Consider the following 144,179-nt stretch of genomic DNA (forward strand, 5'->3'; position numbering starts at 1 on the left):
TCTAATGTTCATGCATGCCATAGATTGGAATAGATTTAAACTATGATGAGATCACTGCTAAATCATTTCCAGTTGTCTAATCAACTTATGGAAAGAAGATTGACTTGAGGTTACTTGGGCAAAAATATCTATTCATTTTGTAGATGAATTGGAACACTTAGGCTAATAATATAATGGCAAAAACCAATTTGACACAAACTATTAGAGAACAGCTTTGGTTCCATATCTTTTATTTTTTTTTTTGTTTTAAATTTTTTGTTTATTGCGTAACATTGGTTCATAACATTGTATACATTTCAGGTGTACATCATTATACTTCTATTTCTGCATAGATTACATCACGTTCACCACCCAAATACTAATTACAATCCATCACCACACACATGTGCCAAATTATCCCTTTCGCCCTCCTCCCTCCCCCCTTCCCCTCTGGTAACCACCAATCCAATCTCTGTCTCTATGTGTTTTTTTATTGTTGTTATTATCTACTACTTAATGAAGGAAATCATACGGTATTTGACCTTCTCCCTCTGACTTATTTCACTTTGCGTAATACCCTCAATACTTTTAGAAGTAATAAACGAATATGGTAAAGTTGCAGGATACAAAATCAACATACAAAAATCAGTTGCATTTCTATACACTAACAATGATGTAGCAGAAAGAGAAATTAAGCATACCATCCCATTTACAATTGCAACAAAAAGAATAAAATACCTAGGAATAAACTTAACCAAAGAGGGGAAAGAGCTGTAGACGGAAAACTATAAAACATTGCTGAAAGAAATTGAAGAAGACACAAAGAAGTGGAAAGATATTCCGTGCTCTTGGATTGGAAGAATTAAGATGTCCATACTTCCTAAAGCAATCTATAGATTCAATGCAATCCCTATCAAAGTTCCAACAACATTTTTCACAGAAATAGAACAAAGAATCCATATCTTTTAAATGTCCCTGTTTTATATGTATGGGATACTTGACTTTTCTCTAATATACTGTTTTTATTTTTAAGTATATTTTGATTAATAATATGTGTTCCTCAATTTGATGGATGCTATGGTCTTCCTACTTTTAAACATTCCTCTAAAACAGGAGGGTTTTCAAAAATTTTCCTTCAAAATAAAACTGAATTTAGATGCTAGTTTCTAAAAACAAGGGGGGAGTTTGCAATCCAACTTTGTGATGATAAACCCTGCCTGTTACAAGATTCTGCCAACCATTTTTCTCCACTGCTAGAGCCCGCTCTTTCCTGGGCTTTGTGAACAACCCCCTGTACTCAGTACCAGCCCATCCCCACACTGCTGGTCTAACTCTGACTTGTCCCCATTTCAAATTATTAGATATTTCCTTCATCCCCAAGATTCCTTTCTTTCTTCTTCCTCCTTCCCTCCCTCCCTCCCTTTCCTCCTCTCTTCCTCCCCCCTTCCCTCCCTCCCTTCCTTCCTTCCTTCCTTCCTTCCTTCCTTCCTTCCTTCCCTCAGGTAATAAGATAAGTGTCTTCAATCCACATTTGGCTAATTTACTATTCACCTAGCTGCCTTTACTCTGCAGACACAAAGCAACATCTTCAGCGCATGAATACTTCCCAACTTCATCTTCACCTCCACTGTCCACTTCATGATGAGCAGCCTACTTACTAAGACTTTTCAGTTCACGAAGGGAGCAATCTGAATAGCATTAGCTATTCTCAGATTGACATGGGTACAATTGTTTAAGTTTCTCTAGCAGGAATACGATTAAGGAGCAACTAAAAAATGGATCTATCTATTCTATATCTAGTTGAAAATGGATTAAAAATATTCTTAATACCATTCTGGAGTTACTAGCCAGACGGGCTTCTGATTTCCTAGAGAAATGATCTGAAAAGGGACACCAAAACAGCAAAGGATGGAGAATGACTTAGTTTGGTAAAGGTTGAATTGTCAGGTGTCTTAGTCCATTTGGGCTGCTATAACAAAGTGCCATAGGTTGGGTGGATCATAAACAACAAACTTATTTCTCACAGTTCTGGAGGCTGGGAAGTCCAAGATCAAGGTGCTGACAGATTCAGTGTCTGGTGAGAGTCTGCTTCTTGGTCATAGATGCCTACTTCTTGCTGTGTCCTCAAATGTTGGAAGGAGCAATAGACCTCTCTGGAGTATATTTTATAAAGACACTAATCCCATCCATGAGGGCTTCACCCTTGTGACTTAATCAGCTTCCAAAGATCCCACCTCCAAATACCATCACATTGGGGATTAGGTTTCAATTCATGATTTTGGGGGGAACCCAAACATTCAGACTATATCATTAGGTTACTTGTATAACTCACTTATTTCTCTTATTTATACTTATATAAACTCACTTATTTATCTTTCTCTCTTCTCTCTCTCTTTTTTCTTTCTCTCTTTCTCTGCGCTCCCCATTTCCCACTCATTATTTCATTCATTGGATTATTTTCTATTTGAGATTGCCAAAATCTGCAACAATTCTTACTACATGGTTATCAGTATCTCCTAACATGCTTTTTCTGACGAATTTGTTCATTTAGCCAATACTTATTGAATATATTTAATTTATAATAACTCGTTATTAATTGGGTAATAATTGGGTGCTAAGTATTATGAGAAATAAATAATTATTTCCTTTATTTACAGAAACTTTTCTTCAGCGATAGTGTATTCTAGTCATGGGTTTGTTATGTAGTATGTGAAGAATACAAGCAAGATTCTAATGAATAAGACATGGAACCTGCACTCAAGGAGGGACCTGATGATCTAATAGTAAAGCTAATGTGTTTATACAAACAACTATCTTCACCTCTTTTATGACACTTTTGATTTAAAAAATATTATAAAGTTTTTGTCAATAAAATATATTTGCAGAATTTAATAAACAAATAGTACTACAAGGCTAATTACAAAATAACAACACACCTCTGACCCACCCCTCCTTACTTGTGATATTCTTCTACAAACTATTTCTTTCCCAGTTCTCCTCATCTGTTTCCCCATTGTGGTTATATGACAATGTTGATTTAATTGATATTCAGGTTTTATCTTATTGTAACTGGTTGATGTATTACATCTTGATTACATTTCCTTTCCATATTTCCCAATGGAATCATAACCCCTCTATTATGGGCTGAGTTTTGTTCCCCTAAAATTTACATGTTGAAATTCCACCCTCCAGCACCTCAGAATGTAACTGTATTTGGAGATAAGGTCTTTAAAGAAGTGACTGAGTTAAAATGAGGCTGTTATGGGGAAGGGGCCATGAGAAGGGAGAAAGTGGTAAAAGGCACGTGTGTATGGTGATGGATGGTAATTAGATTTTGGATGGTGAACATGATGTAGTCTTCACAGAAATTGAAATATACTGATATACACCTGAAATTCGTATAATGCTATAAACCAATGTTACCTCAATAAAAAATAAATTTAAAAAAATGAAGCTGTTAGGATGGGCACTAATCCAATATGACTGTTGTCCTTATAAGAAGACAGAGTGACACCAGGAGCACATGTGCACCAAGGGACGACCAGGTGAAGAGGCAGCCAGAGGGCGGCCATCTTCAAGCCAAAGACAGAGGCCTCAGGAGAAACCAACCCTGCCTGCCAACACCTTGATCTTGGACTTCCACCCTCCATAATTTCAAGAAAATAAATTTCTGTTATTGAAGCCACTCTGTCTGTGGTACTTTGTTATACCAGCCCTAGCAAACTAATATACCCTTTCTGAACACTAAAACACTTCAGATATTGTGATAGTTCCCTTGTTTTCCAGGAAACCTCTCAGAAAACTCTCTCCACTGCTTCCTGTTGGACTCATGCTAAAATCTGACACACAGCCCTTATCCTGGGACTTCGCTTTGTTGGAGCCCCTGTTTACTGAATTCAGTGTCTTCCTTTCTCTTCATTTACTCTCTTATTTTGGCAGCACACACCCACCAGTAGCTTCTTGAAAAAAGTAGGAAGAGAGATTTGTTTTTCAAACTTGCATGTATGAAAATGCTTATTCTGCTTTCGCGTTTAATTGACAATTTGGCAACATTTACAATTAAAGTTTGAAAACCATTTACCCTCAGGATTTTGAAGGAATTGCTCTATCATCTAGATTTGAGTGCTGCTGAGAAGTCCAATGCCTTATGTTTCTTGATGCTTTTTATTATCTATTTCCTGTCTTGAAACTCTTTGGATCTTTTCTTTTTCGTTGCTTTCTGAACTTGCATGTTGATGTGCTTTGGGTAATTTATCATTCATTATACTGGGACCTTAGCAAGCTGTTTGATCTGGAAAGTAATACTGTTATCTTTTAGAAAATTTTCTTGAGTCACTGAACCCCAGATTTAGTTCCTTGGGAATGGAACTATGAGATGGAGATTAACATGCAGGAGGCATGGATATCTTGGATTGATTCCCTAATTTTCTGTATATGTGGGTAGGTCTTGAGGACCAGTGGGCCTCAAGTAGTAATACTGGGTGGGGACCCAGCTGTTTCCTTAAGGGACCACCAAAGGTCGGTATTTATAAGTATTTTTGGGTGCTGTTGAGCTTTTCCAGGAAAGACTACTCCAAACTCCTGCCTAGGAATATTGGCCAAACAAAGGAAATTCTTGCAGTGGAGTGGAATTAAGAAGGTCTGGGTATGTCATCAAACAGTAACTTTCAAGAACGTTGCCTTTTCCTCTCCTTTCCTCTGTGCCAGATGTGCTAAAATCTGGGCAGTCTCTGATTCATTTTTTTCCACAAAAAGAACCACTAGTTTCTGGGAAAGACCAAGTATTTAAACATTTCCCATGAAGAATTTCAGGTAGACTTTGAGTTTTCAGACCCACACCTCACCTTAGCCTTCCTTGATATCCAGAATCTCGATATAGAGCCTTTCCAAGCTCCTGCTGCCCAATTCATTTGCAGACGTCTCTTTATGCCCCTCCCTCCCTTTCCCGTTGTGTTGTGCGTTTATCTTTATTCTCATTTGAATGGGATTTCTGGAAGGAGCAGAGAAAAATTTCTTATGTAGTCAATCCTCCATGTTTAACCAGAAGTTCTCACTTTCTATTTGAAATGTAAAATTCTTAAGTGGTCAAACGAGGAAGAGATTATTTTTGGCTGAGGGACATGAGTAGGTCAAGAGGCTGAAGGCAATAATAAAGATACTTCTTATCAGAGTATATAAAAGATTGGGCATATAGCTTTTTATTATCAATACAGTCTGTCTAACCTGTAACAGGACTAAGAATGTTGTTGAATTTCTTCTGGCAAGATTGATTATTGATTTTTTTTGTACTCTCTGGAAAAGGCTATTTTTTGGCTGCTGATTCTTTCTCATTGAACTGAAAAAAAATAAGAAAGAGAAAAAGAAAATATGTAGTGACCAGGGTTAAATTAGGGTTTTTTTTCTTTCATCTCCATTTTCTCTATCCCAAACAGAATTAAAGTATTGAGGGGGAAAGGTGCTTAACAAATAGTACTTGTTCTTACCATTGATGCTATCATTAATCTAATAGGGCTGCTTAAAGTTCTGTGGCTGTTCCATTCAGTAATGTCAAAATAACCTTGTTAAAGAAAAATGCTTAACTTGACCTTCAAAACCTTTGTCCTTTTCTTTCTTATTTATTATTAAATTTGTCTTTTAAAATAAAGTAAATAAAAATTATCTTTAAAAAACTCTAGTGTGTTTATTTACTCATTCTATTTTTTTGTAGAAACTCTTCAAGGAAGCAACTCTATCAGCATGAGATATCAGATATCTTTTATTATCTTATATCTTTATAATTGTCTTATATCTTTAATTATACATTATTATATAATTTAGAAGTTTTATTTTGGTGATACTATTCTATTTTGGGGGAGGTGACACTTTAACTCTCTGTCTTTTTGATCCATCTGTTTGTCGTATTTTTAAAAAATTGCAACTTGGCAATTTAATGATTATGAATATGGCCTTGTCATTTAGTTTCTGCATTTATAGAAAGCACTAACATCATGACTTTTTGCCTATTGACAGACTTTTCTTGAAAACTTAAAAAAGTGAAGGATGCACCTTAGCTTCCATCCCCAGTCTTCTAGTGAATTTGCTCTGCCAAAGATCAGTGACGATCTCCTAACCGACAAACCTAAAGGCAGTTTCTTGGCTTTTATTCTCCATGGAATCTATATTGCTAAATGATCGAGAGATCTCTTCTTGAAAATTGGTACTTTCATTGTATCAGTTTATCCTGGATCCCCTTTAACCAACTACCCACTTCTGTGTGTGTGTGCTTGTGGTGTGTGTGCGTGTGTATGTAGCTGGTACGTTTTTCTTCCTATCCCCACTAGGAGAAGTGCAGGAACTATGTTTTATTCATCTTTGCCTAGTGTCTCGTGGCTGTTCAACCAACATCTGTTAAATTCAACTGAGCTCAATCATTTTTTAAAATCATGATAATGGATAACATATCTATAAGGATGAAAGAAATGAAGAGAGGTGAATAATCACTTTGATTAAACAAAACTATATACTTTGGCTCTACTGCTCACTTTAGCTCTGTGTTTCTGCTATTTTTTAGAGACAATTCTCTTTGACCATCACGATGTTTCCATCACAGTGTATGTCGCAAAACTTACGTTTTAGATGTGCATACATCTGAAATGGGTCTCCTTATCTTTTCTCCTTCAAACCAAGTGCCCCTTGGAGTTTTCCTGTTATTGTGTACTTGTTGTTCAGGCTTGACAGTTCATTCATCTTTGACTTGTCTCTCTTTGGTGCCTTTCACATTAACATAGTACTGTGGATTTCTCCCTCATATTTTCTCACCTCCAAATTTTTACATCGTTATTATCACTGCTATTAACTATCCTCCCTTCCTTCTTTTCTTCCCTAAAAATTTATTCAGCATTTAGTTTTCAGGCTTTGTGCAATAAATGAACTAGTCAACTAACTAACCCACTGATCACTTAGTCAATGAATATTTACCAAGTGCACCACCCTTTAAACCCCCTGAAGGTAGTCATTGAGATGGGGACCAGTTTAACCATAGTCAAATAATTTATTTCTCCATCTCATAAGCCATCAATAACTCCAGTTTTATACAGAGAAAGCTACGTGACATTTTAAGAAGATTCTGAGGTTAAATGCCCTCTGCAGTCTGGTTTCAGCTTATCTCTTCACCTTGTTTCCTACTCTTCTGCATACACCATCCATCATGGACGGATATATACATTAAACCCATTTATCATACGTTGTCCTTGAGTTTCCAACCTCTGAGACTTTGCCTTTGTTGCAACTCCTTTGCCTGGAGTGACATTTCTTATTCTCTCAGCTAATCTAACATCACGCTGAAGCCCACTTCCTCCGTGAAGCCTCATCTGATCATGTCAACAGGGCTCAATGGTTTCCCTTCCTTTTGCATTATCTACCTTACATATGGATCACACGGCTGGCTTCTGTGTGTGATTTGGGTTTCAGTCCAAATAATTCCTCCTCAGGGAGGCCTCCCCTGGCTGACCTAAGTTCTCTCCCAATCTATTTGCTATACTATTATTCTACGTTTATCACAGCACTCACCACTCTGACACTTCTTTGTTCATATATATTTATCGAGTCTGTCTTCCTCTTTTAGAATGTAAGTTACATGAGGGAAGGGAACTTGTTTTAGTCACTTCTGCATATCCAGCGCAAACTGGTACTCAGCACATATTTGCTCAAATGAATAATAACATTTGATGGGTGTATCTCTGTACATACCCTTCTCATCACTTTATGTATATTTACTAATTTAATACTCACAAAAACCCTATGAGGCATATTGTATTACTAACACCATTCATAGATATAGTAACTAAAGCGCAAGGCCACGGTCCCCCAGATACTAAATAACAGAGTATGAGTCTGGCTCCAGAGCACATAAGCTACATTTAACTTCAGTTATCGTTTTATGCCAAAGCCGCCCAAGTAAGTGGTAAAATAATGATATATACTTTGCCTTCAACTCTAAAGTAATTTGCTTGAAGATAGTCAATTGAGTCTCATAATTCTTTTCATCACCTGTAGCATCTAGAATTATCTTGGTTGAAGTGGACGAGATTTAACAAGTGTGATGTCACAAAGTAAACCTAGCAACACTCTTTATAGAGGTCCAAATGGGATATAACTGCTCTAAGAAAGGGAAAAAAATCCCCTTTTAAATCAGAGAAAGAATAGCCAGGAAAGAAATGGAATCAGACACTGCCTTTTCTTCTAATGGGGCTCTTCCCCTCTCTCCAAACATATAGACATCACCAGGAATTAGAACAAAAGAAACATTAATGTTTTACATCTTTTTGTAAAACTAGAACCTATTTATATATCACTAACCTTGAAGTACTTAGGTCCTGGGAAGTGGAGCGTAAATGATGGTTTCTGCTCGTGTTATGACATCTTTTCTAGGGATATCATAAGATCCGCTTTCTTAAACTATTTAGATGTTTCCGTTTACATCCCCAACCAGGAAGAGCTGTAACGCTGATGAACGACTTTCTTTACCAGACCAGACATCTCATTTCCTGACTTGAAAAATTTGGATTAGCGTCCAAATTGTCCTTAAAGGCAAAAAAAATATAGTAATGCACCAAATCAAGGCTGTTCTGAACTGTGATTGTAACATGTTAGAAAAATATCCTGCATTGATTTATGCAGTTTGACCTGAAAGTGCTATATAAAGTTTCCCATTTTAAAACAATCAAATCAATATCTCAAGATCTTTGAACTTGAGGCTTAAAACAAATTAAGCAATTCAACTGAAAATCGATCTGTGTACTCAAAAATAACTAATCAATGATTTTTGACAGCAATTTTGAAATTGATTTTTTTTAGTTAATATTATTATGAACTATTATATGCAGCATCAATTTAAGTGTGTTTGTATCCAGGAATTCCACCTGTGCAATCAGATAAATTTCATCTCGCTTTAATCTGTTATTATCATACCATCTCTGGCAAGTCACCCTAGCGTTAAACATCTATTGATGCTTCAAATGGGAAAATAAGAAGTCTAAGCTGTGGTTGGTGTGTGATAGATATTCTATTGCTAAAAATGGAGTTGAGATGCAACATTCCGAGGTATGATGCTGCCCCATGACCTTTCTTCTCTGCAGCAGCATCTCCATTTTCCCCGTTTGCACTACTTAATTGGTAACCCAGTTTTTTCCATCAAAGCCCCTAACTTACGTAGCAAACAATTTCTGCCAGAGTATCCATTCTTTTTTTTTCCTATCCGTGGTCAGGAAGCCCATATCAATAAGATATTGTTATATAGCTGTCATTTCTGTCCTACAACACATCTCACTGCAGCAGAGTGTCCCCTGGCTGCAGATGCTATTAATGTTTTCTCTGTTCTGTCAATTGATTTCAAAGCTGCCTCCCTATCAAGCCGTGCGCTCCTTCAAAAGGTACATAAGCCAGACTGCAGGAAAGGATCATAAAAGTGTCTGACAATCTCACATCATCTTCATACTACCTGCCATTGCTGGATAAATCCTTCCTACGTGGGTCATTCTGTAACAGTTTCCCCAACTCTCCAGTTAGCTTTCCTCTTTCCCATGATGTGAAGGCTTTTGACTGACCTGGGGAAACCATCTGGATATTTCGCAGCCACTAGAGGTGTTCATGTTCATTTTCAAAATAAAAATATAAAATGGCAAATTTGGTGTTAACTCTCTTTTAACTTGATAAGTCATCACCACTATAGGAACAGATCCCCTAGAAACTTTTAAATTTTAATTTAAAGAAAGTTGCCCAAGGCTTCCATCACTGATTGGAAATTTTCCAGATGCTTGAGTCTTTACCCTTGACCCATCATTCAAGCGCTGACTTTGCTTTCGTCTCCTGTACGGAACACTGCCCACTGCTCCAGTTCACAGAGAGTGGCTGTGTAATAGAGATTACCCACAAGCAGTGAGAATGGATGATGTCACCCAAGAAAGTGAGCTGAGTGAGAATAACAAAAGGAGAATATCAACATATCAGGGTGAGAGCAAGGTGCCCATGATCCCGTTCCAGACTGTTCTGATTCTCCAAAATGAGATCATTTGTTCTTTCGATATCTGGTACTTTCTCATCTTCTGTGACTCCTCTCATTCCCCTCCCAAACAATTTTCTGACACTGAAGCTTCCTCATCAGCTCAGTCCTGCGGGTTTGTGTGACATTCAAGGAGGTGGAGAATGACTCTGTCTGTGTTATTCCAACTGGAATGCAACTGTATCCTTTAAAAGTTCAAACAAAACATGTTTATGGCTTGATATCTCCCAAGACACATACAACTCCTTCACCTCCAAAGATCTTCTTGTGTCCTTTGGATAATGTAAAAAGTATGCAGCATGGACCCTGAGGAACTTTCAGACCTGGCCTTCACATATCTTGTGACACTTGCCATCTGCTCCTCAGTGCCCATCTATTCATGCAGTGTTTGATTTGGCCCCTTTTTTCCTAGACACATCATGTCCTTTCCCACCTCTGAGTCTTAATTCACACCATTCCCCTGCCTGGAGTAGCATCCATACTCATTATCATGAGCCAGTCATCCTTTCATTTTTCACCCCAAATCTCCCAGTGCGTTTAGAATACACCTAAAGATCATACACTGCATTGAGTTTCACATATTTCTCCTCTGCTAGCCTGTGGGACCCTCTAAGTCAACAATAATCTTTATATCCACAATGCAAGTACATCATGCTAGGCAGTGTATGCGTCAGGTAAAAAGTCTAACTGAAACAGAAAACGTGAGGGAGAAAAGACAACACTTCTCATTTGAAGTGTTTCGTAGGAGGCTTCTGCTGGCCCTGTTTATACCTCCTCATGTTCATCGTTCTTAGCATGCTCACAAAAGGTAGATTTTGGAATTCCCTTAGTTATATAAAAATAGCTGTCCTGTAATGAGAAAACAACAGAATATGAAGGAAACAACCAGTGGAGGCCACAATCTAGGAATAGAGCTCATGTGTGAAATCAAGAAAGGAACCTTGACCCTTAAAACCAAAGCAAGTTCATCATGAAGGTTTGGTTCTAGCATATGTACCAGATAGCTAAAGCTCCTCTTTCTCTAGGGTCAAATGCACCACATCTCCTGTTTCAATAAACATTTTTGGTTTTGTCTTGAACTTTTCTTAAAAATGAGAAAGGATCTCTCTTTGGCAAGCACCAACAGCACAATGTTTTGGAGGTAAATGAAATTTTGCAAGTGATGCTGGGTGGCTCTCGGTGTCACTAACCAAGGCTGTCATTACTGTCTGCTTTATTCTTTCAGTGTTGGCTCAACCTTCCCCCTGATGTCTCTGAACACGCCAGGGCACATGTAGATGCTTGAAGCGGGGGTGGTGGGGAAGGTGGGGGGAGTGGACTCAGGAGATGTCTCCTGCACAGAGTCTACAAGTAGAAGGGGACTGAAGATAAAAGCAAACTTGGAGGGGCAGTGATCGGGTGGAAGCCTCTCCATTGCATTGCTCTTTTCATGGTGATCCTGCTGTCACCAAGGCAGCTCCACAGGAGGGGCAGATGGAGCTACCAAGTGAGAAAGACAACATATCCCGATGGAATATGGTCTGTCTCCTGTGCAAGATGAATGAAATGGGGCATCTATGCTATCTTATGGATTGGGGTTGTTATGAACCTCAAAATGAGAGTGTTATTGTCTTATTAGCAGTCATCTAAAATATCCAAGCTCAGGGGGCCCACCGGAGCTAAATGAATAAGCTCTCATGAAGGGCATGGAAAGATATGGGGATTAGAATAAGCCAATAGATGTGCCAACAGGTGGAAAATACAACTCTCTTATCTTTTTCTCTCTCTTTTTATGTGCTTGTGAGATAATAGCACGCATATTCATTCAAACTGAACTATTGACTATGACTTAGTGCAGCCATTCTGCCTTTTTTTCTTTTACTAATTCTAGTGGGATTCGTAATGTTATCTCCTTGCTGCTCGACCCTTCTGAACCTGTCAAATAAGTGCTCTCACAATGCATATTAATCTGAGACATGTGGTTGAAAGAAAGAGCTGATAAGTCCATCTTTAAGATGTGATAAGTATAAAGCATTTCTAATGAACAGGTATTGTGTTAAACATCTGCAGTATCACTAGGACCTGGGGATATTTAATTAAAAACACACACACAAGAGATAATGAGAGGGGAAGGGAGACTCCGCCTGTATGCGGGTTTCTAGTTTCTAAAAGTCAGCCATCTTTTGCTGTATTGCTGATAATTAAATATTGCATAAAAAGTCATGCACTGATCTTGAAAGGAAAGGTGTAGTTGAACATATTCTTTAATTTACATATGACATCTTTGTGTGTGTGTGTGTGTGAGAGAGAGAGAGAGAAACAAATTATGTGTGCGTGTGTGATAAAAAAATAGTTTAAGTATTAAAGCAGTCATAAATACAATATTGGAGGTAGTTTAGTTCCTTGGAAAGTGATGTTATATTGGGGAAAAAATTTTGTTTTGGGATAAGAAGAAAGAACATGGAAAATAAAAATCTTTCCTGAAAACTGTGCTGTGAGGCTAAACTGGGAAGCTTAAATAATCGTTCCTGCACAAAGTGAGCTGCATTGCCAGAAGCCTGCCAGGAGTCAAGCACTCATTTAAAGGGAATTCTTAAAGGCTACTTCTGCCAAGGAAACTTAGGTTGAAAGATAAGTTTTCCTTCCTCTTTTATAAGCTATAATTTACCCTTTGAGAACTATTTCCTTCTTCTCCCTGCTGCAGATTTACTAGCTCTGGTTGTTTCAGAAGCACAGTGATTTGGCAAACTGAGAGAGAAGGGCTGCACCTTGAGAAGTTTTAGTATCCTTGGGTTCCGTGGAGACTGTCAAGCTTCTCATTTCCTCCCTGTCACCTCCAGCTAAAAACCCCTTTTGCCCTTTTCAAAGGTCAGGGTCAGTAGATATTTTTCTAAGGGCACATTTGGACTAAAGAGATGAGCAAGTGTGCTGACAGCAAGAAGCTTCTGAAAAAGAGAAAAAAAAGTGAAAGTTCACTGGCCTGGATTCCTTCCTCAGGGTGGAGGTTCAGGGCGGAGGGAAATGGACCAAGAAGGAGAACGCCACAGCAAAATAGGTGGACTTGCCATTGGGTCTCTTCACTTATCTGAGCACTGACGGGAAAGGCTATTTGCTGAGGGAGAAGAGATATGATGAAAAGAAATGCAGAAGCCAGGGCAAATGATCTTTTCTCCCTCTCTTTCCAGTGGTAGCTCATTTTTCATTCGTTTGTTCTTAGGGCCTCAGAATGTTCCATACAAGGATGATATTAAATGTGTGCATTGAAAAAAAAGTGATAATGCCCCAAGTTCATTCAAGAAATATTGAAAACAGGGCAGAAAAAGTCCTGATGCAGTCTGGAAGATCAACCTCTACAAAGATACCCTTTCAATTTCAAACCTATTAAAGCGTGGACTTTATTTTTCCCCTAGCTACTTTATGTGAAATAAAGATACAAAGCTACCAGGTAAACAATGTCTTGGTTTTCATCATCAGAACATTCACGCCTTCCATATATAGTGTTAAGTAAATCAAAAGAGGACATACACTTTTCCTCTTCCTTTTGTTTTTAAATTAAAAGAAGAAAGTCACATGGGTATTTCAAATTCTGAAGAATGTGTAAAACAAGTAGATTAAAAAAGACAACATTTTTGAAAATAGCATAAAAATATATTGACCGTATCCACCGTCTTCTTGTTAGATGTAATTTAGAACAAGGTTTAAAGAAATATTGTTATCTCAGAATATAGGTATCTCGGTATTGAAATGTTTAGAATCACTGTTTCACTGTTTCCTTCTTGACTTAAGTTGGAATGACTATCATCTCTAATTTGCTTTGAGCCTTGTCTATGCATTTCAAGACTTCCCACTTCCTTTGCCTAATATTCAAATTTGTTGTTTTTCTTCCACGATAAGCTTTTCCTTTACTTAATCTTAACCCTAACAAGACAGGCTTGACATATTTTGAAGTAGAAAGAAACCCACTGAATTTTCATATTCTGCTTCTTTAGCATCTTTTTACTCCGTTGAAGCAATGGGGGGAAATAAAGTAACTGTCGGGAAAACTGTGATTATAAGAAAGACTGTTAGGAGATTTTGACTTCGTTGTTTTACTCTTTTTTTTTCCCCCCAAAGTACTTTTAAACTTCTCTTTTCCCCGAAGATGCTTGTTTTGCATTTGTATATAATTTATCTTCACACTAAAAGCTGCATTTACCTCCAAGAATTTATAGCCTGAAACCAATTTCCTAGCCTACAACAGATTTCCTTCTTTCTGAACTTACATTAATTCTAGGTCTCTTAAAAAGTAAGTTTTCTGTGTTTTGTTTGCATATGTCAGTTTACCAAAACAGGAATATATGGCAGTTTCTTCAATTGCCTAACACTAAGTGCGAGAGGTGATAAATAGAACATAGTAAAATTAAAGTGATAACCGAGAAATCCGGGTATCTTAACAATTGTTGATTAAACCAAGAGTTTGGATGAAGGGCAGCTACTGATTGATAATAATTTGATGCAGATTTATATGAACTTGTTAATTTTAAGAATCAGTTTGCTCTTTTGTAGGAAGACTGGAAAAGAAGTAGTTAGATTTCGTAAGTAAAGTCTTTCTACATTTCTTTAAATTAATGTTTTTCTTTCATATAGAAGAGATTAATTTAGTTACTGCTGCTTCTCTGTTTCATGGTTATAGTGATTTCATATTTGTGTCAAGTAAACAAATGGTTCACAAAAGACTTTTGTCTCTTTGTCTCTCTCCCTTTTATTGACATTTCACTTGATGGGGTTTTATTTTTATAAATTACTTTCTCTTTCCCAGGAAATAAAATCGTGTCTAAAGCTTGCTTAAAAAAAAAAAAGCAATGCACACAAGCAAACAACAACTGCAAAAAAGCACTGAACAAAACCAAAAATATGTTCTTTACTTCCTGTTTTCCTAAGCTCTTCAACCTTAGTTTATGGAAGATATAAGGGATCCATTAATGAAAACTAGCATCTTAGAAGAAAGTTAATTTTTATAGCATTCTTAATCCAATCCCTAGGTACATTTTCTTCTATCTTCTTCTCCTTTTTCACAAGAAACTTTGTTAATCAGATATTTATCCACAGTTGAATACTGGGAGGCAGCTTGTGGTTGACACAGAGAAAGTCTATAGTCAAAAGTTTGCAATATCTGGGTTTGCATTTTAAGTGGTTCCCATGAACATTTACTTATATTTGCTATAAATCCTTCCTTATCAACCACATCATGTTAGCCATACAAGGATAATCAATTTCTATCACTCTAAGCCCTGAATCTGGATCCCTGAACTACATTTTACTCCTTCATCACTGATGAAGTTTACTTTAGTCATTTAGGCATCAATATGATAAAGTCTATGTATAAGCATTGAACCCAAGAATGAATGATATTATGTAAATGCAGAGAATCATTATTTTATCCCAAACTAAGGAGCATTCCAAATCAATGCTATGATACATTGTTAAATTTATTGTTCTAGTCGTAATGACACACACATTATATTGTCAATTTCAAGTTACTGGGCAACTTGTTCCAAAACGCTTCCATTCATCATATTGACGGTGATGTTAATCAAATTGACTATCCTTAACAAAAAACCCTGCTTCATTTGAGTTATATTGCTTTTCTGCCTACAGGGAACATTTACACAATTAACAAAAGCAGATCGAATGCTAATAAAGAAAACAAATGAAGATTTATTCATAATCCTCAAAAGAATTATAATAATTTAATTAAGGTATATGGTACTTTTGGAAGGAAAGTGATAAAATGGAAAAAGATCCTTTGTAAAAAGGCGAAGGGAGAGGCAATGGAGCTTGTTAAAGAATTCTTTAACTTTTGTAATATTCATTGATTTAATCTCAAATAACAATAGACAGAATCCATTGAAGATAGAAGTTAGCACTTGAGGAGGAGGAAAAAAAAGAGGGATGAATCAAAATCTAAAACTTGCCAAATATTTGAAAGGTATAGAGACAGCCAAGAGGGAGAACAATGGTCTGGGGTGGTCCAAGGGAATAAAAGAAGTAGTTAATGGGATGAAACTAAGGAGCAAAAGAAAATTCAAACTGATAATCAAGTAATGTTTTCTGGCAGCCACAGATTATTCATTCTTAAGCAATGCTAGACTTCCCGTGGAGATTTTCCTTTAAAGTTTTATTCTCAGCCATTAAGAGAGAAACCAAGCTTCCTAAACTGTGATGTGAGAAAGAAACATCAATGTTTGTGAAGACTGTTGGCTCAGCTAAATGTAGCAAGGTCTTTTGGGGGCAAGAACACTAATGAAGTAATAACATTCAAACTTGGAATAGACTTTGAGGCTCATCCACCTGATTAATAAACCAAGTACAAAGAGTTTTTCAGAGTAATTTGGGAAGTTGCAGCCTCTCTTTAGAGTCATCGAAGACTAATTCAGTCCTTCAAATTCATAAATAATTGAGAAGGAGTTTCCCTAGAATGGCACCAGAAGAAGCTATGTATCATGGACTCATCACCTTCCAGGTGGATGTTAAATACAGTCTAGCTGGGAGCCACAACACTGATATGTACACTATGAGAGCATCATTTAGGGTTAACATATGTAGGATTGAGTATAAGGGGAAATGAATGAAGGCTGGATTCTTCAGGGAAGTCTTTATGGGCTTGGGCTAGGAACAACTGATAAATTTGAATTTGTGAAAGAGGTAGTAAAGTATATGGGAAGGGAGATCTATGGGAAGTCACCAAGGCAACAATGAACATTCTGTCATTTCCCAATACTGTGAAATTTATGAAGTCTATGTATTTAGCTTCCTAAAAAATATAGCTTGCTTGTAGGAAGAAATATTTATACAAAAAGACCATAGAACATTATGTTTCTTCTTAAAAATAACAACAAACAAACAAATCTATGGCATATTCGTGGAGATACCTATATACCAAAGGAGCAGTATGTGCAATAGAATAAGTACTGCAGTGAAACTCTCAAGACATGAATACTAAACACAGTTCTGCTATTAACTATCATCAAATTTTGGTAAGGAACTTCACCTCCGTGGACCTCAGGTGGGGCATCTGTAATGAATGAATGAATTGAATAAAATAAGTAAGTTGAATTTCCCAACCACTTCAATGCTCCTTTCCTGTTCTACATTTCTAAAATTCTCTTTGAAGTGACTAGAATAGAAATGTAGAGCTATATATGTCGTAATAATTTTGAATGTATGAAAGTTCATTGCAGGTTCAGGTTAATTTAGAAACACACAAAAGGTGTCCAGTTCAAAGGAATAGTGAAAGGAGAAACTAGAAAGTTGATGTCCTTCTTTTGTTACTTCTTCCCCTTATCGTCTTCCCTCCAATGGCATGGTGGGTTGGGTCCTAACCTCAAATTCCATGAAGAGATATCAAGCTAACATCAGACAACTGCAGGAACATTTACTATCCTTTATTTTGTAACAAGGAAGAAAATGATGGAGGAGTTTTGACGTCGGGTTTGAAAGGAATTGGTTTGATCCCTGAGGTAGGCAGCATTTCCTTCCACTTGAAACATCATGATTTCAGTAGGACCTATGAAATTACCTCAGAGATTATTAGTGAGTTTCCTTTCACACACACTCGGATGCATTCCCACAAGGATAAGTTGGAACTAAAGAATCTTATTTGAAGAGAGATTTTAAAAATGCATGGAGTGAGGGGACAGAGTAAGTCAAATGCAAAAGTTTCGTGCTTTCCAACATATGTACTTTCAACAGTGTTTATCATTATTAATCTAAATTCTGCTTTGATGAAAGGAAAAAAAAAACATGCTTACACTTGCCTATGTCCTTTTATTACTTTTTGTTTGGAAATATGAAAGACTATTGTCTTGCTCCTTGCCTATGTTTATGAGTGTTAGGAAGAAAGGTAGGGCTAGAGACGGCATGAAATGAAATTCCTTATATTTTAAGCAATTTGTTACTTCACTTTGAAAACATAAATTAAACATAAGTTGTTAGAAAGGACAGGACTTTCCACAAACTCATGTCAAGGAAGACTTAAGATATAAAGCCCCAGGTATTAGTATGCTTGGCTTGTTTACATAATGCTTCTGAATATCAAAATTCATTGCTCTTGACTGAGGCACTGATTAATGATTATACAGATGGAGATATCTTGTAACAATTACTTAAATAATGAAATGAAGTCTGGACAGATTTCATGTCAAAACAGGAAATCTGACTAGTAAACATAAGTGACTAGTTGGATGAAGCCCCATCCGTGTGAATATCGCTTACAAACCACAGAGATGACAGATTTAGTCTAGAACTGATGTTCCAAATATTTCACTGGTTTGTCTTGATAAAGGAGTTAATAACAGGTAGTGAAAAGGCACTGGAATAGGTATAAGGAGTGCTCAGCCTTCCGAACTTGATTGTACCATTTAGGAGCTATGTGGTCTTGTGCAAGACACCTTGACATGTCATGCACAAATACTCTCTTACAAAAAAATGGAGATGATAATGCCTACTCTTCCTTCCACACATAGAGGGGTGAGAATTGATTTAAATGTTATTTATGACATAATAATAATAATTAATAATAACTCAGTAGTTGAATCCCAAGTTCTTAGCCTTATCCTAAGCACTATAATTGAATCATCTTTAATTTTTACAAATGACATAAGAGATCAGTAATACTTTTTCTGTTTTAAAGATGAGGAAACTGCTACCCAGAATGGTAAGGGGGCTTATCTAAGCTCACATGATGAGTAAAATGCAGAACAAAGTTTTAAATCAGTTCTTCCTATTCCTAAAGCCTGCACCTTTTCCATTGTACCATACTAACCTTGGAAAACAGTAGAGTGCCTAACAAGTGGCTCTAGGTATAAAGCATTTCTTAGTTATGAAGTTTTGTTGCTAAAGGCAGAATCACATTGTGAAGAGTCCCTGTTGCCACTTTGATAATTTCTGTTTTGGTTTTGCAAGCAAGGATAGAAAGCCTACCGTAGTCTACTCATTTCTCAAGACCCATTTCAAATGCCGCTTAGTTCATGAAACCTTCAATCAAACTCCCATTCAGTACTACTTACTTCTTGCTTGCATCAATGTGATTTTTGTTGTTTTTAATACAGTCTTTGTATTTTCCTATGCTTATCTTTTCCTGTAGATAAAGCAGCTCACTACAGTAGCTACTAGTGTCATGTGGCTATTTTAATTAAAATTAAATAAAATTTTAAATGTAGTTCCTTAGTCAACTAGTCACATTGCACAAGTTCAACAGCCACATGTGGCTATTGTCTGCTGTATTAGACAATGCAGGTCTAGAACATTTCATCATCACAGAAAGTTCTATCGGATAATGATGCTCTAGATCAGTGGTTGAAAACTACAACATATGGGTGAACCTGAACTGCTGCCTGCTTTTGTATGTTAAGTTTTATTGGAAGACAGTCATACTCACTCATTCCATGCTGTCTTTGGTTGCTTTTGTGCTACAATGGCAGAGTTGAGTAGTTCTGACTGAAACCAAATGGCCCACTAAGTCTAAAATATTTACTATCTGATCCTTTATAGAAAAAAATTGCCAACTCTTTATCTAGACTGCAAGTTGCTTGAGGCTTAAAGCTCCAAGTATGTTTTTTTTTATTTTGAGTCTTATTATATTAGGTTATCTAGTAAGAACCAACGTGCTTGTTGCATTGCATTGACATTCAATTAAATTAAACTGTGGTTCTGCATCTAGTAAATGACGGAGTCAAAATTCAAGACAGTTTATCTGACACAAAACTATGGGCTCATTTCATGCCATCATGCTGTCTCTTGAACTTCTGGGGTCATTAGTGCACCAGTCAAAACTGATAATGTCCAAGAGCCAGGACCACCAGCAAGATGCCCTGTAGGTAAGCTTTGTTCTCAAACATGCCTTCTACCTATGGGGTCCTCACATAAAACCAATCACAATGGATAATAAAAAAGAAACTCAGGCTCATATTCCTTCTCTCATCTTATCTCTGTCTACTGTGCATTTTGCTCTCTCTGCCCCAGCGGCAGTGATCTCCCATTCTCATGAAACTGTAAGGCATGGTTCCACCTCAGCATTTTGCAGTCGCTGCTCTCTGCCTGGCAGAAGTGCTGTGTAGGGTTGTTCAGGTCTTGCTCCACAATGTGCACAACTGACCATGGCAGCCATGCTGCCTACAGTTCTCTCCCTCCAAGTAGCCAATGGCTCCCTCTTTGGATTTTTCGAGACTCTTCACTGTCATTTTCTCATGAGGCAGCCCTTGCTACTCCCAATCCCCTTTACTTGATTCTATTTTCCTTAACATTTAGATTCTAATATAGTATTATATTTAACTTACCTTTTGTTTATTGTTTATTTTCTGTCTTCCCTCACTAGAAAATAAACTCCAGGAAGGAAGATCTTTTTGTTGTTCTTTGGCATTCTCCAGTGCTGAATAAAGGGCTTGGATCAAAGTCCTCCAGTCTCCTCTTCTGAATTTCTGTGTTGGCTGCCAGTCTGAACTAATGGCAGTCATATCTGAAGGGGTCAAGAGGGAAGTATACAATTAAATTAACAATGATAAACACATCTGCTTGTGCTGCTTGGTGAGTTCTCCTTTCTTCTCTAATCAATTATAATGGGGCTTAACTATATATGTATATACATATATATTCATGTATATGTATATATCTGAGTCTTTCAGGGAATGAAGGTTGTGGCCAAATATGAAGAATAAGGAATTGCATATGTGAGTGAGTGTGTATGTGAGTGTGTATGTAAGAGAGAGAAAGGGAGAGAGATTGAGAGTGGTGATATTCATTGGAAAGGGTGTGAGAGGTTAAATTTGGTCAAATGCTAATAAAATGTGTAATGAATTTATTAGGCACAGCTAAATAAGTGGTGGTAAACATGACATGAGAAACTGATAATCCAATGCAGTTACCAAGTGGTGTTCTTACTGTTGGTGAGGTATTACTTTGAGGAGTTTCTTGGAAGCTGAAAGAGATTCTGTTTGTTCCTTCCTATGAAAGTTTTTTTTTTTTCATCAGAAAAACTTAGAGATTTTCCATAAATCAAATAGAAAGGCAGTAAGAAGTAGAATGAAGGATTCCGTTATCCCTCTGGATTCTCCATACGTTTTTACTCTCTAAGTGTACTGAAAGATCAGTTCTATTCCTTTGAACCATTCTTCTTAACTGACTGAAACCATGTCTCACTGCTATATCAAAGAATTGATTAATTTTGCATAATCTGGACAGATAAGAAAGTCAGGTTCAGTGCTGAGGAGCATAAAAAGAGTGTAGTGCAAAGTGTCCTTGCTGAACAATTTAGTGTTGATGCCAATCTTTCAATGGCCTTTGAAGTGGGCCTGAAGAGCTTTGTAATAAAGATAATAAAGCTATGAAATTTAGACTGTCTCTTGGCTGAAATTGAATAATCAGTTCAGAGTTTCTTAAGTTACATGTTTGAGGGTAGAAGAGAATAGGGACCTGATTCCCAACAACAGAAGCTCATAATTTAATCTATACAAATTTATGCAAATAATTCAAAACTGTACAAATTGATGAGTATTAGTTAGATGCCCAGAAAATACTATCCACTATTGTGCAGAGATTGACTGGGTCTGGATTAGCAGAGAAAGAGAAGTTATAAAGCAAAGAAAATTCTCCAACATAAATCAATCTACCTTTAGAGGACAGAAGAACAATAAAAAGTCAGAAAAAAAGCATATAATATCTTATACTCATTTACTGTTGTTAACTATTTAAATGTATTCATCCATCTTTTCCCCATATTTTATTCTTTCAATAATCCCATGTTTATGCTTAAAGGAGATTTGACAGATTAAAAACAAAGACAAAACAACAACAAAAATCTGTACCCAGGTATGTTAGATCTTCCTCTTTGGTCTTTTGCTTTGTTCTTGGTGTTCCTGTACAGTTTTCCTAATAACTTACTGTAATAACATTGACCATTTCAAGTTCAAATCATTGGTGAAAAATTGTGAAGGTCTTTGTCTGTTACCTTGACCCCCTGATCCCTGCAGTCTCACCATCACCTTTATCTCTCGTTTATTCACCTCAGCTTTATAGTCTCTCTTTAGGTACATTATAGATGTAGACATTCTGCTGGAGAGAAGTGCTTTTTTTGCATTGCTAGTCTTAAAGAATGCAGAAAGTATCCTGGACCCAAAACAAACCACCCCTAGATCTATTTTTTTTTAATTAAAAAAATTTTTTTCCACATCTATTTTTAAATATAGAAAAACAAAGTACAGTTGAGTTGTATTTTCCACATAATAAACTTAATAAGATAGCTTTGTCTTTAAAGCTCCAGACGAAATGTATGGGGTCTCTCCTCTCCTCATCTAAATGGCACAGGCATTGTGATGAGATTTGAGGTAAGAGATCTTTTATTTGGCCTGCAGCATTGTATAAGGAGCCAGATGTGTGAAACAAGTCTTGATATCTCTGAGGTAAAACAGGGAATCACGTTTGATGGAAAAGACACGCAAACTGTGGATTCTCAGCTGGAGAGGTAAAAGTATATGACTTTTTGAGAAAAGACAACATCATTATAGTAGGTGTATACAAAACATCCCCAAATTATTTAAATTCCTTTTTAATAAAATTGCCCAAATAAAAGCATATCTAAAGACAACTGTATTATCATTTTTTTTTTTTTTGAAATCCTCTTTTGGAATTACTCTCAGAGCACCAAGCACATTTTTCTTTTAATTATTTTGACCTCATCATGGCCCACCTTCACCTTCTGAGCAAAGGAGTTGATTTTCAGAAATAGCCAAAACTTATTTCATCAAGTGTAAATAATAGGATAGGTGGTCGGGCTAGCTAATATTATTTTTTAATAAAAAATAATTGGTGAATACTTAGTATTGACCTGGATTTTTTTTAGTAGTACAAATACTTCCTACAAAGACAATTCCAAACTTTATTTGAACTACCACTGGATTAAAAAATATTTCTTACATGCATAATAGATCAACTTTACTCTCTTCTCTTTGAAAGTCTTTTGTTGATAAGAGGGCAGATTCCAGAATGAAGAGAGGACAGTGTTGCTGGGTTCACCTTTCTTGTTATACTGCTCCAGCGAGTCACTTTCAGGAGCTTACATGACACTAAGGCAGTTCCGCAACATAAGGTTTATAGAATGGCTGTGAAAATTCATATATCATTTTTCCTCTGAGCTTTTATCATGTTTGAAATGAGGTTTTTCCCAATAAGAGGGAGTACTTAATTTTAAACCTTTAAGTCAGATACAAATAAAAACAATAAATAATTAAGAAATTAAATTTTACTTTTTGTCAATAGGAAGTCCTCTTCTTTGCAGAAAAGCAAATTATTTCTCTGAGTTAATTTTTCTCCTATGGGTGAGAAAAGGAAGGAATTGCCTTCATAGATAATAACTACTGATTTTAGTTTAATTTACAGGACTCAATCAAGTTGTTTTTTCTTTAAAATGATGCCATCTTATGTAGATTTGGTTGGATGCTAATACAAAATCATTAGTCATAAATTTGGTTCCGAATAGTCTTTTGAGTGGGAGGGAGGATTTTTATTTGGCAGATTAATCCAGTTGTGTGTGTGTTTGTGTGCGTGTGTGTGTGTGTATGTAAGGAGAGAAAGGAAGAGAGAGAGAGAGAGAAATATCAGAAAAAATTTAACCTCTCATTTTGGAGGTTACACAAAATCCAATTGACCTTTTTAAAAACATCTGATTGTCATGCACCCAGGTACTTTCCGGGCTTGAACTGGCAGTCAAATATCACAAGAAAGGTTATTCTTGTTATTTCAAAACCTGCTTAAAACAAGAAGTATTGAACGTCCTTGGGGAGATTCCAATTAAGCTCATCATGGTCTTCTCTTTAATTAATTAATTACTTAATGTTTGTCAAGTGTTTTGAAGATGCTAAGTGAAATGTATGTGCTAATTAGTATTATTTATGAAAAGCAAATAAGACATTAATGGTTTCTATTTTCTCACAGGTATATCACTTTAGAAGGTTAACTTTTATGAATCCAAAGAATAGTTGCCTTTTTATAGTTTTAGAAAATGCACAATACAAGGAAAATGTTGTTTAAATTTAGAGACATATCTGTAAGGACTAGATAATATTTTTTTCTCTGTCTATCTAGCCTATGTTCTTTAATTTTACCAGTGATTCTCTAAAGAATAAAATAGAAGTGGTGTGTAAATGTCTAGTGGTGTTTTAAAATATTCCTTGCATTATTTAAGTAAACTTTAGAATTGTATGAGAACTTGAATTTCTGCACTAATAGGAGGATTTAGGGAAGGTAGGAACAGAGAATTGTTTTCCCATAATACTCTTCACTGAAAATTCTTAATAGAATAGCTGTTTCACTATATCTTCCATTTTACACTACTAGTGACAAAAAGAAAGTTTATGTCTATTTGAGCTCAATTAAATTCTGATCTCACTGTTACAGCACTCATGAACATATAACTACAGGGAAATACTGGTTGGGATTTGAAACACAGACACATATAACAGTGTAGAAAATGAAGGGTGACCGTGACAGCTAACAACTTGGGTTCTCCCCAATCCATGTCCCCCATTCATCACTAGGTGTTTCAGAGCCAAGAGACACAGGAATCCAACACCAGGTGAACAGCTCAGGAGCAATTTTTAAGACTTTGAAACGCGTAATCTTTGTCATTGAACCTAGTGTAGCTACAAATCATGTTTTTAAATATAAAATTGCAGAAGGTTTTGCAACCTTTAAATCTTTTCTTGTCATTTTATGTTTCTAGTGTTAAATTTTGCTGTGTTAATGTCATCTTCACTTGGTAATATTTACAGCACCTAAATCAATGTTGAGGACACACAGAATATTGAAGGATCAACTTTACTTATTCCAAATATACTTTAATGTTTTGACTGCCAGAGCAGAGTTCGAGAAATAACTGCAGTAGAATGATAATGAGAAGTTTAGCAGTTTTATGATGGTTGAAGCTGACTTTATGAAAGTTGATAAATTTCATCTTGTAGGTTTCAATTTCTCATTCCCTACCGAGAGATGGGGAGAATACATTGATACTGCATTTCAAATTGGCTAGATCAGAAGGAACAGCAGCTAAAATCCATTACAACCCAATTACATCCATCAGCTGAAGCTGTGTGCATTCACTCGTGAACCTCAGCGTTTAATCCATAAAGAGGAACTAATGAGAAATTTGAAAATGGAATCCACGCATCAGTAAGTTTGGAGAGATTTTTCTGGGATTAATGATCTGCCAGAGCATCTTCAACATGCTGGAAAGCTATTCTCTCTGGGTTTGTTTACTGACCAAAAGAAAAAAGGGGGTTTCGTTCTGTCTACTCATCAAATATTTGAAAGACTTGACTCATCATAGTCCTTGAAAATGGGATGTCCTGTGTTCTGGAAGTAAGGTATGTGTTGGTGGACACTGCTGTCTTTAAACGGGAAAAATTAAATTGTAAGTTGGGCAATTTCCACCTAGATATTAGTAGCAAGTACACTAAACAAATTCTTCCACTCTATAGATACTCAGAATGTAGTGTCCTTTTTACTTAAGTCCTGGGAATGTGTTTAGAGTTGCGCATAATAGCAACAATTCTATGCTGTAGAAATTTAAAAATAGCATTCTTTTTTTGTTTTATTTTTGGTGATTGCATAGATAGAAATAAATATTCTACTTGTTGAATTGCAATTACTTAAAGAGGAGCAAGCCAGCTTATAGATGGTGTGGCATAAATTTGTTCATAATTGCATAGCTTTTTATGTATAATTTCTGACTGTGATAAACATATAATTGGTGAAAACTAAACACTGGATGAAGCTTGAGAGTTTTGGGGGGATATCTTCTCGTCTTATGAAGATGGTTTCCGTCAGCATACAATTCAATGATGCTACTATATCTGAGGTCTGTGTAGTGTAGTTATTCAGATGAAAGAAATGTGTATATACAGTATGGAGGACCTGACCCCTAATGATGTTTGGAGGAAGATTGAGTTAATATTTCCAAATCATGTAGGACAGTATGGTTTGTTCCTCTGTTTTCTGGGGTTTCTGGAGTGTGTTTATCCAAGTGGCTGTGAATATAGCACCTCATGTCAGCATCTTCAAGAAGGTTAAAATGGCATGAAATTACAGAATCCTTATTTTTTTCTACTTATGTGAAATTTCAGGGAGAAGTTTAACTTCTTTCCATTTTTAGGAAAATAAATCGCAAAAGGCATACAAAAGAGTTTGGACTTTGTATTTTTGGCAAAGAGAAGTCTTAGAGGATTTTAAGTGGAGGAAGGATGTTCACATTTCGGAAGGATTACTCTGGCTGCAGTGAAGACTGGATTGGGGTGAGGTAGTGAATGGAGGATGTGAAGATCACAAGGAGGCTGTATTTTAGGTAAGAGAGTATTGACAGTGGAAACAGTATTAGGAGGAGAACATATTGAGGGATATACTAGAAGTAGAACCAACAGAACTCGGTGATTGACAGACCAGGATTTTGTCTTGGGCAACTAGGTTGGCGCTAGTGCCATCGTTGGGATGGGGCACAAGAGAGGAGATGGTTATTTGCCATTCATGTCATTCCTTTTGATATTTTTGAGAACCTTTTTAGAATAATCCACTGAGAAGTGGTGCCTGGAGTAAGCACTTGTGTTGTCAAACTTCTAAGGGACTGGTTGCATCCCTGGATCAGCTGACCAGACCTTATACCCTGGTCCCATCTTTCTTACAAATGAAAATAGAAATCAAATGAGAGAATTTTAAATAAGAAATTAAATAGTGAGTTTCTCTGTGAATATCAAAACACATCCTCAGGCGCTTTTAATAAAATCTGAGATTTTTTTTTTTTTTTTTGTGAGGAAGATCAGCCCTGAGCTAACATCCATGCTAATCCTTCTCTTTTTGCTGAGGAAGACCGGCTCTGAGCTAATATCTATTGCCAATCCTCCTCCTTTTTTTTTCCCCCAAAGCCCCAGTAGATAGTTGTACGTCATAGTTGCACATACTTCTAGTTGCTGTATGTGGGACGCGGCCTCAGCATGGCCGGAGAAGCGGTGCGTCGGTGCGCGCCCAGGATCCGAACCCGGGCCGCCAGTAGAGGAGCGCATGCACTTAACCACTAAGCCACAGGGCTGGCCCTGAGATTTTCTTAAAAGTATTTCTGTTCATATGTATTCAAGGGACCAACTCCACCTAACAAAGAGGTCAAAGAATTAAAGCCATTTCAAAGGTGGATGGAGTCACCCTGAGATTGGGAGAAATTCCTGATTGGTAATTTCCTCTCCTCTGGGAATTTCTGTGGTTTCACAAATAATGTATAGAAATACTTATTTTTTTTAACTTTTTAATTACATTTAGTTCTGACCCCATTGACTCAAGAAGGACTAAGAAGCTGAGGCCATATTTGTGTGATGAGGAAGGGGCAGAGAATGAGGAAAATAATCAAAAATTTAACTAAAGTAGATAAAGATGAAGAAAACAGACACAAATCTGGACTGTACAGATAAATCAATTAGCAGTGTTTTTTAATGTGGTTATAGTTTTCAATGAAATGAAAGTCTATAAATCTAAAGTGTCAGGATTTACAATATTTAAAAGGAGTAACACAATTTTTAGACACCATTTCAGACTCTACTTCAGTGCAATACATTCTTGAAGATTCGCGAAATTTGCAACCAAATAAAACTAAAGTAATAGTGAAATATATGAATGGTTTACTAATCTTTGCTTTGTCCTTCTAGTGTTGTCGCTATTTATATTTTCTGCTGTCTTTCTTCATTCCCAAGTTTTCTCTTCCTCTTTTTCTCCATTTTATTTATTTAGCAAAGCATAAAGAAAATAGGCAATAGACATTTCATTTAGGCACAAATATTGATGTATCCTCATTAGCAGTTAAACAAGGGAAATTTTTCTGAAGTCACTTCTCCCTCCTCCTCCCACATCCCTGCAGCACCTCAATTTAAACTTCCTGACATGGCAATGATAAAAGATATGGCTACCTAGTTGTCGTAAGACTGGTTAAGGTCTATTCTGTTAAACACAGTAGGCTAGATTTTCTTTTCATTTCTTTAACTTTATAATTTTGAAATAATTATAGATTTACAGGAAATTGAAAAGATAGTACAGAGGGTCTTAATTACCTTTCACCAATTTTTCCCTAATGGTTACATCTTATGTAACTATAGTACAACATCAAAACCAGGAACGTGTGTGTATAGTTTTATGCTATTTTTTCACATGTGTAGATTCTTATGACCACTATCACAATCAGGATGTAGAACTATTCCATCACCATAAATATCTATTGGTGCCAACATTTTCCCAGTGTGAGTGAAGTATAGAAGCCTTACCAATCTTTAAGTTCCTTTACCCTCTTCTCTATATAATATAATTGTCTTAAATGTTTCCTCTATGAATAATGAGATCCACATCAGATAATGTTATGTTCTTTACTTTGACTATAGACATAATTTAGAAAACTCAAGAAGAGAGGAGAAGTCTATTGGATTTACCCTTATTTTTGCCCTTTTCGTTGTTCTTCCTTCTTGATGTTCTAAGAATCCTTCTTTTATCATTTCCTTTCCATTTCAAGAACTTCCTTTTGCCATTCTTTTAGGGAAGGTCTACTGAAAACAGATTCTCTTACTGTTCCTTCATTTGAGAATGTCTTGATTTCCCCTTCATTTCTGCAGCATATTTTTGTTGGGTACAGGATTCTGGATTGACAGTTCTTTTCTTTCAGCACTTGAAAATTATTGTGCCATTTCCTCTGTCCTTTATGGTTTCCTGTGAGAGATCCACTATTGTTCAAATTGTTTTTCCACTATAGGGAAGGTATAATGTCTCTTCTGTATTCTTCAAGATTTTTTCTTTGTCTTTAGCCTTCTGGAGTTTATGATATGTATTGATGTGTATTTTTTTGGATTTACCCTATTTTAAATTTGCTAAACTTCTTAAATCTATAGATTTATATCATTTCTTGAATATGGGTAAATTTCAGCTATTATTATTTCTTTGAGAACTTTTTAAGCCCCACCCTATTTCCTCTCTCTTTCTGAGACTCCAGTGGAACAAATATTAGATCTTTTGTTACAGTCCCACAAGTCCTTGAGGTTCTTTTCAATTTTTTTCAGTCTGTTTTCTCTGTTGTTTAGATTGGGTAATTTCTATTAACTTATTTTTAAATTCACTGATTCTTTCCTCTATTCTCTCCATTTTTCTGTTGAGTCTCTCCATTGACTTTTAAAATTTTCAGTTATTTTGTTTTTCTCTTCCAAATTTCCATTTGGTTCTTCTTATGTCTTCTATTTTTTTGCTGAGACTTTCTATTTTTTTTTCATTTGTTTCAAGCATGTTTGTAATTATTTTCTTGTTGAAACACTTTTATGATGGATGCTTTAAAATCCTTGTTAGATAATTACAAAATCTGTATCATCTTGGCATTTGTTGATTATTTTTTCTCACTGTGTTGAGATTATCCTGGTTCTTGGAAAAATGGGTGATTTTCTGTTATATCCTGGGCATTTTAGGTATTATAAGATCCTGGGTGTTATTTAAATCTTCTGTTTTAGCAGGCCTTTTCTGACATCACACTGAAGGTGCCACCTTATTAGTGCCAGGTGAGGGTGGAAGTCCAGTTTCCCATTAGAACTCCTTTGACACCTCAGGGGACAGAAGATTACTTTGCTCTTGCTGGGCAGAGGTGGAATTTCAGGCTCCCCACTAGCCAGACACATCCTTAAATAGGAAGAGAAAGATGTCTTATTACTATTTCCCATGTAGACTCCATTGATACTTTGGATTGAGGGGAAGCCTTATTACTTCTGGATAATGTTGAAAGTTCCAGCTTCTCACATGGCCTCCTCTAATACCACCACAGTGAGAGGTTCAAGGGTCCCTTGTAACTCCAGGGGGAGATGAAAGTTCATGATTACCATGGAGCCACATTGTCCCTGGGCAGGTATGAATGTCCTGGCTCCCCTGTCAGCCTTCTCTGACACCCCAGTTTGGGGTTTGGAGCACATCATTACAGCCTGGAGAGGGTGGAAGTCTAGGCTCACCCCTTGGCCTTTGCTGATAGGAGTGGGGATGAGTCTGCTTTTCTTCTGTGGCATTTGTCTGAAGCAGAATGGCTATTGTCAAAAAGTTTCTGTCTTGCTAGGTTTCCTCTTTCCTGTACTTTGGCTAGAGAGAGGTGACTTTCTATGGGGCTTTTATTGTCTGCTTTTGTTGTTGTTTCCAAGTTACTGGCTTCTCTAACACACAGTCTGGGATATATGAGGTAAAAAGAAAAACCAGGAAACTCACATTGTGTCATTTCTTGGGTCTTAAGATCCCGAATGGTATGCTTCCTCTCTCCATCTTTCAGTCTTATGATTGTTTTACATATAATGCCCAGGGTTTTTTGTTGTATTTAGAGGGAGGAATAAGGAGAAGGGCATCTGCTTCCTCTTGGTCTGGAGCTGCAAGTAACTTAGGGTTTTTTAAGATGGAATTGATTCTAATAGAAAAGAACCAATGTGGAAAAAACTAATATAAAGTTTTATTACTGCCTGATGTGTTGACCCTTAACATTTAGACCTAAGCTTATTGAATTTTTATTTAAGACTCATGTTTCTAGATTTCTTAGCATTATGAGAAACACTGATCTGTAAGTTCTGCTTCAAAAATAAAGTGAAGAAAGCCCTTAACTTGTGTGTTAGAAGTATGAGTTCCATTATTTTCCTTTAAGACTAGGAATTCTTTCATTTAGGATTTGGAAAAATATTTAATTTTGATAACATCTGAACATGATTAGTATTTTACTGGAAAATCAAAACAAATTAGAGGGAAATGTAATATAGAGTCATGCACCACATAATGTTTCCATCAATGACAAATTGCATATGTACTACGGTGGTCCCATAAGATTAGTATCATGTAGCCTAGGTGTGTAGTAGGCTATACCATCTAGGTTTGTGTAAGTACACTCTACAATGTTCGCACAATGAGACGAAATCGCCTAATGACGCATTTCTCAGAATGTATATCCCTGTCGTTAAGTGATGCATGACTGTAAATGTAGTATAAAATGGAATAGATGAACAAGCACGGAGAGTATACATATGAAAATAACCTGGATTCATTTGGCAGAAGCCCAAATTATAGCATAAAGCCATTGCTGAAAAATTATTTGTTAAATTTATTTTTCTAATTGAAGAATAATTCTGTAATTTTTTGTGTAAGAACTTTTATCATTAAATATCATTAAATATACACTCATATGTAGTTTAAGTTGCTGTTAAAGAGAGCAAAAGTGAGAGTGAGAGAGAGAGAGAGAAAATTAGTGATCAAACAAGAAGAAAAAACATTTTTTTGTCCAGTTCAGAGGAAGATGGAAGTTCCGGGAAGAGTGGATGGTTCAGCTCCATGAAGTTTTCAGGCATCTAGGCTCCTTCTTTCTCATTGTATCTCCAGTTCTGAAGAGATTCCCCTCTTTTGGAAGGCTGGCTCACTGCTACCATAGTCTGGTGTTACTGCCTATAGAAAGGGAAAATAGAAAATGGATGGCAAGCATATGCCTTTCAAGGAAGTCAAACAGAGTTGTAAACATTATTTCCCTACACATTCTATTTGATAAGAACTTCTTTCTCTCATATCCTTACTGACCACTTCCCCAGGGATACTACCCCAAATCCTATTTAGCGATAGTGTACAACTCAAAGTCTAGGATCTCTGGGTGATGAGCACTCCTTTCCGTATAGTCCAGCTATGGTTTCTGGTATCTTAAGGACTGTGAACCAATAGAAAATTTATCTTCCCCAACTTCCCACACATACTCAGCATGCAACAGGATAGTTGCATTAAAATTCCCAATGAATAAATGGAAGAACCAGAGGCACAGAGCTGTCATAGTTCTAGAGCAATAAAGAAACTCTGCTGGCAATGAATGGTGGAGAATCCCTGTCTTGGCAGCAGTTTAAATTCCTTGGTCAAACACTGGTTCTGTTTTCTGGGAGGATTTCCTTTGTCCAATGATCCCCACTGATTCTGACTTTGTCCTCTAGGAAATTCATACTTATCCATCATTACCCGTGGGTAAATCTGAAATAGGCATTGGAGAAAGCTCTGTCCTTGGCTGCACAGCTATCACAGCCCAATTCCTATGGGTACCATTTTGGAGATCTTCGGGTTGCTTTATCAGTGGAGCAGTCACAGGCATTTGTAGCCCAGTCTTGTAGTTCCACTGACAAAATAATTTCCTCAAAACTTACTCGGATTCTGGTTTATTTTCCTCCAGAAACTTTCATATGAAAGCTAAAATAGCAATTACCTTGTCTGGTTATAATTCTTCATCAACACATTTATTAACTATACTCTATGCTTAACTCATCTTTTTTCTCCTCCTAATTTAAGGGTGGTTATTGTGAGACAATCTGAAACTGTAGGCTTAGGTATGGAGGTTTATCATCTGTAATTACCAGCAATCACAAAATCTCAGTGATATGCAACGATAAGCATTTATTGCACTCATGAGTCCACCATCAGTTGAGGTTTAGCTAATCTAGGCTGTGTTCAGCTGAATAACTCTAAACTATAGGTTGAGGCCATGTATCTCTCATTCTCTTTGGATGAGCATGTTACCTGGGTTCTTCTTCTGGCAGTTGCGGAGGCAAAAGAAGGCCATGGCCATAGTGGAAATTTGCTATGCTTCTCAAGGCCCGTGCTCAGATGTGGCCACTATAACTTTTATCCATATTTCTTTGGCTAAAGCTAGCCACATAGCCAAGCCCAAAGGCAAGGGATGGAAGAATACAGCCACCTTTAGTATGAAGGATGCCAAGTCACATGATAAAGAGAGTGGATACAGGAAGGGTAAAATATTAGGGTCAGTAGATCAGTCTACCACAGGAATCATCACCATTTATCTGATCTTTGCCTCTGACAATGGGAGGCTCTCTTAGGTCTTCTTTGGCTTTCCCAAACTTCTACGTCCTGAAATTTCTAGCCCCTGAGTCAGTTTAGATTGCAGATTGCCAGAAAAGAGTTTCCTTTATGTAAACTGTATTTCTTCCACTACCGCTTGTATAGTTACACTTTCCTGACATTATTTCTCTCTCACATACTTTGTTAAAAGCAGCAAGGAGAAGCTAACACATAACAACATTCTAATCACTTATTAAGCCAGTATCACATATTTTATGTTTTATTTTGACCCTAGCCTACTCCACACCACTTCTGGTACCAAATACTCTAGATAACGTTCCCTCCATGTATTTTTAGAAATTTTTAAATTTCTCAGTGATATTTTGTAGTTTTCAGGGTGGGAATGTTGCACAATTTTATCAAATTTATTCATAAGCAAATTAATTTTTTTGAGTGCTCTTATAAATGCTATTTAAAATTTTCATTTTCAGGTATTCATTGCTAAAATAGAAATACATTCATTTTTATGTGTTGGTCCTGTGAAATTGCTAAATTTACTTATTTATTTATATTTTTAGTAGACTTTTTTGTAAATCCTTAGATTTTCCACACAGGTGATCATGTCCAGTGCAAGTAAAAACATTTTCTTTTCTCTCTTTCTTTTTTCAAACTTTATTTTTATTTTCTTTTGTTTGTCTTATTGCACTTAATAGGACTTGTAACATGATACAGAAAAAAAGTAGTGAGAGTAAACATCCTTACTTTGCTCCCAGTTTTAGGGATTCATTTGTTTTCAACATTAAGTATGATGTTGGCTGTAGGTTTTTTGTACATGCTATTTATCATGTTGAGGAAATCTTCTCTTCCTAGTTGATGTGTTTGGTTTGAAGAAGTGTTGAAGTTTGCCAAATAAATCTTTTATAGTTTATTAACATCTGGTTTTTCAAGAATTAAGAAAAATGTGTTAAAGTCTCCTAACTCAATTGTACTTCCATTAACCTTCCCCTATATTGACAACATTATGACATATATTGAAATGATGTGCCACATGGTGTACAGATATCTCTAAAATTTATATCTTTATTGTGGAATATATTTTTTCTTTATAAAATGGGACCTTTTTAATGCTATTTATTTTTTAAACTTAATCCTTACGTTTGGTATTAATACTGTGTATCCTACTCTCTTTCTCTCTCCTGCATATCTTTCCCACTTCATTTTAATTCAGAATTTCTTGTAGACAATGTGCATTTTTATTCAATATGAGAGCTTTTTTTTCTTATAATAGGTGCTTTAGGTTAATGTTAGAATTTATGCATGCAATTAATATGCATGATATAATAGATACAATGAAAGGAAGAAGGGAACTGAAGAAATAGAGAACACGTAGCCTTTTCAAGAACAAATAGGACATAGAAAAATAGGTCAAGAATATGCCTTAAGAGAAATTCCAATTAATTCCTGAAGCAGAAATAATGCAGTCCATATTTCCTGAATATAATGCAATAAAATTAGAAGTTGAATGTGTCTATGCAGGTAAAACTTCAAAAATGTTCTTCTAAATAAATTGTGTAATTAAGACAAAGTCTAAACAGAAATTAAAAACTATTTTGAGGCTAAAAGACATTAAGAGCAGCAGATTCAAAAACTATACTATCTGTCCAAAGTTATACTGAGCTGAAAAATGAGAGCATAAAAATGCATGTATTTTAAAATAAAAATTTAAAACTAATAAATAATATACACAAAAGTTAAGAAGCTAGGGAAAAAAGACAAAACAAAGCTAAGGAAAATAAAATGAATTAATAGACATAAAACTAGAAACTAAATGGAAAACAGAAATAGAAAGTAGAGGTGATCAATAAAACTAAAAACAAACTCTTTAAAATTATCAACAAAATGGACAAACTTGGGTAACTTTCACCAATACAGATACAAACAAATAACAGCAGGAATGAGAAAGTAAATGACATTCTAAATATAGTGCCAATTTAAATACAGTTTATGTTAAAAATTGTGCACCTTAATAAAAATAATTTTCTAGTGACACAAATTGCCAAAGTCCACCTAAGGAATGGTAGAAGTGTTGACAGTATGTGGGGAAAATATTGGAAGTTTATCTGTCATGACAAGGCAAAATACAGGGTCAGAGTATTGTATGGGTGAGGCTAACTGCATTTCTAAAGGAGAAATAATTTCCTTGTAATATATGATTTTTCTATTGACAGAAAAGAGTAAAATTTTTCTCAGAGCATTCTATGGCTGTAATGTAACTCTGATATCAAAACTAAACAAAAATAGCACCTAAAAGAAAGCTCATGAGCACAGATATGAAAATCATAAATAAACTATTACCAAATTAATTTCAGGAATGTATTAGCAGACTACTAATACATTATGCTCAAAGGGTGTATGCTGAGAATGCAAAAGTATTCCAGATTATGAAACATGTGCATTGATGTAATTAGTGCATTAACAAATTAAAGAAGAAAAGTGAATAAACATCTCGATGTGAATGAATAAATCATTTGATTTATTATAATACTTATTATTGACTCAGAAAAAAGAAACTCTTAGTAAGCTAGTTAAGGAAATAAACTTTTAAAATTTGGCTGTAAAAATCTACCAGAAACCTTAAGAAAACATCATAAATAGTGGAATATTTTAAGTGTGATAGGTTGAATAATATATACTTCCCTCCAAAAACAGGTCCTAATCCCCACAACCTGTGAATATCTTGCTTTACCTGGTAAAAAAAATCTTGAGGAGGGGAAATTATCCTGGATTATCTGAGTGAAAGATTAGAGAGAGGATAAGGAAGGCAATGTGATGATGGAAGCAAGAGGTTGGACTGATGTGAAGAAGAAGCCTTGAGCCGAGGAATGCTGGTGGCCTGTAGAGGCTGGTAGAGGCAAGAAGAGATTCTCCCTTGGAGCCTCCAGAAGGAAACAGCTCTGCCAATACCTTGATTATAACCCTGTAAGACTCATTTGGAATCTTGCCTCCAGAAGTGTAAAAGCATACATTTATGTTTTAAGTCACAAAGTTTAGGTTAATTTGTTGCAGTAGCACCAGGAAAACTCATACAAAAAGAATCTGCAGTAAGTCAGAAATAAGAAAAGGGTCTCAGTTATTACGTCAATACTGATATTTATTGGAGATTCTAAACCATGCAATAAAATGAAGGTAAAAGAATATATGTGTGTGTGTGTGTGTGTGTATACACACACACACACACATAATATACTACAAAGACAAACTGATTGTCTACCAAAAAACAAAATCAACAAAAATCAATGGAAAAACTATTAGAACTAGTAAAAGTCCAGGAAAGTAGCCAGATAAAAAATCAATATTGAAAAATCAATAGCTTTCTTATACACTAGCAATGACCAATTTAAAATGTAATAGAAAAATGGGCCCCATTTAGAATAGCCACAAAGCTCATTAAATACTTATGACTAGGCGTGACAAGAAACCTGTAAAACCTATTTAAAAAAACTATAGAATTTTACTGAAGGTCATAAAGCAAGTCCTGAAAAAAGGGAAAACTTATTTTTATTTTATTTATTTTAATTTTTTTTTTTTTTCGTGAGGGAGATCAGCCCTGAGCTAACGTCCGTGCCCATCTTCCTCCATTTTATGTGGGACGCCGCCACAGCATGGCCTGACAAGTGTGCTTCAGTGCGTGCCTGGGAGTGCGCGCACTTAACCACTAGGCCATGGGGCCGGCCCCAGGAAAAGTTATTTTGTATTCCTGGTTAAGAAGGGCTCAGTATGTGAAAGAGGTAAACTCTCCCAAGATTATTCTTCGTGTTAAGATTAATCTGAAAATTAAAATCTATGATGATTTTAAATTTATTATGGAAAATATATGCACAAAGGTGAGACAATATTTGAAAGGAAGACCAACTAGAGACGAGTTCTACCAAATGTCAAAACATATTACAGAAATACGGCAATTTAAAGTTTGGTTATTGCAGGAAACAATAGGAAAATTGATGGTACAGAAGATCAAGTTTAGAAATGTTCTTGTTTTTATGAGGAATTAACTTATCAAAAGTTGATATGTGAAATAGAGGGTAAAGGATGGAATGCATTACCCTGATACTTTGACATTGGTTATCCATTTGGAAAATTCTATTTAGCTCTCTCTATAACCTCATTAAAACAACTTACTGCAGATGGGTTCAACAGCTAAACACAAACAGGTCTACAAAGATTTTAGAAGAAAATACAGGAAAATATTAAAAATATTGGAATTTCAATGACTTTCTAATTATAATACAAACCTAGAAGTGACAAGAGAAATAATCTACGTTTGCCCATGAATTATAAATTACATATTGTTAAACAGATAGAAAGAAAATATATACACCATCTATGAAAAACAAAACATTAATCATTAAATATATTAGAAATCCTACAAATCAACAAGAAAAGGCAAAATAAACAGTTCAATCTAAAAATGAGCCAAGGACTTGAAGAAGCAATTTATACACACACATACACACAAATATAGACGTCAACATCGCTAGTATTCACGTTAGATTGGCACAAAACTAAATAAATGATAAGCAAGGTCTGGCAAAGTGTTATAGTTATAGCTTATTGTGTAACAAATTATACCCAAACTTAGCAATTTAAAACAAAAACATTTATTACCTCCTAGTTTCTGTGGTTGGGAATCTGGGAGGTGCTTGCCTGACTATTTCTGTCTCAAGGTCTCTCATGAGGTTGCAGTCAAACTCTCGGCTGGGGCTGCAGTCCTCTCAAGACTGGACTGTTACTGAAGGATTATGAAGGACCACGGTTATGGTCCTTCAGTTCCTTGTGAGTTGTTAGACTCAGGGTCTCAGTTCCTTGCCATGGCACATGGGTCTCTCGAATGGCAATATAGCATCTTAATTCTCCTTGCACAAGAAAGAGAGTGAGAGACCAATATGGAAGCCACAGCCTATTTATAACATCCCATCACTGAGATATTCTGTTTGCTAAAAGTGAGTCAATAACTTCAGCCCATACTCAAGGGGAGAGAATTACACAAGTGTGTCAATATCAGAGTGCAGAAATCATGGAGAGATATTTTAGTGGCTCTCATAATCTTAGTTGGAAATAGGCTAGTGGAATTAATTTCAGAGAGCAGTTTGGCATTATCTACTGAAGCTTAAAAGGCACAAACCCAGAACCAAAAATCCTGAAAATCCTGAAATCCCTTTTTATAAATGTATTCTTTAGATGTATTTACACCAGTGTTCAAAGATACATGCATAAGAATGTTCATTGAAAAACTGTATTAGTGAAATTGAGAAGTATCCTAAATTCTAAATTATGGTGAAACAAATTATGTATGGTCCAGTGTGTCTATGGAGTTGATTGCAATAATTAGAAAGAAAGGGGTGGAGTTATGTCCTGACAAGGAAAGTCTCTAAGCCATATTGTTAAGTGACAAAAAAAATGAGTTACAGAACCATGCCTTGACTCCAGCAGAACCTCCTTATGTAAATAATAAACAAAGACAAAATAAAAAAATAAACAAAAATAAAAATGAGTTTTTGAATACATATAGTTAGAAATAGAATATTTGTTTTATAACCTCATTAATTGTTTGTAATTCTTTTGAAGAGGAGATGTATAATTTAAATAAATTTTTAAAATGAAAGAATACTTACAGGAGTAAGTAATTTTTAAAAGAATGGTATCACTGATAGAACTTTTTTGGATCCTGAAAAACTTGGCATGCTTTAAGTTCAGATAAACATTACTCAAGACACAAATGTTTTTCTTTTACTGACTAGGTATCAGTTACAAATCATAGAATCTGAGATTATGTCTCACATCTATGGTAAGCTTAAATTCAAGTACTGGAAAAAATATGTTCCAGATAGTTGTAGATAATATCAGGTCAAGTCATATTTTTATGACAGTCTCTGTAGAACTATAAACTGATGAAGCATTAAACATGAAGGACAGCTCAATGGATTTTTCTTCTGATTAAAAAATAACAATAACAAAACAAAACATGAAGCCAACCAAGTTGAAGCTTTTAGTATGGTGACAGTTACATGTGTTCTCCTCTCTTGTCTATTACATTTACTATTTGGGCCTTCTGCTTCCCAGTAATATAAATATTCTAAATTAAATAATTTTATTCAAATATAAACAGAAAAATATCATAAATTGTATGTATATAGCTTGATGAAATTTCACACAAGTGAACATAATCTGTAACTTCCAATCAGAAGATTGAACATTACCAGAATTCAGGAAACCCCTTCATGTACCCTACCAGTCACTACCCACCTCCTCACCCCACTGGAAAACATAGTCCTTATGTGTAACACGATACGTTTGAAATTTATATGAATGAGACCATTCCAAATTCATTCTTTTGTGTCTGACTTCTTTTTCTTAATACTATATTGATAAGAGTCACTCACGTTTTATGTGGCAACAATTTATTTATCCATGCCACTACAATTAATGGACAATTTATGTTGTTTTCAATTTTTTGGCATTTTCAAATTACGATGCTATGATCATTCCTGATTTTGCCTTTTAGGACGTGCATGTATACATTTCTTTTGCATATAAACCTATAGGGTATGCATATGTTGTACTTCAGTGGATACTTTCAAACAATTTCTAAAGTGATTTTCCGACTTCCACTCTTACTAGCACTGAGGATTCCAGAAGCTTCATATCCTCTCGACACTTTTTACTGGAATTTTGTTTGTTTGTAAGCTTTTCTGCTGGATACTTAGTGGAATTTCATTTGGTTTTAATTTACATTTCCTTGATTATCAATGAGATTGAGGATCTTTTAACAGTTATTAACCATTTTGATATCCTCTTTTTTGAAGGACTTGATCAAGTCTTTTGCATTTTTAAAAATTTTGTTATGTATATTCCTCATATTGATTTGTAGGAGTTCTTTATAGATTCTGACTATGAATCCTTTGTCACACATATATTACAAATGTCTTCTCCCAATATGTGACTTACCTTTTTACTCTCTTAGTGATATATTTGTGAAACAGAATTTCTTTATTTTAATGTAGTCCAATGTGTCAATAATTTGCTCCGTAGTTAACACTTTCTATGTTCTGTTTAGAAAATCTTTGCCTACCTGAAAGACGTTAAGATATCCTTCGTTACGTTCTAGTAAATTTATTGCTTTACCTTTCACATTTAAATTTGCAATCCACCTGGTATTGATTTTGTATGTGGGGTGAGGTAAAAATCAAGATTTATTTCTTTTCCATCTGGATAACAAATTGACCCAGAACCATATACTGAAAATACTATCCTTTTCTTATTGTAAACAATGCCACTTTTATCCTAAGTCAGATGACCAGATATGTACAATTTTTTTCTGAACTCTTGATTGGTTTTCCAATGCTCTGTTTGTTCATCCTTGCACTGTTACACTGTCTTAAATATTATATTTTATAACATTCTTGATATACACTTTTGTAAGTACTCCAACTTTGTTCTTCTTCAAGATTGTCTTTGCTATCTATAAATTGTCCCATGCATGAACATAGGAATTTTAGAATCATTTTATCAATTTCCCCAAACAACTGTTTGTCAGTTTCTACAAAAATGTGTTTGTTAATCATGTTGTTTAAATATTTTTGTATGCTTACTGATTGGCTGTCAGCTTGATCTATCAATTATTGAGAGAGGTGTAGTAAATCTCCTACTATGATCACATTTTTGTCTATTTTCACTTCTACCAACTTTGGCTTTTGTATTTTGAGGGTATATGTTCAGGGGCATATAAACTTAAAACGATTTCCCCCCCTCTTATCATTATAGAATATCCCTCTTTAATTCTGGGAATTCTTCTTGTTTTAAAATTCACTTTGAGGTTCACCAACTTTCTTTTGGTTAGTGTTTGTATAATATAAACCTTTCGGGCCGGCCCGGTGGCTTAGCAGTTAAGTGCGAGTGCTCCGCTACTGGCGGCCTGGGTTCGGATCCCGGACGTGCACCGAGGCACTGCTTCTCCGGCCATGCTGAGGCCGCGTCTCACATACAGCAACTAGAAGGATGTGCAACTATGACATAACAGCTATCTACTGGGGCTTTGGGGAAGAAAAAAAAGGAGGAGGATTGGCAATGGATGTTAGCTCAGAGCTGGTCTTCCTCAGCAAAAAGAGGAGGATTAGCACCGACGTTAGCTCAGGGCTGATCTTCCTCACAAAAAAATAAATAAAAAATAAATAAATAATAAATAATATAAACCTTTCTTTCCTTTTACTTTCAACCATTTTGTGTCCTTATATTTAGTGTGTGTCTCTTGTAAATTGCCTTTAGTTGGTTTTTTATTCTAGTCTCACAATCATTGTCTGTTATTGGAAAATATATTTCAGTTATATTTATTTAATTATTATATATTTGAATTAAAATAAACCATCTTACTATTTGTTCGCTATTTATCCCATCAGTTAATTATTTTAAAATTATTTCCCAAAAATGGATATGCACAGTTAATTCCCTATTCTCCTATTTAAAAAAAGAAATTATAGTATAAAGTAGAAGATTTGGGAATGGAAATACATGCTTTGAAGAGCAGTATATTTCTGAACTTTGCAAGCTAAACTGGTATTCTTAATGAATTTTATTATTTTCAGAGTGATAATGAGATATGAGAGTCCAGGGCTGTTAGGAGGCTAAGGTTAGAAGGTGAATATTTGTTATTTTCAAGGCTAATCCTGTACCGAAGTAGATGTTCTGCATACATGTCTTCATCCTCTTGTAATAAATGTCGAATAAGCCGTGTCTACTCATTAAGAGAAATTTGTTTTTGTTTCTCACTGTATATTTAAATCTGCTAAGTAGGACTGGTTTATTCCTAGCCTCCGTTTCTGAAAGAATATAGATCAGGTTTCCATGACTTTTCTGGTCCCTCTTCCTTAAAATTTTCTGGCAACAAATTCATAAGCAGCTTTAATTGACAAATTCATTTTTCCCAAAGAAAATTCAAACTCTGAACTTGATCTTATATTTTATCTTCCTCTTTCTATACTTGGGTCCGGCTGTGGATTGTACCACTGCCTTGAGTGTGTCTATGTGTTTTTCCCTGCTCTTTCTTCATACAATGTTTATCCCTCTTCTTCCCCCTTGCTGACTGTGGTTTAGGACTCTATCAGGATAGGAGTCAGGGAAAGAAGAGAGGTAGGCACAATAGGAACTTTTTCTTGACGTGTGTTATGGTTGGGGGCTTCTGCTCTGTGGGTAAGTCAAATATTTAGTGTTGAGTTTCCCACAGATGCTTCCATAAGTTTTTGGAGGCTCCTATTGGAAATATTAAACTTACTGTCCTTAGACTTGGCACTGCCCTTTTTCCAGTTGGCTGATACTGTCTCAGTCTTGTTTGTTTTTTGATAATTTCCTCTATACAGAAGCTCTCAGAGTACCATTCCTCAGATAATAGTTATAATCTCTTGCCTCTACATTCATCAGTGAACATTAGTTCACTGTAACCTACTCCCAAACCTACAGGATGCATAGCAACTTCTATAAGGAATCTGATAAAGTTCTTCTCTTTTGCCTTTAGGGGAAAGTGGAAGCATTATTCCCTCCTCGTACTTCTTCATTGGGTTGAGGAGACAATACTCTCGATACAGTTCTCTCCAACACTCCTTCTTATAAATTCCTGACATCTCTAACAACTTTTATTCATTTGATACTCATGAAGTGCCTTATTGATTCTGGGAATCTACTTCAAGGTTTTTACTTTATAGACTCTCTCACAGTATGCTTTGGTGTCAATCATCATTTATATCGTGGCTCCTGAGTTGCACCTGCCAAATAATATCTTATTCAGTCAGTCATTTATTTATTCTCTTATTCATTCATTCATGTATACATACATTTAACAAATTTCAGTTATTTACTATGTGCTGTTACTTTTGACACCATGGCTAGAATAAAGAAAAGAGAAAATGAGAAAGACTAAAATTCCTGCCCTCTTTCTAGAGAGAGGAGAAAAACCACAAGATTATATATGCGATATTGTATATTAGAAGGTGGTAAGTAAATGCAGAAAAATAAAGCAGGGAAGAAAAATAAGAAGTGGAGTGGGGATATGGAGTTAATTTTAAATAGAGTAGTCAAGGAAGGTCTTGCTGAAGCATATGATCTGAGAGAAGATTTCTATGCAAAGAGTGTTCCAGACAGATGTAACTGAGGTGGGAGGGTGCTTAGCCTGTTTGAGGAACATAAGGAGGCCAATGGCTGGAACAGCATGACAGATGGGCAGAGTAGTAGAAAATGAAAGCACAGAATAGTTGGAGAGCTAGAATGTAGAGAGAATTGACCACTTACTCTTGTCCTCCTGAATGACAAAGGAAAGCATTGGAAGGATTAGAATAGAGGAGTGACTGCTGACTCAAGGTTTTTACATGATCTTTCTACCTTTGTATAAAAATAGACTGTAAGGAAGATGAATACAGAAGCAAGGAGAGTAGTTAGAAAGCTATTGCAATATTCCAGGCAAGAGATGGTGGTGGAATGGATCAGGAAAATAGCAGATAAAGTGGTGAAATAGAAAGGTCAGGTTAGGGGTATATTTTGAAAGTATATGCAAGAAATTTGATGACAGATTCAATGTGAGGTATGAGAGAAATGTGAGGTATGAGAGAAACAAAGAAGGTAAAAGTAATGCCAAGATTTTTGGTCCAAGCAACTGGAAGAATTAAATACAATTAATGGATACAAGAGGAGGACTAGATTGGCGGGGGCTGCAAAAAGCTAGTGAACCAGTCCAGAGTTTATTTTCGTTTTTGCATAGGGTTAAGTTTGCACATGGTTTTAAGTTTGTCTTATCGGAAGTGTTGAGTAAGCTGCTAGATACAGGGATCTGGAGTCAAGTTTAATGGAGAGGTCTAGACTCCAGACATTTATTAGAGAGTCATCAGAGTACACATGACAGAAATGGATCACCAAGGGAGGACATATAAATGGGGAAGAGAAGAGGTTTAGGGTCTGAGCCCAAGTCACACAAAAGGCCAGAACCATGAGGAGGAGGCAGCCCACTGACTATAGGAGTGACCAATGAGATAAGAGGGAAACAAGAAGAATGTATCCAAGAAGCCAACAAGAAAGTGTTCAAGAACGAGGGAATAGTCAGTTGGGTCAAATGTTCTAGTAGGTGTAACAAGACCAGAACTGAGTTTTTTTTTTTTTTTTTTTTTTTTTTTTAAAGATTTTATTTATTTATCTTTCCCCCAAAGCCCCAGTACATAGTTGTCTGTCATAGCTGCACATCCTTCTAGTTGCTGTATGTGGGACGCGGCCTCAGCATGGCTGGAGGAGTGGTGCCTCGGTGCGCACCCGGGATCCGAACCCGGGCCGCCGGCAGCGGAGCGCACGCACTTAACCGCTAAGCCACGGGGCCGGCCCCAGAACTGAGTTTTGATCATTGAATTTAACAACATGAAGGTCACTGATGACCTTGACAAGAGTAGTTTCACAGAAGTAGTGGAAGCCTGTTTGGATTAAATAAAAGAGAAAATGGGGAAAATTAAAAATTTCAGCTATGGACCACTCAATACAAGTTTTGATGTAAATTAGAGAGTAGAGGAATGGGGTAGCAGATGGCAAGGGAATTGGAAGCAAGAGTGGATTTTTAGAGCGCTTGATGTTTGTATGCTGACGGCAATCATCTAGTAAAGAGAAAATGTTGACCCAGGCAAGGAACAGGGCATTTCTTCTGGAGCTACATCTTTATGCAAAAGAAATAGGATGTAATTCAGTGCCTAAAAGGAGAAGTTGTCTGGAAATAAATCATGAGAGAAGAGCAGTTCAAGAAACTGTGTGGCTGGGCTATGGGAAGAATCATCCAAATGGACATTGAAATTCCCTTGGTATAAGACATGAGTGATGTTGGAGAGCGTTACTCTCAGCCTGGACTACAGCGATGAGAGTGGGTGACCCAAGCAATCACAGATGGCTGAAACAAGGAAGAGTATGAGTAAATAATGGATGGTAAAGGATTGGAGCTGTGGTTTTACTAATTCAGAATGCTTTGGAGAGCAGTGTTCTCAGGAGAGAATCAGTCTTCTTTTAAAGCAAGAAGATGAAAGGAATATTCAGAGAAGAATTTGAGAATGCAGTTTTTCCTGTGGAGAGATCATGAGTTCTAGAGGGCACGGTCGGAAGGGTTTCAGGAGTGGGGAGGGATTGAAGATTGGTACAGAATGTAGGATGTGTGGAGTCATAGGAGGATTAGAGCAGAGGAGATGAGAGGGGACCTAGGATTCCTAGGCTTCTTGTGGTCCCCAACCTAAACTGCAATAAAGAGCATAATGAGATTAATCCTAGTGACTCAAGGCAGATAGATAAACTGAGATTCTGAGTGTTGGGAAGTGAAAGGGAGGAGAAAAGTGGCTTCCTCTTCTTTCTTCCTAAAGTAGGCTTAGGGGCCCCTGGGTAAGTCTCATTCTGAGCTCAGGACTTTCTCATGAATGACCCCTGCTGATAGAGAGTAGGAGTCTCATTCTAATTCTCTTTCTGATGCATAATATGTCCCAGATTTTTAAAAATTTTAGGTTATATTGAGTTATAGTTAGCTGTTTTTAGAGTGTATGTGCTAGAAACAGCATGTATTATTTTAACTTTTGTTCAATTTCATCGTTTTGGTCATTTGATCAGTTTAATAATCATAGCCATATAATCTCTCTTTGTTTTGTAACTCCATTAAATAATGCAGAATGATTAGATGAAGTTTAACATATAAAACAAACTTAGCCTGTATTTTGGGGGCTGTGAAATATCGCGAAAGGATGCTTTCCATCTATTGGGTTATTTGTTCTGGTTACAATCAACTGATTAATGTAAGGATTGATAAAGGAAAATGAATGGCTTTCACTCAAGACAAGGAAAGCTCCAAAGGAAGGATGCAAAGGAGGGGGGATCTAGAGATTATTTGAGTTCTGGAAACTCTTCTGAGATTATTTCTTAAGTTTAACCAACTGGAGTCCAATGTTTGATTTTAAAAAAAAAGACAACATCGTCCCATTTGCAACAACATGGATGGGCCTGGAGCATATTACGTTAAGTGAAATAAGCCAGAAAGAGAAAGACAAACACTATATGATCTCACTCATATGTGGAATATAAACCAACACATGGACAGAGAAAACTGTACTGTGGTTACCAGGGGCAGTGGGGGTGGGGGGTGGGCACAAGGGGTGAAGGGAGTCATATACATGGTGATGGACAAACAAAAATGCACAACCCAAAATTTCACAATGTTTAAAACCATTAAAACATCAATTAAAAAAAAAAGATATTTCAGATTCTATACTGTTGATTTAGATTTGAGATTGAGAAAACTCAGCCTTGTCTTGTACATTCTGTCAGTATTTTCCTTCTGTCTTTGCTTTTAGGCTTCAGAACTGATGTCCAAATGGACAATTCTGACAGGTGGCTCCTCAGAGAGCCCTCTTCCCTGTGCTTCTCATTCAGTGGAAGCGACAGCCAGAAACAAGATGGAAGAGGCTGGCAAAACAAGAGATAGATAAAACTCACGAAGTGTCAATAGTGGATTATGTTAGGGTCAAGAAGAAAGTTGGGGGAAATTATTTGAGAAGATGTGTTAGGGATGCATGTAAGCAATCAGTTTTGTTGGTCTGTTTCTTCAGTGTAAAATTCAACAAAATCAAGAGTCAGATAACCAATATTCTTAGACACATTAGTAATGCTCAGTTATTAAGGAATTAAGTTCTGATAGGGTGATAAGGTATGATTGTCACTTGTCTCCTTTGATTCCTTCCTCAGCTTGTTTAGGTCATACACATATACACACATACCCCTTTCTTGTTTTTATTGCCAGGATTTTGATCACTGCCAACAGCAGTAAATCTGATTTATACGTGCTCTAACTGCCTGCTTCTTATTAATTTATTCAAGAAATATTTATGGAGTATCTTTTATGCCCAGGTGATTTAGTAGTTAAACAGGGTGGTTAAAGTCTCTGATCTTATAGATGCATCCATTCCAGTGTGCGTGTTGATGGGATGGGAGTAGAAACAATAAATATGTAAGCAAATAATATACAGATCTGGCATAGTAACAACAGGAAATCCAAATTTTAATATTTCTTTTCACAAATCACATAGAATCATGCACCTTTGCTTGAAATACACATGATCACACAGCTAGGAGGAAACTTAAAGACATGTGACATAAATTATTGTTCTCACTTCATTAGAAGGAAATTTGAGACAGAGATGGTGATCATAAATTGCATCAAGTCAAACTGAAGTAGAGAACTTAGCAATTACTATTAAGCCAAATCAATATTTAATTTCAATTTTAAGAGTATTTTAATCCTAACAGGCGAAATCTTGGGTGAACCCTTCCAATTACCCAGCTACCTAAACTATGTAAAAACTCTAATCACATGTAACAGCATCATTTCTTTTTAGCCTAATTGCTGGTAATCTTTTGATTAACATATTTCTGCCTTCATGTTTTCAAAGACATCCATCTTCTTGTTCTACTTTTTGATTATATATTAATTGCACATGGGTCAAATCTAAATTCTATGACTACTTTGCTTTCTTTTACAGACAAAAAGTAACAGAAATGTGAAAGTTCCTCAGATTAGGAATAGATTTGGGGTACAATGGCTTCTAATAATAGTCTATCTTGATGTGGAAGGATATTGTAGGACCAGACCACTGAGTCTGAAATGAGTCCACTATTTACTATAATTTCTTACAAGCTAAGAGCCTTCAGCAAAGCCACCTCTAAACTGGTCACATCTGAGATTACTGTAGTGGCTAGTAGATTTTTAAAAATCACTTCTCCTGTCCACTAAGTCTGTCCCCATGCCCTGATCCATTCCAAGGGCAGCACTGTGGTTGTCCTACTTCTTCCTACTACAAGCTTTACTCTTAAGTCCTCTCAGCTACTTCAACTTCTTTGTTCAAACATTTACCAGGCAAAAGAGTTTCCCTCTTGGAATTTTATCTTTTCTCTGGTCAAAGCATCAAGGTAAATTTAGGACCATGGCTCATTCTCTGTAGTACTGGTCCTTCACTAATTCCTGGAAATAATATTTCTCAAATCAATTACTTTTGTTTAAGGCAGTTGGAAGCTCAGGCACAATAGCTAAGTTTTTCTTGTAAAATCATATGTGCATATTCAGATGGGCAAGCACTAAAAGAGGAAGAGGTCAAGTTCAGAGATCTTGTACTAGTTTTGTGTAGACACATACTATATTTCCAAAAAAAATTATTTTTCCTTTAACATTTTTAGAATGGTTTACTTCTCTGACTGTGGAATTTCTCAACTGTTGTGACTCTTTTTTCTAAATATCCAAAGTAAAGATACAGGATATAGGCAGAGGATCACAGCGCCTAAGCACATTTAGGGGAAAAAAAGCACATATGCACAGATGCACCGGTTTGATCAGAGTCTCAAAAGATCATTTCTAGTATCTTCTACCATTTTTATACATTGTTTTAACAATAAGTCATGAGAAATGCTGGAGTAAATGTGCTTGAATTAATGTTAGATGAGAATTTCTCGTATATTCCTAAAAAGACATTTTTGTTTTCAGATGAAGTCCCAAATCTTTATTTTCTTAAGACAAATATACCACTTGTTAAATTCCAATATGCACACATTCACACGGGCTTATTTACCACTTTGTTCCACCAAATATGGAAGATTGCATATGAAGGATACATAAAACAAAAAGGTAAAACAGAAAGTGGAAGCGAGAGAGGGAAGCAAATTAACAAGAACTAAGTCGAGGGACATGAAGTAGAGGTAGGAATGAAACTCATGCAGAAATATCCATCAGAGTCCCCTTCACTAAGAGTCAACACCAGTTTGGCTCCATGGTTTCTTACAATCCTACATAAAGAGAACCCTTCTCTTGTAATATGGTTTATAATGGTCAACAAAAAGCGAAGCAAGAGAATAACAATTATCAATACATTACATTTTTTTTCTTCAAGTCATCATACGTGAGACAATGTATAATACAACAAAGAACTCCCTCCTGGCATCTTTAGAGTAGATGCAAAGGTAGATCAACATAGGCCTGCAATGTAAGACAAGGATGTCATTTGTGTAGGCAGCCCTGTAGGGGCCCAGAATTGGGGATCCAGGAAGGAAAGTTCTCACACTTTAATGGGCATTAGAAGCAATTAAGTAACTAATAATGTGCAGCTACCAAAGCTCCACCCACCCAGGAAATTCTTATTCAACAAGTCTGGAATGGAACCCTCGAATATGCATTTTAACAAGCATTCCAGGTGATTCTGGTGAGGGACACATTTAAGAGCACCTAAGTGACAGTTTCAATTTTTTTTCTATACTTGACAGGTGATGCTTCCATGAGTGATACTCTACTAAAGATGTATGTAAGATAGGCTTCAGAAATCCCCAGGTTTTCTCTCCCACTTGAAAAAACATTTCAGAATGCAAATTAGCCAGAATGATGTTGGAGGAATAACCCTACATCTGCTCTAATTATTTGTTTTAAATAAATCATTTGCAAATTTCACTCTTTTAATGCTCATTACTAATAAATAGCTTCCAATATATTTCACAATTGACAGCAACATACCACTATGTCACCAACGTACAAATTACCTAGGGCGGAATGTGTGGACTGCATATCCTGCAGACAATGCTTGACAAATATAATTTCTTTCAGCTTTTTAAAAATAGATATTGGGTGAAGTTAAGACTGAACTACCTGGCAGATACCTAGAATGTGGCTGTTCTACACTGCCAATTAAATCTAAACAATATGTTTTAAGAGCAGCCAAGTGTAAGATTTTTATGTTGTGAAAATTGAGGGACTTAATAAGGATGTGCACTGGGAGAGAGGGCATTGTACTTCTATTTGCCAAGTTCAGTGTTCCCCTTAGAATGTATTTCCAATATTCATACATAAATAGGTGTAACCAAAGTTGTGTCTCAACCAAAAAAGAACAATATCTGTAAGTCATCCAAAGAATGCTTAGGTTTGAGAAATATGATTCTCTGATGTCCCTTTAAAGGCAAATTATAGTAGCAGTCAGTGGTGCCTGAATTATGTGGCTTGCTCTAGAGCATTGCTTCTCGAAGTATAGTCTCTAGACCAGAAGCATCAGCATCAGTTGGGAATTTGTTACAAATCCAAACTCTCGAGTCTTACCCTAGATCTACTGAATCAGAAACTCTTGGGGTGGGGTCGAGCAGTCTATACTTTAACAGAATCTCTGGGTGATTTTGATGTATGCTAAAGTTTGAAAACCACTGCTCTCTAGCATAGTAAAACTTTGGGGAATTGGGAACATGTACCTAAAATAATAACTTTAAATATTTAAAATAATAAGTTTTTGGAAAATTAATTTGAAGTTTCTTTTACTGGTAATGGAGAGACCTTGAGTTTATATGTGTAAATATACACACATTAACTCTAATTATATTGAACATTTCTATTTGATGTATTTCAAACTGTGTTCTTTTTTATTTATTTTGTTTGTTCTTTATTACGGGTTGCAAAATGGTGGCTGTTAGGAAGATCTATTTTTGGGGGTCAGTTCAGCAGTTTAAAAAATAGATTTCCACACTATAATTTGAAAATGCTTTGTCCAATTCCTTGTAGATAGCCACACCTTGTTTTTTTGCTTTATTCAGAGACTTGCGTCCCTGCTTGGCACCTGGATGCCTTCTGCGATAGTGTTCAAGTCAAAAGGACATTAATTTAAATGGTACTATTTTTTCAGCCTTAACTCCTACTATGCTTTCTTATACTCCCTAATTCCAGGGATTATTCCTGGATTTTACCAAATGTATCTTGCACTTTTCCACTTTTTTGTCTTTGCTTATTGTATTTTCCTTTTCTGGAATGTAATCTCCATTCCTCTTCCACAGGCTTCAGGGGAAGCTGAAATCCTATTTCTCCCTTGAAGTCCTGCCTGACAAACTGAACCCAATGTAATCTCTACTGCCTTTTTGCACCATCTATTACCAGGAAATGCCATCTGTATAGATTATACTTATCCAATGAGATTTTTAAGCTTCTTCAAATGCAGGGGCTGCATCTAATTCACAGGATTCAATGAAGTGTCTTGTACACAGTTGGTACCTGATAAGTTCTTCATAATAAGTTTTCTTATGAACACAATCTATTGAATAGATTTAAACTTCAGTGAATATTAGGAACTAACCGCCATTTAAAGAACATTTACTCAGCCAAGATTTTCTGCCCCATAGAATCAGTTCTGTTCTTGTTCAGAAATGAGCTTGGCTGGAGAAGTAGAGTCCATGATCAACTGTGCTATGACAGAATAGACAGGGGATTTCTTGAACAGAAATGTGACCATATACTTGCTAGCAGAGGAGGACAGAGCCACCTCTGAGGCGATTGGCTAGAACTCTTCACGGAACAGGAACTCTCCTTATGGTGACCCCAAGCTAATCCAATCAAATAAGGATGAACTCGATGTGGGTTACCCAGGTCTGTTTACCATCTGGAGCACCACTAATCTTTTTTTTTTAAAGATTTTATTTATTTATTTTTTTCCCCCAAAGCCCCAGTAGATAGTTGTATGTCATAGTTGCACATACTTCTAGTTGCTGTATGTGGGACGCGGCCTCAGCATGGCCGGAGAAGCAGTGCATCGGTGCGTGCCCGGGATCCGAACCCCGGCCACCAGCAGCAGAGCGTGTGCACTTAACCGCTAAGCCACGGGGCCGGCCCTGGAGCACCACTAATCTTATTGAAGTCGGCTGTGCCTCCAAAGATCTAGAAAATTGAGATTCACTCTGAACTACAGGAAGATTTCAGTCTATTTTTCTTTATTTTACTCTCATAATCAAGACATATGTATTCAGTCTATACTATGTGTAAGAATTTGTCCAAGCTATTGGAGTAGATAGTGAACAAATAGACAAAGATCCCTGTCCTTATGAAACTTAAAGTATAGTTTACCTGTATATCTGTAAAGTGAAACACTAGTCAAACACTATTTCTTTTATTTGTAATAGTGAGTCATCTGACCAACTGGTCCACCATGCTACACCTGTTATCAGTAGACCACACACCTTTTATTAGAGGAGTTGCCAGTAGTGGCTACTGTTCTCATTTCCTGTTGTGTAATAACATATAGTTTGGTATGTAATAACATGCATTTTAACTTGGGTGGCCGATATTAAATGCTCTCTTTCTGTCTATAATTGACTCAATTGTAATAAAATCTGTGATCTCCTTAGTCAATTCTTCAGTGAATTGTTTAACTGCTAGTAATACATGTACTGGCCAGAGGGGAATTTGTATGGCTCTGTACACATGAAAACATCTGCTTCAGCAATATTTTCTCTTTGACAAAATACTTTGTCTTATGTTATCTCATTTCATTAGAGGAACTACAATATGAAATACCTATTATTGTTTCCATTGCACAGTTGAGAAAATGCTTAGAAAGTTTGGGTAGCTTGCTCCTCTGTGACTCCAAAGGCCATTCTTTTTAAATCTTACATGCTACCTCTGACTTTACTGAGCTAACAATGGGCTGTCCTCAGATCCCCATTAGATGCTACTAGCAAGCCAAGCTTTGGTTTGTAAAGCCTAAGCACCATTTTATTAAATTAAAGAGTTTGCTCTTTAATTCATTGGAACGATTGATTTAAAAAACATAGATCAGACTTGTTATTCTATTTGGCAGAAAAGTTAAAAAAATTCAGGAAATGTGCAAACTTTGTCAGTAAGTCTATCATAAAGAGAGTCGATGAAAATCCCAAGACATGTCTAATTTTTCACTGTAGAAAAGGTCATCTGATTAAAATGAGTCTTTGATGCTAACATAGTTGTTGTATGGAAGGCAGAAAAGTAGTGATTTATAGAGTTCACAAAGAATGCTCTGGGAAGTGTTAACCATCCCAACATTCAGAGATCAGCCACCCTGAAACCTCCCTCACAAGGGATTACTAAACTCATTTTCATGTTTGTAACCTAATTAGGTCTTCAGAGATGGTCTCCTGAGGCCAAAGACTAACAATATGCCAACCCCCAGTACTGCTTTATTCACATTAAAATAAAGAGCTTTCAGTCCTTCAAGAATAACAGGTTCATTAAAGCAAGCAAATTCCAGGGAAAACCAATCAGGTTGTAAAGAATTTACATCCTTCCTTTTATAAATGATCCTCCTGGCTCTCTCTTTTTTAATCTTCCTAAAAGTTGGTTGGTTTTTTAATCTTCTTTAAACTGTCACTTCCCTTCTTTTCTCTCATTTTGCCCAAGTGTAGTCATTTTGATATATTTGCAGCAGCCAAGAACCCATTGCTGAAGACGTATGTTCTAAATATTTTCATCGGATTCCATGTAGCTATGTAACGTGTAGAGACATTTTTCAGTGGTACTGGGTACTGTCTGGGGATTCAGAAGTACCCCTTGAGGCACAAAATCCTCTGTGTTAAACCTAAAATAGTAATGTTCATTTCAATCATCTAGATTATAGCTGTAGAAATGTCCTATGGGTTAGATTTTTATCACCAACGACACTTCTATGTCCACGCTTGCTTAGGTTTGAGCCTTCTTAACGTGTTTTTCTTTAGCAAGCAACCAGTGTAACTCACCTGCTGTTTCTATGAAGTAGAGCAAAAATGTGGCTTGATGAAAGTTAATAGCTGATCCTTGTTTAGATATAATCTTATCAGTCAAGTGATTCCAGTGGGTGCACCTGTTTTATGCTATAACTTCTTCTACGGAGTGGAAGGCAGCAGATGAATAATATGGCAGAACCAGGGGAAAGCTGAAGCCTCAGGCTGGGGTAAGGTAGTTCCTGATGGATATGGAGTGCCATGTGGTGGAGAAGAGTGATGGATAAACCCTTTGCCACAATACTCCATCCGCAAATTGGTTCAAGTTGGCCGATTACCCAAAAGGTGCTCAGAAAAAGCAAAAAAAAAGAGTTCAAATCAAACAAATTTGAAAATGAAAGAGTGAAGTAGTTGTAAACAATTATCACTAGAATCAAATACTGTGCAAATTATATATCTTTGTGGATTATTTCCTCCTCAGTGGCACCCATTCATTGTCATATGTAATACATTCTAGTGAGAATCCCATGAGACTAAGCCTTGAATAAGACTGAATAATTCTTATGATCATCGTGGTGAGCTATAATTCTAAACTCATTCTTTTTCTTGTGTCTTGTGCCTTCACAGATTAAATACAGGTTTATGAGACTTTTTTATCTTTAATATATCAATTATTTTACAGCCACACTTAATAAAATAACTGGGTACCTTCTACAAGGCATGGCTTGGGGCTGATAAATTGATACCTCTGTAAAATATAAATGAAGGGTCACTTGTGGTTCAGGTGACATATAAAATGGAGGACACAAAAAGTTTATTCTGTTAGAGTGGACCTCAGGGCTGCCTCTATATCACTCTGGTATTTGCCTTTGACTATTTATTCTCAAGGATGCTTTAGGTCTATGAATAGCATCTACTGGTCAAAAGCAACTTGTTTATCAAAACACCCATGTAGTTGAGTTTCATGAAATGTGTACTGTTTTCTCATCAAAACCACGGTCTTGTCATGAAAACCTTCATAAATCATGCTCCAAGAACAGCTCCTTAACTGCCTACTGTTTTCTTTTCAAATACCTGTTGTTAATCTTCCTGACACTTCTGACAGTCGTGTGCCTGCAGCTTTGAATTCCACATGTTGTAAGCAGCTTAAAACTTCAAGCCAAAGGGAAAAGAATATACCTCCATGTCAGGGACCCTAGCTTCTCATATGCTGTGTCATCACAGGCAGGCAGAGCTCAAAGAGGTTTTTCTAAGGACCTAGAATTTCTTCCTTATCCATAGGAAGATACAGTACTAATAATTTTCATTATTGATGAAAGTAATAGCAGACTCTGCTATTTGTTTAGGGCCAGATATTTTTACATGCATTTATTGTGATACTTAAAATAGTTACATAAAGTGTACATTATTATCTAAGGTATAGCAGGTGATGGACCTGATAATACCCTCAAGGTATATCCACAGAGTGGAAGAACAGGAGTCAAGCCTAGATGTTATTAAAGGTTTGGCTTATTTCCATTTGGCCAAACTAACCTTCCTTCAATTTGCCCTTTCTAACTGGAAAGGAAGTGTAACCCTTATTTTGCTCTCATTATTTAAAGGAGCCAGTCAGCATTATAATACCAACCAGAAACTTTCCAGAAAGGTTCTGCCACGAGTCACATTTGAAGACGGGCTTGCTCACAGCATTGGCTGCTGCGTGTCTCTGTAGTCTCTGCCCCCACTCCTCCTTCAAGCAATGGTGGGAGGTGGGTTCTGAGTTCTGTGTAATAGGTGGAACTTGCTTCTTCAAACCCAGGGCTTGAGGTGAACCCATAAACTGCTCCCTCCGTCCTCACTCACCTATGACTAGATACATAAAAGGAGAGAGAGAGTCTGTTTCCACTTCCTTCCACAATGGCTGCTGAGGAGCACCATGTCCTGGAGTCACTGTCCCGGGTCCCATCTAGGCTGGGCCATACCAGAATAAGTTACCCTTTAACTTCATTTGTATTAAGGAAATAGGGTGTTATAATGCATTCACATACTTTGCCTGACTGAGAAATCTTCCCCACCAGGAATCATCCAAGCTTTCAGAAAAGTTCTATAAAGCAAGGCTATCATGAGATTAGGCCCCACTTGCCAAGGGGCTTGAATATAGGGCATGTGGGATGTTAGAACTATAAAGGACCTTGTGGATTTGTAACTTCCTCATTTTATAAGGGAACTGAATCCCAGAGATAGTGACAAAATGTTAAGTTAAAGTCTTTAGCTGCCCTCAATGCCTTATCGAGTCTTGGTTGACCTTCCTCCTACTCTCCCCTCACTCACTGTGTATCAAGCTTCGTTGTGTTTCTTGAATACACTTCACATGTTCCTGGCTGCCCATAACACTCTCCTCACGGATGCTTGCTGGGGCCCTCAGTAAATCCAGTTCTTAAGTCAAATACTCTTCCTTTGAGATGCCATCTTGGACCAGCCTCTCTAAAATAGCATCCTTACCCTTCTCTGTCTCTGTGATATTGTGATTGATAAGAAATACATATTTGGTCTTCATTCATGGTTCCTGGCTCATAGCTCCCCAAGATCTTGGCTTATTCTGACCTATAAAAACAGTGGGAGAATTTTGTTATAATACTTGGTCTCTTGTCCTCAGTTCCTGAAACTGTTTCAGAGCCATAAAGGGGAAATGGGTGTCTTCTTATTCATAACAAGCCCCTTTCTACCACAACTGCGTTTACGTTAATGAGGTGACTTTTGGAAATCCCCTAAATATGGGGGGCTGGTCACCAGGGAAACCGGCCATGAATAGAGGGTAGGAATTTTCAATCCCGCCCTCTGATTTCCAGAGAGGAGGGGAGGCTGGAGGTTGAATCAATAACCAATAGCCAATTATTTAATCAATCATGTCTATGTAATGAAGCCTCCATAAAAACCCAAAAGGATGAGGTTCAGAGAGCCTCCAGGTTGGTGAACCAGAACGCATGCATGTGCTATCGAGGTGGGCCCCAACTCCCTGACCACAGAAGCTCTTTTTTTTCAGGACCTCGCTCTATATATTTCTTTGTCTTTGATATCCTTTGTAATAAACCAGTAATATAACAAGTAAACTGGTTTCCTGAGTTCTGGGAGCTGCTCTAGCACATTATTCTAACCCAAGGAGGGAGTCATGGGAACCTCTGATTTATAGCCAGTTGTTCAGAAGCAAAGGTAACAACATGGGCTTTTGATTGGCATCTGAAGTGGGGGCAGTCTTGTGAGACTGAGCCCTTAACCTGTGGAATCTGATGCTATCTCCGAGTATCAGAATTGAGTTGGATTGTAGGACACGCAGCGGGTGCTGGAGAATTGCTTGGTGGTGTGGGGAAAATCCCCCCTTCATATAAGAATTGGTAGTCAGAATTGTAGTCCCCTTATTCTGCTTTCATTTTCTTTACAGGACTTGTGTCCACCACTCACTTTATGCAGATTTTGCTCATCTGTCTGTATCTTTTCCTGTGAGCCCCACCAGAGCAGAGCCATTGTTTGTTTTAATGCTGCAACCCTAGCAAGTACGTTATCCAATAAATAATTAAGAAAGATGAAGTGAATGAGCAAATGCCCACGTCACACTTTGTTCTGTTTTGCTCATTTTGTTCTCCCTGAAAGAACAATAAGCAACTATATGTATCCTCTGAGTGTCACCTCCTCCAGAAGGTTTCTCTGACTCCCATCTAGCTTCATTTGGCTGAGTACCCCTCACTCTATGTTTCCACCACACCCCCTATCTTAGCACGTACCAGAATATATTGGGTTACCCCTAGCATACATCTTGACTTGGGTTTCTTTGAAAGCACTTCTTGAGACAAAGGTGATCCTAGGGAGCAGGAATGAGGGGCTGAGGAGGGAAGGAGGAAAAGTCAATATAAGAATGTGATTTACAAAGCTTGGAGGAAGGAGAAAAGTAGGTAGACAAAATCAGAGAAATAGTAGATCTTTACCGGAATAGGTTAGCAACCACTTAAATACTAAACTCAAAGATCAAAGGAAGAAATTCACCAAAAATAAATTTAACCTCATCACTGTAAACACACAGCCACAACACAAGATAGAATAAGGTATAACAAGAGCAACTTAGAAGGTGAAGAGGAAAGTGACTGAATTGACTTAGTATAAGGAAATAGGAGGCTATCAGATAATGGACTATCTCATACACAAGATTTTTTGCCCAAACCTCAAGGTAACCACTAAACAAATAATCAAAGCAAAACCACATATGATAAACAAAGAGAAAACTAGAAGAATCATAAGACAGAACAAGCAAACGGAATTGGCAGTCCAAAACAAATGGGACAAGAAACAAAGGAAATGCAAAAGAACCAGAAAATAAGTGACAAAACAGCAACATTAAGCCCTCATATATCAATAATTACCTTAAATGTAAATGGATTGAACTCTCCAATCAAAAGATACACAGTGGCAGGATGGATTAAAAAGCAAGACCCAACAATATTCTGCCTTCCGGAAACACATCTTAGCACTAAAGACAAGCACAGGCTCAGAGTGAAAGGATGGAAGACAATACTCCAAGCTAATGGCAAACAAAAGAAAGCAGGTGTTGCCATACTCATATCAGACAAAGTAGACTTCAAGATAAAACAGGTTAAGAAAGACAAAGAAGGGAAATATATAATGATAAAAGGGACACTACATCAAGAAGACATATCACTTATAAATATATATGCACCCAACATAGGAGCACCAATGTACATAAAGCAACTATTAACAAACCTAAAAGGAGAAATCAACAACAACACAATAATAGTAGGGGATCTTAACACCCCACTTACAGCAATGGATAGATCATCCAGACAAAAAGTTAATAAAGAAATATTAGACTTAAATGAAAAACTGGACAAGATGGACCTAGTAGACATATACAGAGCACTCCATCCAAAAACAGCTGACTATACATTCTTCTCAAGCGCGCATGGAACATTCTCTAGGATAGACCATATGTTGGGAAACAAAGCAAGCCTCAATAAATTTAAGAAGATTGAAATCATAACAAGCATCTTTTCAGACCATAAGGCTATGAAACTGGAAATGAACCATGAAAAAAAAACTGGGAAAGTGACAAAAATGTGGAGATTAAACAACATGCTACTGAACAACCAATAGATCATTGATGAAATTAAAGGAGAAATCAAAAACTATCTGGAAACAAACGAAAATGATAACATGCCATACCAAACCATATGGGATGCAGCAAAAGCGGTCCTGAGAGGGAAACTCATAGCGATACAAGCCCGCCTTAACAAACAAGAAAAAGCCCTAATAGGCAACCTTAAATTACACCTAACAGAACTAGAAAAAGAAGAACAAACAAAGCCCAAAGCAAGCAGAAGGAGAGAAATAATAAAAATCAGAGCAGAAATAAATGATATTGAGACCAAAAAAACAGTAGAAAGGATTAATGAAACAAAGAGTTGGTTCTTTGAGAAGATAAACAAAATCGACAAACCCTTAGCCAGGCTTACTAAGAAAAAAAGAGAAAAGGCTCAAGTAAATAAAATTAGAAATGAAAGAGGAGAAATTACAACGGATACCATGGAAATACAGAGGATTATAAGAGAATACTATGAGAAATTATATGCCAACAAATTGGACAATCTAGAAGAAATGGATAAATTCTTAGACTTATACAACCTCCCAAAATTGAACCAAGAAGAAATGGAGAATCTGAATAGACCAATAACAAGTAAAGAGATTGAAATAGTAATCAAAAACTTCCCAAAATATAAAAGTCCAGGACCAGATGGCTTCTCCAGTGAATTTTACCAAATATTCAAAGAAGATTTAATACCCATCCTCCTCAAACTATTCCAAAAAATAGAGGAAGATGGAACACTTCCTAAATCATTCTATGAGGCCAACATCACCCTGATACCAAAACCAGACAAAGACAATACAAAGAAAGAAAATTACAGGCCAATATCGCTGATGAACATTGATGCAAAAATCCTCAACAAAATATTGGCAAACCGAATACAACAATACATTAAAAAGATCATACACCATGATCAAGTGGGATTTATACCAGGGACGCAGGGATGGTTCAACATCCGCAAATCAATCAACGTGATACATCACATCAACAAAACAAAGAATAAAAACCACATGATCATCTCAATAGACGCAGAGAAGGCATTTGACAAGATACAACATCCATTTATGATAAAAACTCTCAATAAAATGGGAATAGAAGGAAAGTACCTCAACATAATAAAGGCCATATATGACAAACCCACAGCTAACATCATACTCAATGGGGAAAGACTGAAAGCCATTTCTCTGAGAACAGGAATGAGGCAGGGCTGCCCACTCTCACCACTCCTGTTCAACATAGTACTGGAGGTTTTGGCCAGAGCACTTAGGCAAGAAAAAGGAATAAAAGGAATCCAAATAGGTAACGAAGAAGTGAAACTCTCACTATTTGCAGATGACATGATTGTATATATAGAAAACCCTAAAGAATCTGTTGGAAAACTGTTAGAAACAATCAACAACTACAGCAAAGTTGCAGGGTACAAAATCAGTCTACAAAAATCAGTTGCATTTCTATATGCTAATAATGAACTAACAGAAAGAGAGCTCAAAAAGATAATACCATTTACAATTGCATCAAAAAGAATAAAATACCTAGGAATAAATCTTACCAAGTAGGTGAAGGACCTATACAATGAGAACTACAAGACATTATTGAGGGAAATTCATGATGACATAAAGAAATGGAAAGATATCCCATGCACCCATGTCGCCATTCACAAAAATTAACTCAAAATGGATCAAAGACCTGAAGGTGAGACCTGAAACTATAAAACTCATAGAAGAAAATATAGGCAACACACTATTTGACATTGGTTTTAAAGGAATCTTTTCGGATGACATGCCTACCCAGACTAGGGAAACTAAAGAAAAAATAAACAAGTGGGACTTTATCAGATTAAAGAGCTTTTATAAGACAAATGAAGCCAGAATCAAGATGAACAAACAACCAACCAGCTGGGAGAGAATATTTGCAAAACATACATCTGACAAGGGGTTGATCTCCATAATATATAAAGAACTCACACAATTGAACAACAAAAAAACAAACAACCCGATTGAAAAATGGGCAGAGGAAATGAACAGACACTTCTCCGAGGAAGATATACAGATGGCCAATAGGCACATGAAAAGATGCTCAACATCACTAATCATCAGGGAAATGCAAATCAAAACAACACTAAGATACCACCTCACGCCTGTTAGAATGGCTATAATCACCAAGACAAAAAACAACAAATGTTGGAGAGGATATGGAGAAACAGGAACCCTCATACACAGCTGGTGGGAATGCAAATTGGTGCAGCCTCTATGGCAAACGGTATGGAGATTCCTCAAAGAATTAAAAATAGAGATGCCCTATGATCCAGCCATCCCACTACTGGGAATCTATCCCACGCACCTGAAATCAACAATCCAAAGAGGCTTATGCACCCCTATGTTCATTGCAGCATTATTCACCATAGCCAAGTGGAAGCAACCTAAGTGTCCCTCGACTGACGATTGGATTAAGAAAATGTGGTATATATATACAATGGAATACTACTCAGCCATAAAAAAAGACAAAATCGTCCCATTTGCAACAACATGGATGGGCCTGGAGCGTATTATGTTAAGTGAAATAAGCCAGAAAGAGAAAGACAAACACTGTATGATCTCACTCATATGTGGAATATAAACCAACACATGGACAGAGAAAACTGGACTGTGGTTACCAGGGCAGTGGAGGTGGGGGGTGGGCACAAGGGGTGAAGGGAGTCATATATGTGGTGATGGACAAACAAAAATGTACAACCCAAAATTTCCCAATGTTAGAAACCATTAAAACATCAATAAAAAAAAAAGAATGTGATTTAGAGGTTGGTGCGGTGGACAGTGGGGGCCTGATTCCCCAGGGACCTCCTGAGAAGCCCACAGACTGTCTCCCAGAATTGTCTGCTATTTATGCACCAGATTCTGCCCTGCAGCTGTTGATGGGTCTCCTCTTGGATGCTAACTCCCACACTCCCATCTCCTCTGAGCAAGAACAGCACCAGCTTCTGGTGGCACCCAGTGTAAGAGAACAGGGCACACACTTGAGGGGAGACGTTGCCAGCACATAGTGAATCAAGAATTGTAGTCCAGCTGGAACTCTCCACCAGACATGGCTGAGATCAGAGGTGAGGCCATGAGGATGTGAACAGGGTTTCCATAGCTGTCTGATAGGCTATGCCATATTCATCTTCTTGCCTAGAACCTAGTAGCAGAACACAGTGCCTGGCAAACAGTGAAACTTCCACTAATATTTATTGAATTGACTAAACTGAAGGGGAAAATGGGATAAACATGGACTCTAGACACAAGCTTGGATTTAAATCCCAGTTGTGTTGCAAAACCTTAGAAAATTATATTACGTCTCAAGGCCTTAGTTCTCTCATCTGAAAAATGGAGCAATATTAGTATCTACTTTAAATGAGAAAATCAGTACAGCATTGACAGTGCATGGTAAATAGAATGAGCTGAGTAAATATTTACCACATATAACTACATAGCTACAATAAATAATGATGTCAGCTCACACTATTTGCCAAGCACTGTGAATGCTGTGGTTATTGACACAATGATGGATGGGGCCAAGCGTACCAGCTTTCGTCCAGTGCTTTTCTCCCACTCCGCGTTTCCTCTGACACAGCTGAGGCAACTTTGCCCTGGTTTGTTAAAGTGAGCTCATCTCTTTCTAGGTTCTCACAAAGAGAAGATCAGGGCATTCTGTTGGAGGTAATGGACTGACCACAATGCTTACCTCCTCTCCTTCCTCGGAGCGCCTTAAAATTCTATTGGTCCACAAAAAGGTGTAAATCCATGACGACAAAGTAAACAAGCAGAGTTTCTTCAATAGATAAGAGGATATAATACATTGGCAAGAATTGGTCAAATAGGTATGATCTTTTAAACACTTCTTAATTTGTTTTCCTAGAAATGTGTTGGCACAGAATAAGCCCTTATTTCTAGAATGAATGAGTGAGTGAATGAAAAGAGAAATCTGGACATATTATTTAGATACATGGAGGTAAGCACCAGGAAATAAAGAAAAAGCAGAAACAGATGAAAATAGTTCTCTGGGGAGCAGGACTCAGAATGGGGAAATGTAGATGGCAATGGATTGTTGACTTTCATGATGTTAACTTTCATTATTATTTTATTTTTCAAACTGTATTCATATTATATTTTGAGGAAAAACACAATTTTTTTTTTTTTTTAATTTTAGGAAGAGACGTTTGGGCAGTGACACATCTGTGAGTTCCTTCCATTTCTGCTAAGGGAAACATATAGACTGACCCCAGTTGTAAGTCCTGAGACTCATGTATGTTTATGATCTATCTAATAGACTCTCATTATGTCTGATAACCACCAATGTGGGGTCAGGGAGGAGATTGTCTGTGAATAAAACTGCAGGAGATCAAAGAGCCATAGAAAGTTCTGGTTGATTTGTTTGGGGAAAGGGATTATTTTCAAACAGCTGTGACTAATTACAACTAAGGGGAGGAAAAAAAGAGATTGTTCACCTGGGGTAGTGCCTGCATACTTAATCAATACTTGTGGAATTAGGGAATCAATGAACCAAACCAGCTGTTATAAACATTTTCCTTTTAAGTCAGAAGAATCTCACTTTATGTCAAAGAATTTTCTAGAAGTGCCTATATGTCTTTTTGATCAAGTTGGATCAACAGATCGACTGGTATAATGGGAAGTTTATTTACTCAAATCAATATAGAGTAATTATTATATCCACATCATGTATGAGAGCTATCTGAAGTTTATTGACTAGTAAACTCTGTTCTTTGACTAGGTGGTGGGAGTGGGGAAGAAGAGGGTATAACTGGCCAGTCATCACGTGTCCATCTGTGATTGGGCAGGTAGAGTGATGGGGAAGCCAACGAGGGCACAGGGGGAGGGTGGTGTTCACAAATAGCAGCAGAGTGCTCTGCTGTGTTCCCCAACAAGAAACCCAATCTGGCAACAGGCTGGGGCCCTGGTCATTCCCTTCTTAGAATTCGAGATTACATACTCTCCCTACCCCACTCACCCAATCATCTGAGAGCCTCTGCTTCTAAGGGTGGGGAAGGGTCAAAACATGCATATTCAAAATTTTTTGTTTTTATTGAATCTTCACTGATTTATATCTCTTGGAAACCTGTTATTATCATCATTCGCTTACAAAATGCAACTCTCTCCCAGTTCCATTTGTTAAGGTCTCCTTCAGTTGTGTCACTTTTCTTTCTAACCTATAATCTGCCTTCACCAGAAGCAGGAACCTGAAGGGTCTTATGGGTTCAATAACTGGAATAACATCTCTTCTTTTTCTCTTTCCCTGAGCCAGCTTGTGAAATGCCTACTGACATAAGCTGGCAGTCAAATAAAAATAAAAATGCTATTTAGTATTCCATTCATTGTTGTACATATGCAGTATTGGCATTTTACATGTTAATATCTGATGCTGTTTGTTAATTTGTTCTAAACTGCCAGCTCATTTGCATCATCTCTCTGTGATCTCCCACCTGTGCAGCAATTTGGGGGGAACACATAACCATTTATGTGCCTACTAAAACTTGACTCAGTAACAGAACCTGATGCAAGGAGAGCTCATTTATTTTCTAAACATTCTTCACTTGGACTTTGAACTGGGTTCTTTTTTTTTTTTTTTTTTGTGAGGAAGATCAGCCCTGAGCTAACATCCATGCTAATCCTCCTCTTTTTGCTGAGGAAGATCGGCTCTGAGCTAACATCTATTGCCAATCCTCCTCCTTTTTTTTTTTCCCCCCCAAAGCCCCAGTAGATAGTTGTAAGTCATAGTTGCACATCCTTCTAGTTGCTGTATGTGGGACACGGCCTCAACATGGCCGGAGAAGCAATGCATCTGTGCGCTCCCGGGATCCGAACCCGGGCCGCCAGTAGTGGAGCGCGTGCACTTAACCGCCAAGCCACGGGGCCGGCCCTGAACTGGGTTCTTAATAGCATATCTAGAGCCCCATTCATTGTCTCTGCAAACCAAGTTAAGCTTTGAGATGCTCACACTCATGGACTAGCTGAGCAGCTTAATGGTGCCCACACTGCAGTTCGTTGGTTTCTGCACCATCAGGTCCACACTATCTCAGTGCCCATGCTGTTCCCTGTTTGTGGTAAGTCAGCTGCTTGAATTGTGGGATGAGAGGACTAAGCTCTAGGTGTGGGGCTAAGCTCATCATAGTCGGGAAAAAGCGAAAAAGGAAACAGGGGTGTCATAAGTGCAGAGACTGCAAAACAAGTGTGTTTCAACAGTTTTTAACAACTAAAATGTGCCTCTGTTATGGAACTTATACAGAGTTTTAAAAAAATCTGCTTATTAGTTCTTACAACCTAAGAACTCACAATCCAGGGATGGAAATAACATCCTATTTCATCTTCTGTATTATAAAATAAATATCTTGAAGAATTGAGCTTTGCCTTATTAACTCCTAAATTAATTGAACCTAGAATGTAGAGTCTGGCCTAGGAAGATGCTAATTTCAAAATGAATTGGATTCAGGTACAATAGCTTCTTGTTAAAGACCTGTAATATACAACCTAATTACTTATTTATTATGTTTGTCATTTATTATCTGTTCTTCCAAATAAGAAGATAAACTCCATGACAACAGGTATTTTTATCCGATATTTTACTAACTGGTGGATCTCAAGTGTCTAAAACAGTGCTTGGCACATAGTGAATGCTCAGTAAATATTTATTAAATATATGAACGAAAATCTCTGCTCTCGTCATGAGTCTGGGTAACTACAGAATGCTTCCTACAAAGTGTCTCCTAGTCTTTGAAATTTCACAGGACAAATGCATTTTAAGAAAAAGAAGAAAAAAAGAAGTACTAGAATTAGTGCTGCCATTTTGTAATTATTAAATGTGGACTTCTGAAAAATAACAATGCATACTCTAATGTATGCTATCAAAAGATTATTTTTAATAAAGAAAGGAATTCTCAATGCAAAAATAAGAATGAAGGAAATAATCTAAAATAATTATTAGCCTTCTCAGCAAAGACTGATGCTAATTTAAGTCACAGACCAGTATCCATCTGCTGGCAAACTTTTGAGAGCTCCCAGCTTAGAGAACTATAGCTGTAACTCTGCTGAACTGACATGGCTTCTATAAGACGGGCCAGGCCTATCGACATGCTGGATTCCAGACGAGACAACTTTGGTGACTGTAGAAGCAGAGCCTTAAAGGGAATTTGAGAGATCATCTGGTCCAGTAACTTCAGGCAAGTGAAATTTTAAATCATTGCAGTTCTGTTAGATGGCTTCCAGTTGATTATGATCCCTCTTGAGTGCCCTAATGTTTCCAGCACTTAGAGGAAGATCTCACCAGCCAACTGGCCTTGTGGAAACTTCCCATTCCCCCACAGAAGCCTGACAAAGAAAGAACAAAACTCAGAAAACAGTTCCTGATTGTCTCTTTCTCTCTCATTGTTGACTTCCTTGCAGCAAGTATTTGTTTACTCAACTTGTATAGATAATAATGGGAACAATCTGGTAAGTAACTTATGAGCACGTAGTACTCTCTCTGCCAGACAAATGAGGGGGATCTGCATCTGTAAATACATTGCATATAAGTATATATAGACTTTTAAGTCTATGAATTGGTCCAAAAGTTCATGCTAAAATTTCAGGATGATCCAGGGACCCTCTCTAAACTTGTGGGTTTCTAGCTTCTGTAGCCTTCCTCCTCCTCACAGCTGACATTTCTGGATCCTACCAACAGTAGACTTAGTTCTCAACTTCCCAGTTGCCAAGACCATCTGCTCATGAGGGAGTCTGAACTTGAGCTTGTTCAGACATCACAGCTCCTGCCTTGCTCTTGAGCTCCTGTTTCCCTCCCTTCCATGTGATTGGAAATAGGTAACAAGCAACATACCACTTTGAAGAATTGAGTTTACTTTTGGTAATTTGACTGTTTTCTTGTCCTCAAGCACTGGGTTCCTCTTATGAGTGCCCATACCATGGACTGGAGACCTCTTCTGATCTTGGACCTGGTTGGTGACTGATGAAGGAATCCAGAGGTGCAGATAGCACCAGGAAAGTCTAAAATTTCCTTTCAAGATCATGAAAATAATGACGATGATTTTACATTTTTTATCCATAAAAGTGTCCAAATCATGTCTCAGCATAAGATACTTTTTAGAGCTGACTCTTTTTTCTGGATTCTCCTCCATAAGAGCAGGTGGTAACAGAACAGTGAGAAGCCAGAGTGAAGAATCTTTTCTAGCAGGGGAAAGGAATATCACAAGTGGTAGGTTGTTAAGCTTTCTAGAATAAGAGTGCAATTTTTCAAGATTTTGTTTCTTGCACCTGTAAATTTCTCTGTAGTGACTTTACAAAAAGAAAAAAATATGTTCAGCATGTAATCCATCTTTTTATTTCCCCTTCCAAGGAGTAGACTGTTTCAAGGAGTAGCTTTTTGTCAATGTTTTTGGAATGATGATTCTTTTTTTCCTAGTGGGGGATATAAAGGACAGAGGGGCAAGTTTACTAGTAGACACGTGTATGTGGAAAGAACCACCAGCTTTGCCTGGCAGACCTCTACTGTCGTCAGCACAGAGCATAATCAAGTCCAATCTTGGCAGCACTGCTTGTTACAAGGAATTATTTCCTGTAATGAGATCACCAAACATTTCCTCTATTAATGTAGGTGAGTACTAAGGCATAGACACAGCTTCATTGAAACGGATATGAGAGTCATAATTCCAGCATGGAAAATGCTATTTTATGGATTTTTATTTCTATTTAAATCATATTATTCCTTAAAAAAAAAAAGTCTGTGAAGTGACTTGAAGTCTATAAAGACAGTTTCTTTAAAATATACTTATAATAGTATTACTTTTCATTTGGATCCACTGTTAATATTCATGTGGCAGATGCCAAAGTGAAAGATCACTTATTATTCATTGTATAACTTCAATATGGAGCAAAAATAAATTGCGGCCACAGCATATTTGCACACCTGATCTTACATCAAATGTAAAATCATTCAAATATTCTTAGGGATTAATGCAGCTTACTGCTGCCTTCTATTTGTCTGAAATTTCTTTGAAGAAATGGATAGAAAGTGGACCTTATCAACATCTTATAATGAAGAAACACCTAGAAAGTTTGCTCCATTCTGCCTCTAACTTCTTTTTCACCTCTTATGCAGTATCTAAGTACCATGTAAACCACCACTGAGTCCTAAAAACAAAACTTCCAAACATATTTTTTGCTTTCCCACAATTATTTAATTGTCTTCCTAATTAATTCTGGAGCCTGAAATAAATTATTGACTTACCAGACTCTCTTGTTTTCTGTGACAGCTTCAGCAGTAAACAGGCCATTAACAATTCATAATGAGCAGGACATGTTTGTTTTTCCCATGTGCTAATTTGGTACCCCATTAGAGACTTCCTTTGACTCTTTTCTTTCCTGTCAACTCATTTTTGGAAAAGGGTGACAGACTGCTGGGTCCTATATGTTTGAATAAAGAGATATTTAAAAGAAAATATAAAACTCTGTTTTGCAAATCCAATTACTTATGCAGAGATGATTCACCGAACTTTTCTCTTGTCCTTTTCTTTCCATTTTTTTTACACTTTGCAGAGGAACAACAGTGTTCCACACATAGACCGAAACATTCTTGACCTGGGCTATTTATCGATATTCAGTGAGTGCTTCCAGCCAAGGTTCAAAGTGATTTTCTATGAGAGAAGGCTAGTCTATGCCACAAAAATAGATCAGAACATTAGTCATAAAATATGCCTTGAAAGATGGGTAGGACTTTGTTGGAAGACAGCATCCTTATGGGAGAAAGAATATGGGCAAAGAGAAATTCAAGAAAATTCCTGATAGGATGGTGGGTGGTATGGAGTCAAATAAAATCCTAATGGATATTGTTCAGTTTGGAGCATAGGGACAGGAGAAATTGTTAAGAGTGGAACTGAGCCATGGGGGACAGGGAACCATTGTTGGTTAGAATGTGGGAGAGCGGTCATCAGAAATAGCACTTATCTCATCTCCATCTGGGAGTTGTTACGTGGGTTGGATTAGAAGAGGGAAAGGCAAAAGAAGAAAAAGAGAATGACGTTGCCCAAACCTTCACGTGAGGAAATTTGGTGGAGTGAAGAGTAAAAAGGAAGCACATTGACTAGAGGAGGTACTTGGGAATTAGATAGGCTTGCGTTCAGACAGCTTTGGGTCTCAATTTCTTCATCTGCAAAATTAGGATAATAACGTATACCTCCCTGTATGAGAAAATGTAACAATGTAGACGTTTGCATATAGTAATGATTTATTAAATTGTAGTAAATACTATTTATATAATATGTTTATATTATTATTTATTTATAATTTTGTTATTCTGTAAGAGACATTGTATTTAAAGAATTTCATAAGTTTGGTTAGGGGCCAGCCCGGTGGTGTAGCGGTTAAGTTTGCACACTCCACTTCTGTGGCCCAGGGTTCGCAGGTTCGGATCCCAGGCGCCCACAGACACACCACTTGTCAAGCCATGCTGTGGCAGAGTCCCATATAAAGTAAAGGAAGATGGGCATAGATGTCAGCCCAGAGCCAGTCTTCCTCAGCAAAAAGAGGAGGATTGACAACAGATGTTATCTCAGGGCTAATCTTCCTCACAGAAAAAAAAATGTTTGGTTACTGAACTTCTGGTTTAACTTCTTGGGTAAGAGAGAGACTGGTGATTACATGATAATAAATCAAAACTTTGGTAGGAAATTTTAGGGAGAGGTTGATCAGTAGAATGACAGAGTACACTGTATTCTTTTTTCAGTTTCTTTTTAATCGGCTCTGTTTGAGCACAGAAAAAGAATGTTTGCTCAGTTATACCAGTCCACGAACCCTAGGAAATGTGCACCCTTCTTCTGGTCAGAAGTTCGCTTCTTTAGACCTAGCAGTAGATGGGTTGTTTCCGTAGCCCCAGTTCTTCTTCCGTCTCTGCATCCATGCCCTTTGCAACATGACATTGTAGTTCCTTCTATCAAGAGGTAAAGTTTTCCCCACCTCTTGATTCTGAGTTTGGTCATATGACTTGCTTTGACCAATAGAATGTTAACAGTTGCAGAGGAAACAGGCGCTTGAAAAAGTGCTTGCACATTTCCCCTTCAGCTCTCGCTCCTCTGCCTTAGCCAGGAGAACGCATCAAGTCAGCTTGTTGGAGGACGAGTCACAGGGAGCCGAGCCAAGTTATCCCCCACGTCCTAGCTGAGGTCATCCTAGGCCAGCTGCCCTCTGCAAACTTCCAAACATGTACGGATGCCCAGCTGAGCCCAGCCTACATCACGGACCCACAAAGCTTTAGCTAAGTCATTGCTTATCATTTTAAGCCTCTAAATTTTGGAGAAGTCAGTGGCAATAGATAGCTGATATATTCCTCCAGGAGCCCAAGTGTGAGATAGACGACTACAATGCAAAAGAAGAAAGGTAAAGATAAGTACTTTTTTGTTGTGAGACTAATGATCTTAAACCAGTTAAATAAATACTGGAAGCTCAGGGTTAGTTTTAGGTCTATACGTCATTCCTCAAGCTTTATTCTCCTCTATCTTTCTTCGCTATGTCTCTGCCCCCTAATCAGAATCAACTTAACTAGAACAGCTTCAGCAAATAACCAGTAAAGATATGATGGTGTGTGAAGGAAGAAAGGATGGAGAAAAGTAATATACACCACTTAGTTTGGGGGACAACACAAAATCGTGGAAATAGCAATGGTGTTTGAGTAACATATTTGGATCCCATTTTTGGCATTTATTAGATGTGCAATGTTATAAAATTTAATTTTGTTCCCGTGTAATTAATATGGAGATGATATCTTATTGGGGAATAAATAATATAGGAAGGACAACCTGAACAGAATAGTAGGAATTCCACAAATGATGGCTGCCTTTGCCCCCTGGCCACACTGCATTGCCTGTTCTTGAACACTTCTTGTCTCAACCTTGATCATAGATCTTGTCACCTTTACGTGATCCCCGTGAGGGAGAACATAGTGTCTTTTATCTCCCGAACCGCAGTAGTTAGCATAGAACCCAATAAAATATTCTTAATGTCTATTAAATGAAAAAATGAATTAATGAACCAAATCTCAATTATAAGCATTAGAATATATATTTGCCACTGATACATTGGCCCCTGTGTTTCCTTTGCTGTTTCAAAAAGAAAAACCTGAAAAAAGCTTCCTTTTTTAGAATTCAATAGTGTTAGTCATATATTTCCTGCCTATATCGCAGGGCTGGGGCAGAGGTTTACGGAAGAAATGTTGATTATATGGAGAACCTAGAGGTAAAACAATATGGCAAGAAAAGACTGGATGCATTTCCATCCTTATCTTATGCCCATGATGAGCTGAAGACTCTCAGTGAGAGTCTTAACTGTGGCAAGAGAGTGGTTAAGCATTTGACTCCACAGATGTCTCAACATATATCCATTGGAAATACGAGCTCTGAGACGATGAATAGTTTTAATTGTAAGGGCCCGTGTAATTAGTGCAGTCAAGTGGAGAAGCCATGAGGAGCTCATAAAATAAGTGGAATATCATGTAAATTGATCTGAAAATTACTGGTAGTTACACTATCTCCAAAGAAATGATTCATGCTAATTCAAGGAAAGGTTTCTTTCCTCCGTTAACAGCCTTACTGCTCTGAGCGGCAGGAAAGTTATGGAAACTGAGGAAGCAGGCCGGGACGTGCACACCCACCTGCTCCTGGGAAGGGGAAACCTGCCATACAGCTCTTGAAAAGCTTTCGTTTGCCACAGGGAACCGATTACTGCAGAGCAGTGGTCAGCTCTTCTGTCTTCGCCCTCCCTCCTCTTCTTGGCATCTAGTGTGGCATCAAATGTCTGGCACGTGGTGCTCATGTCCTAGAGATAAATGCATGGCTTTACATCCATTTATTTTCTCAAATGAAGTCAGTAGCTAGTTGGAAGTCTGTATTTATTGGCTGATAAATCTTAACTACTCTGCTTTTGTTTTAATGAGTTTGAGTGTGAGTGCATGCCTGTGTTTGTGTGTGGATGTGTGTGGATGTGTGTACAGGCAACAAAGGAGTTATTTTTCACTTCTCTGCAGTCATTATTATCCACTCAGTATATTCTGTTCTTCCTGAAACTGGCTCACCATAGGCCACTGGGCAAAGAGAACCTAGATGTGTAACACTCTATTTCTTTTCTTTTCAAAAACTGTGCTTAGGATTTATAGGAGATTGAATGACAGTGTTTGCCCCCTGCTGCATCACTGATCTTGAACATATCAGCTCTCTGAATATTAGTTTGACCACCTGTATATGGAGAAGCACATTTATAGATGTATAGAGTTGGGCAGAGGCCTGCAAATAGAAAACAACTACACGAAAACAGCAAGCAGAATTTGCCATCTTATTTTTATTCTTAGCACTATATTTGATTTATTCCGGGAATTTTGATAATCATACTCTTAAATCATTTCTAAAACTGTCAGTAATTTGCATTGTGGTTGGGCCAGGAGATGGCAAAATTGAATATTCATACAAGTGCAAATCATTTCATTTCTGCTTCTCTATAGACCTGGAGCAAATGAACTTTAGTTTAAATTTTCATCAGAACAGATACTGGGTAGCTGCCCTGGCTCATTTGCAGAACAGCCACCTACTATACTGCATTCCAATTTATAGTCTGACATACCTATCACAAAATATTTCCTAATGTCCTCCTAAAGATCTCTTTATGTGATTTACAGTAGTTTTCCTAAAAGATCATATAATCAGTTAACACGCATTTATTAAGGTCCTGTTCTGCGCCCAGTACTGGGTTTAGTGCTTGAGATGCTACTAAAGAAACAGAAGAGAATCTTTTCGGACCAAGAGCTCAAAACTCATTTGTGGTGGTTTGGTGATCCCAACTAGACTGCATTTCATTGTATCCGTGTCAATTGATCCCTTCGAAGAAAAGCATAGTATGCACTGGAATAGTTAGAGAAACCTCTTTGCAAGTGGTGGGCTGAGCAGTTGATAAGCAATGATGCAGAGAAACATCCAGAAGGATCATGTAGGTACCACATAAGATTGTGCAGTTTGTGTGTTGTCTAGCTTTTGGGAGTATCATTCATACAGATTACAAAGTAAATACTGCTCCCTAGAGTTGTGCAATATACAACCTACCCAACTATACATTGTAACTCTGATAAAGAGCATAACTTAATGGGAGTGGGAGGCAGTTAGGGCCATGGTAAAGAGTCTGAGCTGTGAGTTCATATGAATCACATATGTACCATTTCACAGCTATGGGACCTTGACAAAATTATCTTTTCTAAATCTCAGTTTTCTTACCAGTAAAAGCAGATTTATAAAATAGTTCCTTGCTCATATAATTGAGGTGAGGATCAAGGAAGATAAGGATAGTTAAATATTCAGTACATTACTGGTCACAGTCATAAATTTTAGTTTTTACTGCTTTTATGTTTTATTTATTTTTTTTTTTTTGGTGAGAGAGATTAGCCCTGAGTTAACATCTGTTGCCAATCCTCCTCTTTTTGCTGAGGAAGACTGGCCCTGGGCTAACGTCCATGCCTATCTTCCTCTACTTTACATGTGGGACACCTGGCATCACATGGCTTGATAACAGGTGCATCAGTCCGTGCCCAGGATCTGAACCCATGAACCCGGGCGGCAGAAGCAGAGCATGTGAACCCACCCACCACACCACTGGGCCGGCCCACTGCTTTTATTTTTAATTAAAAGCTTGGGAGAGTCTCTACAGCCTCTCTTAGTCATTCAGTTATTCAAGTTATTCAGAAAACTTTGGGGAGTGTGCAAGCATGTGTGTGTGTGTGCGTGTGTGGCATAGCATTTTCCTCACTAAACATTTAAAGGGGAAAATGATCATCTTTTGGGGACATTTGCACAACTTTGAAAACAATGGATTAATCTCTATAATCTTACAATCTCTGTCATGCTTTCTGATAGATTATTCAAGATCTGCTGGTAAGAAAATGCCTGGACTGATCCTATTTTGCTATTTATTTGGGGTGTAAGCATATATTGATAGTGCCACTTCAGATGGCTATAATGCTGGATGTTGCCAGGAAGAGTAATGCAGTGAGAGATGGTTGTGTCTGAAGAAATGAGCATGGAAACATGAGACCTCCCAACCTGATGTCCACCTGCCAGAAACGCAGCCATTGACTAAAGACACAGGAACCCCTGCAGCACCTATCTTCTTGTGTGAGGAGGAGTGTGTGTATGTGTGTGTTGGGGATAGGAGCAGGGAGAATGGGAATATGGAGATATAGATAGAGAATTTTATAGATTTAATATAAGGATATGTGATCCTTACTCCAGTTTCCTGCTTTCATCAAAGGAACTAAACATTTTTTTAAAATATGCCTTATTAGTTTCCAAATGTTTTTAATCAAAAAGTATAGGCATACTACAAAAATTCGAAAAATAGGATTATGGTGTTTTCTTTTTCTTCTTAGCATGTTATTTCATTTCCTCTTGGTCTATTTCTCATGCATTTTTTTACAGTGCTTTAACCACAGTGTATATACTAATTTGCATCTTCCTTTCTCACTAATGATATAAGTGTTTTTCATGTTGCTAAATCTTTTTCATTACCACTCATTTTAATCTCTCTGCAGCACTGTGAGACTGAATATAAACATTTTATGAAATAGTCATCCTACTATTGGAGAGTTTAGTGGTTTTCCATTTTTTATTATAAATGCTGCTTGGCCATCTTAATGCATCATGTCTTTTGCACATTTTGTTTTCTTGTCTTTCGAGAGGATTTACAGAATAGTATTACTGGTTAAAGGATATGAATAGCTACCTAGTTAAATACATTTTGTGGAGGCCTATTTCTTGAGAAGACATAGATGTTTAGGTTTTACCAATGCACCCTTCTAAATTCCCACTTTCCAGTCCTCAAGTCCTGTCACCAATACTCCTTCCAAAAAATATAGAAAATCACTGCTAATGCAGAAGATGACAAAATCTCTGTAACTCCTATAGCCAGCATAATTCCAACAGACGTCTGAATCATCCACTTTCTTAAAAAGAAGCAAAACCTAAACTACAGTAAAGCTAAATATGTTCTGAACTTGATTTCCCTTGTTTCCAGATGTAGAGGGTAAAAATCTACATTCTGGAAGAAACTGACAGTAGCCTCGTAGCTCAGCATAGGTTTGGTGTTGGGGAGGGGGTGGGAATTGCAAGCAGCTCACCTATTTCTATAGCAGTGCAGGAGAGGCCCTGAGTAGAACCAAAGGGATGCTGGAAAAATGGCTTAAATATTAAGCGGCTACCTCCTGTCATTCTGTTCTGAGTGAGTGAAGAAAATACATAAATAAAAATTAAATAGAAGGAAAGAGCTAAAAATAAAATCATACAAAGCGAATGAAGCTGAAAATTTGAATACAAATACAATTATATGTCTTTGGGTGAAATCCATAACCAGTTTTTGGCAATACCCACCTGACTTGCTCATTGAATTGCAAAATGAGAGAATATAAATCAGAGTTGACAACGAGGTCTTATTTCCCTCTTTAGAGGTTTTAACTGAATAATAAATCATACAGATCTAGCATCGTGGACCTCTTAGGATTCAGTTCCATCTTCTTTGTTAGTACCTACAAACAATAATTCCTACTATGTGATACATATAGAGAGCAAACCTCCCTTCCTCTTGTTGCCACCTCCCGTTCTAATTAAGTAGATCAGTAAGGACAGAGATTTGCTTACTCTAGCTGGCAAGAACAGAACTGGCTACTCATCTGAAAAATACCCAGGTTTCAGTTCTCTCTGCATTTTGCTATCAAATTATTTTTAAAATATTACATGTAATACATAGATGTCTGTCTGTTAAACATTCAGGCATTCTGTTATATACAGAACCATAAATTACAGTTTTAGCTCATCCTCCCCTGCAGTCATCCCAACTGTCCCAGAATTAAATTTATCAACGTAGTTAACCATATAAACATCCAATGTCTCTCTCTCCATACTTTTCCTATACATTTACATATATTTATATAAATATTATATACAAACACACATACACATATAGTCTACTTTTTAAATAAATAGTATTTTACTGTATACATTATACACATAATTTTGTGACTTTTTGTAATAATATGTTTTGGCATATTTCTCTGTCATCGTATATATACATGGTTACCTCATTCTATTTAAATGCTACATTACATTCCATTTGCAGCTGTACAGTAGTTTAGTTAATACTTTATTATTAAAGAGCACTTGAATGGTTTCCAGATTTTAACTTTAAGAAGCAGTCCTGATTGCTGGGAAGATGGTGGTATAGGAAGACTCTGAACTCATCTCTTCCCATTGACACAACAAATTTACAACTACCTGTGAAATAATTACCTCTGAGAGAAAAGTGGAAACTGGATAAAAAGAACCCCCACAACAAGGGACAACACCAACAGAGCTGTAAGTGGCAGAAATACCCCTCTGTTGAGGAAAAAAACACATTGTAGCTGCAGCACTTCATGGCCGGTAGCAATCTTAGGGTCTGAATCTTTTCTTGAAGGAGCGAGTGATCTGAGCGGGAGAGCTATGCCACAAAGAGCAGCCTTTGAATTCAGCACAACCGAGATGAATACCATAATGCTTGGCTTTGCTGGTTATTAAAACCAATGGAGAATATCCCCAGAAAAGCTGTCCAACGTAAGAGAAAGAAAAACCTGCTCTTAAAGGACTCACACACAGATTCACCCTTTCCAGAAACCAACACAAAATCACCAGAAAGAAAGGTGCACAGTCCTTTGGCTGGACCCACCTCCCCAGGGACAGAGACCCTGGCAGCAACCATTATAGTGATCTAGTACAGGTGTGCTGACAAATGCTGGCAGACACCATTGGATTTCATCCTCTGAACTGTTGGTGCAGGGCTTTGCCCCACCTGCTAGAGCACCAATTTAGCCCAATTCAGCCAGGGCAGGCAGCCCACCCTAGGGACTGGTCCCACCCACCAGCAAGCCCTCAGGGAACCTGTGGGCCCATGTAAGTGAGGTGTGTGGAAGCTCTGCAGCACGGCAAGTGGGTCCACTTCAGTAGGGTGGTGTGTGCAGGCAGGGCAGGACTGCCTTGGTGGGGGTGTGGGCTGTGGGTGGTGGGGTGTGTTGGCTGCAGCAGATTTGTGCCACTGGCCTTCTCAAATAGCCACACAGGGGATCTGCCCCACCTTCCAATGCCTGAAATGATTGTGCACTGCCATGCCTGGGGTTAGCCCCATCCAGCTGTGCTCATGAGAGAGCTGACAACAGCCTCACAGGCTGGAGGCCTACAGCAATTGTGAGCCCATGAGCCTAACACCCAGCCACACTGGGGGCCTGACTCACTTAATAGCAAAACAGCAGCAGGTGTGTGTTATTAGATCTTGCAGCTGTGCTTGGGCTTGCCTCATCCCCTAAAGTGACTAAAGTGACCACAGAAGCTTCACACAGCTGAACCTTACAACCAGCCAGCCTAGGGGCCAGCCTAGCCTACTTGTGCACCTGCAGCAAGAGCAACCATGCCACAATATAAGGACACATGTAGCCCACACAGGGAACACTCCTGGAACATTTGGAACTGGTGATGAGAGGGAAGCACATTGCTGGGCCCCATAATACATCTCTTACATAAAGCAACATATTCAAGATTGGGAGACATAGCTGATGTACCCAATATATAGATATAAGCACAGAGAAGTAAGAAAAATGAGGAGATAAACCAATATGTTCCAAATAAAGGAACAGGACAAATTCTCAGAAAAAGAACTAAATGAAACAGAGATAGGGCCGGCCCTGTGGCTTGGTGGTTAAGTGCACGCGCTGCGATGCTGGTGGCCCGGGTTCGGATCCCGGGTGTGCATCGAGGCACCACTTCTCCGTTCATCCTGAGGCCGAGTCCCACATACAGCAACTAGAAGGATGTGCAGCTATGACACACAACTATCCAATGGGGCTTTGGGGGTAAAAAATAAAAATAAATAAAATCTTAAAAAAAAAAAAAAAGAAACAGAGATAAAATATCTATCTGATAAAGAGTACAAACTAATAGTCATAAGGATGCTCACTGATCTTGGGAGAAGAATAGATGAACACAGTGAGAACTTCAACAAGGAATTGGAAAATATAAATAGAACCAATCAGAACTGAATAACACAATATGGAAATGAAAAATTCACTAGAGGGAATCAACAACAGAGTAGATGACAGAGAAGAACGAGTCAGTGAACTGGATAAAAGACTTGACAAAATCACCCAAGCTGAACAGAAAAAAGAATTCAGAAGAATGAGGACAGTCTAAGGGACCTCTGGGACAACATTGAGTGTACTAACATCCAATTATAGATGTCCCAGAAGGAGAAGAGAGAGACAAAGGGGCAGAGAACCTATTTGAAGAAATAATAGCTGAAAACTTTCCTAACCCAGATACAGGAAGCACAGAGAGCACCAAACAAGATGAACCCAAAGAGGTCCACACCAAGACACATTATAATTAAAATGTCAAGATTTAAAGATGAAGAGATAATCCTAAAAGCTGCAAGAGAAAGGCAACAAGTTACATACAAAGGAAACCCCATAAGGCCATCAGCTGATTTCTCAGCACAAACCTTACAGGCTAGAAGGGCATGGCATAATATATTTAAAGTGCTGAAAGGAAAAAACCTACAGCCAAGAATACTCTACCTCACAAGGTTACCAGTCAGAATGAAAGGAGAGCTAAAGAGTTTTCCAGACAAACAAAAACTACAGGAATTTATCACCAATAAACCAGCCTTACAAGAAATGTTAAAGGGACTTATTTAAATGGAAAAGAAAAGACCACAAACAGGAATAAGAAAATTATCAAAGAAAGAAAATCACTGGTAAAGGCAAATATATAGTAAAGGCAGCAGATCAACCACCTATAAAACTAATATGAAGATCAAAAGACAAAAGTACTAAAATTATCTATTTCCATGATAAGAGGTTAATAGATACACACACAAGAAAAAGAGGTTAAATTTGATATCAAAAACATAAAATGTGAGATGAGGGGAGTAAAAGTGTAGGACTTTTAGTAAGAGGTCAAACTTGAGACCATCAACTTAACATAGATTGCTATTTACATAGGATATAATATATGAACCTCATGGTAATCACAATCCAGAAACCTGTAAAAAAATACACAAAACATTAAGAGAAAGGAATCCAAACATAATACTGAAGAAAGCCATCAAATCACAAGGAAAGAGAGCCAGAGAAGAAGAAAGGAACAGAGAAGAACTACTAAAACAAAAAGCGACAAAAAAAGTAACAAAATAGCAATAAGTACGGACTTATCAATAGCTACTTTAAATGCCAATGGACTAAATGCTCCAATCAAAAGACATAGGATGGCTGAATGGATAAAAAAACGAGACCCATATATATGCTGCATAGAAGAGACACACTTCAGACATAAAGACACACACAACTGAAAGTGAAAGGATGGACGAAGATATTCCATGCAAATGAAAATTCAAAGAAAGATGGGGAAGCAATACTTAAATTAGACAAAATATACTTTAAAACAAAAACTGTAACAAGAGACAAAGAAGAGTACTACGTAATGATAAAGGGAACAATCCAACAAGAGGACATAATAATTGTAAATATCTATGTACCCAACATAGGAACACCTAAATATATAAAGTGATTATTAACAGACATAAAAAGAGAAATAGACAGTAACACAATAATAGTAGTGGACTTGAACACTCCACTCTCATCAATGGATAGATCATTCAAAGAGAAGATCAATAAGGAAAGATTGGCCTTAAATGACACATTAGGCCAGAAGAACTTAGTAGATATATACAGAACATGCCATCCCAAAACTACAGAATACACATTCTTTTCAAATGCACATGGAACATTCTCCAGGATAGATCACATATTAGGCCACAAAGTCTCAATAAAATTAAGAAGATTGAAATATTACCAAGCATCTTTTCTGACCACAACAGTATGAAACTAGAAATCAACTACAAGAAGAAAACCAGAAAAGACACAAATATATGTAGATTAAACAAAATGCTACTGAACAATGACTGGGTCAAGGAAGAAATCAAAAAAGAAATCAAAAAATACCTGGAGACTAATGAAAATGAAAATATGACATACCAAAATCTATGAGGTGCAGCAAAATCGGTACTAAGAGGGAAGTTTATAGCAGTACCGGCCTACCTGAACAAACAAGAAAATCTCAAATAATTAATCTTAAACTATACCGAAAACAACTAGAAAAAGAACAAAGCCCAAAATCAGTGGAAAGAATGAAATAAGAAAAATTAGAGCAGAAATAAGTAAAGTAGAGACTAAAAAGAAATAGAAAATAATCAATGAAACTGAGAGCTGGTTCTTTGAAAAGATAAGCAAAATTGACAAACCTTTAGCTAGACTCACCAAGAAAAAAAGAGAGAAGCCTCAAATAAATAAAATCAGAAATGAAAGAGGAGAAATTACAACAGACACCTTAGAAATACAATGGAGTATAAAACAATACTACAAAAACTATACACCAACAAATTGGAAAATCTAGAAGAAATGGATAAATTTTTAGAACCATACAACCTTCTAAAACTGAATCAAGAAGAAATAGAGAATTTGAATAGACTAATCACCAGTAAGGAGATCAAAATAGTGATCAAAAACCTCTCCAAAAGTCCAGGATCAGACAGCTTCCCCAGTGAGTTTTATCAAACATTCAAAGAAGATTTAATACCTCTCCCTCTCAAACTCTTCCAAAATATTGAGGAGGAAGGGAAGCTTCCTAACTCATTCTACAAGGCCAATATTACCCTTATACCAAAACCAGACAAGGGCAACACATAAAAAGAAAATTATAGGCCAATAACACTGATGAACATAGATGCAAAAATCCCCACCAAAATAGTAGCAAATCTAATACAACGATACACTAAAAAGATCATAGGCCACAATCAAGTGGGATTTATTCCAGGGAGGTAGGGATGGTTCAACATGTGCAAATCAATCAGCATGATATACCACATTAATAAAATGAAGAATAAAAAAACACATGATCATCTCAATAGATGCAGAGAAAGCATTCAACAAGATACAACATCCATTTATGATAAAAACTCTGAATAAAATGCATATAGAAGGAAAGTACCTCAACATAATAAAGGCCATATATGACAAACCCATAGCTAATATCATACTTAACAGTGAAAAACTGAAAGCTATTCCTTTAAGAACAGAAACCAGGCAAGGATGCCCACTTTCATCACCCTTATTTAACGTAGTATTGGGAGTCCTAGCCAGAGCAATCAAGCAAGAAAAAGAAATAAAAGGAACCAAGATTGGAAAGGAAGAAGTAAAACTGTCACCATTTGAAGATGACATGATTTTATGTATATAGAAAACCATATAGAATCCACCAAAAAACTGTTAGAAATAATAAATGAATACACTAAAGTTGCAGGATAAAAAATCAACATACAAAAATCAGTTGCATTTCTATACACTAACAATGAAATAGCAGAAAGAGAAAGTAAGAATACAATCCCATCTACAATCACAACAAAAAGAATAAAATACCTAGGAATAAATTTAACCAAAGAGGTGAATGTCCTGTTCACTGAAAACTATAAAACATTGTTGAAAGAAATCGAAGAAGACACAAAAAAATGAAAGATATTCTGTGCACATGGATTGGATGAAATAACATAGTTAAGATGTTCGTACTTCCTAAAACAATCTACAGATTCAATGCAATCCCTTATAAGGTTCCAATGACATTTTTCACAGAAATAGAACAAAGAATCCTAAAATTTATATGGAACAACCAAAGACCCTGAATAGCCGAAAGAATCCTGAGAAAAAAGACCAAAGCTGGAAGTGTCATAATTCCTGATTTCAAAATATACTGCAAAGCTATAGTAATCAAAACAGCATGGTACTGGCACAAAAATAGACACACAGATCAATGGAACAGAATCAAGAGCCCAGAAGTAAACCCACACACATTTGGACAGCTAATTTTTGACAAAGGAGCCAAGGAAAGTCTCTTCAACAAATAGTGTTGGGAAAACTGGACAGCCACATACAGAAGAATGAAAGTAGACCATTATCTTACAGCATACACAAAAATTAACTCAAAATGGATTAAAGACTTGAATGTAAGACCTGAAACCATAAAACTTCTAGAAGAAAACATAGGCAGCACACTCTCGACATCAGTCTTAGCAGCATCTTTCCTAATACTATGTCTCATCATGCAAGGGAAACAAAAGAAAAAATAAACCAATGGGACTACATCAAACTAAAAAGCTTCTGAACAGCAAAAGAAACCATCAACAAAAAGAAAAGACAACCTAACAATTGGGAAAAGATATTTGCAAACCATACATCTGATAAGGGGTTAATATCTAAAATATATAAAGAACTCACATCTCAACAACAAAAAATCTAATAACTCAATTAAAAAATGGGTGAAAGATCTGAACAGACATTTTTCCAAAGAAGGTATACAGATGTCTGACAGGCACATGAAAAGTTGTTCAACATCCCTAAGTATTAGGGAAATGCAAATCAAAACTACAATGAGATATCACCTTATACCTGTCAGAATGGCCATAATTATTAAGACAAGAAATAAGTGTTGGAGAGGATGTGAGGAAAAGGGAACTCTCATACATTGCTGGTGGGAGTGTAAACTGGTGCAGCCACTGTGGAAAACAGTGTGGAGATTCCTCAAAAAATTAAGTATAGAACTACCATATGACCCAGCTATTCCACTGCTGGGTATTTATCCAAAGAACACGAAAACACAAATGCGTAAAGATACATGCACCCCTATGTTCACTGCAGCATTATTCACAACAGCCAAGACTTGGAAACAACCTAAGTGCCTATCAAGGGATGAATGGAGAAAGAAGATGTAGTATATATACACAATGGAATACTACTTAGCTGAAAAAAGATGAAATTTTGACATTTGTGACAACATGGATGGATCTTGAGGGTATTATGCTAAGTGAAATAAGTCAGAGAGAGAAAGTGAGATACCGTATGATCTCACTCGTCAGTAGAAGATAAAAACAACAACAACAAACAAACACATAGACACAGAGATTAGCTTGGTGGTTGACAGGGGAGAAGTGGAGAGGGAGGGCAAAAGGGGTGACTGGGCACATGTGTATGGTGATGGATGGTAATTAGTCTTTGGGTGGCGAAAATGATGTAGTCTACACAGAAATCGAAATATAATGATGTACATCTGAAACTTATATAATGTTATAACCAGTTACTTCAAAAAAAATTAATTAGTTAATTAAAAAAAGAAGCAATGCTGCAGTAAAACGTGTGTGTGTTTTTATTTATAAATGTGTTGGGATGGGAGTCAAGAAGTAAAATAAATGTGTCAATTAGGCTTGAACATTTAAAATTTTGGTTAACCTTGTCAAATTGTTTTTCCACAGTATAGAAGAAGAACATTTTTTCCACATACTTGCCAATATTGGATATTATAAATATATTTGCTAAATTATAGTTAAAAAATATTGCCTTGTCTTCTATGTTATATCTCTAAATACTGGTAAGATTGAATATCTTTTTGAGTGTTTCTTGCCTGAATCATATGTCTTTTTCTGTAAATTTCCTATTTGTATCCTTTCCTAGGTTTTTTTCTCTTGTTGTTTGTCTTTTTTATTGACTTATAGAATATATATAAAGAATATAATAAAGTTTTTTCTTTTTGACCAAAAGTATTTACCTAAGATTTTTATTGACTGTGATATACTAGGAAGAAGGGGGTAGGAGTGTGGGTTGAGGAAAGAAACATAATTTATATTGTTCTTTTATGGGCTTGGTCTATAGAGATAGCTATCCTTGTAGTTTAGAAAAATAGATAACACTTTGTAAGATCTGAGTAAGATTATGAAAAATAAATTTTAAGGATTAAATGAGTATGTATGTAAAGCAACCAACATCCAGTATGTTCCCCACTCACTTTTATATTTCAATTTATATTTTCATCCAGCATCTAAATGCAGGTTTCTAACTGAATCCAAAGCATATCTTTTATGCTAGACAAGTGATAAGGTTTTACATTTTCAAGTTTGTTTTTTGGTGTAATTATTCATAATCACATTTCTTTTGCTTAAAGAACAGTTCTTTACTCCTCATCAAGAATAGATGAGTATAAATGATAAAACTTACAATTTTTTAAATTTAAACTACTCTTCTAACCTGATGTTCAGTTCCAGAATAAACTTGATTGATTAAATTCCTGTCAATATACAGATGTTTAAAATAAAATCAAATGCCTTCCTCACCTGCACTTTTCACTCTGTTTTCCGTGGATGTGAAATATATTCATTCACAATTCAAATGCCTGTACTATTCTAATTCCTCTTTCTTTTTGGTTCTTTAGGTCACTTTACTGTCACATAGAGAATGCTAATCCTTTAAGAGAGGGGAGCTAAGATAGACATATTCTAAGATGTCTTCTAATTATTCTCACCTCATGTAGCCATAGATAGAGCAAGATCCAGTTCCCTTGTGTGTCGGCAGAATCCACGACTGGCTTCTAGCAATAGAATGCTGCAAAGGTGATAGGATGTCACTTCTGTGATTATGTTATCTAAGATTGTAACTTCCACCTTGTTAGCAGACTTTATTGACTCTCCCTTGCTGGCTTTGATGAAGTAAGCTGTCATATGGAGGGCTCACACCACAAGAAATTGAGTGCAGCTTCTGGCCAGCAGCCACCAAGGAGCTGAGGCCCTCAGTCCAACAACCTGCTAGGAACTGTATCCTTCCAAAAACATGTAACCTGGGAAACAGACCCTTCCCAGTTGAATCCCAGATGAAATCCTAGTCGTGACTGACTCCTTGCTTGCAGCCTTGTGAGACAGCCTGAAGCAGACTACCCAGCTAAGCTGTGCATGGATTTCTCACCCACAGAAATTGTGAGATGATAAATATATGTTGTTTTAAGCTGTTAATTTTGTGGTAATTTGTTACATAGCAATAGAAATTGCAGGAACTTTGACAAAAAAGCCAATAACATTGCCTTTCTGACAAGTCTTGTAGGGAAACAGAAATTTGCAACAAAGATACAAGAGTGTTTTGTTGGATTACTTTGTATTGCAAGTCTGGTAGGGGCTTTAGCAGAATAGGCTCCTGAAGATTCTGGGAGGAGGAAAAACACAACAAAATAAACAAATCACAAAACTGTTGGGATTCAGGACATGGTCATCGGTTCTTTATTTCTTCCCCTTCACCTGGAGAGAGCAATCTGGATCCCAATTGAAACCTCTTTCAAGGGTCCTCAGTGCTGCTCTGTTCTCATTCGATGATTGTTTTAAACCTTTCCTGAGAAACTCAAGCTTGAACTCCTCATTCTTACTTGGTCTCTTTACTGTCAGTCTTGACTCTTACATGACCAAGATCAAGGTTTCTTGATATGCATTCCTTCAACTTTCTTCTCTGCATCAAAATCTTTCATTATCTTCACATCATCTTTCTTAGTTTCCTCCTGCTTCCTCTCCTCAAAGTTAGACACCTTTCTCCATGCATTTAATTCCATTCCCTCTAGCTTGCTCTCCTGCTGACTTCAGCTCACTAATTCCCTACTCTCTTTAATACTGAACAGTTCATTCTTCAAAGACCCTCACTTCCCACCAACAAACATCACTTCCTCCTAGTCTTCAAAAATAAAGAAACGATTCCTCCCTCAAACAACAACAGAACAAATAAAAACCAAACAACACCTCCAGAACGAGACACTATTTTTTAATTTGCTACCCATTTGAGCTACTCAGAAAAAAAATTAGAGTAAAAAAAAAATTGGAGCTATTCAGCAGGGAACCAAAATTTGGAGAGCACAAAAATTTAGGAATAGATTTTAAAAGAAAATGAAAATATAAAGTATCTCTTCTCTAGTAAAATTTCCCCACTACTTCTCTAGCCATTTCCAGCTTCCATCTGACCCTCAGCTCAGCCCCTTGTCAGTGGACTCAGGTGGAATAAAATGCTGGTCATAGACGTGGCCTTCTCACTTGGGTCCCTTTCCTCCACTAATATCCAGTAGTATGAGAGCAAGTCTTATGTTTTTCTTTCCTGCATGTCTGGAGAAAGATACTCAGTATGCATAGTTTGGGGCTATTTTTCTGTCAATCTTTTCTTTCACTAAAGAGCAGTTGGTTTTTCACCCATCACCCTTCTTTAATCCCTTGCAATCTGGCTCCCGTGGGTCTCCTGAAACTGCCTTCCTATAGGTAGGTCATTTATGGCCCTGTACTCACTAAATTAAATTACTTTTTTTACTCAAGTCTTATATATTTGACTCCTGCATAATATTTGAAAAAGTTGGTCATTCCTTGCTTGAAATACACCTGCTTTCTCTTAGAAAACACTGAACTTTCATGGCTCTCATTTCTATCACTGACATCTCTTCTTACTTTGGTTTCTGTTCTCAGCTTATTCTCCCTGCAAGATGTCCCTTGATCGTATCATTCTATTTCTATAGCTTTAACTGTGATACTCAAATAGATATCTCCACTTTCAACTTCCTTCCTAAACTCTACATCAGCATTTCCAAATGTGCCGTGGAAAGCCCTGCAAGGAATTCCTGCGTCAAGCTCAACAAAATCCAGAAGCAAACCCTTCATTTCCTCCACCAAATCTGCTTTTTTCCTGAGATACTATTTTTCTCCCCAGACTTGATAGTTTTTCCCTATCATTCTACACTCATAGATGATCCAGATACTTTAGGTTTTCCTTATACAATCTCAGATCTATTTCCTCTTTCCAATTCCCATTTCCCCACCCTAACTCTTCCTTGGTCTTCTTTAAGTCTTTCTTGGACTCTGTGATCAATTAAACACTGGTATCTAGGCCATTAATCTCTGCTCTGTGTTATCTTTTTCACACATGGTGGTGGCCAGGATAATATTCTCTTGTTCAGAAACTTTTAATGTTTCAGGTTATATTTAGCAGATCATTTTCCTATGCTGTTATTATACCTTATACTTACGGTCATTATAGGAATTTCCTCAATGTATTGTAAATATTTCTATATAGATTTCTCCACTATTTTATTAGTATCTTGATGGCAAGATGCTAAAAAAAACTTGATGGCAAGTTTTTTTTTTTTCTCCATGTATTTAATGCCTAAAATAATTTATGAAACATAGTAGATTACCCAACAAACATTGGTTTTGTATATTTGTGGATGGAATAGCCCTCCTTTGCTCACCAAACGAAGTTAAATATATACCTGTGACTTGGTCAAGACCTATCTTTCCAGGTTCACCTTTGGCTCCATCAACTTTCCAAATTGCCTATGTGTTAGAAATCACCATGCCCTTGATAATTCAGTTTTTTCCATTGGAAATGGCCTAATTCCTTTCTGCTTCCTGGCTCCACATGGTCATTGTCCTAAAAGGCCAGTGCACTATAATGGAAGGAGAATGAATTTTGGAGTTCAGCTTTGGATTTAAATCTATCCTCTGTTCTTTTCAGTCCCATAAGCTCGGTATAGTCACTCCTCTTTTACAGTTAATATGTCAAATGCTAACATCCTATTTCTCTCACAGGGTTGTAGTGAAAACAAATTTGAGGTAATGATGTGAAATTGTGTTTTATAAATTATATGCTAGAATGCAAATATCTGGCCCAGCTTTATAAGTCTCTAAAGCTTCTCCTTGGATTTCTCTTATTCACCTCTATTCCTCTTCAACTTTTCTATAGTGAAATGAGATGAATGGTACAAAGTTTTATCTTAAAATACAGGAACTTAGTTGTGTACTACAGTTACCTGTGGCTATGTAAGTTATTTTAGGACAAAGAGAATGTCATGTTCATCTTTGAATATCCACAGCACCTATAAAAATATTTTGCATAAAAATTAGTTATGATTGGAGGGGTGAGGACAAGATCATTATTGCTAATGTAGTTCCTGCTGGAATTGACTGTGTTCCTTCTACAGCAGAAAGGAAGAAGAAAAAAGACCCTTTTGCTCTTATAAGTCTCACAAGTTTAATTGTGATGAGTGTTGATTATTTTGGAGGAATAATTTACAAAGTAATGGAACAATCCTTTGCTCCTCATGGAAAAGCTGAATGATTTTTCTGATGAGATCACAGAAAACTGTTTTTTTCTCTCCTCACCCGTTGTTATTATTTTTTTAAGCCAGGATAGGAGTGGTTTACTTATTTCAAGGTCTTAAGTCTTGTTTGTGTTTGAAAGCAATAATTTTTTTTTTTTGTTTGAGCTCCTGGAAATTTTGGAATTGGAGAGAACTTCTACTAATTTACATAAAAACAGGGAGGGTTTCTTAGGAGTCATATTGGCTGCAGCTTCCTGGATGTCTTCTTGCCGGTTGGCAGGTCCCAGTTTCTCCGTTGCTTGCTGAGTCACTCCCAGGATCATGTCATTTGCTTCCTCCACAATCCTCTGCGCAGAGCAATAGCTTGCACATCTCAGATAATGGAGAGATAGCTGTTGCCTTTGCCTTCCTTAGGTTTTCTTGAGGTCCTTCCAAGACTCCATTTTACCCCTTTAATTTACCTCTGAAATGAATAGCCCTACCACCATGTAAAATATAGTCATATGAATATAATCATGAAAAATGCAAATCCAAATTTGTGCAATTAAAATATGAATGAAGTCTGACTTTTATGAACATAATACAAAATTATGCAAATGCCCCGAATTGAAATTTTTTTCGAGAATCGCGGCATTCCAAATTTGGCAGGCTGAATGAGCTGTGTTGACATTGTGACTGCCACATGGCAGTGCCACTTTAACTGGTAAACAGAGATGTCTGCCATCATTTGACAGGATTACTTTTACAAATGCATATTTCAAATTAAATGCGGCCTTCAGGATTCCATCTCTTAAATGAAATGCAACCATTTTGCATGCAAATGATAAAAAATTGCTACACAGAAGTTCTGCATAATTGGTAATCCGTAACAAACAAGAAATTTATATGGACGGATAAGAAGAAAGGGTGGAAGAAAAGTCAGAATCCAAGAATAGATGGTGGTGGTGGGGATCGAAAGAAGCCAGAACGAAGGCATTTAGAACAGAGTGAGTAGGAGCTAGATGGTGGAATGCAGAGCACTGATGAGCACAGTGGGAGGAACATGGGGGCACGGGGGGTTCTGGATGCCCCAAGAGGAGCTAAGACTCAGGGCAATACTGGCCCTCAAACCGTCCACTTGGTCCACTTGGCTCCCAGATGGAGCCCGGGAAAACTAGAAAGGGCGAGAACAGAGACTCTGCTCAGACCTTCAGCTTAGCTGCTGCTCCCTCACCACCTATCTGCACAACCTGGGAACCAGAATATTCAACTGGCGTCTGTCCATCTTCAAGTCTTCCTCCTGTACTAACTGAGGCCCTTTCCTGGCTCTGGTCTTGGCTTCTATTCCTCCTTTGTTGTGCCCTGGATCTCTTTCATTCCCTCTTGGCTAGACGTGTGGGTTTATTCGTTCTACAAACATAGTGATGCTAGCTCCCACTTAGTGACTACTTTATGTCAGGCTTTGCCTCATGCACTTTATCCAACAATACAATACACTTATGTGCCACATAAACATGTTTCAGTCAACAAAGGACCGCGTATATGACGGTGGTCCCATATGAATATTACCATATAGCCTAGGTGTGTAGTAGGCTGTACTATCTAGGTTTGTGTGAGTACACTCTATGATGTTCACACAATGACAAAATTGCCTAAATGATGCATTTCTTAGAACACAGCCCAGTTGTTAAGTGACGCATGACTGTACACCTATCTCCTCCCCCAAAGGAGTATTATCCTCATAAATTTCACTTGTTATGCAACATGGAACATTACTCCCAGTTTTGCTGTGTGCACATATTTTGGGGGAGAGTAGCACCTATTAATTAAGAGCTTATGGGCAGGCTACTATCAGGCAATGAGGTCGATCCTTCCGCTAGGCTTTTGTTCTAAACATTGGTTTGGTGTGGAGAGCTCTACTTATGTTCTTGTATCCCAAGGCCTTGCATGGAAATTTAGTATTCAGTCTAAAAATATACTGTGACTGGGCCGACCCCGTGGCTTAGCGGTTAAGTGCGTGCGCTCTGCTGCTGGCAGCCCGGGTTTGGATCCCGGGCGCACACCATTACACCGCTTCTCCAGCCATGCTGAGGCCGCATCCCACATACAGCAACTAGAAGGATGTGCAACTATGACATACAGCTATCTACTGGAGCTTTGGGGAAAAAAAAATAAGGAGGAGGATTGGCAATAGATGTTAGCTCAGAGCCGGTCTTCCTCAGCAAAAAAAGGAGGATTAGCATGGATGTTAGCTCAAGGCTGATCTTCCTCACAAAAAAATAAATAAATAAATAAAAATATACTGTGACTTCATGCAAAAAATAGCTTCCCAGCACTTTGTACTACTCCTTTTACAGGTTAATTTGCACAGTCTCTGAGCAACTGTGAAATGGCAAGTGCTGATGTTGCAGCTGCCCCAAGCTCCTAGTTGGTTAAGGAGTTTTATGCACTTTATTAGTATAATAATAGATTTTATAGTTAACTGAGATATGTAATTATAAGTGCATATTATCAATATTACCAGCTTGATGCTTGGGCTTAGATTTGCATTGATTGAAACACTGCAGTTTTAAAATTAATTATGAAGAGAGTTAATGGTCATTTAAATTTTCCCACATGGGGGAAAGTATTGGAAGAAAGTATGCTTGGGTAGTGAGTGATAATATATAATATGATAAGTGCATTATGGGAAGTGTGATGGGAACAGGATTTATTAACATGACAGTGATGTCTTGAAGAATTCCTTTCTGCAGTGGAAACATAAACAAACACCAGAAAATCTGCAAGATAAAATATGGATAAAGATAAAATGTGCTGGACAAAGAGAGAGGAGTCATATGGTTTGGGTACTAGGATTTTTTTTCTTTTTTCTTTTTAATTGGGAATTGAAGAGTGGCCCTGCAGCAGCTTTGGGGAATGAGAGACTAAGGTTGCTCAGGATAGAGGCTTTGGAGAATTGTGGATTATTAATTGGATCTGCTTTTGTGTTCTTCACAAGTCACGAATAAAAAATGGAGTTGGTTTTTAATTACTTTTGGTTGCTGGGCTGTGTTTTTTAAAAATGATACTCCATGCAGAGACTGAATAATGTGGGTCTCTGGGATGTGTTGAGGTTACATAGATACACAGTGTGATAGGCAAGCATATATTAGAGGTATCAAAATCAGACTGAAAGTGGGAGGGGGGGAGACAGGAATTTTAGAGTGAGAGGAAACTGTGAGAGAGAGTGAGAGTGAACTGCACCCTAAAGAATGAGCAGGGTGTGTCCTTTGATGGTCTTTCCCGAACCTTCTACCCAAAAGACCGTATAACAGTTTTAAAAACAAGGCCTCTGGTCCTAGGTTGCCTGGGTTCTCATCCTGGCTCCCATACCTACTAGTCATGTGGCCTTCGGTAATTTGCTTAATTTCTCTGGGCCTAATTTCTTCCTCTGTAAAATGGGAGTCAATAGAATTACCTACCTTATAGTGTTGTTGTAAAAATTAATGTATTAACATGTGCCTGACACATGGCAGTGTAATGTAGATATCAGTTATCATTATTACAGCATATGGCAGAGCAAGAGAGCATAATATATGCAGGGAAGCAGTAGGAAGTTTTGTATAACCGGAATTTGGAGTGTGGGTGGGAGATGAGGCTGGAGAGACAGAAAAGGACATACCATGAAATGCCCACTAGGCTAAGCAATTTGGATTGCATCCTAAATGCAATGGGAGGCATTGAAAAGCTTGGCTGAAGGGAGGTGTTGAATTGTGTTTGCCAAAAAAAAGATACATTGAAATCCTAACTCCCAGAAACTCAGAATGTGACCTTATTTAGAAATAGGTTGAGTAGTTGCAGATATAATTCTTTTGAGAGGTCATGCTGGGGTAGGGTAGGTCACTAATCCAGAATGACACATGCTTTTGCAAGAAGATGGCCATGTGAAGACACTGAGACCAGAGAGAACCCCACGTGAAGATGGAGGCAGAGATTAGAGTGATGCGTCTACAAGCCAAGGGATGCCAAGGATATCCAGCAGCCACCAGAAGCTGGGAGAGAGTCCTGGAACAGATTCTTCCTCAGAGCCCTCAGAAGTTATCAACACTGCCGACATCTTGATTTCAGACTTCCAGTCTCCAGAACTGTGAGAGAATAAATTCTGTTGTTTTGAGCCAGTCAGTTTGTGGTACTTTGTTTTGGCAGGCCTAGCAAACTAATCTGGGAGTAAGGGGGATCCTGCGTAAGCTTTAAAAAAATATACAACTGAGGTAATTAGGGAGTAATTTTTATATATCTGGAAATTTTCCAGAGAAAGAATTTTATCAATAAAGTATAGTACAATAAAAAGAAAGATAACTGGTTTTCACGTGGGAAATAGAGTCGAGAGGAACAAGACTGAAAGTAGGGAGGCCAGTTAGGAGCAAATTAGAGCCTTGTCTATTGTCCTGACCCTGCCTTTGCTTCCAGGAGTTTCTCACAATGACCAAGCTCTAGCTTCCTGTTTCCCAGTGGGGTTTCATCAATGCCTCAAGTGTAACTCTCCCTGGGCAGTTCCTCCACTGCCTGTCCCGGTTCCCAGAGGTCGCGGGTCATCCTCAGCAATAAAATGCCGCTGATTTAACTCCCTGGAGCCCAGTACTTCCTCAGTACAGGGAAACTGTTGAACAAACGAACCTTACAACTGGGAGACCATATTAAAAAAAGGGACTCTGATGCTTTAGGATCTATTAGACTGTAGGAAGCAAATAGCTCAAACTGGTCTATGCAAATAATTGAAGTGAATTTAAAAAATTAAGGTAGAAGAAAGAACTGTTTCTTTGCAGGGCTGTTTTCCAGGAATTGCAGGGACAAGCACTGATACTAGTCCATCCTTGTTTACCTGCTTTCCTTAGTGCTGGACACCTGTAAAATACACCTGTGCTATCGGATGAAAAATCCCTGGTCAAATATGTGTAAGAACTGACATATGCTTCCCTTCAAATGTAGGTAGGATCACTAGGCAAGAAAAGATGCTGAAGGAGGCTAATCTTGCTGGGGAATCAGGCTGCTGGGGCCTGTCATCACTAAGCTCAGAGCAGGAAACTAGTATTTATGGTAGTCAAGATTTGGGCTAGGTGTTCAGTTGCCCTTTTTGTAGATAATCAATGTGATTTCCCAGCAAGAGAATGGATAAAACTGTGCCCCAATCTATGAATTAAATCAGAATTATCCACACTGCTCTGTGGACCACGGTGTCTTTTGTGAAGTTAATGGTGTTGGGGTGGGGGTGTGGTTTTTCTTGTGAATTTCACTGGCTTATAATTTTCAAGGGTAGCGTAGATAGACACAATTTCCTAAAAGTTAATTGATTATGGAGAATATGTGTAAGCATCTCCCAGGACACCAATATTCTATTGACTGTGGCTTGGGATATAGGTATTTAAATCATCTTCTGAGAAGGTAATTCCAGCTCTTTCCTCAGCCTCTTGCATGCATTTCTATGAACAATTTCAGAATTAGAGAGATGTCCAATTGTCTAAATTGTCTTTAGAGGAGACAATTCCTTATAACCTTTCTTATTATCTTGGGTTCTTTACAGTTAGGATGCCTTCTTTTTTTTTTTTTTAATTATTTAATTAATTAATTAATTAATTAATTAATTAATTATTTATTTATTTTTTTGTGAGGAAGATCGGCCCTGAGCTAACATCTGCCAATCCTCCTCTTTTTCTGCTGAGGAAGACTGGCCCTGGGCTAACATCCATGCCTATCTTCCTCCACTTTATATGGGACGCCGCCACAGCATAGCTGGACAAGGGGTGCATTGGTGCATGCCCGGGATCCGATCCCAACTGGTGAATCCCAGCCCTCCGGAGCGCGCGCACTTAACCCCTTGCGCCACCAGGCAGGCCCCAGGATGTCTTCTGTCATGTGGACTCCATCATGCAAAGGCAGTTGCTTCCCTAATCCACACAATTAACAAAAGCCAATTGTTCACCTGCATTAGAATATCTTTTCCAAGCAGTTAAGTGCGCATCCTCCGCTGCAGCGGCCTGGGGTTCTCCGGTTGGGATCCCAGGCACGCACTGGCACTGACGTACCGCCTGTTAAGCCATGCTGTGGCGGCATTGGATGTTACCTCAGGGCTGGTCTTCCTCACACACACACAAAAAAGAATATCTTTTCCAAAGGCCAGCTGTGGGGCCTAGACTTCCAAACATTTATTTCATGTTTGTCTTAGGGATCATTTCTAGAAGGCTCAGTAAAAAAGGAGCCAAGACTTGCAAAGGGCAGTCGTAAATCCAGGGATGGATTTATCAGAGACATTTACAATTTAGATGGTAGAGAAAGAATCCTAAGAAAAAGGACATAAGGTGTGGCACATGGCACTCTTCCCAGGACAGCAGAGTTAGTGAGTTTCCAGAGCATGTTCCTAACATTTCCACAGGGCTTCTTTCCAGCAGTGGATCTTTGTGGGATGGTGAAGGGGTCCTACAAAATGGAAACGGGACGGCAGATGGAGAAGAGAATGAACGGAGCCCCTGAATAATTTTGTCTGTGAACAATCCTACCTCTAACAAGATCTTCCTGAATCCCTGAGGATAACAATCGTCTAAAACTGTACCATCAGCGGCATTGAATCTAATGCAACTCTCCAGGTATATTTAGGTGCTGAAAACATGCCTGAAAAAAGATTTCTGGGGATCATATCTTTCTTGATGCTTGGCCAAATTTGCTGCTTCATATAATTTACATCCATGATTTCATGAAGCTCAGGATTTAACATCTTTCGATACTACGATGTTTGACAGGTCTTCTCTGTCATCTCCCTTCATGTATCCTTTTGTAGTTCAGCTCCAACAGGTGCAGATTTGCCAAAACGAATGTTAATTGCCTGTTTACTGTCTCCTTGCTTGTTCAATTTACTCACAGATTATTTCCTATTCAGATCCCTGCAGCAGTTCATCTCTCATTTACTCCCTTAATCGGTTCAGGTTCTAAGAAAACCACATTTTTAAAAAATCTGGCCTTTCAAAACCTCACCTTCATCCACAAAAGCCGGTGCTGCACTCAGAGCTGAGGTAGTCATGTTGGGAGGCAGACAGCAAGACACCAAAGGAAGAAAAAGATCCCTGGGCTGAATTTCCCTGAGAACAAGTCATTAAGCAACAAGGAAGCCATGTCACTGCAGATACATCTTTCAAGAAGCTTAATTTGACCTTCTTAATTTCTCATCCATTCAAGGGCTTTCCTCAAGTTCATTCCTTCTACTTAGCAGCTCAGTAGTACATTTTAGTTTTATCTCACTGCATTCATCACCCCAAATCTTTTATTCCATTTTTTCTGATAGTTAAGCAATGGAAGAAAGACAAGCAAAAATCACATACTATGGCTCATCATGAGAGACTGCTTAAGGTCTGCTCAGCCAGGGTTGAGAGGTGAGAAAAAAAGTGGTCTTGAGGATATGAGTGTACTTAGAATATTTGTTCCCAGGTCAGGAGACTATTAGTTTGCAGTTAATAACTCAGACTTGATTTAAGATTTCCATTTGCCTTTTCAGACATAAAATTCCTAGATATATGTAAATATTATAAAAATATATACAAAATATATCTGTTTTTTTTCCTCATTAGTTATATTGAACACATACTCGAGTCAGAGACCGAATAATTTGTCCGTGTCTGCAGGACGAGTGAACATATGCCCAATGTAGGAATGGGAAGCTGGGGAAAGTGCTACAGTTCTGAGAATGTCTATTTGGAAACATAAAAGCTCTATGCACAGAGGGGGTGCATGCCTGGATTTTGGCATCGTGATGCCTCTTTATATTTGGTGCAATCATTACGCTCTTTACACCTGCAGAAGTGGTTAAGACTAGATAAAAGCCATTATCATGGAATCTGATTTAGTTGGAGCACTTGGTAAAACTACTTTGACTTAGACCACGGATAGCTAAGCTTAAGTGATAAACACAAGGCACTACGTGTAGTTGTGCAGTTCAATATGCTAGCTGTAGTCACGTGTCACTATTTAAATTTAATTTTCAACTGATTGAACTTAAATAAAATTAAAAGTTCAGTTCCTGAATTACACTAGCCTCATTTGAAGTGCTAATAGCCCAAAGCAGCTAGTGCCTACTGGATTGGGCAGAACAGGTGTAGACTAATACCCTCATTGCCAAAAATCTATTCAACAGTGCTAGTGGAGTGCCCTTGTTGTATGGATGTTCAGAGCACTTAAGGTGGCTCTGACCCCAGATAGAATATTCTGGTCTTTACGTCCTTGAAACAGACATATGAAAAGAAATAACTGACTTCATCTAGATGGGAACATCCCTTGTTACCATCCGAAGGAATGCCTGCCATGTTTTCACATTGAACTGATATCTTTGTGGGCAAGGGTAGGTGGGGTACATATTACTCCCAGATACAGAAGGACTAGGTCCCACAGGAATTTTCTAGTGCAAGAATACATCTTCTTATTACCAGGGGCTTTATTTTTCATCATGGGAAGGCTAAAACAAGTTCATATTGACAACTGATTATCTGTTTGTAAGAAATTAACTTACTCCGGAGTTTGGTAAGTTGCTTCACCCCTGTCATAGTGTATTTTGCACTTGGCAATTTGCAGAGGTAAATATGGTCACGTTCCTTATCTTCACCTTCTTAACAAGGTCAGATTAGCCCAGACAACACTAGAAACACTGCAGTTTGTTCCCTCTTTCTACAAATTGTCTTTCAGGAATCCTTTCTAAAACTTCTCATTTCCTACCCAGTGATTTGTTCTCAACCATTTTGTCTACATGTTCCTGTAAGGCCTAGAAATTGGCCATTCTTCCTAAAAACAAAACACAAAGCAAATTTAGCTTCTTGAAATAGGATATGACCATTTCCATGAACAAGATCCTTGTTTTGGTCCCTCATCTCTTCTGAGAGCTTTGATTTGCCTGTCTTCCTCCTTTGAGTGCTCAGGTCACTTAGGTCAGACTATTTATGTGGATTTAGTAATAAATTGTTAAAAAGTAACTTCAAAGTGAAAATGTGGGGAAAAATAGAGCAAAACATTTGTATAAGTAATGATAAAAAAAAAGGCATAGAAAAGTTTGAAAAGAATAGGCCACAACATGAACAACAATTATCTCTGGGTAGAAGAAATGTGGATCACATAAATTTTCTTTATACCATTTTTCATTAAATAAACATTTTATTATAAAAAAATCATTTGAAGCAGCACCTATAAGGCTCTGGTTTTGCTGTAAGAATTATTTTCTTTTGTTTGTTCCCTTCTGACCTATAGCAACATATTTATATAATTTTATATAATTATATTTGTGGTCTGCATGAAACTTTGTCTTCTATTTTTTCTTGAAGAAATGGATAAATATATTTTAAGTAAAAAAAAAATGAGTTGTAACTTATGGAAGAAAAGACATAAATCCAGTTCCAGAGACCTTGAAGTCTGGAGATAGAAATATAAACACACTGCATCTTGATACATGTTAGAAGAGAGGGACAAAGTTCTTTAAGAACATAGAGAAGAAGAAAGCTGGACAACACAGAAAAGACTTTTAAAAAAAAAAGACATTCCGATTGGCTCAGGATTCCACATCATTATACTGATTAATTTTGAACAGCTTCATCATATTCCCATCAATTGATACATCAGATTTTACTTAACCTAATTTAGGTTAGGTCTAGGCATACATATAATATACATCTAGGCATATGTATAATAATGTCTATGTCTTAGCTACTTTCATGCTTTCACTCTCTTAGGTAGTGCCATTATGATCAACTTTAATTCAAAAATCCTACCTAAGAATTTAGTTAAAAGAAATTGTTTAAATGGAGGAAAAGCTGCAATATGTACACTGGTTATAAATATTTTCATAACTGTTGGAAATGTCACCAAATTATTATTATTATTACCTTTATTATGATTATATAAATTTATAATTGCTACATTCACTTTGATCCTTGCTTCATGCATGAAAATTTTTGTCCTTTGGTCTCTTTTGGTCTTGGTCTTTTCTTCTTTCCCATTTTCCTGATCCATCATATGCCTGTCCTAAACATTCTTGGTGGGTGCTTTGACTGAGAATCAATATCGAATCAGCAGTTCTCAACCGGACTTCTAAGTGAGCCATTCTTAGTAGCCCATGATTTCTGTAGGGACTAATTAGGTTTGAATTATATTTTAATTCAAAGGAAAGTAGTTTATATATATTAGCTACTTCTGTGTGGTGAAAGACATCATAAAGTAAAGAATGAAATAAATCATTAAAAATATAGACAAAGAAACAGTAATATCCACAATATAGAAGCACTCTAGAAAATTTATATGAAAATAACTCTAGATAAAAATGGACAATGTCCATATAAACATTTTATAGAAGAAGAAATATAATTGAATAATAAGCACATGGAGGAACCTTGTATGAAATCAGAAAAAAAAAGAGGTTAAAATGGTGAGATACCATTTTTCTATGAGAAAGACAAAAGTTGGAAAATATTGCTATGTACTGTCGGAAAGAGTGTGGAAGAAAGACACTTTAAACAATGTTGGTAGACATGAACACAGATCTTTAGCAGGCAGTTTTGTAGTAATTATGAACATCTTATTCTCATATACTGTACCAGGCAGTTTAGTCTATTATGCTCTTGTGTCCAAGAACATCCAAACTGTAGTCATTTACAACCACAAAGACTTATTTTTTTGTCTTCCTGCATATCCATCATGGGTCAGCTGGTACCCAGGTTGATGAAACAGCCTCTTTATGGGACATCTTATGGCAGGGAAAAGAGAACAAACACACCCTAGCTTCTAACATGCCCACTCACAGGGACCCACATCCCTTCTGCTGACGCGTTATTGGTCAGAGCAAGTCACATGACCAAGCGTGTTGTCTACGAGGGAGGTAAGCATAATTTCCCCCAAGGGAGACACTGCAGGGAGGGGGCAATGCTCTGAATAAAAAAACATTTACCATGTACACCTTTACCTTTCCACCAAGCAGCTCTTCTGTGAAGTCATCTATTCCACAAAACCATCTGGACACGGGGCCGGCCCCATGGCTTGGTGGTTAAGTGCACACGCTCAGCTACTGGCGGCCTGTGTTTGGATCCCAGGTGCGCCGCTTGTTGGGCCATGCTGAGGCGGCGTCGCACATAGAACAGCTAGAAGGATGTACAACTATGACATACAACTATCTACTGGGGCGTTGGGGAGAAAAAGGGAAAAAAAATGGAGGAAGATTGGCAATAGATGTTAGCTCAGGACCAGTCTTCCTCAGCAAAAAGAGGAAGATGGGCATGGATGTTAGCTCAGGGCTGATCTTCCTCACAAAATAAACACAAAAAAAACATCTCGACAAATGCTCAAGGACATATGTCTAAGGATATGCATTGAAATTTTACTTATAATAGTATGAAAAGGAGGCTGACATTCTAGAAAACTACTATAAAGAAGGGAGTAGCACTGCATGTACTAATGTACTTACATGGAGGGATGTGTGGGTTACACTGCTAAGTTACAAAAATATAAGTTATAGAATAGTGTACTAATTTCCTATTGCTGCTGAAACAAATTGCCACAAACTTAGGGGCTTAAAACAATACACATTTATTCTCATAATTCTGGAGGTCAGAAGTCTAAAATCAAGATGTCAGCAGAGCTGTGTTCTTTCTTGAGGCTTCAAAGAAGAACCAATTTCCTTGCCGCCTTCCATTTCTGGGGGCTGCCTGCATTGCTTGGTTTGTGGACCTTTCCTCGAATCACTCCAACCTCTTGCTTCCATCATAATATTCCTATGACTAACTCTGATTCGCTTGCCTCCCTCTTCTAAGGACTCTTGTGATTACCTTGGGGCCACCTTGATAGTGCAGGATAATCTCCCCATCTCAAGAGCCTGAACTTCATCACACCTGCAAAGAGCTTTTTACCATGTAAGGTAACAAATTCACAGATTCTAGTGATTAAGATGTGGACCTCTTTGGGGTCATTATTCAGCCTACCACAAATTGTACAAGAGAAGTCAATATTTATGAACACAAATGTACACAAGTAAATACAACATATGTATGGGTGCGTGAAAAAAGGTCTGGAGGAATATGTAACAAATTATTGACATAGTTATGCCTAGGGAACAGGGGTAGAAGCAGGGCAGGAGGTGGGAGAGAATTGCACTTTTGGTTTATACATTTCTATACAATTCTGTACTATTTAACATCTTAGAGGAAATTAATGGAATTAAACATGTAATTAAATATGTAAAAATGTGTTTACTACTTTTGATCTAAGTAGAGCAATTGAACACTTCTGTGAATTTCATATTTTACATATTTTTACTGAAAACTCTGCTGATATTTTACTTTAATAGAAACAATTATAGGTACATGAGCTAGTAAAATATCTTGGGCGCCTCAGTCTTTTTGTTATTCCTATTTTTTATTTATTTATTTTTCGGTATTTTGTGAGACATGATCCTCTTTCTAAATCCAATGGTGTGTATGAACCCTCTCTTCAGAAAAATACACTTCAAAATTCACGTGATTATCATATAATTTTAGGTGTTCATGGAGCCCATTGATTCCAGTTTAAGAACATCTCACCTTAAAAATGCAGAAAAGAATAGTCTTTCTTAAAAACTTATTGCTGAAAAAATACTTATCTATAACGAGGCTGTCCTATTGGGGTCAAATTCTATTCTGGAGCTGCATTGTACCACACAGTAGCTACTAACCACATGTGTCTATTTGAATTTGAATTTCAATTACTTAAAATTAAGCAATTAAAAAATTCAGTTCTTCAGTCACACTGACTACATTTCTCATTCTCAGTAGCCACATGAAGCTCGTGTCTGCCATACTGGATAGCACAAACACAGAATATTTCCATCACTGCAGAAAGTTCTATTGAACAGCAGTGTTCCAGATCAGGTGCTCCAGGCTTCAAAGTGAATAAAGATAAAATTTAGATTAAATTATTCTAAATAATAAATTATTTAGAATGAAGTGATATTTCTTCAGCTGTAGGCACTGTCATATATGTTATCTTATTTATTCCTTCCAAAGTTTGTGTGAAGAAGATATTATCTTCATTTTACAAATGAAGCTACCAAGGCCCAGGCAGTTTGAATTCAGATGGTGAACTTGGATATAACCTGTTTTTTTAACCCAGATCTTGTCTGTGCAGAGTGAGCACTCTTAGCTACTCTCAGCTGCCTTTCCTATTCTAATGCTTCAGGCTCACAAGCCTCTGGAAAAGATAATTTTAAAGCTCTCTACTATCAAAGGTTTTGTATTCCTTCCTTACGCATAGAATCACTATTTTCTGACTATTTTCTCATATGTTTGTACCTGCAGTAACCTAACATCTTGCCTAAAGGCTTGCCTGAAGATAGCCAATGCTCAACAATTGTAAAGCGTATTCCTATGAAACAGAGTTAGCACCAGGAAATGTGTTTCTCTTATCTCCCTTTCAATGGTGCCTTATTGCTTCAGCCTCTGGGTCAAGCCATTGTTTGGAATTTGAAATGATGCTACTGAGGGTATTTCAGAGGAAAAACTGATATACAAGAAAGGCCCTATTATAATCATTAAACGACACAAAAATAGCTTGAAAATATTGCCTATGCTTAGAATTCTCTAAAAAGTGAGACTTTAAACAGGACCTAGAGTAAATTTGAACTCATTCTTGTGTCCAAAATATCTTTTGATAAATTAGAGTTGGAGCTAAAAGTAATAATATATAAATAGGACTTTCATGAATCATCGTGCAAGGTGTTCACTAAACCAAGGGCCCAGCCAAGGGGCCAGGTAAGGGCTGAAACCTGAACATTGCTCAGCCCACCAAGCCATGCATAGCTCAGGTCTGGCTAATCAAAGCAAGGGCTGGCTTTTTCTAATCTGCATAAAGGTGCCATTGGCTTGTCAAGCCATATTGTCTTGGGAAATTTGCCACCCAGAGGAAGTCTACACAAAGAGGAAGACTTTTCTGATTTGCTTGATAGTATCATGCATGTATATGTAGTTAAAAATTTTTGAATGATACTTTATCACAATCACTGACTTAAGAAACATAGAGGAGGAGAGGTTGAAACTCACTATAGGTTTTAAGTGACACACTGTGCATGTGTTAAAGAGAGAAGAATGTTTTGAATGCTGATGCTCAAAAGACTGATAAAAAGTGAAATAAATTCTAGAGAAGAGAACTCTGGACAAAGATCAGTTCATCTGTTTATTCAATAATTCATTCAGAAGAAGGCAGCTGTATGATAGCATAGTACTTTTCAAGTTGTGATCTGCAGAGCCCTTTAGGGGTTACCTAGGTGGAAGTGAGGTTAGGAGAGGGTGGGGCCATGCAGACTTCGGGTTCCCCACTTCTGCTTCAAACAGAGCAGCACAGAGTTAATCCATTTTACATAAGGGGCTTCTAACATTTGAAGAAACTTTCACATCTAAGCTATATTTAGAAACAGCTATGCTAGAAACTTCATTATAGTGCTACTCATTGAGTATTCACCACACAACAGACATTCATAGGTATTATCAATTTAGTCTTTACAACAGCCTTATGTAGTATTATCCTCTCTTTATACACGAAACAGACTTAGAAAGGTTAAGGAACTTAATATCACCCAGCTTGTAAATGGAAAGGCTGAAATTTCAATGAGCTCCAACTTCCTTCAAAAATGTTACTATCTAGTAATTCTATACACTACTTTACCTTGATTGCAACAAAAAAAATATATTTTTGGAAGAATAAAACTCATATTAAAAAATACAATTATCGAGACATATTTTGAGATAAATACAATCTCAATTGATTTGCCTGTAGGAGCTTTATTTAGAGTATTGTATGTTGATTATTGATTCACATCATTTGTATAGCCATGTCTTCCGCCACGTGACCCACAAACCTGACCCTCTGATCCCACAGAAAAGCTCAATAATGTTGAACCAATCATTTCTTTCACAAGGGTACATTTTTGCAGGCTGTTCCCTCTTCTTACAATAAACTCTCCACTGCCTCTGATCTGGAGAACTCTTATTCATCTCTGAAGCTCTAACTTTCTTACTTTGTCTAACATCCTTACCCAGTTTATCTAGTTTCCTTATCTGAGGTTCTGTGGCATTTTGAATAAAGAATTTCATTATATTGCTATATATAAAAATATAATAAAATGTGCTGCAATTATCTCTTTATATGTCTTGTAGGGCAAAGATTATATATTATGCACCTTTACATATTCTAACATATTTGAGATCTGCAATAAAAGTTGGTTGAATGAGTAAATATATAAATGAATGGCAACCACTGAAAATTTCCACATCTGGAAAGTGTGAATGGTTTAATGTGGCTTAAAAACAAGCTCTCCAGGGCCGGCCCCCTGGCTTAGCGGTTAAGTGCGTGCGCTCTGCTGCTGGCGGCCCGGTTCCGATCTCGGCTGCGCACCGACGCACCGCTTTTCTGGCCATGCTGAGGCCGCATCCCACATACAGCAACTAGAAGGATGTGCAACTGTGACATACAACTATCTGCTGGGGCTTTGGGGGAAAAATAAATAAATAAAATTATAAAAAAACAAACAAAAAAAACCAAGCTCTCCACCTGGCCCATCCTTCTGTTCCCAGACCCGAGAGGACACTTTACCAACAAGGAAAGCCCCAGGAGGTGCTTGCAGACCAGCCTCCTCCATTCTGCAGGTGGTTCGTCCCTCCACTCATCAGACTTCAGCACTGAGAAGGTTCTGCCCCTGGAAGCTGGGGATAGCTTTCAATTGTCGAGTGGCATTTACTGCCACCCCTCCCAGCAACAGCTCCAAGTGGAACATTAGCACAATGGAAGCTTTGCAAGTTGCCAGAGAGATTCTGTACTTACTTCCTTTCCCTTTTATGCTATTCACTCCTTTGCATTATTTATATTTGCATGATTTTTGTGTCTAACCTACTATGTAATGAACTTCTTTTGGGATGGGGAGAGACATCATGACTTATTACATTTTTACATCCCCCTTCCTCACTACCACCTTCATGCAGGACTCAGCACAGTGTTCTTCATAGGTCATCTCTGAGATTGTTCAATCAAGTGACTATCTCTGGTAAATCTCCAAATAAAACGCAATATAGTATGGGGAGAGAGAGGGAGAATCTCCCTCTGCCCTTTCCCTTAACGTTCTTATGGCTGGCCAAATAATTAACAAGACAGGTTAGCAGGAGAAAATAATACCAAGTTTAATAACGTGTATACATGGGAGAAAGCCGGGACACTGCGTTTCTCAACACAATAGCAGAAACTCTCATCTTAAATATCATGTTCAGCCAATGACAAAGGAGGATGTTGGGGGTGGGGGGAGTCAGTTACAGGAGATTACCACTAAAGCACAGTAAACAAGAGTAAGGTTATTATACAGATTTAAGGCCTCACCTTCCACATTGATAAGCCTCTAGAAATGAGGCCATCCCCCTCTCTTCCCAAAACAGAGAGGGAGATACCTTTACAAATGGAGATTTCCCTTATAAACGTAAATGATTGTCTGGCAACTCCTCGCAGGGCCATCCAGAGAATGTGGCCAGAAAGACAGAACTTCCAATAAGATGGGCTTGTTGGTGCCTTTTCTATTGTAACCTCTATCCTACATTATCTTTACAGCCATCATGATAGATCTGTTCCAGGAAGGAGCCACCATGTCAAGTTCTTTAAGCAGTTAGTGGGGGAGGTCAAATGTCCCTCAGAGAAAACAATCAAGGTAAAGAGATATATTTTAGGATGGCCAAATCTTGATCTCCCACAATAGCATACCAAGGCATTGCAAGTACACCAAAGCATTGCATTCCCTATGCTACATCACACAGGACTGTGGAAGCAATGATTTTTAGTCACTGTTCTTAGAAAGATTTTATTCAAGTTGGCAAGAAGTTTTTTTTTTTACCAGGCACTTGATTGCATGAAGGGCTTGTCACACTCAGAACCTCATTTGAGATAAGTGGTCATGGTCAGTTTCTTACACCAAGGGTGTCCTGTCTGTCATATGATTCTGTTACTCTAACCACAGTTTTTTGGAGGAAGGGTCTGGGACATAAGGAAAGGCTGGATCAGTCATCTGTGAGGTGATGTGGCATGAGAATCTTAGCCAATAGCATTTCTCCTTACTGGATGGTGACTCCTGGATTCAATCAGATATTCTTTTTATGGAATTTTGAATATAAGAGCCAGAGAAAAGCGGTAGAAAGTGTGGAAAGCAGTCATAGTAACACTGGAGGAGTGGAGAGAAAATTAGAACAAAGAGAGAAGAGAGACGGGGACACTGAGTCGTATGTAAGGAGAGCCCTCTTGAATGAGAATGATGTAGGCCAGTATTTGCATGGACAAGATACTCAAGTAGAGCTACTCTAGGTCATTAGTGCTACTGTTGCATCCGGACATTCATGACAATCCCACTTCTCCATGAGCTTTGACCCATTAACTTTTCACTCTGTTTTATTCTTGTTTCTGTAGTTCATGTGTATGTTTCCCATGAGGTTCTTTAAATGTCTCAGGCTCTTTCAGATGTCTTTGTGAAATATTATTCTGTGAATGAACTTTCAGTTAAAGAAAAAATTAAAGGTTAATAACCTTCAGGTTAATTAGGAGCTCACCTTCTAGTTCAAGATTTTGTATATGGACTAATTTTGAATTTAAGCAGTCAATATATGTTTGGTTAGTGTTTATGAGTCAGTATAACTTAACTAAAGATGTGGGCAGAGCTCCTCATTTCTATTTCTCCTTTCCCCATATCCTATTTGTTGCCATTTCTTTTAAATACAAATAATAAAATTTGCATTTAGGGTCCAAAGACTAACCAAAGGGATTAAATTCAGTGATAATATTCATTGTAAGAAAGGGTTAATGCAGTGGAGAAAGTTCAGTGTTCAGTCTTGAAAAGTGAATTCTGTGTGGCTTTGGTGTGATAAAGGAGGTATGAAACATTTTTTAAATCCTCACAAAGGAATGGATATATTTATATATATATATGTATGTATTATTTGCTCTAACTTACTTAACTTATAGCAAAACCAATGACCAAATGGTGATCAAGAACTAAAACAGTCTATTTAAGGTATTGTGGAGACTTTTGTGCCTTGTGACTTGACTGGGTAAAATTACTTTTTGGAAGTTCTTTTCAAAGGTATGATTCTGTGTTCATTTATACATTTAGTATAGCAGATTTAAAAATGTATGTAAACGCAACTTGAACACTAAAAAGATTAGAAACATTTTATCAATGGCTCTGCAGACCTGTGTTTCAATAGCTTTGTAACATGTCATAAGCTCTTGGGAGTATTCCAGTACAAATGATACAGTATCATTAGGAGTTATAGCAATCAGAGATGTGATTAAGAAGACCCCATGTCATGGTTAATAGTGCAATCTTAATAAATTGTTTTTGCTAATAAATGTTCCATTCTACTCAGTTATCCTGCTGTTTTCATTTCCTCTGCAGCCGGTTCAAATAATCTGAAACAAGAAGCAGGTCAAAGGTTATTTGAATGAAGGACATCACAAGTGCAAAAACTTTACAGAAAAACCCAGAATCCCATTGCCTGAGTCATAATAGTATGTCACACAGGTAAAATCTATTCTCTCAAACCCACTCGGGTGTCAACATATGTTGAAAAAGCCATAAGCAATGCAAACACTTTATTACCTCTGTGTTTTTGGGAACAGAACAAAATTCCCAAAGAGGTTTTTTATTTCCTTCTTCAGTTATCTGTTATAAGGCACAAGAGGCACACATACAAACAGCCAAGATGGTCTGCTGATTTTTGGACCCCTAGGTTAAGGTCCCCTGGGAATGTGTACTCACTCTGACTCGCTTCCCTTTCAACTGAGGGAGGGATCTATTTCCATGAATGAGTTATTGATGACCAGAACTATTGTCCCACCCTCAGTTCATTTGATAGTTCACTCATTCAATGGATCTAGATTGAGAATATATCATGAGTCAGATATTGTCACAGGCACTGGATAACCCAGAACTAGAGGGACCCTGTAAAAGAAGTATAGATCAGGGCCGGCCCTGTGGTGTAGCAGTTAAGTGTGCGCGCTCTGCTGCAAGGTGGCCTGGGGTCCACAGGTTCGGATCCCGGGCGCGCACAGACACACCGCTTGTCAAGCCATGCTGTGGCGGCGTTCTATATAAAGTAGAGGAAGATGGGCACGGATGTTAGCCCAGAGCCAATCTTCCTCAGCAAAAGGAGGAGGATTGGCAACAGATGTTAGCTCAGGGCTAATCTTCCTTACCAAAAAAGAAAAAAGTGTAGATCGTCTTCTGCCGAGAATCATCAATGATGATCTTTGAATGTAACCATTCAAAAACAAGAAGATACTAGAAACATTTTGAAAAAAAATCCTAGTGGTAAAGAACTCAGAGCCCAAAGGGAATTTTTTTTTTTTTCGATGAGGAAGATTGGCCCTGAGCTAACATCTGTGCCAATATTCCTGTATTTTGTATGTGGGACACTGCCATAGCATGGCTTGATGAGCAGTGTGTAGGTCTGCACCCAGGATCCAAAGCCATGAACCCCGGGCCTCCAAAGCGGTGTGCGGGAACTGAACCACTATGCCACCAGGCTGGGTCCTGGAAGGAATTTTTCAAGAGAATTTTGGAAGAAGTTTGTGAAGTCTCTAGACCAACAAATATGTTTACTGAATGAAGGACAAATGATATTTTGAGAAAACTCAGTCTGGGGCCCTGTGATCAGAAAATAGAAAGCCAAAATAATCAGGATCCTGAAAGAGATGCCCCCTTTCCTAGATTCCCATATCATACTGACCAAGTTTAAGTTTAGAAGGAAGTTTTCACAGGGTTTTTTTTCTTTTCTTCCCCTGTGATTTGATCTCATGGGATAAATACATATTATTAGTAGTACATCTTTGCTACTGGCTAGATTCACATTATGGATCACTGGTCCCCACACCACTACAAGCCCCTTCCTCTACACTTGTATTCAGTTAACAGTTCCCTAGTTTGAAGTTGGAATTCTATGCCACAGGCGCTAACCACCATCCTCTGAATCAGGAGCTGACGGAGATGAGAAAAGTATGAATAAAACCTAAAACCTCATCTAGAGAAAATACAGGCTTCACAGAGTCATTATAACAAAGTAATAGTCCTCACCAACAATAAATAACATTTATTAAAAACAAAATCTATACAAGGCTCTTTGTAGGACATTTTTTTGTGCATTGTTTCACTGAATGCTTTCTCTCACCCTACGAAGTAGAAATTATTTCTCCTATTTAATAGATGAGGGAACAGGTTCAAATTGAGTAATTTGTTTTCGGCCACACAGCAAATAATTGGATTCAAATGAAGATTTGTCTGACCCCAATCTGTATTTTTACTGTATAAACATCCTCGGTAGCCAAGCTCTGAGGCGGGCATACTAGGGTTACAGATTAGAGAGCAGAGAACAGAAAATCGTGGAGAGAGCACAAAAGCTATAGATTTCTGTGGAACTAATTCTAGTCCCATCCACCGCATTTACCAGCTGTGTTACCTTAACCAGGCCTTCTGAGCCCTGGTTTCCTCATTTGTAAACTGGGGCCCACAGTTGTACACATCTTCTAGGATTCTTGTGAATTTTATATGAGGTAATGCATATTGCATAAGTTCCCTATTGGTGTTGTAACAAATTACTACAAACTTCGTGGCTTAAAACTACACAAATTGTTATCTTATAGTTCTGTGGCCCAGAAGTCTGAAATGGGTCATGTTGGCTAACATGAAGGTATCTTCTAGAGCCTCTATTGGAGAAGCTGTTTCCTTGCCATTCCCGCTGCTGGAGGACATCCACGTTCCCGGGCTCATGGCCCCTCCCACCTTCTGCAAAGCCAGCAACGGCCAGTTGAGTCTTTTTCACATGGCGTCAATCAGACATTGACTCTTCTGCCTCCTGCTTCTGCTTTTAAGGACCCTTGTGATTACATTGGGCCCACCCAGATCATTCACAAAAACCTCCCTGTTTTAAGGTCAGCTGATTAGCAACCTAATTCCACTTTGCCATGTAGCATATTCACAGATTCCAGTCATTAGGACGTGGACATCCTGGGGGTGAAGGGCATTATTCTGCCTATCACAAATATAAAATGTCTTGTTCTTTTAAAGAACTTAAGATATAATTTATGGTGCAACTATTAGTGTATGCAGATAATATAATGTATGAATCTATTCTCCTTATGAAAAACTCAAACAACTCGGACACACATACCTATGTTTATTTATAGATGTGTGTGTGTATATAGCCGTAAATTCCACTCCTAAATTATAGATTAAATGCTATAGACCTAAATTCCTACTCCCCCTAGAAGTAATAACTGTTAAGAATTTACCATGGTACTTAGTATAGTTTTTTTTTTTATAATTTTTATTTATTTATTTATTTTATCCCCCCAAAGCCACAGTAGATAGTTGTATGTCATGGTTGCACATCCTTCTAGTTGCTGTATGTGGGACGCGGCCTCAGCATGGCCGGAGAAGCGGTGTGTCGGGGCGCGCCCGGGATCTGAATCCGGGCTGCCAGCAGCGGAGCGCGCGCACTTAACCGCTAAGCCACGGGGCCGGCCCCTAGTATAGTTTTTTAAAATTCATTTTCAAACATATAAATATGCATTCATATATATATATATATACACATATGTATTTTTTTATCTAAAATGGAATCATACCATGCATATTGTTTTATAATATGGATGTTTCAAATAGTTATTCTCCCTCAATGAGAGTATCTCTACCTTATTCCTCATTCTATGGTGTTTCATAGTGGGAATGCATTGTAATTTATGAATCTATTACCTTCATGGTAAATTTTAAGGTTTATATCACTTTTGTTATTATAAACAATGCTACAATGAGCATCTTTGTGCACCCTTGAAAATGTATCTCTAGAAATGGTTTCTTAGAGTACAAATTGAGGTGGAAATTTAAAAACATTATTTAAATTATTTAAAATAGGCATACATACATTTCCCATAAATGCATAAGTACAATCAAATCATGTGTTCCCTATCCTCTCTCTCCTGCCCACATCCACACTTCAACCACCAAGCTACCTTTCCAATATTAATACTAGTAATAGATTCCATCTCCAGTCTGCTGCCAGGCTTACGAGTATAGTGCACAATATAATTCACTGTTACTTTAACTTGTGTTTCCTTGCTATCACAGATATTAAATGTCTTTCCATATGTTTACTGGCCATTTAAATTTGCTTTTTGGTAAATTATTCATATTGCTTGCCCATTATTCTATTGGACTGATTGTCTTTTCATTTTCAATATATAACTGTTCTTTATTATGGAGACTAATCCTGTGTCATCTGTGTTACAAACATATTTTCCGAATCAATTTTCTATGACCTAGTTTCTGATGAATCTTGCAATATTTTTTTTTTTTTTCACTTTTATACAGTTGAATGTATCTTTTCTTTCTTATTGAGCTTCTGGTTTTCTTGTCTTCATTAGGGAGGTCTCTTATGCACTTAGATTGCTCATGTAGCTTTCTAATTGCTCATAAGAGTTTAGTTTGTTTATTATTTCATAATCCTCTCTGGAGTTTATTTGTACATATGATATAAAATAAAGATCTAAATATGATTTCTGTGATTGTGTAGCCAGTTGTACAAGTACCATTTGCTGAGTAATATACTCCTAAACCCCTAAATTAAACTAAACCTTTGTCATATATTAAATTTAAAATTATTCTTGGTGCTGTTTCTGGATTTCCAACTCTGTTCTGCTGTTATACTCATCTATGCCTCTAACAATATTGTAGTTATATTATTTTGATGGCTTTATATTATGTTCCGATATTGATAAGATGACTATCCCTTCACTCTCCTTCCTTTTCAAGAGTTTACTTCTCTTATCTTGGGCATTCATCCTTCCATAAAATCTTTCAGATCATTTTTTTAATCCAATTCAAAACAAAACAAAAAACAAATAAATAATATACCAACATCCTGTTGGAAGGCCAAACGTAATTGTATTAAATTAATACATTTTAAGAAAGATATTTATTTTTCCCCTCTTTCACAGCAACACAACATTCAGATTTTAGCTGGTCACAAGGCTACCTGGAATAAAGTCTGTATTTAGCAGCTTTCTTTGCAAATGAGTGAGCTGTATGTGCTTAAGTTCTGGTAACGTTCCCTTTACTCTCTGCTAGCATATTGCCTGGAAGCGTGAGATAGGTGGTAAAAAAAATAGTTGTGATAATCGATTTAGACCTTGTGACTGGCTCTAGAAATAGGGACATTTATGGCTATGTTTATTAATTGTTTCTTTCTCCCGCTAATTTATTCAAGAACACGATAGTAGGACTATATCCAAATTTATACCACCCTGTGATGACAGAGAAACTATTTGGACTTTGCCTATCCCCTATATAAGGGAAACACATTTGTCACCTGGACAAGGGACAAACATGCTAAAAGTGACACACATTGTAGACTTTGCTGGGTATGTTCTGTCTGTTCCTCCATATCCCACTCCACCTTTTCCTTCCTGACAACTTTCCTGGAAGGCTGACATGTATGTAATAGACCAATAAGCATCTTTAACTTCCAGTTTCTTATTTGGTTCACTCTGTGGCAGACACTCTCAGGAGATTATAGGGAGGGAGGAGAATGAGTTATAAGTTTATGATCAACAGGTTCTTTCCATGCTGGCTTATCTCAGTTTGGCTGCATCCCTCCACTGAAGACCACAGCTTCTGCCAGATAGTCCTTTCCATGCAGCTACTCCCAGAGTTCCAGTATCTACCCCGCCTTCAGTGCTAGGAGTAGTCATGGCCTCCTGCTGCTGTCAGCCCAGGAATACTGCCCAGTCCTTCGTTCATTTCTCTAATGTCCATGCGTTCTAACCAGACATTTTATTAAAATCTCCTTAATTGCTCAGCTTGGGTGTGCCACTTTTAATTGCCAGTTTCTTGACAATACACCCTATTTGCCATATAGTACAGTCACCCTCAGCTGGCCTTGGTGTCTCCAAGTACAGAGTCCCTGAAGTATCTCACCCTCTCCTGAGGGTCTTGCTTGGTATGTTATTCTACTGCTGAGTAATAAATTAACATAATCATAGCAGCTTAAAAGTCACCCAATTATTATCTCACAGTGGTCAGAAGCCTGGGGCATAATCAGGTCCTCTGCTCAGGGTCTCTTAAGGTTGAAATCAAGGTGTCAGCTGACTGTGTTCTCATCTGGAGCTTGGAATCCTCTTCATCCATTCCTCCATTGTTGGCAGAATTTAGCTCCTTGTGATTATAGAACTGAGGTCCTTGTTACCTTACTGGCTGTTGGCTGGGTGGGGGTCACTCTTGGCTCCTAGAGGTCCCCCCAGGTCCTAGCCACATGGCGCTCTCATAAAATGGCAGCTGTTTCTTCAAAGCCAGCTGAGGATCTCTGTTTAGTGGGCTACCATGGAGGCTTAAATAATAAAATGTAATCATGTGAGTAACTATCCCATCACTTTGTCATATAAAGTGACCAAATCAAGGGAGTGATATGCCATTATATCCAAAAATCCTTCCCAGACTCTGGAGGAGGGGATTATACAAGGTGTGTATCCCAGGGGGTGGAAGTTTGGGAGGCCACTGTAGGATTCTGCCTACCACAATTGTGAAGGGGGTTTTGGGGGTATCCAACTGCTTCAGATACACCTTCAAATAACTTTCCTATTTTCTTTATTACTGTACCCTCGCTATCTGAGATGCTCATGCCTCAATTTCTCAGCCTTGTTGGAGTTCTTTAGTATAAAATGACTTATTGATAGTCTTCTCCAACTGTTGGCTTAGATTCAACATTCTTGTGTCTAATAAGAGTTAGTGATTTAGTTTCTCTAGATGAATTCTTTAATCACCTGCCGGGGGCGGAGTGGAAGAAAGGGAAGTTTAAACCAGGCCTTGGCTCTCCGGGAGCTATGGAGAAAGAAAACTGAAGGCCCCACCGTCAAATATAGAGACTTTCATTTAATCATTCTGTCTTCAGGCCAGCATCTTACCCGTACCGTCTTCTGCCTATAACTCCAAGTCTGGGCTCTCTCTGGTCTAATTTTTTCCAGAAAATAAACACTCTGCCTCCTATGAAGATGATGCAGGAGTGGTTGCCTGTCTGCTACAAGTGATGCTGAGGAGCTGGGCTTTCAACTGCTCTCCTGGAGTCTTCTAAACCAGACCCACCGTTTTAATGCCCCACTTTGCCTCCTTCAATGTTCTCAATGTCTCTATCCTCTCAGCCTCTGGGGGATTCTGTGAAGAAAATCTGCTTGTTTATCTTCAGATTTATATGTTTGATGATTATCTGCTCTGATAACTCATTCACTATCAATCACTAATAGCTTTCCATTTTCAGTTATTGTGCTTTGAGGTTGCAGATATCCCTTAATTTGCTGAATATATTCATTGAATAGAAAGCATTCACTTCTGTGTCTATTATGATTGCTGTTTGAGAGTGAGTGATTCTTAAGTAGAAAAGGAGACACACGTGTCTTTTTTTTACCATGAAAACCAAAGGTCAATGTTTGGTAATGATGATTACTGTCATTATTTTATAAGGAAGTTTATAGGGCCTGGTATCCAGTCAGGGAGTTGGATTTCTTTTTAGGGAAAGAAGGCTTCAAACCCTTGTGTCTGAAGGGATAAGAGAGGTAAAGTGTGGCCCACCAGCACAAGTGAAATTGAGAATGTGCATGGATCGCCTGTGTTGGTTTTATAGTCTACCTGCTCTCTGTATTGAGTAAAATCACCTTGCCAAGTCAGTGAGGGAACTTAAAGTTGATGGAGTGAAGCTGAGATGGGTTCCTGCATCCAGATAATTCACATCAGCAACAGATCTGCTGGCAGCCTTTGTGTTTTCTAAAGCCGCATTTTTTTTTTTTTTTAATTTAAGTAGTAAACACAAGGATGAATGATTTGAACGGAAAACATAACTGATATGGTACGTTTGGGGAAAAATTCCATAAAAAATATCCCAACTAGGCTAAGGCATTTTTGTCTAATATAAATCCATTATTAGGAAATTATTTGGTCTATTGAAAGAATGATGAAACATTTCTATTTATTGAAAAGATTGTTTAAGCTTCTGGCTAAGACATTGTGAGAGATACTTAGATGAAAAAGACACAGTAGACTTCAAAGAACTCACAGGCGGTAATATTCACCAAGACACAAATTATCTCTTATTTTTAGAGTACAGGTGGATAAAATTGTCCTAAGGACTGGAACTAAGCACACTGGATCTCAAATTTGGCTGCATATTTTTAAAAAACATGGGGATCCTATAAATGCACATGCGTGTGTGTGTGTGCAAATACACACCAGATCACACCAGGGCAATTAAAACAGAACTTCTGGGTGTGGAGCTTGGGCTGTGGAGTTTTAAAATGCTTCTCAGATGGTTCTAATGTGTAGCTAGAGTTGAGATGTACTGAACTAAGATTACAGATAACTTTGGCCCAAGATGTAGACAAGAGGAGAGGTAGTTACTTTTTTCTTTTTGTGTTGGTGTCTCATCTTATAATTTCCAAGAAAGCCATTGAGAAAACCCTTTAAACCCTTTCTGCTCTCTCTACTCTTCCTTTAAGGTTGGGAGAGGCAGGTGATTGGTTCTCTGACACTGAATCTGTCTCTTCACATAGAGAATAAAGCACCCCACTTTTGAGCAAAGGCCGGGGCAATTAGCATTAGAGAATTTTTCTCTGTTTCTGAAGGTAGAGTTGTTTTTTCCCCCTGCCCTCCCACTGTAAGCAAACCACAAATTGCCATTCCATCAGTTTAATCACAGGCTTCCTTTTGAAAGGTTTGCTGCCGAGGAATTAGTTTCCAGGGTCACTGAACCCCTGTGAGCAGCCTCACCTCTGAACACCACAGAGAGTGCTCATTCTGAATTCAAAGGCTAGCCTGTTTAGATCTCTGCTGCAAACCCTAGGATGTAGTCAACCTATGAAAACATTGCTCGGAAATAAAGTTATGAGGGCTTGACCGGCCCCTGTGAGCGTATTGAGTTCAGCTCTTGTTTTTAATCGTGTTTAAAGATGGGATCTCTTTTTCATTCCTTATAATAACACCTGTCTTTCATTCTGAAAGGCAAACCAAAGCAAGAACAAAATAGAGTCTCATCAGTTCTTTTGGCAGTTTAGGTGTAATATGGACATATTTCAGAAGAATGGATTTGAAAAGGAAACTTTTTTCATTAGTGTGAATTAATTCCAAGTAAAATTTCCCCCTTCCATTGTCAAGGAGAAGAAAGTTAGTCAAAATGATTCCATCTCACTCCGAGGTAGCTTCTGTCTGTATATCATTGTGTTTTTTTATTACTGGCATAAGCAGGTTTTAATATGTTTGTTATAGCCTCTGAAGACCCAGGTAGCTGGGCATAAACTGATCTGGATTCCATTCTGTTTCACAAATCAGTGAACAAAGTGGTCCTCCTGAAAGATTACTGGGAACTTTTCATTACAAATGACAATGAAGTAAACTAGAAGAACACAGATGGAGTTCTGAATCTCAAGTGGGTTATTCAGCATCAGAATAAGCAGAGGCAAAAAAAAAGTTAACTATGTTTGACTTGCAAATTTGTTATGAAATAAATATGGAATTCTTCCATGCCAGTTTTACTAGTCTCTCTTCTGAAATAATATTGCAAATTTATTTAGCTTCTTTCCTCCTTGAAGATTCTCAGACATTCTATAAGTTATGGGTAGAGATGTTCCCCAGAGATATAGGAAAAAAAACATAACAGAAAGGGGCAGTGAACATTTCCAGTTCTTCAGTGATGATGGAAACTATTTGAATTCAGGATAGTGACAACGTTTATTCCTCTAGCATACCTATTAGGCAATTTACCAGGTTTTAAGTTAAATATTTGGCACTGGAATAGTGAACTACGATACAATGAAGTCTCTATTTTATAAAATTTCTTTGTAAAAAGGGAGAGAAAAAGAGCCTTAAAAAACATTTATTTATATTATCGCAGAAAAGAAAACAATTTCTTTAAAAGTGACTACTAACAGAAATTTTCTAATTTAGAACAAGATTTTGAAACATTTTGGTGCATTTCAATATTCCTATAGAGTTGAGAAGGACATCTTTCAAGGAGTAAGCACATTCATTTCAGATTCTTCTCCAAGAGAAAGTGTTGCTGATTTGCTTTGCTCTCTTGTTCTTTAAGAATCAAAAGAAACAACACAACTCTGTTTCTTATAATCTCAATTGATCCAAATTCACAAACATTTAGTCTATGGAATTCAGGACTGCGTTTTGCACTTTGCTCAACTTGGTCGGCAGTGAGTTTTTCTAGAACAAATTAGACTTTTGTCTCCTTGCTTTCCTGCACCTGAAGGTGTTGCTATGGGTTCTTGGATCATTCTTGTCTCCTGTTGGCCTGAGACACTCTACATATAATACTGATAACTCCATCAGCTACAGAGCTTTGTGACAGCATGTTAACTTAGCTTTGGTATTCTTTCGTTCAGTAATTTATCACCTGTTACAATGTGAAGACATAATAACAAAGACACTCAGGGACCTCAGTGTGTTTACACTCTACCAGGCAACAATTTAATAAATGATTTTCATAAAATCATTTTCAAGAAAGTTCATAAGATGGCCATAAGTAAAGCAGCACAAGGATTCATAGGGAAACCATTCTGATAAAGGGAATTAGGAGTTAACGTTTCAATTAGGCATTATTTTGGGTTGGGTTGTCTAATTGCAATTCTAAATTTAGTTATGATAGGCAAGGTGTTTCTGGAAATATGTAGCTGTGAAGAGCTTGTTTATTGATGGAAATTAGACAGTTCCCATTTCTAAATTTCCTTCCATAAATTCATGTGAGAGTACCATAAAGAGATTGCTTCACAGAGCATCCCACTTTTTCATTTTGAGCTTTAATAATCACAAGTCAGCCAATAAACAAGTATGAATAAATAAGCAATTGAAAAACCCTGTAGGATGGATCCAGCCTACTACAAACAAAGCATAACTCTGAATGAGCAAGATGACTGGATATGCCTTCATTCTCATCACTCCAAGGCTCAATTCAGAGAAGATGCTTTGGGGTAGGACAGGCCAAGTAGTGCAGCATCTGTTTTTCATCTCTGCTGATCCACAGACCAAAAACAATGCTTACACCTTCTCAGAGCAGTCCCAGAGTTTGCTGCAACCCTAGCACAAATATTCCAAGAGGGTTTTGCTTCTCTAGTCAATGTAGGGAGAACAAATTTTTGTTTGCAAGATGTGATTTACGAAACATAAGAATCTTTTTATGTCAAATTGCCCTTTTGTCATCTTTTCTCACCAACTCTCTTATGCCTGAAATTAGATACCTTAAGAAATAACCCTTTAATTTAGAGAAATTCATTATAAGTTGATGTACATGTATCTCAAAACAGAAACCCTATTAAGTCTTATCAGTCTTTATGCACCTCAGTGTGAACTGGTTTAATCAGATATTTTACTCAGAGTAATATTTAATGAGAGGGGAAAGGAGAGAAGGAATAACATTTGTTAGGATTTGACAATTAAGTATATTATTTCAAGTAATCCAGCAACCTGGTGAAATATGCATCATTATTGAAAAGGACTCTGGAGTTCAAACAGGCTAAATTACTGGCGCACATTTACCCAACTAGTGCAAGAAGTAACATATATACAATTCTGTGTGAATATAAATTAAATACACTTGAAGAAGAGAAAAGAGGAAAAGAAAGGCAAGGAGAAGAAAGAGGAAGAGGAGGGAGCCAGTGGTCGGGGTTGCCAAATTTCTCTTCATATTCTGTATGCATATAAAACACCATGTTGTAAGAGTGGCCTTGGACAAAATGACCTAGGTGAAGTTTATTTCTGTGCAATGTACTGAAGAGAAACAATGACAGGTACTATGTTGATTTTGTGTGTTGCAGTATATATACATTTACATTGCATCTATATAAGGGGATTAACTTGAACGACAAAGGCAAAACAAAACAAAATATAAAATAGCAAACAGCAACAACAACATTTTTTTTACCTTGCTAGCTCAATCTCTTCTTTCTGATACATGAAACAAAAGGAACATTCATAGGTTTGTACTTCAGGGACTATGAAGATGCGAGTACTGGCTGGATTCCATTATTTAGAGCAGATACAGGTGGGCAGTGGCTTGTGTTTACCTTACATCTACGCTTAGATATTACGCAACTGCTCAGAATGAAGCTATTTAAAAATAGTTCTTAAAGATAAACTTTGGGGAATATATTTACAAACCTACTGTTTTACCAGCTCCTGGTCGGGGAGTGGAAAGACCTCCAAACAGGGCAGCACTTCCTTGTGCTTTATACACATGTGCCATTTGAGACTCAGGTAATAGCACTATATTAATGTCATCGCAACCACTGGACTGGCGTTTCTCAGGATGTTGTATGTGTGCTTCTGGTGGTATGGGAGACGGGGTTTTTTTGGTGGTACCATATGTGTATTTTTTTTATGTTAAAAAGAGTTCATTATTTTAATAAATAATACAATATACCTTTGATTTAAAAGGAATATTACATAACATGAGGCCAAATTCATTTAAGTACTGAGTGTGTGAGCTGATTAAAAAATATTAATTTAATAGTTGTGAAGGTGGTATCCAGATGTGACAAAAATTGTGATAGTGATCCATTAATGAAATTTGGAAAACACACACACATACATACACACACATACGCACACCAGGCAATAAGCTGCAGGAGGTCAGGGAACTTAGAGTCCTTTGTTTTGAGCCATATTTCTGGTCCCTTGTATAGAGTTTAGCACATAGTAGGTGATCAATAAGTATTGAATAAATCAATATTTAATGGAATTTTAAAAGTCAACTTTACTTCTACTGTGAGTTTGGGGAAATTACTTATTCCCCTGAACTGCCAAGCATTAATGTACAAAAAGAAATTGATAATGATTACAGTCCTCTAATCCCATAGGGCTATTGTAAAATGCAAATACAATAATATAAATATAAGTGCTTTATAAATTGCTGAACATCACACAAACTTAAGGTAATTTTACATTAAATTCCTAATCCTCGTGTCATAGATTGGTAACCTAGGTAAATGAATTACCATTTTCCCTAGTGTTGGAAACCATACATATATCTTGAAAAAGTTCAGTACTCCTAGGGCATGTTGACCATTTTCTTCTAAGTGTTACAAGAAATAGAAATATGTGATACAATTTTGTTTCTCATACTGTGGTCTGGTGACCAGTGCTGGTCCTTAGCGTTTTATCAAACCATAAGTGATTTGACAGTTTCAGAAGGAAAAGAACTTAAATAACTTTACTATGTGCATTGTACAAATATAAAATTCATGATTAGTTTGCACATTAGAGAGAAGTCTTACAGTGCTCATAATAATTGTCATTATAAAAAGTGGCCCACGTTCAGTCAGGATTGTCTTGATCGGTTCGCCTTGGTGCGATAGATGAAAGATGGCCGCAAATCCTTTGTCACTCTTCTCATGGAGAAGTGAATTCTAATTCCCCTCCCCTTGAAACAGGACCGGTCTTAGTGAACGCTTTGACAAAGAGAATATGACGGAAGTGACACTCAGACAGTTTCTGGGTCCAGGCCGTAAGAGACCATCAGTTTCCACGTCCTATCACTAAGATCACTGTCTCTGGGAGCCCCGAACCACTCACTGTTTAAGAACTCTGATTTCCTTGAGATGTCATTCTGGCGACATCACACGTAAATGTGATAGAGAGTCCCAGCTGAGCCCAGCCTTTCAGCCATCCCTGACAAGACCCCAGACGTGAAAGTGAAATTGTCTTGGATCTTCCAGACCACGCTATCTGCCAGCTGGATACTGAGGACTTTCATCAACACTGCATGGAACTAACAGTTGACCAGTCCTTCTTGATTCCTGACCTGCAAAACTGTGAAGTATAATTCAGAGTTGTTTTATGAAATGTTAGGGGTAGTTTGCTCTACAATGATACATAACTGGAACACTTGGCTCACAGTGAATAAGATTTCATTCATCTCAACCATAATAATTCCATATAATTTGTGCTATGTATACTTGCTAAAGTTATCTTTTTTGATACCTTTGTGTTACTTATATTTCCAATTCATGCAAATAAATCAATGAATCATTAAAAAATAAAGGTAGTAAAATAGTCATTTTAATGGAAATATTACAACTTCAAAAATATCATCAATGTGAATACTGAAGAAAATTCCAGTGCAAACATGGGATGTAATTTTTTATGTACTGAAACAAATGACTCTGTGAGCGTGATAGGTAACTGAAAAACAAGAGGTTAAAATGAAAGTATAAACACAAATATTTAAAAATGCAGACTGGTGTACTTGCTGTTGAGAAACTTTGTCAAATGGTAGCATAAAATGTATTGAGTCTTTCGTGTCATTGTCAAACATTGCAAAGTAACCTCTTTAGTAATCCAAGTGACTTTTTCTTTGACAAATGCAAAACGATGTTTTCAAGTAAAATTTGATGCCACTAAAGTATCATTCAAAGTTACTCTTTTCCTAACAAAAATGAAGTTTAATTCACATGGAAACAGAGAAGCTTGTAAAATCAGCTGAAAAGTTACTAACAAATATTATGCTCTGAACTTTAACTCTACAATTCCTTTACAAGTGACACTAATAAATATTACATAATAGTAATGTCATATAGTGTAGAAATCCAGTTACTAATGTGTGCATTTCCACCAATAGAGTAGAAATTTGTCTGTATATTTGCATAAAAGCTCTAGTCGAAAGCTGAATCAGCTGTTATGTATTGAGAGGTACACATATACAGGAGAGATGCTCAGCAAGTTTTTGTCCATTTTATCATTGAAAGCACAACCTATAATGGAAAATACTTTTTGTTGAATTTTTGTTGATATTGTTGTATGATTATTTTGTAAACCATGATGTAGACTACTACAGGTCCATCAGGCTGGCACGGATTGTCTAGGTTGTGTACCTGTTCTATGTGTCATGAGGAAGGTTCTGCCACGAGAATAAACTCTGCTGTGGTCACAAAGAAATTTGGTGGCCACTGATATGCTTTCTGACGTTTATTCAGTACGCACATGATTACCTAACGTTGTGAATAAGGTCAATTCTTGGCCATTGAGAGTTAATGCTTTTACCATGTTGTTTGAAGAAACATTTCACAGTTTTGCCACACTGACCATCCAGAGAATGGTGAGTTTAAAAATTAAGAAGAGATTCAGGATATCTATTATTAATTCTGAAAGTCTAATAAAGAATATTTTTATTATTTCAGGTGGCTTGGTCACCTGGCAACGTATTCAGATCTTGAATTATCTGAATATATCACTTCACAGGCATGACAAAACAAATGTTTAACTTTAAGGCAACGTGTAAGGATTTAAAAAGACTGAATCATTGTGGAAATAACTGAGAGTTGAGATGTTACCCCAAATTCATTATTTTATTTAGTCATTAGAGGAAAAAACCATTATATCATTGATAGAGTTGAGATAGCTTTTTACAGTTTCCTCCCAACTTGAAATCTTCAAATTTCTGCCTTCTGAAGGTAAGCACTGCGATTTTGCCATCTGATAGGGCACTGAATATAGACTTCATGTAGAAGCTACTTTGAAATTCCAGGCTCATTTAAAATCAAATATTCAGAATTATCTGTCAGAGACACCAAAAGTTTATTACCATTCCAATGTCTTAAAATTATGTTTTCCTTTTAATTTTGTATAAATAGAGTAAACAAAGAAACTAGATTATGTATCTGACCAAAGTATCATCTATTAATTATTGAGCCAGATGTGTTATAGATCCTTTGGTGAAAGTTTGTAAACAGTATCACCCTTTTAGTGAAATAAAATAAAAATTTTACTAAATTAAACATTGCATTCTGTTTTACTAAAAATAAGTCCACTTACATTTGGGAAAAGGCAAAATACAGAAAGAGAGAGCAAATCAGTGGTTGCCGTGGGTGAAGAGTTAGAGGCTCTGAGGAATTCCTCGGGTGTTGGAAATGCTCTGCATGTCGTCTGTGGTAACGGTCACAAAAATCTACACGTGTCAAAACTCATGGAACTATATACCCAAAAAGGGTGAATTTCACTATTTGTAAATTAAAATAAAATAAAATGAGTGTATTTTAAAGTGATACAGAATTAGATGTTCATATCTGCATTAAACTCTCATTAATTTGCCTGAAACATCGAGAAACACTTTTCCTTATTTTACAACTGATTACAAAAACTGAATCGACCTTTCTTTATTCAGACTATTACAAAGTCCTAGAGTTAGGTGGAAGAGGATGAGAAAAGATATTAGAAGAAATAAAAACAGAAATGGAATCATGAAACACATGAATTATTTGGATGACGCGCCTGTGCTGCTAATGCTAAATATAGCAAAGTTCTTCTCAGCATCATGCATCAGGTGCAAAGCAGGACATCTGGATTTAAACAGCACCAACTCAGAGAAACAGACCAAGAAGCAATGGATAAAATAGTCTGTTTTTATATACATGTCTTTACATTAAATTTGCTTAATATTTCCTCCTGGAATTGCATTTTATCTAGTATTCACTACTTACATGTATTTACCTTTTTAGACAAAAACCAGGAGACTAAATGATTAAAGTCCCTGTTATTTCTCATTTCTTTCTCAATACTCTTTCTCATAAAAGAATATGTACTTGAAAAGTGCTCCAGGTACCAAAGTAATTGTTCAGACTTTGAGTTACTCCTCTCACAATTGAATTTAAAGCATCTGTTGCAAGCAATGCAACAATAGCTGAAGTAAGGAAGGAGATGTGGAGAGACCACGGAAATAAGAATCATACAGCCTGGATTCTATACTCAGTCTTGTCATCTATGGAATGACTTTGAATGACAATGATTATGATGATGTTCGTGATGCTGATAATTTTCTTTGTCCCAAATCCAAGAGAGTTGAGATTAAGTTTGAAGATATTGGACCTGAAAAAGCATGGATTCTGCTCAGTTCAATGCACAGGATTACTAAGCCTGAAAAAAGACATGGGTTCTGGAAATGGACAGTGGTGATGGTTACAGAACATGGTGAGTGTACTTAATGCCACTGAATTGTCCACTTAAATATGGTTAAAATGGTAAATTTTATGTTATGTATATTTTACCATGATAAAGTAAAAAAGGACATGAAAACAGCAAAGGCAAAGAATACTCTTAAGTCTATCTCCCAGGCTTCATGAGAATTTCTGTTCTTTATGAGAATTTATTCAGGGTCGACCTGTGGTCATACTCAGCAACCCATTTGGCATGAGGAATCTGCTACACCTAAGAAGATTTCTAAAAAAAATCTTGATTTTTATCCTACCCTCTGCAGAATAACCACATCAATGCCCAGATACGGTTTCTACCAGGTAAGACAATAAATTTGTCACCAAGTCAGCCATGTCTCCTAGGCCTAATGTCCTGGCAATGGAGCCTGAAATTTCTCACTATGCCAATCTTATGCAGTCTCTTTCTCCATATTTTTGCTGCACATTAAGAAACCTCATTTTGCTTGTGTCTATGTTGCATGACCTAGGAATTTTCATTATTTTTAATATAAGTTTGTCTATAGTGAGGCATGGTTGATACCTACAATAAAATAAAACAACCTCAACAGAATTAGTTCCTTCCCCTTCCTGATATTTTCTTCTATGTGAAGAAAGCTTCATTATTATGTCACTCAAGGTCCCTCATTGTCTCTTCACTCACTTCTTTCCAAGAGAAGTAACTTAATCAGGTTATTGTGTTTGGAAAGATAAATGAGGCATGCATAACCTAGCCTCTTCTTCATTCCTTCCTCTTAGAAGCAGCCTTGCTTGCACAGATTATCCATTGTCTTCTCTTCCTCCTTATTGTACATTTTACAGGGGTCTGCCTCAGTTTGGGAGATGCCTGAGGCAGGGTAAATCTGTCTAGTTTCAGGTTTAATATTAGGAAGTACAGTTGACTATATATATGAGCAACATTCCCCAATATCAGCTTTTTCAGTCAACAAAGGTGAGATTTTTGTCCTCTGCCCACCCCCCTTTCCCCTACTCCATTTGTTTTATTTCCCAGATATGTTAGAACTTAGGTAGACAAGAGGGATGCTATTAATCGAACCTACCAAAACACCCCGATACCTGCTGCATGGATTGATGAGTTCGAAAAAGAGACAGTGAGTGAAATGTGGAAGACCAAAATATGTGAGAAGTAATTGAGGTTTTTGCATGCCTAGAGCAAGCAGGCAGAGCTTTGGAGCTGCTTCACTGAAACACATTGGGTATTCTGTAAACAATGTGTAGGACTTGCTTTTCTTGAACAAATGTGCACAGACTTCAGCAAAAGCACAGGCCTCAGTAAGAGCGATGGTATTAGCAAAGCTTTCGGCCATACTGAACGATGAGCAAGCCTCAGCAAAGGATGGAGCGTCAGCAAATACCGAGGAGTGCAGACCTCAGCCAAAATTCAGGCAGCGAGCCTCGGGAGGATCAGCCAAACGCCAGCTGGCCCTGACTACATCAGAAAAGACCCGGTCATCTGCATGAGCAGGTGGCCTAGGTGAAGTCTGCAGCAGCTTGACCTCACAAGCTTTTGTGGGACATGGGGTTTCCACTTGTCACCTGTTCACAGAGGCCTTGGCAGGCAAGCTCAGACAACATAAGTTTTCAATCAGACAGAAAAGAGAGTTTTACTGGCCTTTTCCACTTTGGAGGAAGAGCAATCTTTGCTACTTGTAAGCTGTAAGGCAGCTAACTTTTACAGAACTCTAGTGAAATTCTAGCTTTAAATTGTTAATGCCAACTGAAGTGTCCGAGTGAAATGACAAGGTTTTTTTGTTTCGTTTTGTGTTCAAATACGCAGCAGTGGCAGCAGCAGCAGAAGTGGGGAGGGGGTATTGATAAAACTGGATTGAAAAAAATGTTGATAATTATTATTGAAACAAGGAGCTTCAGGAATGGAAGTTAATTGCACGACTCTTTCAAATTTTGTGCGTTCTAATGGCAGCCCTAGGTAGGTGGTATCAGGTCTTATGTCCCCAGTTGCTTTCTGCATTTAGGATATATTAGGATATATCTGTCCAAAGAGAATATTGTAGACAGTAGACTTAGGTTCAAATGGCTTGTCCACGTGTTCTCAAGTTCAACGTCTATAGGTTAAGTATAGGAGACTTAAAATGAGAAAATGGCTATTCACTAGTAATATTTAAATCTCTCACTAGACAAAGTCTACCCTCAATAGGTCACAAGGTTGACAAAACCATGATGCTCAGAGGAGAAATTAAAATTCGAATATGCTGAATGGAAAAAGAAAGACACCTGAAATATTGTCTCATCTCTGATGGGCTTTCTTGGTCGATGCAACTGGACACAATTTTGGAATACTGAATGAAATAGGGATTAAGTTTTCAGGTTTGGGTCTGTTGTTAATTTAATAAATGTATTTTTGTGGCCTATTTAGGAAGCTTTGGGGGAAAAAAAAATCTACCCTGCACACCAGTGGCCTCAGGAAAATACCCAAATGATCCGTACTTGCTTTGAGTTGGAGGACAGCTTCATAAAACCAGGAGCAGGTCTGTCCTGATAGAACACTGATCTCTCCAAGAGGAGCATCCACATCTTAGTTGATCATGAGCTTCATGGTTAAAATGAATGATTTAAAAGGACAAATTTAGCCAGCCCTGGTGATCTAGTGGTTAAGATTCGGCACTCTCACTGCCATGACCTGGGTTCCTTTTCTGGTCTGGGAACCACTCCACTCACCTGTTGGGTTGTCACACTGTAGCAACTGCTTGTTGTCATGATGCTGAAAGCTAGTATTTCAAATACCAGCAGGGCCACCCATGGTGGACGGGTTTCAGCAGAGCTTCTAGACTAGGACACACTAGGAAGAAGGACCTGGCTACCCAGTTCCAAAAAAAGAAAATAGCCTTGAAAACCCTGTGAATAACTGAAAACCCTATGAAAAGCAGTGGAGCATTGCCCGATATAGTGCTGGAAGGTGAGAGGATGGCGCAAAAAGACTGGTCTGTGTTCTGCTCTGCTGACACAGAATCACTAGGAGTTGGAATCGACTCCATGCCACTAACAACAACAAACAAATAGTTGAATTATTTAAAGGGGATGGGGGAATGTTACATCTTTCCCAAGCCTGGAGCCTCCTTTTACGGGGAAGGTGCTCCATTAGCATAGCACTTCACACCCCTCTCCACCCCTTCATTCATTCCTTCCTTCCAGGGAGGAGAGACATAATCCCTTCAACTAGCTGGACTAGTTGGAAGAAGAACCTGGGCATGAGTAGCTGTGAAGTCATCAGGGCTATTGTCTGCTATTACATACCTGATAGGGTTACATTTCTCCTTGCAAATGAAGTTAGGCCAGTGACTCTTTCCTCCTGCAGTAACTACTAGATAGGGCCTGCTCCAGCAGCCTGGACCATTAAGTAGGATGGCGTTGAGCAGAAGCCCAAACAACCCTTGATGGACATATAGCACGAGTCCCTATGACTTGGAAAGATTTGCTGCCATACTGTAATGTAGCCTATCTTAATTGACACAGAGATTAGCTTGTAGAATGTTCATATTAAAAATCTAAACTATGTGTCATTGCCCTAAAGGCCAGGTGATGGAGAGTGAGGGAGCTAATACTGGAATCTGGAAATATTGTGAACCATGTTATTCAATGGCATAATATTTGGTAAAAAGCATCACCCGCATTAACTCAAAAGGAAGATAATGTATCCAATGAGCTTATAGGTCTTAGTGAGGAAAGTGGAGGAAAGAAAATTAGTACCATATGTTGATTACCAGTTACTGCATTTGAAAAAGTACTACAATCTCAGAAAAGACTAACTAGTTTGCAAGAAAGAATGAAAATAGAGAAGGGACTTGTAGGATGAGAAGAGGCAATAACTTCTTTCTCCAACAGGCAAAATAGTCTGAGGAGCTCTTTGAGTGACAAAGCTGTAAGGCTGATAGAACTCAGCCTTGCTGTTAAATACAAAACCAAGGATTTTAGCCATCACGACCATTGTTAAGACCTGGAAAAAAAATAGGTTAATGTAATTCCTGGTAAATCCTTTCAGTTAGGAATATGGCTCAGGGAATCAAGGCTAAGGGTGTGGTTCTCACCATGCAGTTTGATCAGCTCAATGTACTTACTAGTAAGTCCAGAGAAAAGAGGCATGCCTTTACAAAAAACTGCAATCTTGGCTGTTGGCATGTGGATCTTACCAGAATCAGCTAGAAAAGTCTTTGAGAATTGTACTGTCCAGTAAACTATGAAACAATACTAAAAAAGTTTCTGACTCTTTGAGACTTAAAAACAATTATCCTTGGAACCCCAACCTTCCATGAGCAGGAAAAAAGCTGAAAACGCTGCTCTGCATCCCAAGATGGATATTCTCCAATGTCCTCTTCAGATATGGTCAAGGAGGATAATAAGCAAGGAGGATCCTTCCAAAAGGCAGAGCCAATTGCCATAGAAATCATTGGATTGTGGAGTGTTTTCCAGGGATCAGAGCTGAGATATAATCAAGGAATATTATCTTCGTCAGGGAAAGGGGTTCATCCAACATATGCCTGGTGGGATTTAGAATTGCTACGAACTAGTGATGACAGGATGTCTCCTATCATCCATCCTACCCCTTTCTGAAGGGGAACGTTAAAGTTGTCCTATTTATATTCCACCATTGTGTATTGTATATGTATATGTATGACTTTTCTTTGTAATTCCTAGGTGTCTGGAACAAGAAAAGTCATATCTGGATCTGATGTCAAGGTTTTTCACATTGTGCCTTGATGCAGAGATTACCATTTCACCCACAGATCCTGGGCTTTGACTTGATTCTTTGACTAAGAGACTTTGAAGTTGCCTTTCTTGGGAAAGAAGTGAGTTTATTTTGTGTATAGAAAGGAGAATATTTAGTGGCAAGGGGGGAGAACTATGAGAGTTTGTAGGGCTTTTCATGAATATGCTGCATCTCTTTCCTTCCCTGCACAGAGTAGGATCAAATTTCCCTGCCTACTCAAGTTTAAGTTTGACTGTATGGCTTGTTTTTCTAAATATAATGTGAGAAGAACTAATGTGTGTCAGTTCTGGTAAGGAGTTTAACAGCCAGTGTGTGTTTCACCAAGCTTTCTTCACCATTGCCACAGCCATCAGCAGTGTTCCAGATGTTGGCTACTCCATCAGCTTGAGTCCTGGCGTGAGATGCATGTGAAGCACATCCCTAAGGCTGAACATGCTAGAAATGTTGGGTGGGCCAGAAATAGACCTAACCTAGCCTGGCTGATACAATAGCCTTGGTCATTTCTCTTCTCTACTTTTTGGGAGCAAACATGCCCATGGAAAGTCCGTGTTTACTTCTGTTCTTGAACACCGTTAAGTCTTAACAGATTCATTGATGTCTTGGGAGGTGAGTATCAGAAAGCTCACTTGTTTACAGATGTAAGTTAAATCTTTCAACTTTGCCTTTATAAGTAATAAAAGTGATTCTGTCCCTTATAAGTGAACTCTTTGCCTTATTCTCTATTGTTTTAAAATTCAGGTATGGAAGAGGAGGGTTGATTTGGGACACGCCAAATGCAATGTTTCTTAAGCAACATTTGCCAGGCACTATTCCAAGTGCTTTATGTATAGTATCTTATTTAATCTTTACAGCTGCCTTATGGGGGAGGCTTTGTTGTTACTCTCATATCCTTCCTTACTACCCTTACAGATGTTCTTTTTTTTTTTTTTGGTGAGGAAGATCAGCCCTGAGCTAACATCCATGCTAATCCTCCTCTTTCTGCTGAGGAAGACTGGCTCTGAGCTAACATCTATTGCCAATCCTCCTCCTTTTTTTTCTCCCCCAAAGCCCCAGTTGATAGTTGTATGTCATAGTTGCACATCCTTCTAGTTGCTGTATGTGTGCTGTATGTGGGACGCGGCCTCAGCATGGCCAGAGAAGCGGTGCGTTGGTGCGTGCCCGGGATCTGAACTCGGGCTGCCAGTAGCGGAGCGTGCACACTTAACCGCTAAGCCCCCAGGCCGGCCCCAGAGCCGGCCCCAGATATTCTTAATATTAACAATTTTTACTGAAGAGGGAATGGAGATACAGAAAAGTTAATTACCTTGTCCAACAAATTTGCTTCATTATTTTTATCTTATAATTACCCATTTTATTAAATAGGAGGGGATACCATCAAAAGTGAAAGAAAAATTCTTTCTGGAATTTTTTGGTTTGATCTTTAAAATTCAGCATTATGCTTTCAGGAGAGAAGGACTTAGGCTCTTTAGCTATAAGTCATCATTGTTTCCCAAATAAATAATTCACTAAAAAAGAATTCTATGCAAGTTAAGGAATTTGAGAATTTATTTTTAAAATTTGTGCATTAAGAACCCATTTAAACAGAAAAATTAGAAACTTCGACACTTCATTTTGCCTATTATGGGCAGTATATGTTGAAAATTTGATTTCACATTGTAAGATATTGTCATTAGACAGAATATACTTTAAGACATCTTTGAATTGCTTTGTTGATATGCATAGATATAGATAAAGCTGTAGATATAGATACTGGTTGCACAGTGAAATATTTTTTAGAGGCACATTAGTCTTTGGGAATGGCAGAAGGGGCTGGACTTTTCAGCACGTGGACACCTGCACTGACTTCCTAGTGTCCACACAATCTTGGTTTATGCCTGTTATCCTTGTACTCTCAACAGTATCCTGATATGAGCAATAGATTAGTGATCATCCTAACTACATGCCGTCTCTTGATTTGCGTGCATAAAGTTCCTATCTTCTTGTATTCAAAATAACGTACTATGGAAAAGTGAGAAATAATAATTATCAGCTAAGGAGGAAAGGTAGAGTTTCAGTTCACAATCAATTTTCTATTAAGACAGAATTTAAATGTGCAGCTTAGGTGTGGTTCTTGTTGTAAAAATAAAGCATTAAAACTGGCTTTTGTGTAGTTTCCAAGGCTGGTATTATAAGGTATTTAATTAATGGGGTAAATGTTGACAGAGGGGTAATGTGTTGTGGGGTGGAGTAAGGAGTTCTTTATCATTGCTCAAGTCTGTATTTTTGGCAAGGAAAAAGAAAGCTTATTTACATTATCTCCCAAAGCAATCTCCAATCTAGTTCGGATATATAGTTGATTAAGAATTTTATGAGCACTTAAGCCCTCGAAACAATCATGTATTATCACATTTCCCCATAAAAGAGTTTTAGCCACCAGTCTCTTCTCCAAATATGTTCATTTGTAACTTTATTTGTAACCTTATTTCCCAGTATAAATTTACCTTGAATTGGTCTGGAGCCAGAACTCCTGACAGGTAGAGTCAGCCAACTAATGAAGTTAGTGCTTCAGCTGCACTTGCTCCTCAGGATATAACCCCATTAAGTTATGTTAGATGGAAGGAGAATCTTCAACATAAAAAGATTATGAAAAGAAATGCAATTAAGTAGGTGGGTGGAAGCTCACTATATTGGAAGAGTTCTCAATGTTGGAAATTTCCATTGTTTATACAATTTTGTCTTCGAGTTTTCTAAATAATAAATCTTTGAGTATTCTTTTTTACTGTTAATCAGAATAATATCCCTTGATCTTGACCCCTTTTCAATCAACATCTGCTTGATAAATCAGACATGGAGATAGAACAAATAGTTTTATAATAGACCATTATGTATTTCATATATTCTCATTAGCATTCATATAAATCTTTTAAAGGTCAAGAGGTCTCATTTGTATTTCAGCTCTAAAATGTCATGTGGTATATATCAGTAATTTAATCTTTCAAGAATAAAGGTATAAATATCAAAGGATCCCACCAGTAAAAACCATATTCAAGAAAAAAATTTTTTTCTGATAATTCAGAAACAAATCATCTAGGCATATTTACAATTTATTTCAGATTACTTCCAGTATTTAAGGTCATATAGATTAATTATTTGAGGTGAGGTAGAAAATTTGTCTGTAGTTAAGGCGTTGGTAATCACTCATATTTGTATGGTGTCTTAATTTTTCCAAATATCTTCTATATACATTAATTATTTTGATCTTTGATAATAATCTTAGTTAGATATTGCTGTCTTCACTTTTCATATGAGAACGTTCAGGCCCTGAATCACAGTCTGAATCACGTAACTGTGAGATGATAGGGCTCAGACTCGGAATCAAATCTTCTGCTTCCAAGTTGAAAAGCATTGTTCTGGGCGAGTTGTAATATGTGTTTAGAAAACTCAATGCATTTTTATGTTTACTTTATTTTAACCAGAATTTAGATGTTCTCTCTGTACTCACGGAGGAGACTAGAATAACCACCACATATTAATTTAAAAGTAGTCTATGCATAGTTTTTATGGATTGATTGCTAGGATACATTGAAATCAACGTACTTGCACCACATAAAACAGAGGAGATTTTATGTTGAGAAGAAAAATAATCATTGACCTATCTGATTTATCCGTTCAGATGAATGCCTCCATTATCCACGACTGTAGGTCACGAAATGTGCACTATTGTATTCAAGCACCACGGTACAAGAAACTAATAAAGTCCTCCATTGTTGTGCTCTCTTGCTCATGGCTGGCATCCTAAAGTCTTTGCCTTTACCTAGTGCAAATAAAAGTTTCTGAACTGTTTCTTTTCCTGGCTTGACTCTTGCCTGCTCTGTCGTCCTTATGGTTGGTACTGTCCTATAGTTTAGAACTCTGGCTTTGTTTCTCAGCTTCTGCCTTCTTTTAACTCTTTGATGACATTGTTTCTGGATGCTCTGGGTAAAAATTCTTGCTGTCTGATCCAGCATTTCTTCAAATGTCATTCCAGGCCCAAGAATGGAACCAGAAAAATGGGAAATACCAAATTCAATAGCTTCTACCATATACAATTAAAGAAATATTGGTCATAGTGACCTGTTTTAATTCTCACTTAAAAGTGAGAGCAGATTTCATAAGCCTAATTCAGCTCATATTAAATACAATGTTCATCTCTAGCCCTTCGATACAGCAATAGCTATCCAGCTATTGTGGTCCATTTTAGAAATGGCTGTCATTGCAGCAGTGGATGGATTCACATTTTCTGTATATCTATCACTTAAGGATTGAGATGAAAATGCTCTGTGTAAATGGAAGTTATTAACAACGATTTGCAGGATTAAGAACTTCCCCAATATAGAGTGACGCCACATACATTAATAGTTCTGAAGAAGCCATTATAGTTTATGGTGTCAGTGATCTGATGAGAGAATATAATAGGGACATCCTGTCTGTGACCCAGCAAAATATCATTTATACCTTCGGTGAGACAGAATAAAAGACATTAAACTTATGGGATATCTTAAGGTACAAAGAAGGGTAGGAGCATGTTAGGTGACCTTGTGCATCAAGTCTGTCACTCTTTCCAGGGAGTGTAGTCATGGCTAAAATGGCAAAAATATTCACTTATTTATGAAGCCTTTCCAAAATATCTGGGCAGCTGCATAGAGTATTAAAATAAAACCATAAGGAACCATAGTATAGTAGAAACCAACCCTAGCATTAATAACCACAGAAACAGAATTTCTTTAAATCCCTGAGCTAACTATCCGGCCATAAGTTTTTTGTTTTGAGTCACACAGCAAAAAATAGTTCTTTACTCTTCCAATTCCCAATCTCAGAAGATTAGATATACAAGCAGTCATTTTGCATAATGTAAGCTTCAAGTTTATTTGTATATGAGTTTAATGTACGTTTATTAAACACCCTCTACATACTTATATTTCTACCCATCTACCCACCCATCAAACAGAATTCATGAAGGCGGGGCTGATGGGAGACAACTCATTGTGTCCCTGCCTCAACTATATTTTCTCTCCTTTCCTCTCACTGTTTTTTTTTTTTTTTCATTGCTGTGAATGTTTTGCTGATTTCACTTTTGGGCATCATTTTTTGCATTTCTCTTGATCTATTTGAGCTGTATCTCCGTAGACGCCAGAGGGGAGTCAGAATCAATATATTTAAGCAGCAGCACTGATAGGGAAATTAGGTCGTAGTGTAAGTGAGAAACAATTTGGAAAAAAATAAAGGAAAGTAAGAAATTTAGGAGGAAAAATATCCCTCCTGTAGCTAAATGTTTTCTACTTTGTTTATATTTATTTCAACAGAAGCAGCAAATACAGCATGAAATGCCCCATCAAAGCAAATATGCTATCTAAATGGAGTAGGTTCAGATTCATTCTAAATAGTAACCAGGGATGAGAATCCAATATCTATCAAATGGGAATGGCAATGCTCTGCCCAGTCATGTGGTGTTATTAGCATCATCATAATATTTGTCCCACCTGGTATATCAAAACTTTATATTTTTGTAGAAGATTATAAACACTTTCTTGTATATAAACTCTTTAGAATCTAAAAATGTCTGTGTAAGGTAGACAGAAGTTATTGTCTGTATCTTACAAATAAAAATATTAAGACACAAAGATATTATGTAACTTGTCCACGGTCGCATAGTTTGTAAGTGGCAGCAAAGAGATTTGAAACCTAGATTTTTCTAGAGCCCAAACTTCTCATTACTCTCTTACATTGCCTCCAAAGACAGTGCATGGTTAGGAGCTGGCTAAAAAGTCAGATGTTGGGGCCGGCCCCCTGGCTTAGCGGTTAAGTGCGTGGGCTCCGCTGCTGACGGCCCGGGTTTGGATCCCGGACGCACACCAACGCACCGCTTGTCAGGCCATGCTGTGGTGGCGTCCCATATAAAGTGGAGGAAGACGGGCACAGATGTTAGCCCAGGGCCAGTCTTCCTCAACAAAAAGAGGAAGATTGGCATGGATGTTAGCTCGGGGCTGATCTTCCTCATAAAAAAAAAAAAAATAGTCAGATGTTAATTGAAGATGCTTCTTCTCATCTAGGCATCTGAATGACTCATTTTGGCCTCTACTTAAGATTACTGAGTGCTGCAGAAGCTAATACCTTGATCAGTAAGAAAATTCTGGAAATAGATAGTTTTGATTATTTTATGGGGGAGGTGCAAGTTACAGGAGGCTAGGAGGTTATGACTGACGAAAGAGTAAAACCAAGGGGTAGTCCATTGACAAAAGTTTGGATACTCATTACATGTTCATATTCTACTATTTCCATAGCCTCATAAGTTTATGTCAATCCATACAGCCTCCATGGCTGCTATGAGAGGGAAAAAATCGCTATGTTCCCAGGGTCATTTTCCTATTAGGGAATGCTGGTGGAGCTGGGGTCGGGATCTTGGTAGCTGGGAAAATAGTTGCTACCTTGATACATTAGTGCTATAGAATACTCCTCCATCAATACATGCATATTGTACAAGTTTGTGTGTGTACATACAAATACACACATGTATGTGGGTGGTAGGATAGAGTTACTTTAGGCTCCCCTCCATACGCCTTCCAGCAACTCCAGGTAAAAACTCAGTGCTGCTTCCATGTACAGGAGCAGAGCTGACTAATAAGAATTATCACCTTTGGTTAGGCAGAGAGGAAGCTGGGATGTGGATGAAGGTGGAAACCTATCAGAGCAAAAAGATATGATCCTTCCAATTGATATAAACCAAACCAAATTCTAAATCCAGGTGACTCTCAAGCCCCATCTTATGCATACTTTCTTAATCACCAGGGTAAATGTGGGGAAGTTCTTCTTCTGTTACTCACATCTTAGGGCAAGAGGCAGATCTATATTCTCTCTCTCTCTTACTTTGCTCAAATATATTTTTAATTTCACAATAGGTTTAGATTTACATAAGTTTAAAGGATAGTTCAGAGGATTTTTGTGTACTGGTCATCCACTTTCCCCTATAGCTAACTTCTTATCTTACTCTAATAAATTTGTCACAAATAAGAAACTAATATTGGTGTGCTACTATTAACTAAATTTCACACTTTATTCTGGGTTCACTGGTTTTTCCCTAATGTTATTTTTCTATTCTAGGATCTCATCCAGGATATGACACTGCATTTATATATCAGCCTCCTTAGTTTTGTCTGGTCTGTGACAGTTTCTCAGACTTTTCTTGTTTTGGATGACATTGAGAATTTAAGGAGTAAGGGTAGGCTATTGTGTAGAATGTCCATTAATTTGGGTTTGTTGGTTGTTTTTCTCGCCGTTAGACTGGGGTTATGGGTTTTTGGAAGGAAGACTACAGAGGTGAAGTGCCATTCTCATTGCACCACATCAAGTTTACATTGCTATCAATGTGACTTGTCACTGATGATGTTAACTTTCATCATCCGGTCAAGGTAGTGTTTGTCAGATTTCTCAACTGTAAAGGTACTTTTCCCATATTTCCATACGTTACTCTTTGGAGGAAAGTTACTTAGCACAGCCTACACTCAAACTTGGGAGGGTAAGCTAGGTAAGCTCCACGTCCTGAGTGTTAGAATATCTACATAAATTATTTGGAATTCCTTCATTTTGAAGTAGTTCCTTTAACATTTCTTGTAGCGCAAGTCTACTGGTGACAAATTGTCTTGGTTTTTGTTAATCAGAAAATGTCTTCATTTTGCTTTAATTTTTGAAGGATATCTTTGCTGAATATAGTATTCTATGTTGACAAGTTTTTATTTGCTTTTGGGATTTTAATATTTCATTCCATTTTATTCTGACTTGCGTTGTTTCTGAAGAGAAGTTAGCAGTTGTTATTTCCCTGTAGGTAATGGCTAGTTTCAAGGTTTTCTCACAAAATTTGGATTTTAGCAATTTGACTATGATGCGCTTAGTGTGGTTTTCTTTGTGTTTATCTAGATTGGTTTTCCTTGAGCTTCTTGGATTTATGCATTGATAATCATCATCAAATTTGGGAAATTTTTGGCTATTATTTATTTGAAAATAATTTTTTAAACACTATTTCTTTCTCATCTCCTTCTGGGATTTGAATTACAAATATCTTTGGACCACCTGTTATTATCCTATTGATGTGTAGGACTTACTTTGTTCTGTTGTTATTGTTATTGTTGTGTGTGTTTGTATGTTTGTTTTATCTGTATGTATTTCAATCTGAATAGTTTCATTTGACCTGTCATTATGTTTACTGATACTTTCTATTGCGGTGTCCAATTTGCTGTTAAGCTAATTTCACTACGGATATTGAACTTTCACCTTTAGAATTTCCATTTTTTATAGTTCTCATTTGTCCCTTGTGATTACCTATCTATTCACTCATTATGTCCATCTTTTCCTGTAAGACATTGGATATACTTATGATAGCTCTTTTAAAGTCTTGATCTGCTAATTTCAACATTTGTGTAATCTCTGTGTAATTGTCTGTCTTAACTGTTTTTTTCCTCCTGATTAAAAGTCACGTTTTCATGCTCTTCTTATACCTAATAGTTTTTTATTTGGGGCTGGACATTGAGAATGTTACATTATTGAGAGTCTGATTGTCAACCTCAGCTTGTGCTGGTCAACGTTTGGTTTTAGGTTTTGCTAGAGTAGGTGTAAAGGAGCCTTACTCCTCAATTGAGGTCTTTGTAGATCTCAACCAAGAGCTTATGATGTTCATTGAGGCCTTTGTACTCTGAGTAGTCAAAACTCCAATATCTCCCAGTATTGTGCAACTTTCATTATCTCCATGTGACTCACAGGTCCCCAATAGTTGTTCTCTAAAGACCTTGCACAGTATTTCCCTTATGTACAGCTTTGTATTTGGCCAAAAGCATAAGAGCTGTCCTTTCCAGATTTCTGGGGCTCCTAATGTATGCAGCTCCTTTCTCTCTGTTGTCCTGACTCACAAGTAATAATCTCCTCAGAAACCTTGGACTTTTATGTTTTTCTCTTGACTAACAAGACTGCTGCTCTCCATTTCCTTGTGCTGTGATTTGGATATTGGCTCCAGGCAGAAAGTTTGGTGAATTTGGAGCTCACATTGTATGTTTTCCTTATCTCAAGGGTTGCATTCCCGTACTTTCTGTTTTCCATTACCTAAAAGGAATTGCTTCATACGTTTTGTCCAGCTTTATGCTTTCTTAAGGTGATAGGCAAAATATCTATTTTCTAATGGCACAAACTAGAAGTCACTTACTTTGACATTTATTTAGTCATTTTACTAATTTGGCCAATGTTTCTACATATTCCAGAATTACTGTTTTCCAGTATATTACTCTAAATGCATGTCTTTCTTCCCAATGCTCAGCACCCACAAGCAAATATACAAGGTTACACAGATCCTATATTACAAACAGTGGGGAATTAGAACACTATCAAAATATTTTAAGTGAGTGACTATTGAAAACAGTACAGATTACTGTATGTCATAAAAATCTTATCAAGGAACAGAGAAAGACCAATATATAAGCATAGGGACATATCTTTTTTTGGAAGAATGTCAGATCTCTGGATAAGGCACAGAGGAAGAAGTAGAAAAGAAAATTAGAAACCTTCTGCTTTTTGGCACAATTCACCCCAGTTTTATTTAAATTTCAGATTTTTACATGATTTATATCAGGCCTCCAAAATATTAGCTTTGTGGGATGTGTGAATATGATGTTTTAACTTACACTTTGACTTCAATTAACCCTTAAGAATGAATAGATCAATATTTAAAAAAATTCTCTTGTAACCGTGATCTGGATGTTCCCAGCACCTTTTGGGCAAAGAGGCAGCAATAATTGGTGGCAAGCACATGAGACCAGGATAAAACAGGACCAAAATATAACTCTTTTTATTCTAAGTAGATTGTAAGAACATGGGTGAGTCATAATCTCCCCAAGCCTCAATTTTTCCTAGTAATAAGTACATATCAAGAAATAACTCTTTTGTTTACCTAACTGATAATATATGTGAAAACACTTTTACATAGTAAAACGCTATACATAATACAAAGTTACAGGTAAATTGGGTGCTTATGTGGTATGACTTAAGGGACATGGAAATCATCAACACATATCCTTTGCTAGGTGTTAATAATACCTAAAAGCCCCATCATTTTACCCTTTCCCTTGGTTTAAGATATGGACTTCAGAGGGCCCTAATTAAAATGTATGAGGAATTTGTTTATGTAACTAGCTTTGTTCATTAACTATTGAACTGAAGAGAATGGAAGTAGAAAAGTAAACTGTTTTAGAAGAAGGAGATGGGAAGTTTTGAAGCATGGTTTACCACTGGCATGAGCAGACCCAGAATGGTGAAGTGGCCTGAGAAGTAAGGAAAAGCATAAAGCAAAGTGGAGCCTTGAATGAAGGAAAGGATCTGGAAGCAAGAGCTGCTCTCTGCACTTTGGCTTAGAATCCACCTTATCTAGAAGTTATTTTTGCAGGACTCAACCCATTGATCTTTGCAACACCCCACACATAAGAGGCAATAGTTGTACAAAAGACAGGATGTTAGAGAATATTAGAGATAATCTAATTTCAGTTTGAAGGTTAATATACTAAATTTTCTCTTAATTCTGTGGCGAAAGGATATAAAATGACTGGTTCTTAACATAGAGCTTGTTGGTATTAGATTTGGGACTAGAGCTCAAGGCTTCTGGCTGTTGACCCTTGGTTCTTTCCAGCCCTTCAAGATATCTTTTATTTTTCTGGTGATGGTCCCTATAAGTGAGGACACACTACCTGCAGTTATAGCACAAACCGAAGAGCAAGATTAAATCTCTGTCAAGATTTCTGAACATATTCTCACACTCTCAGGAGTTTCTAAACATTTTTAAGCATGCTCTTCTAAAGTTTTGGACAGAAATATAGATGCATGTTTCTATCTCAGACAGTGAGCTATCCTCATAGTATATATTGTTGTTTTCCATAATCCTGTGCTGGCGTTGTTACTACCCCAGAGGTTGAAAAGATTGATGTATAACTTGGAGCTCTTTCCGTTTCAAGAATAAATACATGTTGCAAAACTGTCTTCTGGTTTTAGTCATTCCCAAAGCCTGTGATTCCCAAGATAGCATAGACACATCAACAAGCACCCTTTGTAGGTCTTGTATTCAAAATTCTGTAGAATGAGTCACTGTGTCTTAATAAGAAACCTGGTACATGGAGTGGGTACCAACAATTCAAATTCATCTTCTCCATGTCTAAAAGGTTATTCAGGAATTATTCTCAATTCATTATAGCTCAGTTCATAAACATAGAACAATAAGATTCTGAAAATGCAACTCCTCCTTCTTAAAAATGAGAAAATATAGATACCGAAAGGTTAAATGGCTCACTTGAGGTCACACAGATAGTTTGTAACAAAGCTAAAATGGAATCTGGGCTCAGGGGCTTATTTCAGTGGTCAGGCCTTCTGTGAGGATTTATACTATTCCAGTGAAAAACCCTAAGTCAGAAAAATATCTTGAAGAACTGAGTTTTCACATTTCAAAAAGAATGAAACAATAGAATATTTTGCTATAGGCTGTCAAAACATCTGTCTTTTATTGGGTCCGACATTCACAATCAGACATACAAACACAGATACATAGACACACTCACTCAGAAACCTATTCTGGATAAAAATTGGGTGAAATTCCCCAAGTTGCTGCTATGTCAGCCATTGGTATCATCAAATATTTTTAATCTCTTTTCTGAGCACAATTCAGATATTCAACAGCTGGGAATAAATAAGCAATATAAATCTCTATTTCGTGAAAACAGAAATGAAGTCTATACCTTTCAGATAACTTAATAACCTCTAGCATCAGTAATAAATATCCAGCTTTCTGTATAAATTACATTGCGTCTTGGAATATTGTACTCAGCTCTGAGTTATTTGTCTTATGTATCGTATCTCTAGGTATACAAATTAAAGAGAAATGCTTTGGAATGTGATTAAATTACAGTTGGAGGGAGGTGTGTACTGACAATATAACTCTGAGAAGTGTTCCTCTCTATGGGTTCCCTGGATCTTTGTTGTAATCGCATTTAATTAAATAACTGCTCTAGAATTTCCGAATAAGATACGGATTCTCAGTATCAAAAGAAACTACCTAGGCGCTCTCAAGTTGAAACAGCATAATTTTGCCCTGGACAGTGAGGGCTCAACATTTGATGGTCACAAGCTTTCATTAGCTGTTGCAGCCTTTGCAGAGAGCCAGAGACAGAGACAAGCATGACAAAGTTTTAACAGTTTTATGGTTCAAGTTGAGCTGTGGTGCTTTGTTTCCGTTTGACTGGTGACCAGGCCAGTTCCATGGCCAATCTGATGTCTGCGCCTGTTGTTAAGGCTTCATACTGACCAGCACAATCATGCTGATTCAGTACTGATCTTAATCAAAGTCCATTCTTTCATGGCTCCCTATCAGCACTGAGCAACATCTCATTACAGAGCTAAAGGTAGTGGGCAGGCCTCCTTCTCAGAAAGGCTTTGAAAAATTGAAATGGATCTTTATTATGAAGTCAATAAGTTTAGGCACTGACGAAATGGAACCCCTATGTTCTAGGAGAAACTGGTGAGGATTTTTCGGGCAGCTCGTTCATTATCATCTCATCACTGCATTTTAATCAGAATGCATTCTGCAAGAAGCTTGTATCTGATATGCAGAATAATAAATTTGTGTCTGCTGTACACAGACCCATGCAGAAAAGGAAAACATCCACGGCATAAGATGCATGATGCCCTATCTCTGCAAATCATTGTCTCCCGAGTCACAGATTTCATTATGTAAAAATCTCATTATGAATTTTGCTCGGATCACTGAGTTCTTGACCTTTTTTGTTATTTTTTAACAAAGCAATGTTAAGTTCAATATATTAATATTTTAGAAAATAAATGAAATGTGCTTGAGAGAAAATTAAGTCTATGTCATCTATATGTATATCTGTATACATTGAATTGAATATTTTTGTCTTGTGTTTTTTCTGTAGATTTTTATAAGGTTCATAATAATTCATAAGGCTGTAAGTCAAAATGCTGGAACTTTTCATTTTATAGATAGATGGCAAAACACGTAGATAAATAGCCTTTGCATGGTGCACTGTACATGTTCATCTTTCAGGTTTGCGATGTGACAATAAGAGTGTGCAGCTTAATTCTGATAATTGGCACTGTCTGGGCGTCTCAGGGGCACGGAAGGAGCAGGGCTGGTGGAAGCTCATGCCCATGAGGCTCTAAAAGCTTCTTGGACAAACTTATCTGGAGGAAGGACAAACCATCCAATGTTTCCCTGTCCCTTGTATACATCATGGTATTAAGGGTAGACACAGTTTGAGAGAGAAATTAAATGAACTTTTTCTAATCTTTATATCCCATTGTGGCGCAAGTTTACTATCCAGAGACCCCTCTAACATAGTATCACAAACAGGGACACTCCTTTTTCTGATGTATAGATCACCTTTCAGCCTTGATACCTTGTAGCTTTAAGGGATAAGCTGGAGTGTCCAGTAGCAGATGTCATAACATCATTTCACTATATCAGATTTCCTTTCCTAAGAGAGGAATATTGGGTTAACAGAAACAGATTAGCATCAGAGAAGACCTACACTGAGTTCCAGTTTGGCCAACAATTTTTCAAGCTATTAACCACTTGGAGCTTAGATTATATATTTCTATTATATTACAGATTATACATTTCTCATATTAACCATGAGAAAACTTAAGGTTCATTTTGTTTGTTTTATTCCAAGATTTTCATATCCCTCACTAGTGTGACTATGATTTAAGATGGTGAGCACGTATGCAACAGACTGATCAGTAAGATCATTACAACAGTTTATAACGGAATTTCGTCTTTTGATTCCTACAAATATGGCAAAAAGCCAATATTATGCTGATATTTGATAAATATATAATATTAATGGTTAGTAATGTACCCTTTGATGCAGACAGTCTTGGATTATAATTAAGCTTTTAAACTTATTTGCTATATGATCTTAGGCAAGTTAAGTAACCCTTCTATGGCTCAGTTTCATTAACTGTGAAATGTTTATAAAAATAGTTCCATCTTTAGAGGTGCTGTGGGGTTGAATGATTAATACTTGTAAAGCAATTAAAATAGTACTTGACATACAGAAATATCTCAATAAATATTAACTCAATATCACATATTTTTACAAAAAGAGAAAACATGAAAATAGAATTCTGAACATTACGCTAGCCTAGAAAATTTTACTGATTCCATGTAGGTTCTGAATGGATCTTTATGTGATCCTTCTTTCCAAGGTTGCAGAAGGGAGTTCAGTTCCTTAATTATGATATGAGCCCAATAAATATCAATGTGAATGTTTGTCACTTTTGCAATCTGTTAGTACCATTATAAGACTAAGTATTTGGAGAGAAAGGGTGAGAATTCTCACTAGAAAAAAAAATGGCTGTGACCTGAGTAGTTTTGATTTTTTCAGTTTGAGTGCTGTTAAATATTTCTTGTAATCCCCCAAGACTCGGTGAACATGAAAGCCTTTCTTCCCAGGCTGCCAAACACAAATTTCATATCTTTATCAGTCCTAAAATAATACAGTATACAAATGAATTATAAACTAAAAGTTGACTAATTCAATTTGAAGTTCAAATTGAGGAAGGGGGCATACTATTCAATTAAGCTATTTATTTTGAGATCATTGTAGGTTCATATGCAGTTGCAAGAAATAATACAGAGAGACATTACATACACTTGAAGAAGTGTCCCAAATGCTAAGTAACATCTTACAAAACTATAGTACAAGAACACAACCAAGATATTGATATTGATACAGTCAAGATTCATAATACTTCCATCACCCCAAGGATCCCTCCTGTTGTCTTTTAAAGCCACACTCATGTTCCTTCCACCTCTGTCACCTTCTTAACCTGTAGTAACCACTAATTTGTTCTCTATATCTGTAATTATGTACTTCGTGGAACGTTATATAATGGAGTCATACAGTATGTAAGCTTTGGGGATTGTTTGTTTCACTCAGCATAATTCTCTGGAGTTTCATCCAGATATGTGTATTGATAGCTTGTTTCTTTTTTATTACTGAGTAGTATTCCATGACATGAATGTAATACAGTATGTTTAACCATTTACCCTTTAAAGGATATCTGGGTTGTTTCCAGTTTGGGGAGATTAAAAAAGAAAACTGCCATGAACATTCCTGTACAAGTTTTTGTGTGAACATTAGCTTCAGGAGTCCAATTACTGGATCATATTATAATTGCATATTTAGTTTTTTACGAAACAGCCAAACAGTTTGCCACACTAGCTGCACCATATTACATTCCCATTAGAAATGTATGAGTGATCCAGTTTCTCCGAATTCTCACCAGAATTTGGTGTCATCACTATTTTTTATTTTAGCTATTTTGATAAGAGTGTAGTGATATCTCATTATGTTTTAATTTGCATTTCCCTCATGGATCACGGCAATGATCATCTTTTCATGTGCTTATTAGCCATGAATATCTGTATGTCCTTTTTAGTGAAATGTCTGTTCATATCTTTCTCACATGGTCTAATTGGATTGTTTATTGTTTCCCTGTTGAGTTTTGACAGTTCGTTATGTATTCTAGATGCTGGTCTTTGTTGGATATACAGTTTGCAAATATTTTCTTTCAGAGTGTATCTTGTCTTTACATCCTCTTAACAAGGAGATTTGCAAAGCAAAAGTTTTTGATTTTTATGAAATCCAACTTATCAAGTTTTCCTTTTATGAATTGTGCTTTTGGTGTCAAGTCTAAGAACTCTGCCTTGCCACAGATCTCAAAGATTTTTTCCTATGCTTTTCCCCTATAAGTTCTATAATACATCATTTTACATTGGAGTCTATGATTCATTTTGAGTCAATCTTTGTTAAGATATGAGACTTCGGTTGAGGTTAATATTATTGCCAATGGATGTCCATTGGCTCCAACACTGTTTTTTGAAGAGGTTTTCTTTCCTCCATTGAATTTCATTGCATCTTTGTTGAAAATCAGTGGGGTATATTTGTGTGGGTCTATTTCTGTGTTTTCTTTTCTGTTCCATTAATCTATATATCTATGTCTTCACCAATAGCAATAATCTTGATTACTATAGCTATATAATAAGTCTTGACATTGGATAGACTGATTCCTCCAACTTTATTCTTTTTCAAAATTGTTTTAGCTATTCTATTTCCTTTGCCTTTTCACATAAATTTTAGAATAATCTCTATATTTACAACAAATCTTTCTGAGATTTTGATAGGAATTTTGTTAAACTTGTAATTCAGTTTGGGGAAAATTGACATCTTTATTATGTTGAGTCTTCCAATCCATGCATCCACTATCTCTCTCAATTTATTTAGATTTTCTTTGATTTCTTTCATCAGAATTTTGTGATTTTAGCATACAAGTGGTATAGATGTTTTACTAAATTTATTCTTAAGTATTTTTTGAGTGATTGTAAATCATATATTTTTAATTACAGTGTGCAAGTGCGCATGCTAGTATGAAAAAATACAACTGATTTTTGCACATTTATCTTGTGTCCTGCAATCTTCTCTAATTAGGGCTTTTGTTGTTGCTGTTATCATTGTTATTGGTGCTGTTTTGGTAGATTCCTTGGGATTTTCTACATAGACAATCATCTCATCTGCAAATAGGGACAGTTTTATTTCTTCCTTTTTAATCTGCATTACTTTTATTTTCTTCTCTTGCTATAGTGCTAGAACTTCTAGCACTTTATGGAATAAAAATGGTGAAAGTGGAAATCCTTGCTTTCTTCTGGATC

Source organism: Ceratotherium simum, chromosome 28 (genome assembly GCF_057802395.1).
Source record: "Ceratotherium simum simum isolate JZ-2026a chromosome 28, ASM5780239v1, whole genome shotgun sequence".
Taxonomy (NCBI): domain Eukaryota; kingdom Metazoa; phylum Chordata; class Mammalia; order Perissodactyla; family Rhinocerotidae; genus Ceratotherium; species Ceratotherium simum.